The sequence below is a fragment of the Brachyistius frenatus genome, unplaced genomic scaffold (assembly GCF_029030835.1).
Source record: "Brachyistius frenatus isolate BFR_SWC_R1_liver_20210118 unplaced genomic scaffold, ASM2903083v1 Contig_202, whole genome shotgun sequence".
NCBI lineage: Eukaryota > Metazoa > Chordata > Actinopteri > Embiotocidae > Brachyistius > Brachyistius frenatus.
In genome coordinates this window covers 301,499-414,854 of record NW_027210801.1, presented here as the reverse complement: position 1 = coordinate 414,854, position 113,356 = coordinate 301,499, and the positions used below count along the sequence as shown (strand labels likewise).

Genomic DNA, 113,356 nt, shown 5'->3' with positions numbered 1-113,356 from the left:
GGACGGAGGGAGGTATGGTATCTGGGGTACCACTTGGGTGGCGGGCAGGTGCACCCTCAGGTGGACAAGACTGGTTCTATCGCAAAAAGAGGTGAGGCGGTTTTTGGGGCTGGCTGGGTATTATAATTGGTTCATCCAAGCGGTTCATCCCAGGCTTCGCGGAGTTGACTAGCCCCTTGACCGACCTGACCCGGAAAGGTGCCTCAGATCCGGTCCAGTGGACAGAGCAGTGCCAGTGGGTGGCTGAGAAGGTAAAACAGGCTCTCTGTGGGGAACCGCTCCTTCACACACACCTAACTTCTCTCTTCCCTTTACCCTGCAGACTGATGCGTCGAACAGAGGGCTGGGGGCCGTTTTGTCCCAGGAGGTGCAGGGGTTTGACCGCCCCGTCCTTTACATCAGCCGGAAACTGTCAGAGAGGGGGGCCAGGTACAGTACTGTGGAGAAGGAGTGCCTGGCCATCCGGTGGGCGGTCGACTCCCTGCTCTACTACCTCCTGAGACGCCCATTCACTCTCTGTTCGGACCATGCTCCGCTGCAGTGGCTCCACCGCATGAAGGATACCAACGCCCGGATCACTCGGTAGTATCTGGCGTTACAGCCTTTTAACTTCAAGGTGGTCCATAGGCCGGGGGCACAGATGACCATGGCCGACTTCCTCTCCCGCTCTCAAGGTGGGAGGGTAGGTTAGGCCGGATGGCTCTCCTTGATAAGTGAGCAGGACCTGGTGAGGAGGGAAGGAAGGCCGCGACTGGACGGACGCTCGGAGGCAGAGCAGGAGAGTGCCGGAATCGAGAGCAGTAAAGTGTGTGTGTGTTAAGAAATAAAAGCAAATGTAAAATGAACTTGGTGGCTCAGCGGGTCGTTTGTGTCTCCGAGGAACCACGGTAGCCCAGACGTGCTACACTGGTCCTACAGTTGCTTCCAGGGCTGCTGTGCTTAACATCACATCAGTGACGGTGGCGGGAAGGGTCTGTCCAATTCTCTCCCTAATAGTAAGAATTTTATTAGTAAAGAAGTTCATGAAGTCATTACTGTTGAGAGCTGAAGGAATAGAGGGCTCAACAGAGCGGTGACTCTTTGCTACAGTGCTGAAAAGAAACCTGGGGTTGTTCTTGCTTTCCTTTATTAATGATGAATAATATAAAGTCCTGGCCTTACAAAGAGCTTTCTTATATAATATTAGACTATCCTTCCAGGCCAGGTGAAATTCTTCTAAATTCGTGGAACGCCATTTCCTTTCCAGTTTTCTAGTTGCCTGCCTGGCAGAGCGTAGTTCTGAGTTGGACCATGGAGAATACCTCCTCTGGTTCATTACTCTCTTCTTCAGAGGGGCAACATTATCTAGAGTTGTGCGCAGAGAGGCTGCAGTGTTTTATATGAGATGATCCACTTGTGTGGGACTAAGGTCAACGTAGATGCCTTCCACTGCTTTAACACACGGCATCAAAGAGGATAAGCATGTAACTGCTTCCTTAACACAACATCACACCTTCTTCTTCATGTAACTGCTTCCTTAACACAACATCACACATTCCATCACACAACAATAACACCGTTGTCTGTTGCCTGTTGTCTGTTGTCTGTTTTTATTGGTCGTTTAGTGTAAAAAAAACTTTACACTATTGTTTAGTTAGTTTTAATTGAATTATTCTATTTTATTCTATTTCATTGCATATACTGTACATTTTATATTTAATATTTTTACTGTTATTTTATTTATTTCCTGTATCTATAAATGCTGCTGTAGCGAAATAATTTCCCCTTGGGGATTAATAAAGCATCCATCCATCCATCCATCTAAACTTGTCAGGAGTTCAGTTTTGTCCTCCGTTTTGCCCCCGATCACCTCTCCTCCTGTGTCCCCTGTCTTTGTCTGTGGCCACGCCCCTGACCTCCCGTGGCCACGCCCCTCACCAGTCCCAGCAGATGCAGCCACTCACCCCTGATCACCACCTGCAGGTGTGCTGCATCTCCCTGATCACCTCCCCAGACTATATGTAACCTGCCCCTGCACAACTCTGGTTGTCGGTGCATTTTTGTTAGCCCCCCGTCCGTCTTCCGTCTGCTCCCCGTCAGCTCTCTGTCAGTCCTGTTCCTGTTCCCGTTCCTCCGGCCTCTGTGTCTCCTGCGGATATCCCCGTCAAAATCACCAGTCGGTGGAGTTGCCCTCCCGGCTTGGAGGATTGTTGACGCCATCCCTTCCGCTGGTCTGCCAGCTGCCCTGTTACCCGTGTCCCCCTGGAGCTGTCGGTTGAGTTGCCCTCCCGACTGGACGTAAAGTGGACACGCTTGGTGCCACCCTTTTGGTTTGTAGTTTTTTGTTTGTTTTTTGGGACAATAAAGACAGTATTTTTGGAACTTATACCTTGAGTCTGTGAGCTTGCATTTGGGTCCTGGAAAAATACTCCACCACATAACAAAACTTGGACACGGCATTATCTGACAGATATCTACTGTCGTGGGATTTATTCCCACATGCTGTGTAGTCCATTATTGTAACTTCAAATGTTAATAAGAAGTGGTCCGACAAAACAGGGTTTTGAGAAATACAATTAAATTTTCAGTTTCCATGGCATATAACAGAACCAGATCGAGGGTGTGGGTTTATTTACATTCTGAAAAAAACAATGGAATCTAATAATGAGATGAAAGTAGTACTGAGGCTGTCGTTGTCCATGTCAACATGAATGTTAAAGTCACCCATTATCATCACTTTATCTGAACTCAGCACTAAATCAGATAAAAAAGTCAGAGAATTCAGTTAGAAACTCTGAATAAGGACCAGGTGGACTCTCAAATGAATTATAACTAAGTTTCAGTCTCGGATTAATTGGTAAACTTGAGTGGAAGATTGCTGCCACTCCTCCTCCTCGGCCTGAATCTCTAGGAATAGGATAATTGATATGACTGGGAGGAGTTGCTTCATTAATACTAACATATTCTTCCTGTTGCAGCCAGGTCTCTGTGAGACAAAATAAATCAATCTGATGATCAGTTATCAAGTCATTTACTAACAGATTTAGATGAGAGAGATCTGATATTTAATAGTCCGATTTTAATTGTCAAATTTGTTTGATCCATCTTTTGTTGAGTTTTTTAAATATAGGTGGTCTGGGTCCAGACACAACCTCTATAGGATGTTGAACGTTTTGGCTGAGTGACAGCTCTAAAGAAGCTGCAGAGGAGCTGTAAGACTGCAACTATGCATCCTGTTCTCAACCCTGGGATGTCATGTAATCATCACAGTATATTGGCCACCAAAGTACTCATCTTTATTTCTGCAAGAACTCTAAGAGTTCATCTCACTAGGTATCACCAGATATCATAGGTTCATTCTGAATGGAGACTTGAATATTTATGTTAATAACAAGAATGACCACAAAGCTATAGAGCTTACAAATTTACTTGACAGCTTTGAACTGACCCTACATGTAAAGGAAGCCACCCGCCAGCATGGTGACACTCTGGACTAAGTGATAACAAAGGGGGTTACACATGGATAATGTTTCAGCATGTGAATTATGTATCTCTGACCCATCACTTTGTATTTTATGATGTGACTGTAACCATGCCAAAGACTAAAAGGGAAATTCTGGTTCAAAAGAGACTCCTTAATGAAAGGGCTGACGCTAAATTCTCTGCGATGATGAGAACAATTGAGCCATGCAATCATGAGTGCTCCCTAAATGACATGGTTGAACACTTCTATAACAGTCTGTGGTCTGTTTTAAATACTGTTGCTCCTTTAAAGGCCAGAAAGAAGTCAACGAAGTCAAAGAAGAAATTTCCCCTCGGGGATTAATAAAGTGTATAAAATCAAAATCAAAATCAACTTGTCGAATCTCTCCATGGTTAAACAATAACTGTGAAAAAGAACAAGAGAAGTTATCAGGCAGCAGAAAGAAAGTGAAGGAAAACTGGACTCACAGTTCACTGTAATATATACAAAGAAGCCATGACTTCCTATAACAAAGCAATGTGTCTGGCAAGACATGATTACTTTTCTAAGATTATTTCAGAGAATGCTGGGAACTCAAGAATATTGTTGTCCACTATTGAGCAGCTACTCAACACTCGCTGTGCCCCCCTGCAGGTCTCTGTATCAAAATGTGAAGAACTAGCACTGTTTTTCTGAAACAAGGCATCTTCAATCAGAGCCAACTGCTGATGTAAACATAGACAAACTCCAAAAATCTTGTAAAACAAATGCAACCATGGAAATAATCACCTCTATCACATTAACTGAGCGTTGTAAGACTGTCACTGGGTGTAACTCCTCCACTTCCTGTATTGACCCAATTCCAACAGCATTTTTTAAGCAGGTATTCAACAACATTTCAAGTCATCAAGATTATAAACACATCCCTTCAAACAGGCATTTTCCCAGATGCCTTCAAAACAGCTGTTGAAAAACCCGTACTAAAGATACCCAACTTTGATGTCAATGCATTGACCAGCTAAAGGCCAATGGCCAACCTTCATTTTATTATTAAGATACTTGAAAAAGATAGTTTCAGTGCAAATAAACTCCTTTCTTAAAGAAAACAACATCCTGAGGAGTTTCAGTCAGGCTTTAGAACACATCATAGCATTGAAACTGCACTTACTAAAATAATCAGGGACCTCTGACTAAACTGATGATAAAATAACCCCTCAATTGTAATCCTCTTAGACCTGAGTGCAGCCTTTGATACGATTGACCATGATATCCTGATCAATTGTCTTGAGAAGTTTGTTGGTCTGTCCGACAATGTCTTAAACGTTTTAAAATATACATCAAAGAGGAGAAGTTTTATGTCAGCATTGAAGATAATGTGTCCAAGTAATATGACAGCTGCTGTAGGGTTCCACAAGGGAGCTGCATCGGTTCTTTACTATTGTCACTTTACATGTTGCCACTGGGGAACATCATTAGAGAGCACAGTGGTTGTTTTCATAGTTATGCAGATAATACACAACTGTACATTGCTGCTGAACCAAAATATGTCGTGTGGTGGTGTTAGAACAGACCCAAACGCAGCACACAGAGTGGATGACTTGAATAAACTATAGGTTTATTGCCAAAAACACAGAACAGACAAACAGTCCAGGATATAGTGCATGAACTCTGAGACAAGGGCCTGATACCCTGTGGTACTTAGCTGCTGTCCAGTGTTGATCCACGGGGATCACCTGCACAAAGAAGCAGTCCTGCATTGTTCCTCGGAGATCACCAGTCAACGAGTCTTGGCAATCCTGTGTCGGTCCTCGGGAAACCACAGTCGGCCCGGGCCACTGTCCTGCGTTGGTCCACGAGGATCACCAGGTGACCAGCCTGCTCAGCGTCGGTCCTCGGAGACCCCCTGCTTGCCATCGATGAGACTCCGCCCGATTCCAAGCTGATTGCACTGGGACGCGCTCACCAGCCAGCTTGTAACCACCTGCCTCAGCTCCGGTGATGATTACCGCCTCCAGATTCTGCCCGACTTCCTGCCCCGACCCCGGAAGGATCTCGGTAGTGACTATTGTTGGCTATCAATCAGTCTGGACTTGTCTCTGTGCTCACACAAATTACCCTGGATTATTTTCCCTGTTCTGTGTGGACAATAAAGCTCAATAAAGTTAAACGCCTGCTTCACCTCTGTCAGGGTCCTAAAAGTGTGGCGGTATTCTCTGTGAACTACCGGATCCTGGCGGCAGAGTCAGTGCTGTACTCTCACAACGGACTCTAAACTCTGCCCCTGCGCCTTCTTCTCCCGTCGGCTCTCCCCTGCTGAGCGAAATTACGATGTAAAAAATGAAACCATGAACTGTTGGCAGTTAAGCTAGCCTCGGAGGAATGGAGGCACTTGCTCGAGGGGGCAGTGCACCCTTTTGTCGTCTGGACAGATCATAAGAACTTTGAGTACATACAGACTGCCAAGTGTCTCAACTCCTGCCAAATCTGTGGGGCATTATTCTTCGCCCGGTTCAACTTCATCACCTATCGCTCCAACCATGTTGGTGTTCTTACTGTACTCTTTTGTTCCCCAATCTTTCTCAGACCCTGGGCACTATCAATCCCCCTGGGTGCTGTGATGCTGAAGCTTAGGTCAGTTTCTTGCTCGGTGTCCTCTCCTGTTGCTGTTGTAGTACACCAAGTTTTCCAGGCTGCAACTGTCCTCCTCCTCTGCATCTGTGACCGCACCCATGGCCACAACCCACTGTTCAAGCAGCCTGAGGATGGTATGCTTGAAGCAGACCCATCTGGAGTTTGTCAGTGGTGTCTGCCATTTTCTTGTCCTTTTGATTCTGGGCTCCACACCATTGTCTCTCATAATATCTCACAATAAGACTGTGAATACTTATGTACGTGTTATATTTCCATTCTTTATTTTTAATAGATTTGCAAGAATTTTAAACAAACTTTTTTCACCTTGTCATTATGGGGTATTGTGTGTAGAATTTTGAAGAAAAACATTAATTTAATCCATTTTGGAATAACAAAATGTGGAAAAAGTGAAGCGCTGTGAATACTTTCCGGATGCACTATTTTTTACCCTCTTTGGCAGGATGTGAAAAGTTTTATAAGCATCTCATGTCGTCTTCTTCAGAGTCACATTAGTTTGTGAAAATCTTGTCAGTCTGTCATTAAGAAGTGTCAGCTGCTTAGCGACAGCAGATCCTGAGCCGCAGGGTCTTGCCTGACACACACACCCTTATGAAAACACATACACAGGCCAAAAACACATATGATATGTTGTGTACGCACTGTGTGTGTGTAAATGTGTACAAATGCTTGTACAGTACGCTCCTTAGCCACAGCTGTGCTCTCTGCCTTGCTCGCTCAAACATCAGCAAGGGTGATCTATCTTCCCATGTCTCACCTGAGGGTGAGCTGTAAGCGATGGCAATCTGTCGGCTGTCACTCTCAATCACTTTTCAATCCTCTTTCCCTCCGATACACAACAGAGCCGTCATAACTCTGTAAAGACTTTGAAATCAACTTGAGTCACCTGACTGCAGTTTAACAGCTGCTTGGTAATGAAGAGACCTTGATGAGGGAAGGCCCAGCCCTTCGTGCCACCCCCCACATTTTCTTTAATTTTGTCATTACAATATTTGAAAGCAATCTTTTAAAAGTGAACTTGTCAAGTTGTATAAACCTTTTGGTCTTTTACTGAGTTTAAGTCAGTTTGATAAAAAACATTGAATTATCAGATAGATCATCTTAGCTCGTGTAGGCTACTGTGGCAAGGTATACAATATACAGTGAACCCTCGCTATAACGCGGTTCACCTTTCACGGTCTCGCTGCTTCACGGATTTGCATCGTGCATTGAAATCACATTACGACTATATGTAACGTAGATATATTTAATGTCCAGTTCTATCTATTTCAATTGTAAAATAAAGGTTACTACTTCACGGATTTCGCCTATCACGGTTTCTATTTGGAACGTAACCCCCGCGAAAAACGAGGGTTCACTGTAATACAATTGGGGGGAGGTTAGACCCAAATGGACATCACAAAAGCTCGTTCAAAATTTTTAAACGTTTATGAATAATTTTTTTGGGGAAAAAACAATAAAAAGTGAGCCAAGCTGGCTTTAGCCTAAAAATGAATTTCCAAACAAACAGATACAAGAAATTACAGAAAAACCAAGCAACTGATGAAAATCCACAACATAAAACTGACAGGGTTGACAGACAGAACACAGTATCGAACAGAAAAGGGAATATGACACTGCCACTGATGGTGAGAAGAGGCAGATCTAAATACAAAGAGTGCTGATGAGGAAAGGAGACACTGGTCAGTGCAAAAACAGGCGAGAAAAACACAGTCAGGAAGTAAAACAAGACAGGCACAAGAGAAATGTGGTTTGCGAAATAAAACAGGAAAAAAAAATCTGAAATCAAGATCAAAGAACAGAAACAAAGTCCAATCAGTGGTAAAGGTCAAATTTAAAGAGGGATTTAATTGGATGGTTCAAAAGTGGGCATAACTTTACAAAGATTGCGTCTACTGGGAACGCTGCCTGCCCACATTTACATTAAAGGCTGCATCAAAATGTCAGGTCTTCACCACCCTTGCAAACTCGCAGACTTTGTGGATGTTCTGCAGAATTCCACTTGGGGTGCAGACTTCACCCTGATTTAATTACCTACAATTAATTGCAACACTGATGAGATGTTTTTTTTAATTGGAATCTAAAAAAACAAAAATAATTCATCAAAAATGTTTAAAACAATTATTTAATAAAATATTACTTGAATTATAGCCAGAAATAATATTAAATCACATCATGATACAAAAATATGTACAGGCAGGGCCTATAAAGGTGATCAAAGTGCATTTTATCATTGTAGTTTCTTAGTGATCTTAGCCGAAAACTGTTCCACATATATAGGCTTACACAAATGTAAATCTAATTTACCCATGTATTGTACTCTGTTCATTCACAAGACAAGACATTTAATGAGTATATATTTTGTTATCTGCTGGGACAGATGCAATAATTTCAAAATCAACCTGCATTGGGATTTATGAACACCTTTTTCACAGATTTTTAAAATGCCTTAATTGAGGGCTTTATGTGAATACGGTAATGATGAAACATTCTGAAATGACTTGGTAGCACATGCGTCACTATACATATCACAAGAAAAATTAAATGCCATTCTTTTTTACAGTTAGATCTTTTTATTGTGGAATCTTGTGGCTTTTTTACAGAATATAACAATAATAATGAAGCTGGAGACCTGTAAAACATCAAATTGCTATAAACTAATATGCTGTTCAGTGTATAGATAGTGGGTCAGGCCCTTTTTACACTTAATGTTTAATTAGGGTGGTTCCTGATTGTCACCGGTATTAAAAATATGTTTTTGTTTTGTCATCACTCAAAAGGGCAGGTAAAAAAAAAAATCTCACCTAATTTTTTTTCCAAATCTTTGGATGTCATTCTACCTACAACTGTCATGGGAACAGAGGATGGAAAGCAACATCAGTGAGTGAGAAATTCTGTGCTACATGCAAAGTGCTATGAGAGACAAATCAAGCCTAGAAAACCTCATAGCCAGTGTGAAGGAATATACCTCAGACTGTGAGGAAAGTCCTCCTCATCAAAAACATTGATGTGCTGCCCCCTCCACAGCAAAATACTCTGCTGGAGCTCCAGGAGGAACCATTGGCAGCTCAGTCGCAGTTGCCTCTTCTGGCCATTCTTCATCCCAACCAAAAAAAAAGCAAAATATCTCAGTTTGTTTTTGTAAGCAGTGTATTTTGTTTTTAACACAGAGGTGTCCTTGGATTTTCATTGTGATCACTATTGTTTCTCATCATTGTTGCCTAACTTTTGTATAAAAGGAAAAAAGGATGAACTCAATTATCTTGCTGAAGCAAATAGCAAATTAAATGTCATGAAAACACAGCTTTTTTTTTCACAGTGAGATACATGTAAAAACACAACAATTTCATCGGATGAATGTGTGGGCTTCCCTGCCAAGTCCTTAACAACAGAGATTGTTGTATTTTCTTTATTTCTTTTAATTTGATTTGCCAAGTATTTACCAGATAAATTATTGTGGTGAAAGTTTTCTTGGCAAAGTCTTTTTATTTCATGATTCGAGTTTGTATTTTCTTAATTAATTGTGGGTTTCCTGTGTTGGGTTGCTGGCATTAATATTTTGGAGGTGTTTTATTTTTTCTTCCAGTTCAGCTTCTTGTTCTTTTTTTTTTTTTTTTTTTTTTTTATCTTTCTTTTTTTTAGAAACAGATAATTCAATTATTATGCCTCTGAGGACTGCTTTTCCTGTTTCCCATAGAAAAGTTGGTGATGACTTTGGGGAATCATTTCTTTCATGGAAGGATGCCCACTCTTTTTTAATGAGGTGGTCCAGCTCCTGGTCTTTGAGGAGGGACGTATTAAAGCGCCATCTGGTGGTGGTTTGGTGTGGACTGGTACTGCTCGGAGTAAATGGTGCGTGGTCACTAATAATAATAGGGTGGCTCTTGGAGTCTGAAATATTAGATTCGATTTAATTGCTGGTGAGAAAAAAGTCAATGCCTGAATATGAGAACCGGTTAGAAGAATCTCACGACTCTGTGTTATAATCGCCAACCATTGCCATGACCAAAATCACTCATGAACTGTTTTATTGTTTCTTTGGACTGCCAGGAATGTTTATTTCTGAAAGTGGTAGATCTGTCTTGTGATGGGCCAATAACTGTGTTAAAGTTGCATTCAGTTTTTATTTGCATTTTACTTACATTTTACACAGGGTCCCAACTTTTTTTGGAAACAGGCTGGTACAATAGAAGTTTACTTGGAAGAATCTTTTCAAAAATGGGGTGAATAAAACTTGAAATATGTTTTAGTTTGTTCTGTGTCACATTCATGATTCAGGGCATGCTACTGAAAGCAGCAGCATATATTAGGTTTATGTTTGTTAAAAAACATTGTTTTTGCAGATGGATATTTTTAGCATTGATTCATTTTGCACCTCTATGACTACTTTAACATAATTTGTTATAATAGCCCATGTGCTGCTCCACTAGAGTACTTTATAAAATAAATATTCCATATTGTTCTTATCTGAGGATGAACGTTGATAACAAAACACAGACTTGCTGAGCTACTGATTTATAAACCAAGACCAACCAATAACATGTTTTATGGCAGTGTAATGGCTGCAGTTGTTTCCAGGAGTTATAATTCAAACAGGGCTTGGTTTTGTAATATATCCTTGTTTCTAATTTTTGCAAAACAGATATGATATATATGACAATAATATAGAAGGAAATTGAAGCATAATGAAAATGTGCCAATGAGGATATTGTTAAGGATTGTGAGTGGAAGACCCAGGAGCAGACACGGAAGCGATAATGAGGAATAAAAAAACAGTTATATTTAGAACAGTTTAGTAATGATTTGTGAGGGTTAATGAATGTGCAGAGTGTGGGTGGCGGAGCGACACAGTGAATGTTTAGCCTGAGTGTGTGTGTGTGTGTGTGTGTGTGTGTGTGTGTGTGTGTGTGTGTGTGTGTGTGTGTGTGTGTGTGCGTGTGCGTGCGTGTGCATGTGAATCAGCTGACAGTCCAGGGGTGTGCACAAATGTGTATGCAGAATCCAGAAGAGTAACGGCACATCGCCAGTGTTGCTGTTAGGGACGACCGAGTACACCATTATCTATATCTGTATCTGTATCTGTATCTGTTAAACCAACTAAATTATCTGCATCTATATATATAAAGATGGGCAGGGCTTAATCTGAAAGTGGGTGGTGTTTAGACCGGAAGTAAGTCATTTCATCAGGAGATTGATTTGATGTTTATTGCAAAACTATTTACAGAACAGCCCCAAAATTGAGCTTCAGAGCAATGTTTTTGTTGACAAGAGTAAGAGAACTATTTACAAAACACGTTTTTTTTCATAAAAGTTATAGTTATTGTTATTGTTGAGCTATCGTTGGAAAAAATGTCAGGATAATCACCTAAAAAATACTTTGTATTTTGTTCTTGCGAATTGTCTGGTAAGAGCAAAGTTCTCAGAGTAATTCGGCTGAAGACATATTATACAAACCTAATTGAATCGAGCCAATGCTAGAAATTAATCAGGAGAGTTGCGAGTTGTTAATTCCTGTCGACGCTGGACACTGACAGAGCGTCTCAGCGTCTGTGTCCCAGCAAAGAGAGAGCAGCAGGCTGTCACAGAAGAGCTGCAGCAGTAAGCGAGGGGAGGCAGAGCTCTGTGTGTAGCTGTGTGCACACAGTTAGGTGTCTGTTAGAACCCTTCATCAACATGGATATTGACAGAATTACTCAGATGATACTCATACTCATCAAAAGTACGTTATCTGTACCAGACATCGTTTCAGCCCAGTACTTGTCTCATCCCTCGTCGCTGCCACAGGTGGGGGCTCAGGACAGCCAGAACTGATGCCACACGAAGAGAGGTTTATTGCACTTATTGGAAATACCCTCATGCCACTCATCCTGCTATCATGTTAGGGTGACTCTGACGTGTGTTACAACTGGTTAGTAAATGAAACTCAGTATGACTTAAACCTTGCAGTTGAATTAATTAAAACTAGCCACAACTGTTAGTGTCCCATGTCACAATCCCTTTCACGCACAGTAAGAGACTGGATTTACTGAGTTACACAATGTAATGCAATTTATTTTCATAGCTTGTAATGTGGAAATTAGGGGGTGCAGTGCAAGAGACACATCAGCAGGACCATGCCGACCCGAGTCAGAGGGGGGAGGAGAAGAAGACCTATGTCAGGCCCATGTCTCCAAGGCAGAAGACGGTGTGCACCAGGGATCTGCTGTCTGGGACTCCACTGCTCAGGGGCAGCCGTCTGGCCGTGTCGTCATCAACACTGTGCTGTTATCAACGAAAGAAATTGAGTACTATGAAAGAAATAAGCAATAAATTAAGACGAATGAATGATGTTCTCATTGTCAAGTCCCTTACCAATTTGTTTTACATCCTGTTTACAATCCAAACGGCACTGTAGAGGTTCTGCATTCGGCTCAAAGTTTGATGGGCCTAGGTCCGGTTCATTGAACCACAGCTCCTGTAGCAGAGGCAGATGTGTGTTTGCCACATTGTGCAGCACACTGCAGGCCTGCATAATGTGACAGACCTTCTATGGAGTGCACGACAGCATGCATCTAGCACTGTCCAAGCAGAGCCAACAGCCTACCAGCTGCCCAATGGTCTGTTCCACCACCGACCGAGCCCGAGCGTGGACATCATAGCTTATTAACATCAACATCATGTTTTATACCTCTTTTTTGAGGCCATACTAAATTTCCTACACCTTGTTCACGTATAACATGATTATAACAGGTGAGTGCACCTGACACTGTGTTTCCCCTGGGGAGATGGATCCGTGCCCCCTCAGATCCTGTGTGTCATGGATGTGTGTGCACCTCGTCAATTGTACAGTCACTGTTTATGTGACATGGAGATGTTTACGTACATCAGAGACAACAGCAGTTTTCCTTGGCAGTCTTATTTCTGGCACAGTAAAGCATTTAATCTGTGGCAAATTAACCGCGATACGCACAATACGGGGAAAAAGCGCCTGTATCTACATGGCAGTTTTCAATCGTTTGGCACCTTAATATTTAATACAAGTTATTAAGGGTACGGATAATAGCTTTTTCCTCCAGTTTGGATTTTGGTCTTTCTGGTGTTAGTATCCCCATTAATGTTTAAATTATTATGGTGGATCAGTGGACAGATATATGTTTTTTTATAGACTACTTCATAGACATATCCCACAAACTGGACTCAAAACTTGATATTTATCTCATTAGACAAGTTTCAGTATTTTGCAGGTTGAAACTGCGAAATTACAGAGTGAGACAAGAGTTTGTGCAACAGCCTGCATATTGTCACAGCTGCTTGAGAGCTAGCGCCATGGCCTGCACATTCCCATGTCACGTTTATTTTTACCTGGGAGCTGATTCCTCAAAAGAGGAACCTGATAGCTACCTGAATCCACTTTTGGGAACTCAGTAAATTAGTAACATCTGACATTATAATCCCCTTTTCCTGGTGTTGCTATCTGTATAGCAACACCTCGAGGTGGTATCAAAAGACCAAAAAATGAAATAAGCATCCTTTATATCAACACAATTCAGGTACAAATATATCCTGCACAGCTGCAGCATGTATATGTATAGCTTGTGTTCATCTCTCTCTCCCCTCCTTCTCTCGGGCTGTGTGGGTGATCAGTCTGCCAAATGGAAGTTAATTCACCCAGTTGATAAGGCATGTCACAGACTCTTTGTACTCTGTGACTGTCGCTACTGTGCTTAACTGGACCTGCTGCATGTTGCAGAGCACATTGCTGGTCAATATTAGCTCTGCAGATGCTGACTCAAAAGGACATGTTTGTTCCCCCTACCATACAAACACACATTCCCAACACACACTCACACAGAAGAACACACAGGGTGGTGATGGGTCTGATAGTAGCATGGAACAGTCACTCACCGAGGAGAAACACATAAAAAGCAGATGTTTAGTAGAGGAGAATGAGTGTTGTACAGTCAAGTGTGTCTAATTTTCCTTGTTTATTTGGTAAGACTTTTTACTTTTTTGATGACTAAAGACAGTTTTACTGCACCCTTTACAAGACATAACAATTTTTTTTAAACATGTATAAGTATCAAAGGAGACCTCGAATTACTGCCTCATGGTGATTTGTCTCCATTGTTACCCAGGCAATCTAGTACAAAAGAGTCCTGTTCAGCCCTCACAATAAATGGACAAGATTTGCCTGCCTGATCATCCACCAGTACAAGATTCTAATCATATTAAAATTAGGCTGAGGCGAATGGGATTTGCAAAACTGTTTACTATCTTCTTTCCAAAGCCTTCTTCACTGCCTTTTCACTTGGACCCTTACTGGGCCGGACTAAGGACACTAAATAAAAACAGTTTAGTTACTGACCGCTCCCTTCTAATTTGTACAGATGCACAAATATATCTAATATATATATATATATATATATATATATATAACAAATGAAAATGGTGATAAGAATGTTCATTTGTTTGGAGAGACAACGTCTAAAGGTTGTGCAGCAAAATATGACTTCTTTAGCTCTCAATTAGACTTCTGGTCTATTCTTCTTGAGCAAATTGTTCCGTGCTACCATTTAGAAAACCCTATGTTATTCAACATTTTTCCCAGTAAAGCGCTGCCATATTATGTGAGGATGTGTCTACATTACCATTGTATACAAACTCTATTTGTATGTTAATCTTGATGTTTCTGCCCAGATACAGTAGATGCCGCCAGTGGATCTCTGATCTTTCTTTGATATTTTTGGTGCAATTAGCTTCATTGCAATACTGTAAAAATGTTTTGTCCTTTGATGTTTTGTTGGATAACAATTATGGTGTCAACAGCCAATGAATTACATATTTTGACAAGAGCTTTAGCAGTTGTAAATTAGTGCACAGAATTACAGAAAGTCAATTTTGCCAGTAGCTTTCGACAGGTCGTGGGACCGGACCACACATTGTCCCCGTACAGAGGAGCCATTACCAAATTGGTGAGGAGTAAACAGAGTCTCACCAACTACCCTAATCCTAATCCACAACAACAAGAGATGCCTAGAACACAACGTTATCATGTTGCAGCTAAAATAGCAAGCTTAATCCAGTGGTCACTTCCTTATCAAGAGCATTCCCACTCAGAAGCCAAGTCAAATGTGAGCATTTTCTGCATCTCAAAGCATCAGTAAAATAGTCAAATCAATCATCCAAAGAACTTCCGGGACTAAGTGCAACCTAAACATTTATTTTCCTTAATATTTTGAGTTGAATAGCTGTGGGTAGGTTTGGTTTTGTGTTTGTGAGCTCATCCTCAGTGTAAGTTACTTTTTTTTATCCATGATGTAATCATGGAAACATGGAAAGGAACCTGCTTTCTTTTCAGTAAGCCTTTTGAAATGGGGAACTCTCTTTACAGGGGTTCACTTATATGTCTGGCTAAGGTCTCTGAGGTAGTTCTGAAGCACATCAGTGGCAAGGCGGTGGCAAGGTGGAGGTGCTGAAGACTCTGCATGTTGTTAAACTGTCTTGGTTGACATGCCTCTTCAATGGAGGTCAGGGACAGTGCCTGTGAATTAACAAAATGGGGTGGTGTTTTACAAAAAGGGAATTGCGTGTATGTGCCAATTATCAGCGTTTCACACTGTACAGCATCCCAAGGAAGTAGAGGTTTTTCCACTTGAGCCGTCTCGTGATGATACTCTACGCTTTGCCTTTGACCAAGTGATACAAATTGATGGTCAGCTGGTGCATCCTGACGCAGCACAATCATATCCACATTTTTCAGTGATTAGGCACAGGCTTTATAGAGTGAGTTGTGACACTCAAACAGGACAGGAAAACACCCAGTTATTGGTGCCGAAAAGCCGCCGGGAAATTATAACTCACTATATAACTCACGGCTCACTATAACCCGATGGCTGACCACATGGGGTATGAAAAAACACTGGACCGGATAATGGCCCAATTTTATTGGCTGGGCATCTGGGGGGATGTGCGCCTGTGGTGCGCGTCCTGCCCGGAGTCTCAATTGGTAAACCAGCCGGCCATTCCGAGGGCGCCTTTGCGTCCTCTGCCATTAATGGAGGCCCCATTCGAACGAATTGGCATGGAGCTCATCGGGCCATTTCACCGGAGTGCATGCAGATATTGCTGGTGGATTACGCAACATGATATCCCGAGGCTGTGCCATTGCACAGCATTTCTGCAAAGAGTGTCGCGCAGGCTCTGTTTCAGGTAATCTCCCGAGATAAGATAGGCTCCCTTGTGAAGCCCATCTCTTGCTGGATTGCTCCATCAAGTTGCAATGGAGTCTATGCCCTAAATTAAGGAGTTGTAAGGCCTGTAAAGCAGGCTGTTAAATTCCCAGTGGAGTTTACTGTTTCAGTACATGGATAACAGTGTGTTCAATTAACTGTAAAATATCCTGCCTCCATTAGATAGCTTTGTCAAAAGTGTTTGAAAACCACGTTTGAGAGATCATTGCATAAAATGTGTTTTTAAATGTACTGTTTATAAAACATATGGGTCCATATATTGATACCAGCTTTTTTTTTTTACTCCATGGTAATGATATTGGTACGTCAGGCTCTACTAACCACTTCCTTGAATTCTGTAAGGTGAGGTTGAATAAAGAAACAGTCTCAAGAAGCGTTATCAGTTCGTATAAAGTCAGCAACTACCCTCTGCTGAAGATCCATATTTGAGGCCCTGTGACCTATCAAGGAGCTACTGGCTGCTTTATTAGCTCAGCTGGGCTCCTGCCTCAGTGGTCTGTGCAGTTGATTTTTCTTATAAATTGTCTCAAGCTTAAGTTATTTGTTCAGAGTGGCAGACTTTCCTCAGGCAGTTGATGAATGCATGCTAACTATCTAAAACCTTGGATTTGTTTTCCCAGGTGGAGAGCCACACCCTTTGTCCAGGGAAATGAGAGGACAGATGTCAGCCAGCCACTTGTTTATGCCACATTTTGGGGGAGAACTTGGCAGGCTTCGGTCCAGGTTCTACGACAAAAAAGAGCCTGAGCAGAAGGCACACTAACCTCTTGTTCCAGCGCCGTGAACAGCTTACTAAAAGTGGAAGATGAACTGGGGGCCCCAGTCTTACACCACATCTTTGGGAAAACTATGTTAACAGAAGACATGCAACATAATCTTTGGGGAGGGAAGTTTGGGGAATGAAATTTAAATTAAACTTCTTGGAAAATCTGTTGACACCTGTGAAAATGGTGGTGTTACCATCAGAGGGAGGAAGTCCAGTTAGGAAGTCCAGAGTGCTGTCAAACTGGCAGGAAGATTTGCACCTCGCCCAGCTGGGACATGCCGCTACATATTCAGTGTCTTTTTCCATAGCCGGCTATCAAAACAGCTTTACGACCTGAGAGCAGAGAGAGACTGGGACAAGGAGTTGGTTAGCCTGGCTGTCGTCTGGAACAGGAATGTTCACAATGGCTTGGGAAGACACACATTGCCAGTAAGTCAAGACATCCGACGTGAGAAAAAGAGGTGAGTATCAAAATAAAATAAGAAATGCATACTGAATGTGCATTAAAAAAAAAAAGAAGATGACCCAATGGCAGGAGCAGAGGACTTTGTTTTTGTGTTTAGAAAATATGTTGATGCTCAATAATACAAATGTATAATTATTTCAAATATATTTCAGCAATATAGATTCCATCACACTTGAACATAAGAAGTAATGAACACTACAGCAACAGCTAGTGGTCTATTTTTCTTACTGTCTGTTCGCTGTGGTGGCACCAAACACTAAATGCAAACAAAAATAAAATTAAAATAAAAACAAATCTCTGTGGTCCTGAAGTGCAGATGAAACATAAAACATAAATCTGCAGCCCTTAAGTACAAACGCATGTTGCATTTGCACCTCAGAAGCACAATTTGGGTGATTTTTTATTTTTTTTGCATTCTCTTTGAGTATATGCGTTTTTCAGTTCAGAACTTCAAGACTTCAGTTTTTTTTTATTTTACTGTTTTCCAGTAACATTTTACTTCACACTCAGAATTCAAAGTAAAAAAAAAAAATAAATAAAAGCCATCGTGCTTGTCGTTAAACAGCTCACTGTGTAAGTCCAAAACCTTTATTAGGATTTATAGTGTGTGGGCAGGGGCAGACTGCCTAAGTGTTTCTTTATATCTTGTTTGTTTAGACAGCAGCTCATGACTGTTAGTCATATGTCATTTCAAGTGGAACTAACAAGCCTATAAAATGGTAACAAGAGGAAGGAGAGGGAGTGAAGGGCAACCGAGAGGAGAGTGAAACATTCAGGTGGGCAAAGGGGAGGGGGATGGAAGTAAAAAGGAGGAGAGGTACCCAAAATGGATGGGTAGAGACAAAGGCTATGAAAGAAGATGAAAGTGGTAGGTATGAGACATCAGAAGAGCTTGAGTGGTAGAATTCTCATGAAATTGTTTGTGATATTTAGTAACAGTAGCCAGTAATGCAATGTACTTGGTGTGTTCAAGCCAGCGCTGAGAAGGTTAGTGGGGTTTCATTGTGTATATTCTGTCCTCACAAGTTTCTCAGCATAGCTTGACTAATAGTGAACATAAACTCCAGTAAATCCGTGTCTTGGGAAAAGGTGTAACTTTACTGATTGCCTTTTATGTAAAACTGAAAAATACAGTATAAAGCAAGTATCAATATACTGCAACTATTCTGTCCTCTTGCATCCGTGTCTACTGTGCACCATTTGACATATAGCTAAACATGTAGTTGTGAGGATCCCTGTCTGACCCTAGTGTGTTTTCCTGTTTTCCCCCTGATCACCTCTCCTCATGTGTTTTGTCGTTCCCCTGTCTGTTGTGATTGTGCCTGTTCTTCACAGTACCCGCCTCCAAATGCCTTCCACCCCTCTCTGTGGGTACAGCTGAGCTGGATTCCGCTAATCACCGCCACCTGGCGATATACCTCGACTGTTCTCCTCCCCATTGTCACTCCATCCGTTTACCTACCTGGTATCTCGTCCCCGTAAGTTCGTCCGTTTCACTCAGTGAAGTTACGGTTCTGACTCCGTTTGTCTCTAACTTACTTGCCGTCCAGTGTCGATCCTCGGGTTCTCACTTACATGAAGAAAACGTCCAGTTCGTTCCTCGGAGATCATCTGTAGACACCTTGTGTTGATCCTCGGTCATCACACAGTAGACCCTGCCTCGCTGTCCTGTGTCGGACTATGGCATATCCGCACGGTCGATCCAGCCAGCTGCCCTGTATCGGACATCGGGAATCCACGCAGTGATCCAGTTTGCCCAATGTGTCGAACCTCGGGATTCCACACAAGGTGATCCAGTCTGCTGCTCTTGTGTCAGGCCTTGGGACTCCACACAAACTACGCCATCCTGCCGCTCACTGTGTTGGACCTCGGGAGTCCACACAGCGGAGCTACGCCCACTCGTAAGTGCTCTCCATTAGCCTGCCTGCCTGCCAGCTGCATCCGCGGTGGAGCCAGTTTCCGGCTTGGATCAAAGCGGAGCGTGAGGACGCGTCTTCCAGCTCACGTGACTGTTTCCAGGCCACCCCTGGACCACAACCCGCAGATAGACTGGACAGGGGGCAGAATCACCGGCTGGAGTACTACGTGCCACTCTATATGTCTCAAGTCTGCCATTACTCTTCAGACCTCTCCCCCAGCTCCCCGGTTACCAGAACCAACCTCTCCTCTGTCCCTTTGGAGTATGCAAACTTGAGAGAGGCGTTCAGCAAGGAACGAGCCTTTTCGCTGCCGCCCCAAAGACCATACGACTGCGCCATTGAACTGTTCCCTGGCGCCACTTTACCCTCCAGCCGGTTATACAACCTTTCCTGAACTGAACGTGACTCAATGGAGACTTATATCACCGACTCCCTCGCTGCCGGAATTATCCATCCATTGTCCTTCCCGGTAGGAGCCGGGGTTTTTTTTGTGGCCAAAAAGGACAAAAGTCTCCGCCCTTGCATCAACTACTGAGGGTTTAACCAAATAACCACTCGGAACAAGTACCCGCTACCCCTGCTCAGCTCAGTCTTTGAGTCCCTAACCGGTGCCACTATTTTGACCAAACTGGACCTTCGCAACGCCTACCATTTGGTTCGGATACGAGAGGGGGACGAGGGGGACCGCATTTAACACTCCTCTGTGACATTTCAAATAATTGGCAATGCCCTTTGGACTGACTTATGCCCCAGCTGTTTTCAAGGCTCTGGTAAATGACGTGCTCTGGGACTTTCTCAACTGGTTTGTGTTTGTCTATCTTGACGACATTTTAATATACTCCCCGAACCCACAGGAGCACTGCCACCATGTCCGTCAGGTTCTTCAACGCCTCCTAGAAAACCAACTCTTTGTAAAAGCCGAGAAATGTGAATTCCATGTCCTGTCTGAACAGTTTCTAGGCTTCATCATTGAGGAGGGGCAGATTCGCAAGGACCCCAAAAAGATCAAGGTGGTCACCAAGTGGCCGGTCCCCTCGACCCGTAAAAAACTGCAACAATTCTTAGGATTCGCCAACTTCTATCAACGATTAATTCGCAACTACAGTCAGATGGCGACCCCCCTTAAAGGACTCACCTCCTCTAAGGTAGATTTCTCCTGGTCTCCCGAAGCCGACTGGGTGTTTAATGCCCTAAAAGAACGATTTGTGTCTGCCCCCATCCTGATCCAGCCCAATGAGAGTCGACAGTTCGTCGTCAAAGTAGATGCCTCAAACACCGGAGTGGAGGCAGTATTATCACAACGCTCTGGCACTGACTCTAAGCTCCGTCCGTGCGCTATCTTTTCCTGACGACTGTCCCCGGCCGAGAGGAATTACGATGTGGGCAACCGCGAGCTACTGGCGGTGAAGCTGGCCTTAGAGGAGTGGAGACACTGGCTGGAGGGATCTGCTCTCCCCTTCATCATGTGGACCGACCACAGAAACCTTGAGTACATACACGCCGCCCGACAACTCAACTCCCGCCAAGCTCGTTGGGTGTTGTTTTTTGTCCGCTGCACTTTTACATCACCTACCGTCCAGGACATAAGAACACCAAGCCCGATGCCCTCTCCCCTCAGTTTTCCCCAGACGAGGGAGGTCCAGCCCCCGACACCATTGTGCCTCCCACCTGCGTACTGGGGGTTCTCACCTGGGAGGTAGAGTCCGCGGTCCGGGAGGCTCAACTCACCCAGCCTGATCCGGGAGGTGGTCCTCCTGGTCGCCTGTTCGTCCCTCTTTCTGTCCGTTCCCAAGTCCTGAAGTGGGCTCATGACTCCCGACTCTCCGGCCACCTAGGGATACGACATACCATCAACTGGCTCTGTCGCTCCTTCTGGTGGCCGTCACTTGATAATGACACCCACGCATATGTCCTAGCCTGTGCCACCTGTGCACGGAACAAGGCTTCACACAGACCCCCCATCGGACTATTACAACCTGTGAAAGTTCCCCACCGACCTTGGTCGCACATTGCACTAGACTTCGTCACAGGATTGCGATGCGATATTTCAGGAACGCCTTTACATAATCACCTCAAATTTGGACCAAACATTCACTTGGACTCAATAAACTCATCTAATTTCTGGGTCAAAGTCGATGTCACCTCACATTGATATTCACTTGGCCTCAACGATTAAGTTATTAGATTTTGGTGTTCAAAGATGGGAGGTTATGGTTACTGTCACCTCACATCTTTCCTATTCTTGTGAAAGTGATGGAATGCCTTAAAAGAATCACTTTACATTTGGAACAAATATTCACTTTAATTCTAATAATTAGATTTTTGTAAACAAAGGTCAGTGGTCAATCAACATTACCTTACATTCCTTCTATCCGGCAGTCAAATTCTTGTGGATATGGTGTCTCAACAATGCCTTGAAATAATTTCTTAAACCTTGGCAAAACATTTACTAAATGCCAAGGATGAACTGATTGGCTTTTGAAAGGTCAATAAACAAGGTCACTGTGACCCCCATTTAACACATTCACATGAATATGATATCTAAGAAACGCTTGGATGGAATTTCTTCAAATGTGGCCCAATCATTCACTTGGCTTCAAGAATTAAGCAATTAAGAGTTTGGTGGTCAAAAGTCAAAGTTCAAGGTCACTGTGACTTCATGTCCTATCTGTTTGTCCTGTTCTTGTGAATGCAATAGAACATCCAGAGAGAAGTTCTTCAAACTTGGCAAAAACATTTACTTAGTAACAATGAACTGAACATTTTGGTAGTCAAAGGCCAAGGTCACGATCACCTCACATTGACCCATGCTCGTGAAAGCGATATTTGAGGAGGTAGTTTCTTAAAATTTCTCACAAATGTTCACTGTGCCTTAGCAATGAAGTGATTTGATTTTTGTGGTCAATGGTTGTGGTCGCTCTGACCTCACATCTTTCACATTTATTGTGAACACAATATCTCAGGAACACCTTGATGGACTTTCAAATTGGGCACAAATGTTCACTTGAATGCAAGGATGACGTGTATGAATTTTGGTGATTAAAGTTCAATGTCAATAAGACGGGCTCTGTACAACCGCAGTAGGAGCCGTGTTCGTATTCTCGGCAATAAGTCAGACTCGTTTCCAGTAGGTATTGGCCTCCGCCAGGGCTTTCCTATGTCATTGATCCTGTTTGTGACCTTCATGGACAGGATATCTAGGCGCAGCCGGGGGAAGGAGCACGTTGGGTTCGGGGGTCTCCGGATCGCATCTCTGCTGTTTGCAGACGATGTGGTCCTGTTGGCTTCTTCGGACCGCCACCTCCAGCACTCACTGTGGCGGTTTGTAGCCAAGTGTGAAGCAGCGGGGATGAGAGTTACCGGAAACCGGTGGATTGCTCCCTCCAGGTGGGGACGGAGTGCCTGCCTCAAGCGAAGGAGTTTAAGTATCTCGGGGTCTTGTTCACGAGTGAGGGGAGGATGGAGCGGGAGATCAACCGCCGGATCGATGCGGCTGCAGCAGCACAACAGGCGCTGCACCGGACCGTGTTGGTGAAAAGGGAGCTGAGCTGGAAGGTGAAGCTCTCAGTTTACTGGGTGATCTATGTTCCTACCCTCACCTATGGTCAGTGCCAAACTCAATTTGGCACTGACATTTACATGGGTTCAATGATGAACTGAGTTGAATTTGGTGGTCAAAGGTAACTGTGACCTTACAAATTGCATTTGTGGCCATAACTCAATATTTAAAATAGTCAAATTTTAATCAGTCAGCCCTGACAAACTACCACAGTGTCTACACAAGTGTAGTGAGCACAGATTTATTGGGAGAGCCATTTACAGTTCTGCCACTGTCTTTCTGCTAATTTGATCTAGTGACCACTACAGCAGTATTACAGCAAAAATGCTTAAAGAGTGTTTTTTTCTTTAAGCCAACATTATGAAAGGGATGTCTATAAAACTTTACACATTACATGTCAAACTATAAAATGAGGGGGAACTCGCGGGGATCTGTTTTTGTAAAAACATTAACTTTTGGTTACACCTTGGTAACAGGTAGGTAGGTAGGTATATACTTTATTAATCCCCGAGGGGAAATTTTTTCGCCACAGCAGCATACATACAGGAGCAATAATAGAAACAATAGAATAAAATAATAATAGAATAGAATAATATAATAGAAAAGCAATAAAATAAAAAATATAAATATAAAATATAAAATGCACAGTACATACAGTATATATACAGTACATTAAATATCTATATATATTATATACAACAAACCAATAAACACAGTCAACATATATATATATATATATATACATACGGTACAGTATATATCTATATATATAATATACATACAATATACAAGCAACCAAGAAACACAGTCAACAGTGTTTTTGTAATGTGATGGATTTTGCCAGAGGTGAGTTATTGTAAAGTCTTATGGCAGTGGGCAGGAATGATCTCCTGTATCTGTCCTTGTGACAGCGGAGCTGGAGGAATCTTTTAGAGAAAGTGCTCCGCTGTCCCTGCAGCAGGTGGTTGAGAGGGTGGACAGGATTATCCAAGATGGACAATAGTTTGATCAGCGTCCTCCTCTCCACCACCTTTTCCAGACTATCTAGTTTGTAGCCGATGATGGAGACGGCCTTCTTAACCAGTTTGTTGAGTTTGTTGGTGTCACCGGCTCCAATGCTGCTCCCCCAGCAGACCCCAGCGAAGTACAAAGCACTGGCCACAACAGACTGGTAAAACATCTCCAGCATCATGCTGCACACATTGAAGGATCGAAGTTTCCTCAGAAAAAAGAGTCGACTCATCACCTTCTTGTAGACAGCATTGATGTTGGTCTTCCATTTCAGTCTGTTGTCGATGGACACACCCAGGTACTTGTACTCCTCCACCATGTCCACCTCCTCTCCCAGAACTCTCAGCGGTTGTGGAGCCGCCGCCTTCCTCCTGAAGTCGACCTGAAGTGGTCTTGGCCACGTTCAGGAGGAGGTGATTCCTTCCCGCCCACTCCACAAAGTCCTCTACTACTGCCCTGTACTCATCCTCCCGTCCATCCCTTATACATCCTACCACTGCAGAGTCATCAGAGAACTTCTGCAGATGGCAGGACTCTGAGTTGTACTGGAAGTCAGTGGTGTATAAGGTGAACAGAAAGGGAGACAGAACAGTTCCCTGAGGAGCTCCAGTACCACTGACCACCGTATCAGACAGCACACTGCCCAGACGGACAAACTGTGGTCTGCCTGTCAGGTAGTCATTGATCCAGGAGACGGTGGGCGCATCCACCCCCACCACCCGCAGCTTCTCACTCAGTAGCAGTGGGATCAATAACCAAACTGTAGGACCACTCTCAAAGGAGTGTACACCTATAAATGCCAATATCTGAGAGGCATCTGTAAGTGTCAATACCTCTGAGTGAATAATGAAGAATTGAATAGAACCTCAAAGAAAACTACATCAACAGTCAAAAAATACGTGAACTCGAAATAAAGCCAAGCAAAGTCCTGTGTGGCCATAATCAGTTTGTTTGATCTGCAGATTCACAGTTCCAGAAAAAACACAAAAATGCACAGTTAGTGAGGGGAAAAGGAAAACAATTTTATTTACATTGCAGCACATCCCAAGTCCCCCAAAAATTGTTTTGAGGATATTTCCAGAAAAAGAAAGGAAAATAAAAAAAAAATCAAGACCCCACTGATAGCAAGAAACAAATATTCAGTCCCACCCCCCAAAGAAAACACTCTTTAAAAATAAAAATAATAATAAAAAAAAAGATTCAAACTAGAGGAAAATTACATTTAATAGTGTCTGTAAATCTGTGAGAGAAGGATGAGCAGGGCCTCAGCACGCGCGTGGCAGTCTGCATAGGCCAACAGCTTTAAAGGTGTATTACAATCTGAGATGGTCAGGCCAGCGAAGTAAGATCTAAGTTTGTGAAACAAAGGCTCCAAGAGTACAACATGCCAGAAAGAGCAATGCCCCATCTAACTTCCCTTTGGATCTGAGAGCAAGTGATGTAAACATCATTAATCTTCAACATACTTTGAATGTCACACTATAAACCCTCCATTTTGAAAAAAAAAAAACAGGAGCAAAACCAAAGGCACTCAAGTTTTGCTATAAATAATTATGTTTGACAGGCTCAATTGATAGAATTCCAAACTCGAGGCCAAACAACTTGGGCATTTTCAATTAGTCTCAAATTAGAATAATGTTGCCAGAGATCAATCTGCCACGTATACAGTAGGTCTGATCAGGATGAACCACTCGTTCTGTGACTTTACTCAGTCTGGTGTCCAACACTTTGGAGAGGAGCTTATAATCAGTGCATAGCAGGGACACAAACCTCCAGTTGTTAATGAACAGCAGGTCATCATTGTTTTGTTTTGGCAGTAAGGTGAGGCAGAGGTGAGACACAGGCAGATGCCCTCTGGCCAAACTGTCACTCAGTACTGCCAGTTTCAGACTTTAGATAGATAGATAGATAGATAGATAGATAGATAGATAGATAGATAGATAGATAGATAGATAGATAGATAGATAGATAGATAGATAGATAGATAGATAGATAGATAGATAGATAGATAGATAGATAGATAGATAGATAGACTGACTGACTTTATTGATCCCGCAAGGGGGATTTTTGTTTTGTTTTGTTACAGCAGCATGGAATTATGGCAAAAGCAATACAAATGACAGAATAAAAATAGAGGTAGTTAAAGTATAAATATAAAAAATGCACACTATAATTCAAATTAAATAGAATAAGATAAAGAAAATGTATGAAATTAGATTTAAAAAGAGTGCACTGGTGTTAATGATGATCGAAGCTGTGAATTAACCTCCTGTGTCCATTCTGTTGTCAGGACTTAAGAAGAACTTAAGTTTGGGATAATTAATTTGACGCTGTAAATAAAAATTGGAGAGTAAATTGAATTTTACTCTGTCAATGTAGTTTTACCTTTAATGTGTGCACATGAAGGCAATTTATCATTTGAGACTGTAAAAAACATGCTCACCAGTAAATTTGTTCATCTACCTTTAACATTATTCAACGTATCATCACCAGACATTCTTACTGCCTGATAGCTGTATATCCAGGCCATACAGCCAGTTTGGCAATAGACCTCCTAGTGGAGCCAGATGTGGTCTCAAAGAGATTTATGAGGCCACTGCAAAGCCTTTATTGTGATGTCACTGTGGTTGTTATTTGTTGTGATGTCACATTGCTGTTCACCATATGCCTCTCCCCAGGGAAAGGAAGCTCTTCACTGATTAGCTGAACAGCTTGCTGCTCAACAGGCCATGAGGTTGAATGACCTCTGGGTGTGCACCAAGAGGAATGTAATTTGTTTCATGGGGCAAGGTTGTAACACTTCTATGTGTATAGAATGTCCTATGTTCTATGTGTGTGTTTGCCTGTCATCCTTAAAATGGTCTTCCTGATTACAGTTTGTGATTTGTAATTGAAACCGAGATAAGACATTAGTTCATGAACAAAACCATTGTGCTGCAATAGTCTCTGTGCCCCCCCTGTTGCTCTGCTTTCTGCTGAGCTCATGTTTATGATTATGTGCAAAGCAAATCAAAAACCAGATAGTTCAGTTCAATTTCTATTTTCTGTTTTTTCCCCTGTTGTCAGTAAAACTAATCTGTGACACTCAAGCATTTGCATTCTGCAGATGGTCATCCATAAAACTAGGGTACCATCTCAGCTTTATCCATATCCAATTATAAAAATTGTATGTGAGGAAAAGTACGCACATATGATGGTAGACAGTCTACATGCATGTGTATTCATGTGTTGGGTATATGTGAAAGTTTCCCACTGTGTAACTGATATTTATGCTTGGTCGGCCATAAAAGTGTCTCCACAAGCTTCTCTCTCCTCCATTTACACAATCATCCAGTCCAGCAGTGCACCTAACTGCTCACACTACGGTACTGTGGATGAGGAACAGCACAGCCACAGAGCCAGGCTCCACATCTGCTCTGCTCTGCTCGACACCATCTACAACTGTAATACTGACAATACCAAAGAAAAAATAGCAAAATACAAAAAACAAAACCGTACGATAAATGCCATTTAATTTGTTATGTGTTAGCTCATAATTTAGTCAAAGCAAATAAACAAAAAAACAGTGGAAGCTGCAAAACCAAATGTATATATGTAGATTTGCTCTATGTGTAACATTAATAAAATCCCATGTGTGCGCCGTGATTTACACTAGTCAACAATTTGTTATGCCTCTGTGCCGGCAATTTGGGGAGCACAGACCAGCGCTCACAAAAATGTGAGGAACTTAGTTTTGATCAAGCAACACAATTTTGAATACTTACAACTTACTACTGATCTGTGTACATCACGCACTGTAGGACCAGTATTGATCCACCCTCATAATGCAACGGAAAACAGTTTAGTGATATATGAACATAATTTTTTTCAGAAAACAGGATGTTTATTTACCAAAAAACTGTGTAAAAACAACATGTTTTCTGTATAAATTGTTCCATTGAGGATATAGGTGTCTGTGGCCTGAATGGGCTTTTATCTAGAATATCGGACGATACAAAAGTGTTTATTTTTGCGATTTCTATTATTTCTCAGTTTAATTGTTTGGTTTAATGCCATACTGTTAATTAGAAGAATTCAATAGCTGACAAATATTTGTAATTTTATGAATAAACGGGAGAATAAATATAGTTTTTTTTTTTTTTAGGGCTGCAGATTTGCATAGCCACTTGCAATAACATTGCATGTAGAGTTTGACGACATTACAGAAATGCAAAATTAATGTAAAAGCGCAATACAATAGGACTAGTCCGTTATATTGAACTCAACAAGACTATTTTTATCCGACTGTCCGTTAGGGTGATGATGATCTGAGGGGGAGAAGGAGGAGGGATATCACCAGTTAATAACTCCAGCCTCCTTTGCCTGTCGGCATCATGATTGCAGAAAACACCGGAACTCTTTCGAAAACGGATCCCGTGTCGTGATGACAGTCTGCAGGCAGAGCTGCAACCCGGTGACGCCTGACATTTCTTCCACTCAGTAGATGATTTCTCATTGCAGCGCGGTGTCAAAAGCTGGAGCATTGGCACAAACAAACAGTCTCAGAGGCTGCCTCTCCGATGCGTACTTCGCTCCTTCATCCGAGGCTTCTCCTTTCTTCCATCTGATGACTGGAAACTTTATGGACTTTTACGTCGCAGGCAGAGAGTAAAAGGTGGACGCACGGATATAGTCGGTGCGGTGATTGTAGTGGCGAGCTGGGTTTCTTTCTACGGGGCGCTCCGCGGTGCTGCTGCCTGAGCCAGCCAAGAACGCACAAAGTCCTCATTCCCCCGTTTTAACCTCTCACCGAGTGTCCCGAACAAGGCAAGCATGATTCTCCTCGGGATTGTCCTTGTTCTTTTCTTTTCAGGTAGGCTACGTTCATTGGTTTTATTATAAGATATAGTAAAAAAGAGACATAATCGTAGTCTTTGTCTAGATGATCTTTGACTCTCAAATGGGAGATAAGAAGGCAGAGTGAAAAGTCATGCTTTAACATAGCCTCGTATTTTGCCCCACAGTGAAGAGAGCTATTTTTTTGCCTCTTTTTATGATCGACTTCCATTACTTCTAGGAGCAGCTTTTTGGTTCGTTTGGTCATTTTCACGGTTTTAGGGTCTCTGGAGTGGAAAGATACCCCCCCCCCCCAACTTTTCAGCAGATTAAAAATGTCTCGCAATGTATGAATGTAGTTTACTACTTAATTCTCAATAATATTATTTTGTCATTTAAACTTGATTTTTGGTTGTGGTTGTGTGCTCGTTGGACGAATTCTCTTGGTTATATTTGCGACTAAAACGCCACTAGGCTACGCCCTTTCAGCTGAACTGAAACTTTCCTATTCTGAACTCGAAACACCCTGACTGATACGCGTCACATACCCTTCAGACATGGCTGCTGTATTTTATTTGTATGGTCCCAGCAGTACAGCAAGAATTATATTATGATTATCATATTGAGATATAAAGGCTCTAAGAATCCTCTGATTTGATATAAAATAATACAAAATAAAACGTAACATAAAGAATGTTTTAAAGTTTGTCTTAATATAGTTTTTAGTTTTGGAATAATGTGATTTAATTTGTCAAAATTTTTGAATGAATAAAGGCGTAAAAAAAAAACTATGTCAAGGTTAAGAAAAAAAAATTTTTTTCAGAAGGAATCCATTGGAATAGCAGAATTATATACTTTATTATGTTGTAATTTTGAAGGGATGTGATTGGAGTAAGTAATTTAACCAAAGGTAATTTTGCCTTCTACAATCTCAGCACAAGATTCAGGTAGTAAATTATCAATCCTATGGACTCATAGTTAGTACAGATTTGTACATACACTTAGATGAAAATGAAATCATTTATGATTTGAGTCACAGCATTATTTCTTTCCATTATGTTTTTTCTACACTTTAGCTCCCGAGATGTTTTTTGTGGGTTATGGTAAACAGACAACCTTTTCTAATCCAGTTCTAATTTCAACCCCAACTAACTTGATTACTTTTGATGTTGTCAGGATGCTTCCATTTTTTTTCTCAATGTCTACAAATAGCCCTGATAATAAATAACCTTGATCTCACAAACAGTCAGTTTCTTACATCAAGCAAAAAATGTCTTACACAGTTACATATTTTTCTATATTTGGGGCTTGTACACACTAATGCCACCTCATGATGATCAGTTTGTAATCAAGGATTTTTGCTGTTGGGTGTGACCATTACACAGTTCTGAAAATGACCTTGTTAGGTTTAGTTTGTCCTTTCATTTACAAGCATTTAGCGCCCTGGCAAATAAACACTAAACCATCCAACAAGCAAAATTAATAAAGGAAAAAAAGGCTTGTTAACAGCACCATACACTTTATAGCATCAGGTTATGGTAAAGCCTAAAATTGTTTTAAATTACAATCTACAACTCTGAAAAAGTATACCATCTGAAAATGATTAGTTTGTTCATTTAAATGAAACGGTCTAATTTATGTTCATGGTTGAACCATTTTTGTTTTTTTATTTTGAGACAATACAAACTGTAAACAAAATACATTTAGTCTATCTTAAATCTTTTTTGTGATCATTGACTTCAATATTTGTGAGTAATTCAATGTTTAATTTTTTTCCAGAGCTGTATGTGTATTGAGAATCCCAAAAATGCTGTATTACACAAAGACCTAAAGGGGTCGCTCAAGTCAAGGTCAGAATGTCCATGATTTCAAGCATAGGCATAAAAACAAACAACTACGTACTTGTTCCTTCAAATAAAAAATAAGGAGCAAACAGTCTGCAAGCCTGGGCATGTGGGGTAAAAGTTTTGTTTTGTGACATACAATAAGCGGGCAGGAAATTCTTCAACCTGCAGATTATATAAGAGCAGATGTTCTCCTTTACACTCAAGAGTTGATACGGAAGATTGGTAGTGACAAAAGTATGTTTTTCGAATTCAAGTTAAAGACACGCAAAAAAAATTAATTGAGTGCAAAGTCAACATTTCACTCTCAGTTCAAAGCTTGGTCATGCATTCAGTCATAATTTTGATATACTGATATTGGAAACTAAAATCATGACATGACATCAGTGTTGTCTTTTCCTGTTTTTAAAGGCAGCAATACAGTAAAGTGATGTAATTTGGATTATTTATCAAACATCTCATGGACCTATTTTGTGAAAGCACCAATATTAATCCCAACACTTTCATTGCTGTATTGATCTTTAGGGATGGTCAAAAACACTGTGATAGTTAATTTTACCCATAGTGCCCGTAAGGCAATATAGGGCTGTACATATGTTGTATGCTCGAGCTACGCTTTAGATTAGACAAAAGCTCTCTAGCTCTCTCTCTCTCTACAAACACACACACACACACACACACACACACACACACACACACACACACACACACACACACACACACACACACACACACACACACACACACACACACACACACACACACACACACACACACACACACACACACACACACACACACACACATACATCATCAGTGGTTAACTATCATTGCTGTCGCAGGACTTTCCCCACAGTGGCTTTATAGTGTATGTGAGCAAGGTCTGTACTGCAGCATGGCCCCGCAGTGTTCATTAGTCGTGTTAATGATTGTCCAGCTTGTAGTGACGCTGTAATGTTGAGTGACAGGCTCATATATTTCCCTGTCTCTCTGCCTCAGGTTCAACCACCCAGCCACCCGTCCTCCCCCTTCTTTCCCACCCTCAAGGCTTTCAGGTTGTCTGAGGTTTTCTTTTTTTTTAATCTCAATCTAAATTCCCCCTCGGATTCGGCTCTGCGTCAGAATAAATTGTTTAAATCGTTCAATGAGGAAGTGCAGTCAACCGACGCTGGTGTGCAAACGTATTTGGAGCGGCAATGGTTGACGTCTTATCGGTGCATAGGCAGGTGTGGATGTTTGTGTGTATTTTTAGAGGGTAGGAGGGTGCTTGACTGGGCTCATTTTGTATAGACGGCACTTGTGTTTTTTTGAAGACCCATTATGATACTGATACTTTGAAAGGGAAGCTGTCCACAGCAAATATATATATATATATATTTTAAATCATTTTTAACCCCTCAACACAGTTTCTTCTGTTATGGTTCCCCTTAAAGGCCCTGCCTGAAAACATGTTTTCCAAGTCAGCTGTTTTAAATTTTATTTGCTCTACCTTCTACAAAAGTTAGACAGAGTTTGTGTTAAAGAGAAATGTGGCTTTGTTCATCTTTTAAAATCATCCTATTCCAATCTTTCTCACGTGTAATCTCTATTCTGCATGATCTTTATATTGAGTAAAATAATGAAACCCAAAAGTCAATGTTTGTTTTTTGACTTCACTATTCCCTCAAATGGAAATATTCTACATGTTGTGCACACCATTTTATGTTATTCTTTTTCTGTTCCAGATGGACAACCATCATGTGCATTTAATCCACAGAACACAAATCTTTTGAAAACAGACAAAACTGCTACCATTAGGCCAGTAATCATTTGCTGTTTGCTGTCCCAGTTTCTTCTCAAAAGTTGATACTTTTCTTTGTTGTACATGAGTGCTGTCTGGCCATCTTTGGATAAGATAAACAACCGTTAAATATTAAATTAAATCCAATATTGGGGAGTAACTAGTTTCATGTAATTGAGTTACACAATTAAACTATACAATTAATCAAATTGTAATCCAATACACTTACTTAGAGAAAATATGTAGTTCAATTACAGTTACTATTGAAAATGTTGGTGATTAAAATGGGATTATTTTCCACAGTATTCTGTTCAGTATAAAGCTTATATGTAGAATACAATATAACTCGTGAAGTGCCTGTTGAAAATACCCTCTTTGGCAGTATCATTCCTGGCTTGTAGTATTGTTGTCCACCTTTCTTGAGAACAGCTCGCTGCGGACAGCGGTGAAGACATGCTTGACTACGTCACCAGACATTTTCATTTTATGTAATGTCATCATTTAATCGAGGAGATGGAGAGGCTTCACTGCCCGCGTGTCTCAGGCTGAAGGATGATGGCAGGTAGAATAAATTGCTAAACCTGTGTATTTGTAGCCAGCAATAATTACAGCTACTGAACAACTGATAATGTTTATTGAATGTCACTTAACCCTGTAATTATATTTTTGTACCTAAAATAACCAGTGGTGGATTTACAGACATGGCTCTCACAGGACAATACTGATATACTGTAAATATATGATGATTTTAAATAGTATTGCTGTAGATTAAACTACCCAAGCATGCAATTATTAAAATTAGTTGACAGTTTTACACCAGTAAAATACAACATACATAATAATCTAGCAGTAATATTAAATGTAATACATTATGTAATAGTTAACTTTGAGTATTTTATTGCACAGTGTGTACTTTTGCTTGTCACAGATAACCTTCAAGTAAGGTTTTAAATGCAGGACCTTTATTTGTAGTGGAGTATTTTCACTGTGGTAGTAGTACTTTTTATTTAATTAAAACCTCTAAATACTTTATCCACCCCTGACAATACCCCTAATATTAGTTTGATATGAATTTTTTTCCACATTTGTCTAATTGATTGCATAAAAAAGCTACAAGAATGTGGGAAAAAAAACATGTATAAGTGTCTTTCAGGACCTTTACATTGCACATAGGCATTGCTGTTTGTATATATATATTTATACTACTTTAATGTATCTTTCGGGACCTTTACATTGCTCATAGGCATTGCTGTTCTGACATATATTTATTTTACGATCATATTCAGCTTTCGGTAGATTTGCCTCCCTCACAGTCCGTTCTTACGATTACAGTACTATTTTTGCATTTGTATCTTTCAGGACCGTCGCATTGCTGAGAGGTCGTCTTTACCTTACCTAAACTACTGTAGGCACAACGAAAATCCAACGGCCGCTGGCTTCACTACAGTTTCACACTCGTCGGCTCACGTTACCACAGTCGCTAGCTGAAGGGGTTTTAATATCTCCCTTCCTCCCACTCGCTCGACCTCGGCCCGGTTCATTCGGCTTAAGAGCCGTTAACGTGAAAGCAATTGGGAACTGCACCTAACTCTTATAATAGCAGGGCAAACACTGTTTCTTGAGAACTGTTCATTGCGATAATAGGTGAAAGGTGAAGAGATGTTCAATCCACCTGCTCATTCTCAGTGGAAGCATTGCAGGCAGCGAGCGCTGATCATCTTTTTTTTTTTTTAATTTTAAGTTAATGAATATTAAACGTGCCATGATTATATACCTGTGAAATAAACGGGTCCAGTGAAGGAGGGACAGCACACACTTCCTGGAGTCTGTTCCTCTAAAGAGAGGCAGAGTCTGCAGCACCGTGGAAGCTCGTGGTGTGCAGTGTTTTCATGTCACCTTTTAATATTGGCTCAGCTCGCTTGTAACCTAGACATGGTGATCATGAAATAGTTGAAGGTCCCACATAGCAGCCACGGACAATGGAAAACAAAAAAGCCTGTAGATTCGAGCAGAGTTCAGTCAGAGCTCTCTGCAGAGAAGAGAATAATGTCACTGCGAAGCTTTCTCTCTGCCTACTGCTTCACAGAGGTGGGTTGTCATTCAGAGGTTGCCACAAACGCGATGCATTTGATAGTATTATTATTAGCAAATGTGTTGCGTGTCCAAATCGCAAAAAACTTGCCATTGCAACACACCCAACGAGCTTGAAGCAGATTGGGCAAACTTTTTCCTAATGTTCTTTCCCTACAAGCAATGTGTGACATTAGGTGAGAAGACAGTGTACAGCTACACAGGTTGCCATTCTGTTACAGTGCAAACACAAGACAATCATACTCACCATCCAGCAAGAAGGTGACTATGAAGAATGTGAGCCGATTACTGGCCTGTATGTCTGCGCTGAAGAACCTAAAGAACACCCACATAGACATAGGGCAGATATGTTGATCTGGGTTACATTGTATTATTGGTGTTCTCAATATTAACTAACAGCAATAACAATACAGCACATTAATACAATATCCAATTTTACAGAGTGATTACAACATGTGATTGAGATATTTCAGTACAGTATTGATGCAACAATAATAAAGCACTCTGACAAGCTCAAAAATGCACACAGTGCTATTATTTCTTGTCCTGTCATGTAATGTGTGCACAAAGTTTCCTTGTGTCATACTGGTTTGTATAATTCTGGCTGCCACAAAATTGTCCATCCAAAGGGGAAATGGAGGACCTCAGTTGCATTCTTACCCTGTAACCTGTCAAATAAGTAGCCCAGATGAAAGAGGATAAGACTTGCTTAGCATACATAACATACCATATACCATAAATTGGTGAAAAGTGAAATTTGGTGAAACTGATAACTTTTTAGGGATCTAAAAGGTTCTCCTGTCAGGAGACACTGTTGTGCTGGGTGTGGTGAACTTGATGTGGATGTTGCTACTTATCTTCATTATTTGGAGAATCATTGGACACGACATGGGACTCAGTCACTGTAATAGTGACAATTACATCACACAAGGAAAGTATTATAACAGAATGCATGTCCCTATGCCATGCAAGACTTAAGAACAACAAAATTGACCAAGTCAGAAGGTGTAAATACAGTGATACTTCTAGTTATAGTTCTTTTAGTGATTTAAGAAATTGTACAAAAGAAGTACATCAAGTCACTTAACTGAGAGTCATTTACAAAATATTACAGACTTGAAATGATTAAGTAAGGGAAGTAGACATAAATGTTTGGTCACACCACCCAGCACTAAGTCGGATAGCGTCTCAGCAGGCTACACTGTTTGGTGGGTTCATGTTTCCTTCATTGATCCATTTGATTTTGTTTTTTAGAGAAGAGAAGGGACTTTTATGTACATCTGTCAAATCAAAATCATGATACTTGTATTCAATATTTCTAAAAAATGAAAAGGCACTCTTTCTTTATTGTCATATTTTTAAGAGAAAAATCAGATCAAATTTAACCATTCTAAGTATTTTTGTATATTTGTACATGTGCTTATAATTGACAGTAAAAATCAGATCTAAAAGTAACATCTTTCACAAAATATATCCATTATAAATGGATAAGCAGGTTTTCCTATTGACTGCAGCAGTCTGAGCAGGAAAGTGATTAGTGGGGGGAGAAAGGTGGAAAGATGTTGACATACCTGACATACCTGTACTTTATGTTATTGGATGACTGGAAAGAAAGTAAATGCTTTAAGGAGAAACACCAAACTGTAGTTAGCTTAAGCTGGTGTTGGTTAAATCGTGGCCTAATTGAAGTAGTTGGAAGAAAATTACTTTTTATCGATAGGTACACTTAACGTGCTGCCAAATTCACATCACCTTAGTTGTGGTTGACTCTCCATCTAAATTACTGGATGAAACTAATGCTCTGGGGTCGACCAACACAACTCTGCCAACCGGTACCAACCGGTCCCAACAAGATAAACTTGAGCTCATTCTCGCGCTCTGTGACATGTGATTTAATTGATTATAATAGCATGGATTCAAATGATCCTGCCAGTGATGGCAAAAAAGTCCTGCAAATCAGTGTAAGGCCACAAACATGTTCATTTTCAGCTTGTTAATAACAATGTGAACATTTACTTCCTGATTGGGAACACTGACAAACCACATGATAGGTTTAGGTCAAATACATTCCAATGCTGCTCCACAACTATCATTTCATGACAATATTTTAAAGACAGATAATTGTGTTTTTAAATTTTAAATTAAAGGCAGTTTTTTTTTTTTTTAACCAAATACAGGAAGCAAAACATTACACACAACTCATTCTCAATGCCAATGAAGCTTCCACTCTCTAGTTTCAATTGAATGTGATTTCAATTAGTCTACTCAAGACATTTTTCACATTTGTAAAATAATATAAATTTGATTGGCTATTACGAAATTATGTTGTACTAGATTTTAAGTAATTTTACGTTGTAAGTAAATACAGTAAATCTTTCTATTTCCCCACTCTACTTCTTTTCTTTTATTTCCATTCCACTTTGTTGTGAAGTCTAACAGTTTTTTTTTTTTAAAACTTGTAAACAAACATTCCTGTTTATTATATTGCATTTAAGAAATATTGCAGGCAGCCTAATTATTTTCACAGGATTTAATTGATTATAATAGCATGGATGCAAATACATGTTGCACAAGGTAGATTAGGAAAATGAACAGAGGGAATTCACTTTAGGCTTTAGATGGCTTTTATTTTTTGCTAACAATACAAAAAAATAAGCTTAAACTCATTCTTAAAACTTGTTATGTGGAAAAATGTATGCCAAAATGTCTGAACACTATAGTTTTAAAATATTTAACCCTGTCAGAATTGATCTGATCACGTCAATTATTCCTCAGATTATTCAATTGTTTTTGCCGGGAACAGAGCTGAACTGCAGTGATGTGTCTGAAAGCCTTCAGTCCTCTCATATATATATGATAGCATAGAAATATTCTACTGCGATGGGAGACACCCACTAATTATACAAAGTTACAGTTACTCCTGTTCACATGCTGAGGTGGCAAGACACTGAACCCTGAATTTCTCCTAATAGCAAACGAACACTTTGAATGGCACCTTGGTTTGTGAACTTGTGTGTGAATATATTTCTAATGGCAAACACCTTGAATGACAGCTCCATTAGTGTGTGAATGGGTGAATGGGAAACAGTGTAAAGTGCTTTGAGACTGCAAAGGTGACAAAGCGCTATATAAGTGCAGACCATTTACTGTTGTTTCATTTGTGTAGTATAACAAACTCAATTCTGGAAAACAGGCAAAAGTGAGTGAGTGTTTAGGTAAAGGTGCTTCACCAGCAAGCACTAACTACCATAAATGCATTTAATTTTTACCCTTGTTTTACAATTCTTGAATTTGTATTATGTTTTTGTCAAACATTACTCATCACACCTACTTTAATGGTAAAGGGTGACATAAAAATGTCTGATTCTGATCAGTTTTGACAAACAATACTGTGTTTCTGCATTGTAGGGCAGGACAGCCTCTTTCATTTTGGACTTTCAGGCTTGCTGTCAACAGCACGAAAAAGTGGGTTTAAGTTCACAAAAGTTGATGTGAAATTATTTTGGGGATTTATTCATTAAAAAAACCCATTGATATTTCACAATATTAAATGCTGGTGATGTACAATGTTGACATTATAACCCAAAGCTACATGTTACATAAACATTTTTAAAGGCTGAGTAGCTATCATTTCCTAATTTCAAGAAATTCATATGTTGATACATGCAGTAGATGTGTGATATATTGGTCTAACTTTGCTACCACTCCACTGTAGCCAATGCTTGCTCGTGGGAATTGTTTCTCTCTTACAATGTAAGGTGCAATGAAATGAGAAATCTGAATTGAATTAAACTTTGAATATTACTTCATCTCACACACACACACACACAAACACACGCACGCACGCACGCACGCACGCACGCACGCACACACACACACACACACACACACACACACACACACACACACACACACACACACACACACACACATACTGAGGTATTGGGTGTTTTTAGTGCTATAGACTGTCTCATTGTGCTAACACACCTATTACGAAAAATTTTACAGAACTGCAGAGGTGTGGGTCGAGAACAATGCTCGTCTTACTAGCGAGTGAAAGAGAGACCCACAGAGTGCGATTGTTTTATCTGTATTGATCTCCAGTGACAGACGATGACATTTATGAAAAGCAATGAGGCCAGAGAAGGGAGCACCATAAACCTGCTTTGATGATAAGTGTAAAAAAGCTGCTTGGAGTAGGAAAGAGAGGTGATTATTCCAGGTCATAGCAGACGGTGTGGATGGGTGGGTTGGAAGAGGGGTAGAGAGATGAAGAGGATTAGAAGAGTGTGAGGTGAATGAAATTGGTGAAAAGTGAGGAAATCCATTTTCCTTCTGTCATATTCAATTAAATATAAGCAACTTACCTGGCCTCCATCTAACCTCAAAGGGAATGGTTTCTCCAACGGGGTAGTTTCGAGGTCTTCTGTGTGTTTTGTTGATAACTGCGATTTGGAACTCAAACACAGGGGCGGCAGATGGTGTGTTGGCTTGCGCTACCTTAGTTGTGTGTGTTTGTGTCAAGTGTGTGAACAAGCAGTAGATTGAGTGCTGTGCGTGTGTGTGTGTGTGTGTGTGTGTTTGTGTAGCTTTAGTCACTGGTCCCTAAAGGTACTGCTGCTCTCGGTGGTCGGAGTCTGGGTTGATCTTAGGTCAACCATGGCCTGACCTCAGGCCCATCTGCTATCATGATGACAGATGTGTCAGAGACTGGCTTCATATCTGTGGCTGGACCCACAATCCCCTGTAAGTCTTGCTGACAGACTGCCGTCCTTGACTGGAGGACCGCTGCCAGACATTTACTTCAGTTCTTCAAATCATAAATATGTTTGGAAACACGCTGCTTCATATGTGTTCATATGGTCAAAGCTCCATAATACAGAGGTTTGAAGCATCCCTCATGGAAAGTCAAGCATTAAAAAAACTTGAATAAATCAGACCTCACAAAGCCAATCTTGCAGGTTTGTTTTGTACATGAATGTGAATGTTAAAAACTAACCTGGTAGCCTTCGAATGTAGCGCACCGAAAGTGTTTTTAGCTTTTTCTTTGCTAGATCACACTGCTTCTCAACAATTCACTCAATTGGACAAATTGGGAAAAACAGTACTTATAAATTATCTTCAAAAGCATGCACAATGTTGCACTCAGGTTTTCACATAAAAAATGACAGACCACATGTTCCTTTACAGTTTTGCTTAACTGAAAAAAGAAAACAAAATGCAACTGACTTTATTTCAAGCAAATTAAGAACATATCATTGTAATGTTGTTTGTTGCAACTGTTGCTGTACATCCTTTTCCTTTCTTGTCTCTTCCTCTTCTGTCAATATCTGAAAAATAAAAAAACAAAATGCAGAATACAACAAAATATAAATAAAAAAACATGAAATTCATTGTTTCAGCCATTTCTATCATGAAGTAATTACAACTCATGAAATCCTGAGATGTTGAAAAAAAGATCCATTAAAAACAAGTTTCTATGTGAAACTGCTATTTCCCACATCAAAAATTAACATGATTATAGAATTGTTGAGTAGTACTCGAGTCCTCATTACTGAAGCCTTTCAATGTGTATTTTGATGTCTTTGTTTGCAAGTAGAACATGAAATATGTAATTTTTTTTGTCTCTTAAAGCTCAGAATGGGGTAGTATTTTTCAGACCAACTTTTTGAGCTAATTTGTGACAGCTGTAATTCTTAGCTCTTTGATTAATTATTCCCCTTCTCCATGAATCTGTTTTGAGACTTTTTTAATTTTTTTTTATGTCAGTCACAGTCATAGCCGGAGGCATTATGTTTTCAGGTTGTCCGTTTGTCCGTGCATCCACCTGCCCATCTGTCTGTCTCATTCTCATGAACGCAATACATCAAGAACGCTGAATGGATGGAGTTTCTTTAAACTTGGAAAAAATATTCATTTGGTAACAAAGATGAACTGATTCTATTTTTTTAATCAAAGGTCAAGGTCACTGTGACCCCAATTAAACCCATGTCACTAACATCATAATCGTAATAGATTAATGTTAACATGACTTAGACTACCTGTCAACAGAGAAGAGCTGGCTAACAAGAAAGGGAACAGGTGAGCATCATGTAGTGCCCCCAGGGTAATGCTTATTAAGGGCGATTATGAATTGACCAGATAACCTCAAGATAAGTAATAATACAACAAAGACTAAAATGTAGATATTCTGTTACAGTGTACGTGGCGGTAACAGCTTACTTCAAGCACTTTTTGAAAAGTTGAGTTGGGTTTGCTTTGAAAACACTCTTTCTCTGCTGAATATGTGATGCGGTTTCAAACTGTGGAAAAAGGCTAGTTGGTGGACTTTGAGATCAGCCTAGCAGTAAGAACGATCTCAGTTAAGATGGAAGCTGTGGTACATTGCATTCAGAATTTAAAATATGAATATTGATGGTTCTATACACATCAAACATTTGAGTATTTGAATGATCCACCGACAACCACTGACCATGTTTTAGTAAGGTTCAGCTGTTGGATACACAGTTAAAGCAGCGTAGACCTTAGACCAAAGACCTTAGAAAAGACAACAAATTAACAGCATGTTGAGTTGCATGTTGAGAGACCCGTTTCCACAGTATAGTACAGTAAAGTGCTAGTTAACAATTTAACTAGTCTCCTGTTCACTTACAGATCACCTCACTCTCCAAAATGCTCACTCACCCATTTGAAATTGACACAGCATTTAAGTAAGAATTGAAGAGATTATATATATATATATATATATATTATTTTTGTATTTTATTTTATATTTTGATTATTTCTTATTGTCTTTTGTCACCCTTTACAGCTGTATTTTCAGACAAACACTGAGGTCACTGCTGAAACCTCTTTCCCTAGATATGTTTTTCTTGATGTTCGATTAGTGGCTTTATAAGTGGCTGTCTTTTCTTTGCTGTGCTGTGATCATCACTTTTCATTCAAACCAACCACTTACTCCTTCTTCCATTTGCCCCAAGACAAACCCGAAATGTGAAATTCATCACTTCCACTTCTCATCACAGTGTTTCCACCCAGAGAAACTGTGTACCTGCTCACTCATCTGCCCTTCACACAGAAGAATAGTAATAGAAACACAATAGAAGCAAGGATTTGTTTTTCTTTATTTTAGAATAACACTGATATAAAGAAACTTCTGGTCAAATGGCACATTTCTTGTTTTTTTTTTTTAACAATTTAATTCTTAAAAATAGAAGAACATTAGACAGCATTAGGCAAATGACACAGCTTAATTTTTTATGTTGACAGACAGTTTTCTTACTCTCGATATTGAAGAGCTCCCGACAGATTCCTAATGATCATCCGGTGAGGGGCACTCCAAAAGCTCCAGCTCATATTATTTTTCTTGAAGCAGTTGGCATTGGATTTTGAGTTCTGCTTTGGATCATCGTTCTGTTGTAGAAAGAAGCTTCTTTTAACGTTCTTATCTGAGTGTACAATGTTTATATTCATCATTTGTTGATATTTAGTGGAGCCCATTCTTCTCTCTATCTGTGCAGTGATTTTAATTGCACTGGCTTTGACACTAATCAAAAGCTAGTAAGTTGTTCTTTTCATCAAATGATGTTAAATTATTTCTCGAAAATCATCTTTGCAAAGCAACATCTGGATAGGCCAGAGTGCTAGCCACAATCAGCAGATATCACATCAAATTTGGTCATCAGATGGCAGATGGCAGGTAAGGTGGTGACTTTTCCACGTAAATACTGTTTTTGAATTCACATTGCACATTGTAAATGTACACCACCATTGCTGCGTCAGCTAAACCTTCCAAAAACTTTTCTGCAGTCATCTGGCTTTTTTTATTTTCTTTTTGCTCGGCAGACATGCAGTTTGATTTGAACCCCTTGTCTTGACTTCCATAGTTCTTTATCACTAGAGTGCATTTTAGGCAATTTAAGCTCTTTGATATATTGTCATAGTGTTCACTGCTTTGTAGGTATCAAATGGGTCATTTTTAGATTCCGAGTTGCTCAGAGGTACCCAAGTTTGTTGAGTGTAACCACAAGTCAAAACATGTATCAGCTTTGGAAGGTCTGACAGTTCCTAATGATAATGTCTAACCTGTCAAGTCAATTAAGGCCACATAAGTATAAGAAGTTGTGTGGTTTTAATAACAGAAGGGCAAACAGTTGGCCTGGCTTTGTTCAAAGGCACCAAAATCAACCCACCAGTACCTTATAAAAGCCTATTTGCATTGAAATGCTTTTGCTGTAGTTGAATAGTGGTGGTTGCTAAATAAAATCAATCATCGATTATCATTCCAAATACAATTGTTCTCCTTGGTAGCAATGGATGTGTGCGCCCTGTAGTGCCACAAAAATCACCTCACAAATTAATTGCTCTCCTGTTAGTTTTCAAAATTATGCAACAGCACCAAGATTTTGAAGCTTAATTGTTTGTACTAATGACCCTATTATCGCACCTGGTGCAAATACAGGCACATTGGTATTTTGGTACAGTGGAAGGTGCTTTGTGTTGTAATTTTCGTTGACTGGGTGAACCTGGCAGAACTGTCCAACAGGGGGTGTGCCTTGAAGATGTGGTATTTTGGTGTACATTTTGAGGTGAACTTGCACCTGCAACTCTGCCAGCTCGGACTTGTACTCACAAACATTCTTAGAATCCTCTCAGAGAGCTCTTGACTAAAAATATAAAAATATATATATATTTTTTTCTTAGCCTAGGAAACTTCTCAGAGCAACTCTGAGCGAGGAAAGGACAGAAACTTGATCTTAGTGAGGAGGTGTTGTTGACCCCGTTGCTACATATGATGCATCCTTTCAAAAGATGTGATTGGTTGATCAAAAAAATAATGGTGATAATGGGCAGGGACATCCGGTGGAAATAAAATTAACTGCGTTATTTTATTTTATTTGTGATCACTGCTGAACATTTTTCCAGTTACCGAATATCTTCTCACTGTGATCACTTTCATTTCTGGCAATATCGTGTTGAGTGGGAGAAGTGAGCGTCTTACATGAGATCAACCACAAACATCATCTCTGCCAGTATACTCTGTAGTGTTTCATTAACGTCATTCAACGTTTGAAGAATATTTCTCCTACTTCTGCAATTTTCTCCACTGCTTAAAACATTTTTAAGCCTCTTAAAAGTCCTCCTCCCTGCTCCTAAAAGTTTTTCTCCTTCGAAGCTCTTTTAAGGGTTAAAATGCCTTGTCAATACCTTCTATTTTTACAAGGATCTCCTCTTAACTTTAAGGGGAAATTCTTAGAAAACGTCACAATTCCAACAATTTTCTTAGAATTTTGTCACTAGGAGTAACATTTAGTCCTAGCAATCTTTGTGAATACAGCCCCTGGTGTAAGCGCAACGCAGCTGGCAGAGGGCTACTGTTGTAGCTTCAGTAGGCAACAGCGCAGATTAATCCTTTCCAAAATCTCACTGAAAGATGAAAGTGGATGTTAATACCACTTACATAAATAATTAAAACATCATATTTTGAATGCAGCCATCTGATTCGGTTAATTATATGAAAAATTGAGCTGACACTTGTCTATTGAATTGAATGTGAATCAGGCAATTGACATGCATCATGACACAGTAGCCAATTCTAGCCATTAGATATAAAAGGTTCTAAACTATTTGCAATGAAATTACCCATACAGGGTAACAATTTAAAGGCCTTTTCACCAACTCATCTGGTTTAGTAATCTAGTCAGATGTGCAAGACCACGGAGTGTGACACTGCATCATTTACGTATAAAAGGTTAGTGTATATTACGCACGGCAGCTTAGGCCATTTAATTAATAATTGAAAAAAAAGCAGGCACTCTCAAAGCTCCCAATGCAGTTTATTCATTAACAGCACAACATCAGTGACATTTAGAGCACATTGCTTATCAGTGGTGTTAATAAATTAATTTTACTGGGAGTGTCTGTAATTTACTTCTGCTTATACCTCAATATCATTCCAGCACCTGATTTCTGTGTATTGGATAAGTGTTCTTTGTTCACTTTGACAGTTAATTAATGTCAGTGTTTGGCATCTAAGATGCATTTTTTTGGTCATATATCATTTAACACCTTCCTACACTGGGCAGCGGTTCTCATAATACCAGGGGAATAATTATTTATGATATTAGTTACCTCTTCCCAAGTCAATTTAACATGATCTGCGGCAGTGGCACACCTTCTAATGATCTATTTCCCTCCTTTCACTACTGCGTTGCGCTGTGCCAGAGTAGCACCTGCGCTTGTGTTCACTAAAATAACAAACAATTTTGCCAGACCTACTTGCACCCTCAGCCCTCATACAGTTGCACTGCGCCTGTGCTGTGCCCAGGTGGAAGAAAATAGGGCCCTTGAAATCTTACTATTGTTCATAACCAACAGGAGATCATTGATGTGTGAAGTGATTTTGGTGACCCTACATTAAATAAGACTGAAGTTAATATAAATTGTATTAATACATTTTTTTTTAATGGTGTTGCACTTTGTAGACTGTCCCTGCACTTGTCTCAGACGGTTTACATACAGACCAATGTTATTTGTCCAGGTTGTTTCAGGAAAATTAGGTTGTAGCTTGTTGAATTGAATGTTTTTTGTGTTTTAACTTCATTAAGTTAATGACTTATTGATTCAGAGGTTCCATTTGCCAATATCTTTCCAACTTTACCTAAACTGTCTCTCCTTGTGTATTCCTATCAAATGAGTGTGTTGTCTGTAATGTTACTATGCAACACACGTGGAATTGCAGAAATGTTTTCCATTCAGTGAGTAGTAGTACTAAAACTGTGATCATTTTTATCGGCTTCATTGTTACATCTACCTGGTGCTTTTCGGTACAATTTTGCTGTCATTATCGACTAAGAGCATAGTTCCTCATTTATATGCGTTACTCACAGGTGCGTGAACTTTCCTGGAACTGTACGGACAAGCATCCGTAGCACAGAATAATATAGTTTCTAAAAAGATAACAGGGGGCACGCCTTTCCTCTCCTTTCATAATTTAAAAAAATGTAGTCACATTCTGCACAAAACCTGCATTATTTCCTGAAGAACGTTACTCACAGTTAATGGATTGAATGAATGTTAAACAGATGTGCACAAGTCTAAATGATGTCTTTGGAGCGACAGCTCTCCAGACTTATATACATTTACTGGTGTGCAGCAGATGGCCTGCTGGATGTTCTTTGTTTTCAGTGGGAAAACAATCATAAACTCCTCCAGCACTGCCGCAGAGTGCTGCCGGTCGCCTGCAAACACACTGTTGAAACAAAAATGTTGTCTTTGCCCCTGCTGGCTGCAGATGACAAACAGGTTTTGGAAATTTTATCAAAACTAAGGCTTGCACATTTATTTATCAACATATATTTAGTGTTCTTTTTCACTGAAGATAAATTTGTAAATAGGTTTTGTCTTCTGACTAGACATTTTTGGGAAGAGAAGAGTATTACTTTCTATTAGGTTTATTTAGGTGTAGAGAAGGTGAAGGTGGATAAAGGCAAAGAAGGTAGGAATATCATTAAAAGGAAAACTATAACTCGCGCATTCTGTTCCAAATGTAAGAATCATGTTCACATTTGTAAGAATGCAAATTACTGGCCTTACTCAGAGAGGTTGTGTGGGTTAATTTTTGTCCATGAATGATGAAGTTTTATAAAAAATAAAATAAAATAAAAACATTAATACACTGGCATTTAACCCCTTAAGCCATTGGTGTTTAACAAAAATTCTGCCTGAAAAAACATTGCCAAGTGAGTCGCTAACAAATCCTCAATGGGCCAAAATAAATAACCTTAAACTCAATGTTTATAGACACTTCAGAACATATTGAAATACCATAAGTCCCCATTATCAGGCTGGAGTGAAATTTAAAAACAAAACAAAAATTCCAGGAAAATGTGACCATTTTACTTGTGCCTAATCAAAACTGTGAATTAGAGTTAAAACAGCCTTATAACAACAAGATAGTGACAATGATGTTCTTCAACATACTTAAAAAAAACTATCAATTACCAAATTGTTGCAGAAAAAAAGAACAGCAATGCTGTATCCATTGTTGTCATCCTAATATGGCCTCTTAACTGAATGTGCCACCTTTAAGAAGGTTGCAACTTTTTTTTAAATGGCAGTAGATTGCCTTTTATTAAAACTTGGTTTATTAAGGCCTGATTTTGGTATCCTTTCCAGAGTGGTGAGGGTCAACAAAACCATTAATTTGAGGATTAAATATTTGAACTCAACATTAGGAACAATTTGTTTTATGTGCATTTTCAGTATGTTGATTAAAAGAAAAAAAAAAATCCCCAAAATTACACAAAAACATTTTACTGCTTGAATGAGGTGAAACGTTGGCATATTGATTAAAGCAAGATGTAGCAAAGTGCAAAAGAAAGAGATTTAGTGAATAACTGATATTCTTGTAACCTCAAGATTCATTAAAGCTTCTGCTCCACTGGAAACGAAAACTATGAGGAAACCAAATTCTAACCTTCCTCAATTTTCATCATGGTTTTTACATTCTTTTCCACCATGGATCCACTGGATCTTTTTCTAACAAATCATTACGCTGCACCCAACTGGTAAACTAGCATCACCAGCTGTTCATCCCGATGAAACAACTCCTAATATTCATCTGACAACAGTAGATGGAAAGCCGCATTAATTTGTGTTTTGCTGTACCAATTTTCTGTAAATTGGATTTAAATGTATGCTAAACTTGGATAGACCCTGTTGGTGCTTCATTGCTGCACAATAAAATGTTGTACTGCCATTTCAGTATCAGCTAAACTTTCCTGCGGCTCCTCTGCAGTCATGTGAAGGTTTTGTTTTGTCTACAGAAACGTGGCTGCTGTTACCGTGCTGCCCACATGGAACACAAAATACTTAATTCCCTTTTGCATTTAAAAATCAACTATATTTGCCATCTTGAATGTGTTCCAAATGGTTGGAAACATTATTTGTCAGTGCCTTCTATTATTGCCATAAATCCTTGTTTTCCAAAGATGTATGTTGACATTTTGTGATTTTAAGGCACAAATGGATTAGGGTTAGGTAAAGACTATGGTTCCAGACGTCAGCTGCATTTTATAATCTTCCTGAATAGACAGTATCCTTCTCTTTAAGTTAAAGTTAAACTGATTTGACTCCAAACCCTGATTAACCTTGAGTCAATGTTGATTCTCCACACTTGGCTTTCTTCAAGGTCAGATATGAACCTTTTTGAATTTGGTTTAACACTTCTTTATGAGGGTGGGATGAAAAACTACTGGTTCACAGAAAGATGGTGGTGGTGGTTAAAAAACAACAACATGCTGACTATGTTGTCAGCCCCTTTATCCATCTGACCCTTGTTTGTTTCTCACAGGCACAATTATATCTCACCGGGATGTGAATTCTCTGCAGTTTAGGCTTACCCTATAGCATTTGATTTCAGTCACTGCCAGGGTCACTATAGGGTTTCCAATCTATTCAAATGTTGTTCACTGCGATCTATGATTAATTTGATGTGTAGTTGGATTAATTCTGAATTAAAACCTGTTCACCAATACTCTACTGATCCTGATCCTGGTTTTATTGTTGGTGTCCAAGTGAGCTGATGGACATAAAAACATTTAAAAATATATAATAAGCACGGTGTTGCAAATGTAAAGACCTTTGCCCATATTCACCAGTAGTTAATAGTAGATGTTTCATCCACTTATTTCTTAGTGTATTTTAAGAGACTGCTGAGAAAATGGCAGCGGTCTGTTTTTGATGTGGTATCAGGTTGTCTAGAGCCCTGGCATAGAATGGTGATTACTATTTTAATATTGTAGGAGACTGACTGGTTGTGTGCCGCTAGTAGCATTGCCCACCAGGCTCTCTTACCCAACACTCAGTTGGGTTACATTTATTTATGGTAAAGGCACCAGGTTCTGACCAAGTCAATAATTTTTTTATTGAGTCATTATTGTCTCAATTAATAAACTCAAACCTTCCTTTTAATTTTGTAAATTAGTACTCCAAATTAATTTGAAGTCGTAGAGGAGGCTTTGGTGTCTGCTGAGTTGCCACGGATTGACGGCTATGAATGAACAGATTTTTCTCCAGAAATAATGCATACGTTCTTGAAAGACAAAAACATGACCTTGCTTTCAGTGGGAGGTGTCCTGTCAACAGTTTTATACTCTCTCGTATAGATTTGGTTTCAGATCTAAATACTTATTTGGCCACGGGAATTTTTTTGCTGCAATAGACAATGCATGACGGCACTGTTCTCCTTATCCATCCTATGTAAGCTTGTGTTGCTTCTGCTGAGGTAGACGGGTGTTTTAAATGATAAGTAAAATATGGGCCGACCATAAACTTTGACTCTGGATTCTAATGCCAAACAAAAGGTCACATATTACTAAATCAGTTTTTGGATGCAGTCTACGGTTTTGACACAAAAAAAGAATGTGTGGAATATATCAGACAATACGTCTGCTTGTGCTGCATCAATTTGGACCCTTTTTTAAAACTGTGCTTTGTCCTCTTTTAAGGGCGCTGTTTAGGATATTATAGTATTGTCATCAGTCTGTCTTTTTAGTGCGCTTGTGCTAAATGCTTAAATTTTTTACAGAATTATAATTCCCACATTTATATTAAGATTCCACCTAAAGCTCTTATTGCAACAATCAGTTCAGTTCATCTGTTGCCTCTGTTTAGCAGTGTGTGCACTGATCTCCACACCAATGTACAGTATTTGTTGGCGTTAGAGTATCTTCATTCAAACCAATGACTGACTGGTGTTTTTGAGTATTATATAAAACAGAAATAAAACTGCAAGCTGGTTTGAGTTTGAGGAATTGTTTCTCAGTTGTGTGTTGCAGAAAATAGTACTGGGAGACATTGAGTGTGTGATCTGAAAACGACATGAGTGGTTCTAAACTCATGTCCATCTGCGCAGAGATGGACATGAGCCTGCAAGTGTGATGATGTGATGCTGGCAGGACACAGGACAACCTTTGGTCAGGAAACTGCTCAAAATCAAACTGGCCAGGCTTAGCAGTTTGTCTGATATATGAACAAAGTGAGTTGGGGTGGAGTGTTGTGATGGAGTGCTCCACAAAGGCTGTTTGTTCAATCTACAATGTTTTATGTATGTGGTTAGTCTTATCAGCACACTCAGTATTCAATTTACATATTGTCTACTGATCCGGCACTGAATGTTAAGCTGTTTATGCTCTCTCAGCCACTTTTTTCTGACACTGAGGTGTGTGCATGGAAGTGTGCGCGTGTGGATGTGTGTCTTAGACAGATTGCTTTGCCCTCTCCGCTCCCTCCCCTGTTGTTGTGCAGTATTGTGTTCTGGTAATAATGATAGGTTCTGTGCCTTCCAGTCTCCCTCACAGCAGGACACACACATAAAAGGGTCCCTCTCAGGGCAGCCGTGTGTGCACGTCTCTGTGTAGTTTTTTTGCGACTGTATGTGTGTGCCTGTGTGTGCATATCTTTGTGTGATTCTAAGAACACCATTTTGTTGCGGTGCATGCTGATTGTGCTTCATACTGTGCGTGTGTCCAACCCATCAAGGTTCACATCAGTGCGCTCACTGTCTCTGCCTCAATCGCTCTCACTCTCTCCTGCGGTCCCACCTCTTCTTTTTTCTTTTTTTTTTTGGCTATCTCTCCGTTTCCCTATTTCTCCTCCCTGTATGACATTTTTGCCATCCCAAGACAATTTCTATGGCCTTCTCCTGTGCATATCAGCTATTGGATTTTTACCAGGGGTGCCTCTCCGTTTATGCTATTGCAAATTAAAGCAGCTTCACTTCAGAAAACAACAGTCCTCCTTGGAGAAACTTTTGGTTCCACACAACAAAAATGCTGTCTGTAAATGATACATTGCAAATGAAAAGTAACTTAGCACATTATCTTTAACTGGTAGCTATGAATATCCTGACTTTTACTGTGTATTTTGTTACACATAGAAAACAAAGTTAGAGAAGAGGTGAACTGTGGGAAAGACAAGGGAAATAAGATGTTCTTCGTTGAAAGTTAGATGACTGGAAGCACGTGTGCCACGGTCCACTATGACCTGCATGAAGCCTGAATGACAGATGAGGACCAAACTAAATTTTGAAAAGGAGTGAATCGGCCCGTTATCATTCTCACTCTGGTGTGGTTTGTTTGGGATGTGCAATATTAGAATGAATTCAGAATTTAAACCCAAATTAAACCAAACACCTGTTTGCTTCCTTGACAGTTTCAATGATTAACAGTCTCCTGATCAATCTATGTAAGCCTAAAAGAGACCCACATTTTTTTTTATTATAGGAAAATACCTGTTTTCCATCCTCATGCTACCTGTTTTTTCCAAGTCCCAGGCTTAGCTGCAGTTAACTAATTATTGTCATAATCAGGGGTGTAGTGTTACTTGTTTAACTAGTGGAGTGGTTATATGCAGCCTGTTCTGGTTCTGTAGTAGGGGTGGGAGAAAAAAAGAATATCAACTTTATTGAACAGAAAATGTATTCTAAATATAGTATACTGGGATTCTTAATTTTACAATTTATTAAAAAAAAGTCATGAAAAATTACTGAATAGTAATTACACTCTTTTTTTAAATTGTAAAATTAATAAAATATTTAATTCCATATTTACAATGAGCTTGTGCAATAAAATGCAGCAGTTAGCCAGATGGATACCCTGTTTGTGTCAATGTGTGAACAAAGTAAATAAGAGAGCTGTAAGTTTGTTACAACTGCAGCCCCGAATTTGCTGAATTCCAGGTCGGAGTGAATAAATCCACACATTTACTAGTGCCGCTGACCGGTAAAGGTTTAACTCCCACTAAGAGCTAATTGTTTTCTGACTGTCTTTTGACTGGAAGTAGCAATGACATCAACACTTCTGGTCTGAGATGAGCCTGGTGCTTCAGAGTAAAAGCACCTAGTGTGTATGGTCGGATTAATTTCAGAGCAGTACCTCATTTAACTGAATTATAACAGTACTTCATTGAATTTGATACAAAACAGTACTTTATTTAAATTTGTAACAACAGACAGAATAAATCTATATTGGGCTGTGGCTTACTGACTTAAGTGGTTTCCTAATGAAATTATTGTTAGCATGGCTTTAAGACAGAGCTGAGGTCAGCATTGATGCTACTGACATAAATCTAATCTGTCTTTTGTGGTAGCCATTGTCAAGTCATGTGTGACGTGTTTGGGGAGGGGCCCGAGAAAAATATTAACAATACAAAATAGTATATCAGTGCTCATTTAAAAAAAGTAAATCATTGAACACAAGATTGAGAAAATTGTTCACAAATTTTGCAATAGGGGATCCAGCTCAATTTGTTTTGCCTTGGCCAGTTTCCGTTTTTCATGTGTTCAAGGACTTGTTTGCTTCTTATGATGAGCTTGTTTGCGTATGCAATGGACATGTTGTGCTTCTGTAGGCACTGGGACATAAGAGCCAGTGCATCAAGGATAATGTACATGATGGCCAAATCTCCAACAAACTGCTTGAAACACAATTTTCATTGGAAGCGATTATACATTTTGCTGTCACTGCTGGTTTTGGATTTAATTGACATCCCTTGACAGAAGTGTGTGCTCAGTCATTTAAATGTTTATCCACTCTGCAGCCACAGTACAGAATGAGCTGGCCACCAACCGTGTATCCGGAAACGTGCCCAATTTTGGTCAGTTCCCGATCACTGCAATCTATGATTTAGACATGGTCAGGTCACGATGCTTGGATATAGGTTAGAAATTCTCTGAGCCTCTCCAGACTTCTCCATTGCCTGCAAATTCAACCAAATCTGCTGGTGGTCAAAGCTCAGTCCAGGAGGTACCTCATAATTGTTTCAGCCTTTTAATCAAGGAGTTCCACCAGGTCCAGAAATACATGAGGATCGCTGATTTTACTGGACTTTAAGTAAACTATTAATGTGCATCTGTTACTTAGGGTGGTGGACTTGTCAATTATTATAGAGATTCTCCCTTTGATGCCTTTTATGTGGTTGCACATTTTTTTAGCGCATGTCCTTAGCAATGTGATCAATTATCTGTGCATCACTGTACCTTGAATGTAGGCCACTGCCAATCTCAACCCCATTTAGCAGCTGCACTTCTAGTAAATTCAAATGGTCGGAGTCAGGCATATCCATTTGGGCAATGAAGTGTGATGTTCAAAAGACAGTCATTGTAGTTGGTAATTATGTGCTAATTTTGTCACACATCTTTTCATCTCTAATTTCTCCTCTTTGGACTTGTTGAGGATTTGTTGCACACTAATGTGTGTCAATGACTGTTTGTGTTGAATGATTTTCTTTTGCAACGAACAAAACTGCGCATTGCAGTTGTCACCTAAATGGTAGGTGTGAGACGAGTACTCGACTGAAATGAGTATCTGGTACGAATAATGTACTTTTGACAAGAACGAGTATCATCCGAGTAAATGTGTCAATATCCGTGTTGATGAAGGTTTCTATCAGACACACATCGCCTCCTTGCTCTGCTGAGACACACTGTTGGTGTCCAGTGTCTACAGGCATTAACAACAACTTGCAACTCTTCTGGTTAATTTTTGGTATCGGCTCACTTCAATTAGGTTTGTATAAAATATCTTCATCCAAATTACTCAGAGAACTTTGCTCTTATCGGACAAAGTAGCAAGTTACAGCTCGTGAGTCACTACTTCTGCCAGATTGTTTTCCTTTTTTTACATTGGCTCACGGTTCCCTCCTTCCTTATTAAGATATCTTCACCCAGCTGGCCGCTTTCAGTGAATATATAGTGTAAGGCTGAATGCATATTTCGATGTCTGCATAAATCACCCATCATTCCACCATCAGTTTATTTAATAACACAATAAAACCAGGTTGACGATCAACCCCTGCCCCCCCCACACAAACACACATTATTTGCTGAACAAAATACAAAGTAAAGCATACTATTATTTAAATATTTATTTAATTTTTTATATGACTAGCCTCACATTTTCTCTCACTATAGCTCAACAATAACAATAAATACAGCATTTTTATTAAAAGAAAAAATAATTTTCTTACTTTTGTGATCAAAAACATTGCTCTGAAGTTCAATTCTGGGGCTGTTCTGTAAATAGTTTTTAATAAATAAAGAATTTAGCAATTTTTTATCAACCCATATCAATCTCAGGATTAAATGAACAACTTTCGGTCACTTCCCACCCACTGCTAATCTAAACACCGCCCACTTCTGAATTAAGCCCCACCCACCCAAGTACAGATACAGATAATTTAGCTGGTTTAACAGATGTAGATACAGATAATGCTGTACTCGCTCATCCACACTAAATGGGAAACGCTATAGGCCTATGATTGCCACTCCCTTGACAAAAAGACAATATCAGAGCCACCTCTGTGCAAGTTTTGCAATCTAATTTCCTGCCTTTTGTTTATTCCACCATATCTCCTCATTCCACACAGCTGATATCTTCATCTCTTCTGGTCTCTCCAGCTTCATCTCCAACTCTGCCTGTCTCTCCAGTCTGATCTTCAACCATCTCTCCAGCCTCATCTCCAACCATCTCTGTCTCTCCAGCCTCATCTCTAATGTTGTGTTGTGCAAAGCAAATGTTTGCCTTGCGATACTCGCACAAGTATGGCCGCTCATGTTAAATATTTTCAACTCGCGGGGACAATCGCGTCTTTGCATTGGCTTTATATGTAATCACTCTGCGGGAATAATTCACTTTGTGTTTAGTCTGAACACACAGTCACTCTGCCTGTCTTTTTCCAACCTCATCTCCTACTCGACCTGTCTCTCCAGCTTCATCTCCATAGCTGCCTGTATCTCCAGCCTCATCTACATATCTACCTGTCTGACCATCTCTGTCAGCCACAGATACATCCCTAGATGTATCCTCTTCTCCATTCTCTCCCTGTGGGATGATTGCCCTTTCTCACTCTGATGCCCTGTACCTCCCTCACTTGTGATACAATAGCATGTGAATTATTAGTGTATATATTTATAGGGTAGATCAATAAGTGCTGAGACTACTGCTCGTGCACGTGCACAGAACTGGAGAAAGATATAACCCGAATGAGTAATTAGTACAAATTTCTTCACTTGATCATCATCAGTTCCTGAGCCACACACGTTTTTGTGAGCAGCGGACCAGGTGCGTAGGCGGATGTTTTACGCACCTGGTATGACCTACGCTAGTTTTTATTGCCTGTATCGACTTTGATCTACAGCATGGTAAACATCCGACAGGAGCCTACATGGATGTCTGTTTACCTCTTATTGCTCTTTTCTCTTTAAATGCTTTTCTATGTAGCAACATTTTCACTTTGGTAAAAATTCACGTTGTCAATGCCATCAGCATGCTGATCCCTTCAGCAGCACACACCTTGGTATCTTGCTTGTATTACCACCAGTACATATACCGTTTCCGTGCTGGTTGAAGTTCATGAGGTTAACTGTAGTTTGCCACAAGTGATACAGATGTTTCCTAACAGCAGTACCATAAACTGACAGCCTGCTCTTTATCCCGTGGTATAGGAATTGATATGAGCCAGCCCAAACTATCAGCTTTTTCAAAAATATTTTTTTTTAGCCTGATCTTAAAAGTAGAGCCGGATAACTGCCTTCCCAACTTAAACAGGGAGCTGGTTTCACAGGAGAGGGGCCCAAAACCTGAAGGCTCTTCCTCCCATTCTACTTTTGAAAACACTAACGAGCCACAAGCAGACCAGCATTCTGAAAGCAAAGTGCTCTATGAGGATGATATGGTTCTATAAGCTTGGATAAGATGGAGCCTGCCCATGAAGAGGTTCCGGAGTCATCAGAAGAATAATTTTTTTAAGAGGTGTTCTGAAAAAGCTCAGGAAAAAAATATGATCTTATAGATAGTTGCACATGTGTGGTCATACCAGGGTTTAAACAGGAAATTTCATGACTAATTCTACCGTATCTCTGCCGTATAGATACTGTGAAAGCATGAAGAAATATACTTAGGCAGTATTCAGCAACTGCGCTGTTTGGAATTTCATGGGTGTATAATATCCGCTCTTAGCATGGCCCAATATTCAACCTTTTATGCCAAAGAAAACACAAAGCAGTTATTCCTTTGCGGCTATAGCAAGATACAAGACCCAAGAAAACAATTGGTTTGCCTGGTGTGCATCACTCACAAAGAGTCAGCCAATCAGAAGAGGGGGTATGTCATAACAGAAAAAAGATAAAGATAAAACACCAGAAAGGTGTCATATATGGGACTTTCAGCTCCCCAGTGACAATCATTCACCAGCCATTCAGCTCTGAGTATAGTCACAACACCAAACTTCTTGAACAAAATATTTTGCAGAGATGCACATGCTATACCAGGGCCAAGTCTCTCTTGACAGGTTGCTTGGTCAAATAATTGCTGGACTCCCAGTTGGCATATCTATTACAACCAATATGCTACAAGTTCATATGTTCCCACAATGTATCTGAACTTTACAGCTCCCTCTTTACCACTTTGGTCTTCTATTATCCCTCTGACTTGCCTAATATTTGGTCCGCCATCTCTTTTCTTCATCTCTTAGGTGTGTGGCCATCTTCAGCACCCATCCTTCCCCTCCCACCCTCCCCCACTGACTGTGTTGAAGCTCATCATGAATGCTTGGATGAACCCAGGTGCGAGGCGCTGTATCGAGGCCTGGAGTTGTGTGCGGCTGATGCAGCGGTGTCCCCCTTGAGGGAACAGGCAGCGTCTGAGTGCCTGGAGAGACAGGATGTTCTGCTGGCCAAACACCCCTCTTTGTTGTCCTGCAAGTGCCACCGTGGCTTCCGCAAGGAGGAGCAGTGCCTGCACATATATTGGAGGGTTCGCTTGCTGCCAGGTCAGTCAGGCCTCTAATGGGAAAGGAGTGTCGGGGCACGCATGCAAGCCTGCATGGTTGCTAAAACTGGGGTTCCTTCTAGTATTTTAGAAGACACACAATTTATTAAATTAGAAAAGCAGAATTGTGAAAAAATCTTCCTAATTAAGTAGCTCAGCAGCAATGCTGTAGTTCTGTCATGCCTATTAGCACCTTTCAGTTAATTGTTTTGCTCTTACAACCTAAAAATGTATTGCTTTGCTTCAGTGTTACTGCAGCTGAAAACAGAAAATCCCTCTGGAATTTTTGGGAGTTTTTTTTGTGATTGTTATAATCAAACATGCTTGATATTACAGCAGCTTCTCTCAAAAGTTGTGTGATATTGTGTGAATGTGATTTTTTTTTGCCAGTAAAACTACAGGAATTGGGAGAAGTTGCAAGTTAAGGGAAAAAAAACATGATAGTATGTTACATACTATCATGTTTTTTACTGCCTAATCATTAAAGAATCAGATCTAATCACTTCCATACAGTAATAAGCATACTGCACATCATAGCCATCACGGGATGCGGTTTGTTTTGATGATGAGGAGAAGTTGAAGAGCTTTGCTGGCTGTAAATGAGGATTTACTTTTTTTTTTTTTTTGACACAGCAGCTTTTGTTTCGAAAGGCTTACTTTGTGCCATAATGCCTTCCATTGAGTATGTTTAACCCATAGAGCCTGAGAGATGCACAGTGCGTATGTTTTTTCTTCTCAGTTGAATTTTTTTAGGAAGTATTCATCACAGTGAGGTGTGGCACATGTCAAATGAAAGGACATAACTTAATGCAGTACAATCGGACCAGTCAGCAGTACAATGGTAGAACCATAAAACATTAGAGTATTATAAAAAACATAGTTTGTTAAGTGCCCCAATATGACTTATGTTGTCATCATGAATTTAATTAAACATGTAAGAACAAGATGGTGGGTGTGTATAAATAAGTAAGTGGGTTAATTGATATTAAAAAAAAAAGTTAAAAAAAAGTCTAATCGTGAGTTGAGGTATTTTTTTTAATGCAACCCACAACAATATCTTATCTGTAGTTGTCTGTTCAAGCTGTTTTGGTTTATGGTTGATTAATCAGCCTGAGCGGAAGATTTCTGCCACTCCTCCTCAGCTTGTGCTTCAAGGAATGTGAGAAGTAATTGATTCATTTAGACTGACATATTCTTCCTGCTGCTCCCAGGTTTCTGTGAGAGAAAGTAAATCAATTTGGTGATCAGTTTTAAAATTATTAAATAACTCAGATTTAGATGCGACAGATCTAAACTGTCCATATTTAAAGGTCCTGTTTTTTGTTATTGCCAAGTTTTGTATTTATTTTTATTAGGTTTTTATGGATAACTTTTAGTTGGTTGGGGAGCAGAAACAATATCTGGGGTTTTGGGACTTTGGGGAGGGGGACTAAGAAGAGAAGCGTTTAAAACTGCAACTCCGGTCTTAACTTTGGATTGTCATGTTGTAGGGTTTTTGATAAACTGCCATATTTGTAGATGTCACAGCCACACCATCTAAAAAGGAATGATCTCCATCTCTCCCAGGGGTTTAGTGCTATTTGTTGAAATACTGGAGTACACATGTAACACACGTGCATGGGCACAAGCATGAGGACACACATAGGGGCGCAGAGCGCTTGTTTCTTGGGTGTAACCACTGTTCCTATGGTTGACAAGTCAATAATGTATATTTTGAATGCTTAAATTGAATAAATTCAACAAAAGAATTGTGCTATTTTCAACAGTTGTTCTGGATTACTAATTTTAATTGGCATTATCCCATTCCACAGCCTTTTTAAGAAACGTGCTTTATCTAATAAAACACTTGGGGCTTTAATTATTACAGGAAGTGAATGAATTAATACATCTTAAATTTAATTATAACAAATTAGACCATTCCATTTGTTTTGATTGGCTGCCCTGCATGATGTATGCTTTGGATCTTCAAACACTGAGAACATGTACATAAATTTCAACCTGCTGTAGAAACCTGTGAACACTTTATTTCCACACTTGTAAAGCCTAAACTAAAGGCTAGCTGACGTGCTAAGTCATGCTGCGCTCTCTTTCACTCTCCATGCATTTACATGCTGCTATTGTCAGTCAACTTTGCATCTTATCGCTCCCGTAGTTTGTGCTGTTTTCTTGCTGTCCTCTCTCTCCCATACCTTTCTGCAGGTATCTCTGGCTCTGGAGTTGCATGTTTCTAATCTAAAGGTTGGCCTCACCAACCTTTCCTGTGTTTATTGTTTGCTGTTGTTTTTTCTCTCCCCTGTCTCCTTCACTCTATCCAGTTCAGGCAGATTGCTGCTACATCTGGTTCTGTCGGAGGTTTCATCTTGTTAAAAGGGAGTTCTTCCTTCCCATTGTTGCATAGACAGTCAAAAGCACCTCATTCTAAACACACACACACACACACACACACACACACACACACACACACACACACACACACACACACACACACACACACACACACACACACACACACACACACACACACACACACACACACACACACACACACACACACACACAGTTAGAAAAAGCACATAAGGAGTGCTGGTTTGATGTGTGCATCAGTAAGTGAAGTAACACTGGCCACGAGACTCCTCCTCCCCTGTGGCCTATTAGTCAGCGGTCCATTAGTGTAATTACACAGTCTTCAGTTCCCAACGCTGCTAGGCTGCTCTAGCGTGTCATTACCATAAATATATAGCCTGGAATAGGATTTACATACATAAACACTTTTCATGCCATTACATTCTTGATTGAGTTTGTATTTTAGAATGTGCTTAAAAAATTTCCACGAACAAACAGCTTGTTCTCTCGTCAATCAAGGCTCTGCTAATAGGTTTTCACAACAGAAGAAAATCTTTAATATCATGGTAACTTTGAATTTGGCCGCCTACCAGTCTGATCTTATCCTTCATTTTGTCCACGTTCCTATGATTGAAATAACAGATGTATGTATAATTTTCCAATAATGGTTGTTTTATGGTGTTACATGCATATCATGCCCTCGGTCCAAATATATTCTCCAGACATGTTCTCTAATTACATGACCCTCTATATATATATATAATAGTAGGTTTTTAGAAGCCTCAGTTTGGTTTTGTGTTTGTGCGCTCATTTCAGGGTAAGTGATAAAAAATGTTGTCCTTGATATGGCCACGTGGGAATGGAGAACAATGAAGAGGCCTACATGTAAGACAAAGCCTGACCACAAAGAGACGGAGACTACAGATCCCCTCTGGTTTGGGGCTGAATACGCTGGTCTTCTATTGGGGGGGAAACCCCTAAGCTCAATACTATTCACACGACGCAGCCATAATATCACGAGCCTGTTAAATTCCAAGGCCACATCTTTTTCTCGCTTTTCACTGTGAAATGCTGTCGCTGAAAGGACAGGCACAACCAAGAATGTTTAAGCTTTTGTCTTTTCTAAGCCTATAGGCCACAGTCACTTGCTCGCTGGACGAGCCACGAGACTGTTGAGGAATCGCACCTTTACATTACCTGCTGGAGAAAGAAACAAAATAGTTGTTTCTTCATATCACCCAAGTCAACTATGCCGTTCTCCCTAACTGCCATACGGATATCAGCTGTGCTGTAATCTGCCAACCGTGACGGCCACGTCACCGCCTCCAGCCGAGATGGAACACAAAGAGAATTCCACACACTTATTGTGCCAAATCAATTCCCATGGGAAGTCTAAATAGTTATTGTGGTGTTCCCCATTTTGCCAAATTTTTTAACTGTTTGAAGAGGAGTTTTAGCCGTTTTCTATTTTCTTATATTTTATTTGGAAAGAGGACTTTTCAAAAATTATGAAATGATAGTCTAGCATTATAGTTTGGGCACTACATTATCACGTGATCCATATTTTCACATTTATAGGACCTACAACTGGATGTCACCTTATGTCAACTATGAAAAAAATAATGCTTTAACCTTTTCTGACTATTTCAATGCCTAATTCCAGATAACACTGATGTGTACATTTTAAAGGGAAGTTTCATTGGTGTTTTTCCATTTCAATTTTACTGTTTATCTCAATGTTTGTCTTAGATTTGTTCCTTCCAACCCACTGGTTTTCCTACTGTAAATGATCACCTATTTATTTGCCAATGTGTGTGTGTGTGTGTGTGTGTGTGTGTGTGTTCCTTTTGTCCAGGCGAGGACGAACTGGAAATATCGCCTTATGATGACACAATAGTGGATACTCGCATGGCCTCTCTAGTGGCAGGTAGAACACACACACACACACACACACACACACACACACACACACACACACACACACACACACACACACACACACACACACACACACACACACACACACACACACACACACACACACACATCACTCAGGCAGTTTTTGTTATGATTAGGCAGTTTAAGTCACTGTCCCTTAGGGGCTGGCTGTTAATGGGAGTACCGCATTTTTTAAAATGCCAGCAATGCGACGTTCAGCATTTTTTTCTAATTCAACTATGTTCAACGTTAGCCATCCAATCCTAGTGAAGGGGGGGCAGGACACATTTCACCTAATGTTATATCTGTTGCAACCTCTGCACACACCTCAGACAAATGGAGATGTTCTTTTGGCTGGTGGCCTCCTGGTAATTTCTGTCTTTCCTTGAAATGAAAGGTCCAATTTTCTGAGACAAGTCTTCAAATTGTGTCCTGCTCATACAAACATACTCTGCTTTGTGACTTTGTGACTTTGTGGCTTTGTGACTTTTAGCATTACTCTGTTTTTGTCAATAGTCTTTTCTGTTAAGAGCTGTTGGCTGCTAGTATGAACACTTTATGTTTTAGTCATAGTCAGGCTTGGCTTTCAGTGGAAGTTGGTGAAAAGAACCATTGCAGCTGCTATGATTTCCATGTTTATGTTATTATTTATATATAGTCTGTATACCCTGCTATGTAGCATATAATACTACTCTGTGTACAACATCTCCATGCACTCCTCAACACACATTCTCTATCTTTATATATCTATCTTTCTTGACTGATCCCATTTTTCCCGCATTCAACCCTCCAGCCTCATCTTTCATTCAACTGGATGCTGAGAACCAGTGCCTGAAAGCAGCACAGGACTGCGGCCTGTACGAGAAGTGCGGTTCCCTGCGATCAGAGTATGTATTGGCCTGCACCAAACGTGTTCCTGGGACCAACAGATGCAACCAGCACAAGTGCCACCGTGCGCTGCGTCGCTTCCTGGAGCGGGTGCCTGAGGAATACAGCCTGGGTGTCCTGTTTTGTCCCTGCACCAACACCCTGTGTGGTGAGAGGAGGAGGAAAACTATTGTACCCTCCTGTTCCTATCAGGATATGGACGGCCTGCAACCTAACTGCCTTCACCAGCAGAGCTTCTGCCGCCGAGATGACCTCTGCAGGTTAGACATGAAGCCCAGACTAATACTGTCAATTACATTTTTTAAATTGGCTATAAAATGGTATTATATGGAGTACATTGATTACATATCTATTGTAGATAGATAGATAGATATTGCGCTGATTTGCAATTTTCAGAGACCAAGGTGAACCTGGCTGCGCCGAGATAGCCTATACGGTGCAACAGGGTGTGTGTCATTGAAGATGTTCCAGTACACTGCAATTTGGGTGTCAATCTTTAGGGGAACTCACGTGTGTGCCTCCGCTAGCTAGGAGCAGGTCTAAGTGCAACGCAGAGGGCGGAGAGATATTTTTTTGGCTTCAGTGGGCAGAGCACACAAGAATAGACCTATCCAAAATCCAACAGATGTGTTTGGTGGATGTCCTAAGTATTTAATCCCACTGACATAAATAATTGGAACAAGATTTTTTTTTTTTATGCAACCTTCTGATTTAGTTGATTATATAAAAAAAAAACTAAGCTGATTTTTGTCTATTTCATTGAATCTGAATCGGGCAGTTGGCACACATCACGACACAGTAGCCAATCTCAGAGGTAACAATTCAAAAGCCTTTTCATCTACTCATCTGGAGTGACACACTGTGTCGTTTAAACTGAAAAAGGTTAGAGTAATTTTCAAACAGTATCTTAGGTCTTTTAATGAATGGGTTTGAATAAAATTTGGCACATTCAAAGAATTCATGCAGTTTATTCATTAACACCACAACATCAGTTATCTTTGGAGAATATTGCTCTTTATTGGTGTTGTGAAAAAATGAATTGCATTGGAGCTCTAAGTGTGTGTAAGAGAGAGAGAGAGAGAGAGAGAGAGAGAGAGAGAGAGAGAGAGAGAGAGAGAGAGAGAGAGAGAGAGAGAGAGAGAGAGAGAGAGAGAGAGAGAGAGAGAGAGAGAGAGAGAGAGAGAGAGAGAGAGAGAGAGAGAGAGAGAGAGAGAGAGAGAGAGAGAGAGAGAGAGAGAGAGAGAGAGAGAGAGAGAGAGAGAGAGAGAGAGAGAGAGAGAAGCTTACTATGCTTGATTTCACTGTATTGGATGAGTGTTCATCCTAATTCTTGGCTGTTTCTTTATATTCTTTAGCTGTCCCTACTTTATATCTATAAAGACGTTGGGAGATATTTTGAAACCTTTTTTAGTTACCCAAAATAAACTTCCACCCCAAATACCCTTCCCATCTTCAGTGTTTGATGTTAAATTGTTGTTTTTGTTGTTTTTAGGTCCAGACTAGCTGATTTCCTTAATAACTGCCAGCCATCTCTTCTGACGGCCAGCGGCTGTCTGAAAGACTCAGCAGGCCTCTGCCTCCGAGCCTACGCTGGACTCATAGGTACAAAATGCAAGGGCCTGGGAAAACTGGAAAAATGCATCAAATAGGCTGAATTATTAAGTTTTGTGTGATTGACATTTTAAAAAACCTATGTCAGATTTTTCCAAAATTTAGCTGACAGAGAGGTCTCAGGTGTTGAAAGATTTTGATCAAAATCTACAACCCTGGGACAGAGAAGTCTTTCTGCCTGCAAGATAAATTCCCCCCAAAACAAACACAAAATCCCAACTTTTTCAGGATTTGAAGGAACCCTTCAGTCCTTTCAGGGAAGGTCACAGAGTAATTTTGTTTGGCAGGCAGTGATTGCAGCAAAAGCATAAAAGCATTTGTGTGTTTTGCCAACAAGTAATTTTCTTTTAGTGTAGAAGCCAGTAGAACCTTCCAGTCTTTAAGAACATTGTTTCAAAGATGAAATCATTGAATAGAATAGATTAGATTATTTTAGATTTTATTAATCTCACAGTGGGGAAATTTAGTCATCAAAGCACCATGTACACAGTATGAACACATTTACAAATACGTATGAAATAAACAAAATAAGACAGATAAAAACAATTATAATTTTTGAAAACAATAAGAACAATAAAAGAATAAATACACACACAGACTATATACACAAAAACAAATAAAATAAAATAAAATAAAATAAAATAAAATAAAATAAAATAAAATAAAATAAAATAAAATAAAATAAAATAAAATAAAATAAAATAAAATAAAGATGAATAAATACAGCTTGGATGATGAATGGAAAGTGACAGGTGCTGTGGAATGAAATGACCAGTGCAACATTATTTTATTGTGTTGTTGAAAAGTCTGACTGCTGTCAGAACAAACAACCTGCAGTAGCGCTCCTTCCTTCACTGAGGTTGGAGGAGTCTGCCACTGAAAGAGCTGTTTAAAGCTCCTACAGTCTCATGGAGGGGATGAGAGGTGTTGTCCATGATCGACGTCAGCTTGGCTAACATCCTCCTCTCACCCACCTCCTCTATGGAGTCCAGTGGACTGTCCAGGACAGAGCTGCCTTTTGACCAGCTTGTTTATTTTCCTCCTGTCCCTCTCTGTACCTGCACAGCTCCAGCAGGGCACTGCATAAAAAATGGTAGACGCCACCACAAAGTCGTAAAATGTCCTCAGCAGAGTCCTGCAGACTCCGAAGGACCTCAGTCTTCTCAGCAGATGGAGTCGACTCCGGCCCTTCTTGAAGAGGACATTCGTGTTGTCTGACCGGTCCAGTTTATTGTTGAGGTGAACACCCAGGAATTTATAAGTGTCCACAATGTCAATGTCCAATCCCTGGATGTTCACCAGTGTAGTTGGTGTTGCTTTCCTGCGGAAATCAACCACCATCTACTTCATCTCGCTGCCGTTAATCCGGAGGTGATTGAGATCACACCAGTCGACGAAGTCAGTGATGACCTCCCTGTACTCCAGATCGTTCCCTTCTGATACACGTCCAACGATGGCTGTATCATCAGAGAGCTTCTGGATGTGGCAGAAGTCAGTGTTGTACCTGAAGTGTGAGGTGTACAGGGAGAACAGAAAGGGGGAGAGCACGGTGCTCTATGTGGCCCCCGTGCTGCAGACCACCACATCAGACTCACAGCTGTGAAGCCTCACATACTGCTGTCTGTTGGTGAGGTAGTTGATGGTCCATGCAGTCAGGCGGCCGTGCACTCCAGCTCCCTCCAGCTTCCTGCTTCCAGCAGTGATGGCTGTATGGTGTTGAAATTGCTGGAGAAGTCAAAGAACATGACCCTCACCATGCTACCAGTGTTCTCCAGGTAAGAGAGGGATTGGTGCAGCAGGTAGATCACTGCGTCGTCCACACCAACGCCTGCTCTGCAGGCGAACTGCAGGGGGTCCAGTGAAGTACTCACCACGGGTCTGAGGTAGCCTAGAACGATCCCAGAGGTTGGGACGTCGCCTGCACCGAGCTCTGGAGGGTGGAGGGGGTGCGGAATCAAACCTGTTGAAAAACAGGTTCAGTTCGTTGGCCCATGCCTGCTCTCCAGGTTCTAGGCCCCTCCCACCACCGCTGCTGAGGCCTGTGATGGTTTTAAGGCCTTTCCAGACCTCACGTGCGTTGTTCTGTTGGAGACGCTCCTTCAGTAGCAGTCCTTCCCTTTCGTTATCTCCCTTTTAGCTCCTTCTGCACCCTCCTCACCTCCTCTCTGTCCCCAGATCTGAAGACCCTCTTCTTCTCGTTCAGCGGGGCCATCAGCTATGGGGTCATCCAGGGCTTGTTGTTTGAGAAACACTGCACCTTCTTCGTGGGCACGGTGTTCTCCACACAGAATGACATGTAATCCGTGATGCAGTGGGTCAAACTGTCAAAGTCCTTCCCGTGAGGCCAACATAGCACGTCCCAGTCAGTGGTGGTGAAGCAGTCCCTCAGTGCCTCACTGGCCTCCTCAGACCATCTTCTCTGGGGGGTTGTTTGTTCACCACAAGTATGACAGCTCTTCCATCTTATTTGGGAGAGATCTTACATTCCCAATAATAATGGAATAGATGGTTTATAACGTCTATTCCTCTGCCGGTGTTTAACTCCAGCTCTGCCGCCACGCTTCCTCCTCCTTAATTCCTTGGGGATCTGAGGTCTTTCTTCAGGGAGTATCCGAGAGTCGCGCAGCACCAACAGCTGTTCCCGAGTGTAAACAATGGAGCCATGGCCGAACGACGAAGAAGTCAAGGAGAAGTCCACAAACAAGCAAAAACAGAAAAACTAATCTCACTAGTTGTACATCCATAGACGCAGATGAGCAACGGAGACTAGTGCGGTAAAGCACATGAAAAAACACACAAATAAACTTAAAGAAAAGAAAGAAAGCGAAAGCTGCTGTGACTAGCTGCCACTCACACGGTGCGATCTTACTCAAAAACACATAGAACTTTGTCTTTTCCAAAGCTAAGATTCTGTCAAGAACCTTTGACCCTTCTGACCCTCAGGTACCATCATGACGCCCAACTACATTAGCAACAGCTCTGCAGATGTGTCTCTGTGGTGCAACTGTGAAGGCAGCGGCAACCAGTGGCAAGACTGTCAGAGACTGCAGCGGCTCTTCACCCACAACACCTGCCTACGTGAGTCTACACTATCTATACATGCAGTCCTGGTCACAATTATTTACTCTCATGTCAAGTATTTAATCCAGAAAATCATCACAAATATATGAAAATCAACCTATTTTGTATCATCAGTATGTATAATCAGAATACCTTGCAATGTAGTGAAATAATTTATGTACAAAATATAGGCTGGAAACAATTATTGGCACCCATCAGTAATATTTGGGTGCAGAACCTAACAGTGACTGCCTCTAAACAATTCTTGTCTCCATCTAGAAGTTTCTTGCACCTGTTCTGCCATGGTTTCAATGCTATGTGTTTAAGGTTGCAGAATTCCTTTTTGCACTGGCAGATTTCAGCTTTTTTCAAAGGCTTCCAATGGGACTTAGGTCAAAGCTTGGTGCTGGCCAGTTTAAAACAGTCCATGTTTTCCTTTTCAACTTTTTTTTTGTACTGGTGGATTTATGCATTTGTTCATGGTCCTGTTGAAAAACCCAAGACTTTTCCTCAAACCTAGTTTTCTGAAACTAACACTAACACGTTTTGCTCTAAAATGCCTTAGTAATCATCAGGAGGAGGATTTTCAAAAAACACTGCATCCCTGTATAATTCAAGCCCAGTAACACTGAGGCAGGAACTTGTCCACCCCAAGGACAAAATACACATGCACAATTAAATTTATTATACGCAGTTTAATGCAGTAAACAAATACTCTGAGTTGTCATTGAATAAACGAAAGAACCGCTTCACACAGGAGAGCTAACTCCTCAGGATAGGACTCAACAGTCCATCTTCATCCTAAAGACAAGGTACACTCATACACATTTTGGGCAGGGAATATCTATTGCTTGAAAGAGGAGTGGTAGAATACATCTACTTCAAACTGGAAATATTATCACTAAACAGGAGGTGGTATGAGACACCACTTATCAGCCACTTCCAATGCAGTCCTCAGGTCTCAATCACATCAAGAACCTAGCAACTCTTGTTGGCCGGGTGGTTAAACCACTTTAAATCCATTCATACCATGATTCTTTTTTAGCATAATGACTCATAGGCTGGTTATTTGGGTCTAACTTTTGACTTCATGAATTCTTACAACAGGTACATTGTTTTTCCCCAATTTTATTTTGTTTGAGGAAATGACAAATTAATCAAAAGGGTGCCAGTATACATTTTATGTTCCACTCAGACCACTTCTCAAAATGTCTTAGGTGAGGTCACACCTGTACTTTTAGCTGTGCACTTCCTTTACCACCATCCTTACGTTTAATCTGAGGTCACTTTTACTCTCGCAGCCATATCCACAGGCAGTCCCACTACAGTCCCAATGAAGGTCAAACATAAAAACATTTCACAGAACACACAAATAAATCACATAAATCATGTTCTAGTCCAGCAGGAATGTGGTATGTTGTTATTTAGCCAATATTGCTCAGGCTAATCCAATTCTGTTTCCTACCCAAACTAATATTTTCAAGGCTGGATTACCAACAGTGCATAGTTGGTGTCAATTTAAATTGTGATAAATAATTTCTAAATAAAGGAATATGCACATCACCTGGAATGCCTTGACAGGTCCTGCATTACTGTGTATCGGGCGTCTTGCTGATTAACCAGAGTATAGTTGTGAAAACATATAGTGAATACTGTTGTGGCGTCAGTTAATAATTTTAACATTAAGACCTTTTTTTGGAATAAAATTGCATTTAATCATACAACCACAAAATAACTGACATGAACTGGGGTGCCTTTCTGCTATGGATTCAACTTGTGTACTGTAATCCACAAAGAGGAGGAACAACAGGCTTAAATAGGGGCCCCCAATTAGATACTTATTGCAGTTTTATTAGTAAGGTTGCTGGATGAAGGTCAAACATATAAATGGCAAACTCAACTAAACATTTAAAATGTCTGAAAACATAAACAGAAAGGAAAATAAAATCTGCAAAGTGAAATTAATTAGAAAATGCCCCCCCAAAAATATATTTTTTTAATATATTTACTGTTTTGGGATATTACATTTAACCTTAACATAGAGGTGGCTTTAAAAGGTCCCTCAAAACAATAGTTAGCTTTATGGGAATTATTATTATTTTTTTTCTGAAAACATGGTCTAAACATTTTGAGAACCTTTAGGTCAAAGTTGGTCTGATTGGTGTTGTATTTCCACTGTATTTCACAAACAGAGAAGTAAGGGATGCAAGTCATTAAAAAGGTAAGAGCTGGACAGCTGTTTTTATGTCTGAGTGCAGAAATTCAAAACTCTTTTTAAAAAGCCTTCAAAAAAAGCTTGGGCAACAACCCTACAAGCAAAAACCTAGACAACAGTTATAGCCTGCGTTGCATTTTTTGGTAACCTTTCATGAAATAAATAAAATGCCACTTCTTTCTCTGAAATAATTCAAAACTGACAAAAGTAATCAGCCTTGATAATTGCTTATTCCATACTTAATGAAAATCAGACAGAATATTTTAATGAATAAAACAAATTCAAATGGCGATGACAAAATTGAGGGGAACCTTGACTAATTATTTTGTTGCACATCCATGATGCAATCACTGCAAACAAATAGCTTGTGGCGCTCAGTTATCCCTGTGCACCAGTCAGTTTGGACCACTCTTCCAACGCAAACGGCTGCCAGCTGTGTCAGGTTTGAAAGGTACCTCCAGACTGCATGTTTCAGCTCTTTTGATAGTGTTTGACAGTATTCTTTGACAGAGGTTTCTGACAGTGGGCAGCTCATTTCCTTCCACAATGTCTCAATAGTTTTCAGATTTCATTGTGCCTTGCACAGCACTCCATTTTACACAGCAGGTCTTTTCTTGGAAAATGTATCTTTTTGTCTGTCAGCACAGTGGTGAAGTGACTAACACAAATTCCAGTCGATTTTCTAAAGTTTTTTTCTTGCAGCAATGGTTTCCTCCTGGTTCATTCTCCAAGGAGCCCAGTGCGCTCAAAAAAATGCTGCGATCATACACTGATGTACCTAGACTTTGGAATTCAGCTTACCTACTTGGAAGTAGGCAATATGTCCCTAAAAGAATATCACAACATATCTGGGTATTTTTGCAATATTCTTGACAATATGACAAAACTGAAAAAACATTTCATTATTAACTTTAATAACACCAAATTTGATCAAAATAATTGTTATGGATTTATATGTCAGCATAAACATAACATTATGCCTTTAATATTCAGTATGAAATAAACAAAAATTATGTCTCTGTTCTTTAGTTTGCAAACAACAGTAACTCATAGTGAGATTTAGACTGTGTATACAGTGCTAAGGGGGATTTGGGGATGCAGCGGTGCAGGACAGCTGCTGCTCTGCCAGGACGACTATCAGCTGCAAAGCTGCTAATTATTTCCTCGCAACTGTTGGCAGATTCAACCATGTTTAGAACTGATTTTCTGAAGTTTAGCGGCATCGTTTGTCTATTAATAAATTAGTTTTCATCTTTTGTTGCACTTTTCATAGCGAGTCTAGCCCTTCACCTGAGCCTCTGCTTTGCTCCGTGTCTATGGAGCTCCTTGTGCATGGAGCAGGGGCGGAGCTGCCCAGTGTGAAGCATACACAGACAACAGCTGAGAAACTCATAAGTTAAAAAACAACTTTGAGCTATTCTTGTTGCTGGGAAAGCTGGATATAAAATGGTGCCGTGCTAGTGGCAGCCTGTTATAGCAGCTCCCCCCCTCGAGTGTGTTTTAAGTATTTTTCTTTCTTTCTCCTCTCTTCGGAGTTGCTTTTTTTTCTTTCACGTGTGTTAAGTGACGGTCAGACAATGGACTGTAACTTTTCCACTTTTCTGGTGGCTCTTCTTTTACTTTTTTCTCTCTTCGTAACGGAGAGCTACGCACAGTGGACTGGGGCCATTGTTTACTCTCGTGATCAGCTGATTGCGCTGAGTAGGCCTCTACTGCTGCTGCCTGGAGCGAGGCCTGAAATCCCGGACGAACTTCGGAGAAGACGTCGGGGTTGCAGAGCTGGAGCTAAACTGAAGGCGAAGAGGAGGAAATATAAACCATCAGTACCGGCGATTTTAATGGGGAACGTGAGGTCGTTGGCCAATAAGATGGAAGAGCTCGGCGCGCTGGTAAAGACCCAGCGGGAATACCGGGAGTGCAGCATCATGTGTTTCACTGAGACATGGCTGCACTCACATTTCCCGGACCACAGCGCGGCCGTACCCGGCTTCAGGACTGTTCAGGCAGACAGGGAAGTTGTGCAGAGCGGTAAGAAGAAAGGTGGAGGGATTGTAGTCTATGTGAACGAGAGGTGGTGCAATCCCGACCACGTGTGTGTGGAGGAACGTTTCTGTAGCCTGGACATTGAACTTCTAGCCGTGGGGATGCGCCCATATTATTTGCCGAGGGAGTTCACGTCCGCCATTGTTATTGCTGTTTACGTTCCACCATCAGCTGACGCAGAGGCAGCAGTGGACACCATTCACTCCACTGTGTCCAAACTTCAGACTCAGCATCCCGGTGCATTTTTGGCAGTTACTGGAGACTTTAACCACACCAGTCTGGATAAAGTACTGCCAACTTTGCACCAGTATGTTAACTGCCCCACCCGGAACAATAAAACCTTGGACCTACTGTATGCTAATGCCATGGATGCATACAGTGCTGCTGCCCTTCCACCCCTTGGTAGGTTGGATCACAACCTGGTCCTGCTGACTCCCAAGTATGTTCCTCTGGTACAGAGGCAGCCTGTAACCACCAGGACTGTGAGGAGGTGGACACAGGAGGCTAAAGACACCCTGCAGGACTGCTTTGAGTCCACGGACTGGGATGTGCTGTGTGGACCACATGGGGAGGACATCAACAGCATGACGGACTGTATCACAGAATACATCAAATTCTGTGAACACACCACCGTACCATCCAGGACTGTACACTGCTTCCCCAACAACAATCACCAGTGACCTGAAGGTGCTTCTTAATCAGAAGAAAGCAGCCTTCAGGTCTGGGGACAGGGAAGAGCTCAGGAGAGTTCAGCACAACCTGAAGGAGAAGCTGAGAGAGTGCAAGGACTCCTACAGGAGGAAGCTGGAGGCAAAACTCTAGCAGAACAATGTAAGGGAGGTGTGGACCGGTATGAAGGAGATTACTGGGTTCAAGGGGAGAGAGAGACAACCAGGGGACTCCCTGGAGAGGGCCAATGAGCTAAACTGTTTCTTCAACAGGTTTAGTTCACCGCCCTCATCTGTCTCCTCCACACCTCACACCTCCCAAACACCCCTGCTGCCTTCCCCCCTCTCCCCTCTCCCATCTGTCCCACCTGGTGAGCTGCATGGACACAGAGCCCTCAACTCCAAAGGGCTCTTCCACCATTGTCGCCACGACCCCCCCCCCCACCCCTCCCACCCCCCACACACTCTCTCTCTCGCTCGCTCTCTCTGTGACGACTGGCCAGGTTAGGAGACAACTGGAGAGACTCCACCAGCGCAAGGCTGCAGGACCTGACGGCATCAGCCCCGGGGTCCTGAAGACCTGCGCCGTCCAGCAGGCTGAGGTCCTGCAACACCTCTTCAACCTGAGCCTGAAGCAGGAGGATGTCCCGGTGCTGTGGAAGACGTCGTGCCTGGTTCCAGTCCCCAAGAAGACGACTCCATCTGGCCTCAACGACTATCGACCGGTTGCCCTCACATCTCATGTGATGAAGGTGCTGGAGAGGCTGGTCTTGGCCCACCTCAGGCCGCTGGTGAAATCCACTGGACCCTCTACAATTTGCGTACCAGCCTCATATGGGAGTTGACAATGCCATCATCTACCTGCTGCAACAAGCTCAGTCGCACCTGGATGGAACCGGTGGCTCCGTGAGAATCACTTTCTTTGATTTCTCCAGTGCATCCAACTACTGCTGCTGAGTAAGAAGCTGTGGGTGGTGGGGGTGGACACGTCCACTGTCTCCTGGATCACTGACTACCTGACAGGCAGACCACAGTTTGTCCTTCTGGGCAGTGTGCTGTCTGATATGGTGGTCAGTGGTACTGGAGCCCCACAGGGAACTGTTCTGTCCCCCTTTCTGTTCACCTTGTACACCACTGACTTCCAGTACAACTCGGAGTCCTGCCATCTGCAGAAGTTCTCTGATGACTCTGCAGTGGTAGGATGTATAAGGGATGGACGGGAGGAGGAGTACAGGGCAGTAGTGGAGGACTTTGTGGAGTGGGCAGGAAGAAACACAACACGTAACAGCAGATAGAAATCACCTGCTCCTGAATGTGGCCAAGACCAGGGAGATGGTGGTCGACTTCAGGAGGAAGACGACGGCTCCACAACCGCTGAGAGTTCTGGGAGAGGAGGTGGACATGGTACAAGTACCTGGGTGTCTCCATCGACAACAGACTGAAGTGGAAGACCAACATCAACTCTGTCTACAAGAAGGGGATGAGTCGACTCTTTTTCTTGAGGAAACTCCGATTCTTCAATGTGTGCAGCAAGATGTTGGAGATGTTCTACCAGTCTGTTGTGGCCAGTACATTGTACTTCGCTGTGGTCTGCTGGGGGAATGACATCGGAGCTGGCGACACCAACAGACTTAACAAACTGGTTAAGAAGGCCGGCTCCATCATTGGCTGCAAACTGGACAGCCTGGAAAAGGTGGTGGAGAGGAGGACGTTGAGGAAACTATTATCCATATTGGATAATCCTGACCACCCTCTCCACGACCTGCTGCAGGGACAGCGGAGCACTTTCTCCAAAAGACTCCTCCAGCTCCGCTGTCACAAGGACAGATACAGGAGATCATTCCTGCCCACTGCAATAAGACTGTACAATAACTCACCTCAGGCAAAATCCATCACACAACAATAACACCGTTGTCTGTTGTCTGTTTTTCTTGGTTGTTTAAATATATATATAAAAAAAACAAAAAACTTTGCACTATTGTTTAGTTAGTTTTAATTTAATTATATTTTATTTTATTATATTTTTATTGTATATACTGTGCATTTTTATATTTAATATTTTTTACTGTTATTTTATTTCTTTCCTGTATCTATAAATGCTGCTGTAGCGAAAGAATTTCCCCTTGGGGATTAATAAAGTATCGATCTATCTATCTATCTATCTATCTATCTATCTATCTATCTATCTATCTATCTATCTATCTATCTATCTATCTATCTATCTATCTATCTATCTATCTATCTATCTATCTCTCTATCTATCTATCTATCTATCTATCTATCTATCTATCTATCTATCTATCTATCTATCTATCTATATATCTATATATCTATCTATCTATCTCTCTCTCTATCTATCTATCTATCTATCTATCTATCTATCTATCTATCTATCTATCTATCTATCTATCTATCTATCTATCTATCTATCTATCTATCTATCTATCTATCTATCTATCTATCTATCTATCTATCTATCTCTCTATCTATCTATCTATCTATCTATCTATCTATCTATCTCTCTATCTATCTCTCTATCTATCTATCTATCTATCTATCTATCTATCTATCTATCTATCTATCTATCTATCTATCTATCTATCTATCTATCTATCTATCTATCTATCTATATGTCCTACAGTTATGCTGCGTATCAGTATGATGTCATTATGGTTGGATTATTGGCATTATCATGATCTGAATTTGTGTTCTTTTGTATTATAAATTATACTGGTATTATCGTTAACAATATGACACACCCCTTCTTGGAATTTTTCCTTGGTTCTTTCTTTACTATTACCACCAGCCTTCTGTTCAATCTGGGGTCGTTTTTTCTCTTCAATTCAATTCAATACAATTTTATTTATATAGCACCAAATCACCACACAGGTTATTTCATAGCACTTAAGACATTAAAGTCCTTAGAGCAGAACTTTACAACATTGTACAGAGAAACCCAACAATTCAACAATTACCACATAAGCTAAAAGGGAAAAACTCCTCTTTAAGGAAGAAAAACCTCCAACAGAGGGAAGGAAAAACTCCCTCTTAACAGGAAGAAACCTCTGACAAAACCAGGCTCAGAGATGGGTGGCCATCTGCCTCAACCAGTTGGGGTGAGGGAGAGCAGAAAGAAAAGGACAGCATAGAGAACCAAAACATGAACTGTTGGTGGGGCCGACAATCACAGAGCAGAGACATGCAGCTCCATAGCGGGACATCTGCAAAAGAAAGAACAGAACAAGAACAAGAAAGCAAGGGAACTGAATGGAGACTCAACAGACAATAAGCAAAAACTATTGGAGATAAAAAGCATGAAGTTAATGAGTTGTAATGGTGAGATATGAGTGTATAGAGAGTGAAAGAGTGAGAGGAAAGAAGTTCAGTGCATAACGAAGTCCCCCAGCAGCTTCGGCCTATAACAGCATAACTGCAGGATGGTTCAGGTCTACCCGAGCCAGCCCTAACTATAAGCTTTATCAAAAAGGATAATTTTGAGTCTAACTTTAAAGCGAGAGAGGGTTTCTGCCCCTCGAACAGAAACTGGGAGCTGGTTCCACAGGAGAGGAGCCTGAGAACTGAAGGCTCTGCCTCCCATCGTACTTTTGGAAACTCTGGGAACCACAAGCAGGCCAGCGGTCTGAGAGCAAAGTGCTCTGTCAGGATGATGTGGTTCTATAAGATCTCTGAGATGAGATGGAACCTGTTCATGAAGTGCTTTGTAAGTCCGCAGGAGAATTTTGAATTCTACTCTTGATTTAACAGGAAGCCAAGGAAGATAAGCTAAAACAGGAGAAATATGATCTCTCTTGCTAAATCCCATCAGTACTGTAGCTGCAGCATTTTTGGATCAACTGCAGGGTTTTTAATGAGTAATTTGGACATCCTAACAACAACTCTTGCAGTCGTATCCCCGGGCAGTTTGACAGTCCCATGGACTTTAAACTTGTTAATAATCTTTGCAACTGTAGTCGTAAAAACAAGCAAACAAACAACATGCTTGGAAATATCTTATAGCCTTTACCTTAAAATGCTTATCCATAATTCTCTGGTATCATTGTGTGTATGACACTGAACATGGTCCAGAGAAACGAAACAAACAGCAGATTGAAGACTTAGACTTAGACTTTATTAATCCCACGGTGGGGAAATTTAGTAACACTGAACGACTGATTACAAGATTGAAGACGTGTAATACTGATGAAAGAAGAGTTAGTTTGAACTATCAGTATAACCCAATTTTTGTTCGGGTGCTACCAACAAATATGTCGAGGCCATTTTAGAATTATCTTTGTAGAAAAAGGAAAACTGTATCTTTTGTCACTTTTTTTTTTTGCTTCATGCCAAAGACATGCAAGGTATACATTAGAAAATGTAATTTAAGTAATTATTTTTTAGGATGAATGAAGCCTTTTTTCAATAAGCTATTAAGATACCAACACATTCATCCATGACTGTACAAGTTAACTTATGGGGTGGTAAATACCCATAGTTAGTAAGAGTTATAAATCTGTCTGTTGTTAGCAGAGGTTAGCATAACAATTTAAAGCAAGGGTCTACAGTGCCTTGCAAATACAGTAAACACTAAAAAGTAGAGAAAACAATGTTTGTAATTTGAAAGTTACTATCAAAATGTGCAATTTATATATCAGTTGTAAAAACTTAATTAAATACCCTTTTGGGCATGTTAAAAAATTACAGATATTATTAATCAATTATTTAAAAAAATATATACTTCTTTTTTTAGCTTTCTGCTCCGTAGGTAACAATTACAAACTTCATAAATTAATCTTTAAAGATTAATTTATGAAGTTTGTAATTGTTTGTAAAAATTAAGCAAATAATCCCATTTTCCAAAATGTCAGACTATCCTGTTTTTCTTCATTTTTGCTGCAATAGCAATTTGTGTAGTGGAAAATAGGGTTTAAGGGATTCCTCAGAGCCTCTCTACATGCACATTTAGGATATACCTTAAGCTACTTAGTGCAAACAATTTTTCTAATAAAATATAGCCTAAATTATTATTTTTTTAAAGAATTTCCTATGGTTTAATGCATCTTACTGTCCTATGAAGCTCAGCATGCTGTTTCAGATACTTAAAAAAAAAAAAATTTGAAGCACTTAATTATTTTGATTAGCGGGATTGTTTGAATACTGTCACATTTTTAAAAGCTCTACCACATATTGCTATATGTTTTTTTTTTTTTAAGATAAAGCGTATTTTCATAATTTTTACCCCCAGATACATTATTTAAAACAGCATTAATGTGTCACCATCAAATATACAGCAGGGAGCAACTCAAAGAGCATAAATGAAAAAGTGACTTTGACACAATTTCTGCTGAATCTGTCTTGGCATGAACTGTATATGTCAGCTACATTCTACACCCTAAGCATTCAGAAAAATCTTACAGTCTGGATGTGCAGCATGAGGCTTCAGCAGGGCTGGAGCAGTATGAAAAAGGAGCCGGAGGGTAATGCCCTCCAGTTGTCACTCAATCACAGCAGTTGTCAATAAGGCTGTCGATACACACTGAACGTATATGTCCAAACACTAACGCCTTGATGATGCGTCAATGCACTTCCCAAAAACCTCAATGATTTATCAAGCTGCCGAGGCTCTAACAATAAGCTGCCAAATAGATATGCTGGTTCACACGCACTCAGATGCAGTGTTGCAGATCAGCTGAATGCACACACACAGGGAGTTATGTGCCTATGTCTCCATGCAGGTAATGCTATCAGTTGGATGGGGAGCCCCAGCTTGCTGCCTGTAGACATCACCCAGCCGCCCCCTCCAAGACCATCCCAGATCCTGCTTCAGGAAGATGAGCTCCTGAGCAGCAATCACCTGCCTGAACACAACAACATTGTGAGTATGCGTGAGCTCATTACATTCACTGCCTTGACATTTAAAATTACTTTTCAGACTTTCATCCCCAGGCCTTTTCTATAGCCTTTGGTTTGGCACTGTCATGCTGTGTTGTTTGTTTATCATGGTTGTTTTATTATAAACAGCAACTGCAAATTACAGGACTAGCAGTGAGTTTCCTGAAAAACTGGAAGGGGGCTAATTTCAGCTGATTATTACTGTGAAATGTGTGAAAAATTACTGATATATGCGACCGCAGGGGTCTCAAGCCTTTTTTCCTCTGAGAGCCATTTTGACAAAATTAAAGTGTCCAAGAGCTACTCATGTTTAGTAACATTTATTCACATAGCTGAACTCCACCCAAACCAAATGAAAAAGCTTCTTTGATGTGAACAATAACATATTAATATTCTTCACACACATTTGGTATCAAAACAGCTTATATTCAACAGCATGTGCATGCTTTTTCTTTGTATGCATGTCTTTACGTTTTCAATTGATGAAGCTCACACTACTCACATGTGCCATTGAAAACAAAACAATGTTTATTACGTACTTGTCCTTATTTTCTGTCTTTCCACATTTCACATCACTTCCCTTCAGTTTCTGATTCAGTTTCTCAGTTTCATCTGTCAGGAACACAAGATCAGGTAGCCACTCACCATCAGTCAAAAGGGTTATATCCTCCCTTCTGGACTCAGCAGGGAAAGAAAGGGCTGTTGGATCTTACCCCTGCTCAGCCACCTGATGTCGGTGTGGATAAGGCGCAAACACTTTCGGCCACAGTGTTAGCATCAAGTTGTACATTGGCAATAGCAGAGGTCAAAACTCCAGCGACACTTGCAGTATGTGAAACAACTTCTAGACGTTACCAGACCAATGAATTTCAGATTTCAGCTTGTGGCGTTCACCAGGGTCAGCATGAAACACATTTCAATAAACACTTAAATAGGGTGGGTTTGAAACAAATGAAAAATACCAAAAAGGTTTAAAAACAAGGACAACCAATCATATACAGTACATACACACACACACACACACACACACACACACACACACACACACACACACACACACACACACACACACACACACACACACACACACACACACACACACACACACACACACACAAACACAAACAAACATGACAGCCAATGGAGTGGCAGATGTGGGTTGATTATATGGTCATGTCAATTGTTACTCAACACTGGCAGAGTAAGGGACAATGGCTGACACCATATTTGATCCACAGACTGAAGAAGTGTACCAATGGGTGTACCACGTTTTTATGGACCAGGACCATTATGTTGCAGGACTTTTTAGGCCTTATTTATTTAAAAACAGAAATAAAATGCTCCACTTGAAGACAAACTTATTATAAAATGCCATATGAAGGCATCAAGATGCAAAATTAAAACATCAATTGTAGATGCACAAAAAAGTACAATAAATAACTATAAATGATCATCAGACAAATATAAGCAACATTGTAAGCATTACGTCAGTCATTACATCATACACAACTGACATCATAATAAAAACATTACAAGATTACACATATGGAGTGCAAACAACTATAAAAACTCCTTAATTGAAAAGTCCTCATTCATGCCCTCCGGAGATGAACTCTCGAGATAAAAAAAAAAATCCCAAATGAGAAAGTGAACATCACTGCTTCTTTGGCTGTTCTTAATCTTTTCTATAGTCTATGAAGGAATAGAGTTGACATGTAATGTTGCTTTCATTGAAAAGTCTTCCAACAGAACTGGTCACATCATTCTTTTTGATGGCACTGCTGTTTTCAGTGATGCACTGTTTAAGGGAGCAGCATGTCTCACCTGCATAGGCTTTGCCACATGGACACTTGAACAGATAAGAACATTTTTGTTCTGCAGGTAATAAATCACTTAATATTAATGATCTTTCCATTGATAGGGTAGTTAAAGGACTTGAGGTTTTTGGTGAACCTTGGTGAACTTAGGTGAACTTTATGCAGGCTCTCTAATTAAAATTTCCTTGAAGAAGTTCAATTGTGAGTTTGCTGTTTGGAATTCAAATTGCTGATAAGCTCTAACCACCCTGTCTAGTATGTTTGTTCCTCTTTTAAAAGTTACCTGAAGTTAGTTTTTAAAAGTTTATTTTAGGGATGGATCATTTTGAACAATATACCAATGTCATAAAATGATCTCCTTGATGTGTTTGGTTTTAAGGGGTGAATGTTTTGCAGATGAGGTATGGCTAAGAATAAGAGGATTTTTTTAATTTGCAGATAAGCGCTCTAGATATTTTCTTTCTCTAAATTTTTATAACATCTCGTTTTTACTTTACTCATAGTGTTCTGGAACATCACATATTCTCATCAGTTTAGTGAGGTAAAATGTTCTTAGGGGGAATGGGATGGAAGCTTTCAGCGTGAAGAAGTGTATTTCAATGTGCAGAGAAGAGAGGACATCAACCTTTTTTATTACATTTATATCAAGAAGACTGATAACTTCATAATTATATTTAATTGTGAATTAATTCTGTTAATTTATTGCTTAAAAGCTGTAAAAACTCTAGTAGTGTGGGGATTTAGCCTTTCCACAGGCAAAACTAGGTGGCATTGGCGCTTTGTGTCACAAGGGGGCAGGGTTTTTGTGAAGTTGTTTGGCTTTAAATTTAAACAGATTTACCAACTGACTTTGTTTTATCATATATATGTACATATTGTTCAAACCTTTAGTGAGGTATTAAGAAATGGGTAATGAGCTACTGGTAGCTCCCAAGCAATGTTTTAGAGGCCCCTGCACTAGGGGCTGGATTAGAATCATTGACCGAGATGGGTAATATTAAAATAACCCCACCTCACAGAAATACATGTCTTGACCCAGGATGGAATTATTTTAAGTTGTGAGAGTCCACAGCCATGCTTACGACTCAGAGAAGATGCCGAGGTGGTTGTCACAGAGGAAGTGAGACTGGATTTGGGGGAAACAGGCTCAGCCTCTCTCCATTCTTTCAAAGGGTTGAGGTGGTAAATTTGTGTAGCTCTGCCCCTGTTCGCTTCATAATCAACATTCTCTACTCGCCATGTGACTGCAAGGGGTCCTTGCCCCTTGGTGAGTAGTTTAGAGCTGGAAGAAGGAAATAATGCATTTATTTTCTCTCCTGATGTAAATTGTCTCAGCCTTGCCTCGCTGTTGTACAACTGTTGTCCTGGGCCTGGAGGAAATTCCAATGGGTTAAGTGGCCCAGCATGTGGAGTTTTGCTCTTAGGTCCAGGATTGTATTTAATTTTTACTTTGGCTAAGACTTGAAAAACAGTTCAGGGAGAAAACCATTTGTGCTGCAAACAACATAGGGTCCCACCAATTATCCCAATTGTACATAAATATGCAGTTCATGGACTTCAAAGCCTTTTTCAGACACTTAACGATGCTGTAGGTCTGAGGGTGATACACTGTAACCCTTAAGTGCATGTGATATGAATAAGGTGCCCTAGTCAGTCAGAATCTCTTGAAACAAAGCTGCAACACACTGTCTGCAGAGATGATGCGCAACAGCTCTGCGTTTGGATATGCCGTTGTATAATCCACCAGAAGTAACACAAAATAATGTCCATATGTACTCTGGTGAATTGGCCTGCTAATGCTAATGTACTCCAATGGGACTTCCATTAAAAGTATTGGGCACAAAGGCCCTCTGGATCACCACATAGCATTCCAGGCAGTAACGCACATCAATGGCGCGCATCGCTATGAATGCCAGGCCAATAGAAACGGGCCATTATCTGGTTTAGTGTTTTATCATTTTCCATGTGACCAGCTATGGTGTTAAATTGGGTATTCCCAATGGCTTTTCAGCACCAGCAATTGGGTTTTTGCCTGACATGTCTGGGTGTCTCGACTTGACTTTATACAGCCTGTCTCTAACCAGTGAAAAATGTGCATCAGACTGTGTTGTGTCAGGCGCAGCAGGGAACCATCCATTTTTTTGTATATGCTCAAAGCTTAGAGTGTCATCACAACAATTGAGGTCAAGGCAGATGGCCGCCAACCTAGGTTCAGACAGAACCATGCTCATAGGAGCATGGTTCTGTCTGAGGTGTCTTACTGTTAAAGGGGAGTTTTTTCCAACTACAGCATTGTGGGATGGTGATACCAGACCGAAGCCTATATGCTGTCAGGCAGTCCCTCCATTAAGTGTTCCAACACTAGCAACTCTAGGAGCCTGAGGTGGCAGCAAAGCTTCCTACCTGCAGACATATCAAGGAATAATTGCAGATCACCTTGCACTGTCATTTCATGGAGTGCTTTACCTGACATTGAATTGGCTGTCAAAGGGTGAGCTGTGGCTGACTGTGAGTCTTATCTATTCCAGGTCGTTCCAGGTCTGTCTTTTTATCAGGCCTTGGTTTGCATCCAGGAACAGCCTGTTCACCTCGGCATGCTCTGGCTACATGGCCCGACCTCTCCCAGTATCTCGCCCCAAATTAAAAAGGCTGGGCTTGTTCTTGAGGGACCATGTCCATGTTGTACTCAGGAGCTGTTGGGCACCAGTATAGCACGACCACTGCTATCACCGTGGGCTCCCTATAGCACTTAAAGACATGAATAGGCACTTTTTCTCGAGTCACACGCTAAATACAACACACAAATGCATGTGCTCTGCGTCCACCTGGCTGTCAAGCACACGCTGGAAAGGAATGACCACCCATGGCCAGTCCTCTTGCTTTCTGCTGGCGTCTCCAGGAGACCGTGTGTGTGTGTGTGTGTGTGTGTGTGTGTGTGTGTGTGTGTGTGTGTGTGTGTGTGTGTGTGTGTGTGTGTGTGTGTGTGTGTGTGTGTGTGTGTGTGTGTGTGTGTGTGTGTGTGAACCATCTGTCCAAGCACACTAATGTTTACATATGCGGGAAGAGAGAGAGAGAATAATCAGTAAAACACCAAGCACCTGTGCTAATTACTTCCCCTCCTGGCACTGTACTTCAAACCATTCCCACCATCGTCCTCCTATGGCTGACACACAAATCATGTCTGCTACCAAAGAGGACTTTATTAGGAATACTTTTATGACTGCTGTTTTATTCTTGCAATTTGCCAGTCACTCAATCCGGAGGCAGCAGCGCAAGGTATGAAATCACGCTGCTACAATTCAGGAGCTTCAATTAATGTTCAAATCAAAGATTAGGAAAAAGTTAGGTTCGAGTGACTTTGACTCTGGCATGAGTGTTGGCAAATCGGCTGGTTTGAGAATTTCAAAAAATTGCTAATCTCCTAGATTTTTACCACAACACTCGAATGGTGAAAAAACATAAAAAACAATAATGGAAGGGAGAGTTTTGTTGAGCTTATGCAGCCTTCTAAAGATTGGAAAATCATAGCCTGGTCGGATGTTTGCTGGTGGGGAAGGTCATTTGTCACACGCTGGCCCACTTGAAATCAATTAGTCATTGTTTGTTGTGCAACAGCCTATCAGAGCTTTGTTGCTGACCATGGGCATCCCTTTGTGGACACAGTTTTCCATCTTCCAATGGCAAGATCCAGAATGATAATGCATGATGTCACTAAGACAAATCCATCTCAAACTGTTTTAATGAAAGTAGCAGTGAGTTCGGAGCACTTTAGGGGACTTCCCCAGGTCTGAATCCAAGGGAACACCATATTTTTGTAAAAAAAAAAAAAAAAAAGATCACCATCCAATACATTCTTTAAGGAGCTTTAAAAAAAACTAAAGCACGAGACTCAGCAGTGGTTACACCAGTGTCCAGATACTAAATTTTGATCACCTGCCGGGAGAAGATGAAATACTGACTATCTAAAGCCCCACTAATTGCCAACAAAGGCATTTGGTTAAAACTAGCTAGAAGTAATTTTGAACCGAGGAAGCATTATCTGAACAAACTTTACAAATAGCTGGTGCAACACAAACCACAATACCTACATAATCAAGATGCTAAAAGTCAAGTGCTCCTTCAATACCTAATCAATACACTTTCCTGCTGATTGTTGTTCATCGGGGCAGTGAGGGGATCAGGATCAGAACTAAACTACAAGTAAACAAAAGTTCAAACTGTCCTGACTGTGTCCATTTAATTTATCTCTCCAACCAATCAAGGTTCGCAAAGTCTGTGGCACACAGACAAGTCTTGGCCCTGAAGTGTTTTGATTTCAGTCCTGTTGGATCATGTCTCAATGTGCCAGCCCAGTAATGTGCAGACAGTAATGCATACACAGTGAAACACTGAAATGTGGTGAGGGTACATATATTTTGAGCGTCACAGCTCCTGGCTGCTCCTGACAGACTGTTAAATGTGGTCCAATCCAATCGTGGTCCTGGCTATTGTAACCCTGGCCAGACCACAATCTGCCATGGCTGTGGCTCCTTGGTTTACAGCATGCCTCACTGATAGAGATAATCTGGGCCAGCAGACAAGAGGGGATTCCAGCTCTCTCTCTTGCTCGGTTGCCCGCCCCCACTTGCTCACTCTCTCATCCTCTCTGTGTCTGTCTGTGTCTCTCTCCTAGTGAGTGGATTAGATGAGGTGCTAGTTGAAAGCAGTGCATCAGTCAGGCTTCATTAGTATGAATTTATTCATGCCCATATGTCTACCCCCTCTTTCTCCTTCTTCCCCTAAATCCCCTTCTTACTTCCTTCCTTTCCTTTCTTCAATTCCTCTACCCTTCTTTGTATTTTTTGACTTATTCACTCTTGTCTTTCTTTTCTCAGTTCATTCCATGACACATCCTCAAGCCTTCACTTTACCCTACCACAATCCATACCTGCTCCACATCTCTTCATCCAACTGTCACTCAGCTGCTTGTTTTGTTTCTCTGAGGAGCTTTTGCTTGTTTAGCTAAAGTGATTTTGCCAGAATTTGAAAGGTTTCACTTCAAAAAGCTGAGTATCGGCTCCTGCAGCTAAAAAAAAAAAAAAAAAAAAAAAAAAAAAAAAAAAAGTTCAAATTTAAAAGCACAAATGACTGCTCTTTGTTTTAAATGTTACATTTCCACAGAGGATGCAATCAAATGTGTAGTGATGTGGAATTTTAATGCCATTTTGAAAGCCAATAGCCTGTTCATTTTTTTTTCACTTTTTTGACAGTTATCCACACTAACAGAACATTTATTTATTTATTTATTGAACACAAATTAAGATGCATTGAAATGCATAATGCATAATAATACATAATGAATTTTTTTTTTTTTTTTTTTTTACTTATAATGTCTTTTGAATACAATGTACAACCCTATTTCGACATGGTGTTATTATGTGCATTGTATCTAGATACATTATCTCCACAATGTTGCGTGATAATGGGTCTAAGCATTAACACCTTTTAATAAGCCTTCTCATTCTTGATTATGATTTGATCTCAACATTCTAGTAGAGAATAGAGATGCACTGGTTAGCCATGATGTGAATGATCCAGCCCCCTAACCCCCAGGCTATTTCTTTAACCTTCACAGTCAGTCACATCTTTATAAGTGTGAGGTAAAAATTAACCACTGGGCACTATGGATAAGAGACACTTGAAACTATTTTGAAATACAGTAAGTCTCCTTATCCACAAGGCAAGAGTGAGGTCTAAAAAAACAAAGCAAAAATTATTAACTCCACCTAATCAAAGCCTAATTCAAAATAAATTAGAAAGCAAAAAACAACCTTTAGCAATAAGTCAGTCGCACTGATGTGATTGAATTTGTTAAAAAAAAAAATTCTCAATTGCAACTCTGCCAAGTTTGATGCAACACAAATAAAGCCGGCAGCTTCTTCATTAAATGTGCCAAGCTCCTTTGAAAAAATGGCAGCAGGTTGCATTTTACGTATACAGCCATGTCTCTTAGGGTGCCACCGTGAAGGAAAGGGTTGAGATTAGGGAAATGTGTTCAGTGTTCATATGGCTATACTTTTAAGGTAAGGGGATTTTCACCATCGTTGTTGTATAATTAAACACATGGTTAAGGATATGGTTGTGGTCATGGTTTCCCATTGCACAGTGTGAAATAGGAATTAACAGCAGTCTCCTGTCTAATGGTTTATTGACATAGAAAGTGTTTCAGCTGTATCTTTCAGCCGTCCATTTCATGGACATATAAATCAAAAAAATATGCTGCTATTTTGATCAACCTTAGTTGCACTATACAAGGGCCAATCAAAAAGTTCTAAGACTGCTCCTGTTGTGTGTGAACAGAGCACACCACCGTGACATGTACAGAGCAGGGCAAAGCCTTTGTGCGTATGAAATCACATCCCTAACTTCCCCAACCCTCTAGCCTCCATCCCAAACAGGAAGACCACAGAATACATAGAGTATTTCAAAATTTGAGTTTACTAGATACAACACAACCTGTCAAGTATGTACTGCCCCAGGTCACTTTGACCTTGACCGATTAAAGAGCATACTCAAAATATTCAAAAGCTTCTTTTGTTTTTAAAGATAAGGTTTGATAATTAATTAAAAAATGTCACTGAACTTGCAAGCCTCAGATTCTCAGGGACGCAGTTCCAAAACTGAGGGGCCCTGACTGCAAATGCCTGGTCACTAGTAGTCTTGAGCCAGGACTAACGGACAGCCAGCAGAACCCTTCCTGAGAATCTGAGGCTTTGCTCAGGCTCGTATAGTAGCAGCAAATCTAAAAATGAAGCTGGGAGCCAAACCATAAAGTACACATTTTAAAATCAATTCAAAAACTTACTGATAACCAGTGAAGAGCGGCTAAAACAAGGCTGATGGGATATTGTCTTCTGGTGTTAGTTAGAAGCTGAGCAGCTGCATTCAGCTGTAGCCGGGAGATCATTCTATGGCACGGGTGTCCAAACTTTTTTTCACTGAGGGCCAAATACAGAAAAATATACGAAAAGGCTAGGTCACTATGAAAGTTAACAAAATCAATCAAATGTAGGTAAATTATGCTTGATAATTGAATATACTTAAATAAAAAAACAGCCTACATCACAACTTTACATTAACGGGTTTTCATAAAAATAGAACAAGGGGATGGGTATATTTAAGTTAGTTATACAAATACGTTATTGGGGTTGTTAACACATCAACTAACGTTTGTTAGAAAATGTTATCAACTTTAATTGGCTGAATTTATTAAGTAATTGGGCTTTTCAACACATGAATACTGTGTAATATATTGTTTAACTCATAAGGGAGTCGAGAACAGCTTGATTTCTTTCTCAATGACAGAAAAGTCTCAGAAGCGCTGACTGAATTCTGTCATAAGAGATGTGATCACAGACACATATTTCCCCCTTTTAGCAGAAAGGTTGGTCTTTGGAAAAGCACATTTGATTTCGGACAACGTGGGGAAGTGCGCAGCATTGAAGTTGCGTAGTTGTGTCTCAGAGAGCTGAAGCTTCACACATGCATGTTAACAGCCTCGCCTCCACTCTCCCGCCTTGGTGCACCATTGAGGCCGTTCCTTTGTGCTTGCCTGTCATCGCTGGAGCCCCGTCCGTTGTAACTCCACACATCTTATCCCATTTAAGTTCCATTTCATCAATTGCATCTGACATAGCTTCAAAAATGTCCTTACCCATTGTTGTGCCCTTTGGACTCCTAAGATCAAGCAGCTCCTCCGTAATGCAAAAGTTAACTCCCCGCCAAAAATGTTACAGCTGCGTCTATGGCGTCTGTGCTCTCACCATATGCAATCGAATAGAAATCAAGTAAGAAGTACAATACAGTCAAGTGCAAATTTCATGTGTGGGCCATATTCCATTATATTTTTAGAATTTGCTGCAGGCCAATTCAAAATGGACCACAGGCTGCAGTTGGCCCGCAGGCCGCAGTTTGGACACCCCTGCTCTATGGCTTAGCCCCGCATACAGTGAGTTACAATAATGTAAACGAGATGGATTGAAAGTACCGATGACCCTTTTCAAAATTGACTGGGAGAGGAAAGACATGGTTTTTTAAAATGTTCCTCAGCTGACAAAACATGATTTAACTACATTTGAAATATATTTATCAAATGAAAGGTCACCGTCAAATATGACACAGAAGTTTTTGGCTGCAGGTTTGATGGTTGGTGTGAGGGACCCAGGATGTTGTTCCAAAACAGAAATTGACTTTGAGGGACTGAATAAGATTAGTTTTGATTCAGTTTCTTTTCGTTGGGAAAGGTTTTAGGACACTCAGGATTTCATTTTCCACTAGAGGCTGGGGAAAGATGATGAAAATGATCAAAAATATTTATAATGAAAAGCAGAGGGCCAAGGATGGGGTCTTGGGGAATACCACAGGTCAGAGGGGCCACAGCAGACATGGCAATATCCATCACTACAAAGAAAGTCCTGTCTCATGAATATGATCTAAACCACTCCAGAGCAGTGTCCCTGATGCCTACCCACTTTTCAAGCAGGATAATGTGATCTACAGTATAAAATGCAGAGCTCAAATTGAGGAGAATTAAAATTGTACAATTCCTAGCATCAGCTGTAAATAAAAGGTAATTTGTCACTTTGATGGAGAGCTCTTTCAGTGCCATGATTGTTCATGGAAACCTAACTAAAATCTTTCTAAAATATAATGTTTATTCATAAAAGAGGTCAACTCAAGTCTGAGCAATCTTCTCTGAAACCTTCAATGAAAAATTATATTTAGAAATGGGTCTGAAACTGAAAGAATGTTGTTCAAATCCATAGCAAAAGGGGAACCAAGAGGGCAGAATACATGTATGTTAAAAACCCCTAAAATCTAAACTGTTAAACCAAGGCATAATAAAAGCTAAAAGCTCAGAGAATTCAGTTTGATTTTTGTGGTCTGCAGATTAAGTAGTGGGGCCTTGCCATTTATCATAAAACCAAGACTTTCCAATGAGAAAAAACATGTCCATGTGGGTAAGGGGAACATTTTAAATTTATTATGTGAATCACAGCCAGCCCACCTCCATGACCTGAAATTCTGAGCTAATTAAAGTAATTAACATTACCTACCAATTACCAGAAGGGCCTGCTTCATTTAGTGCAACGGTTCCTTGGACTATACCATGTGTCAGTGAGCATGAATACATCCAGATGCTTAGATGTTATACAATTTTTGCAAAACAAAATGAGTTGTTTGCCAGCGATCTAACATTTAACAGCCCAAAGACTACTGAGTTTGAGGATGGAGATGTAACAGGACTGGTCAAGGAAGCATGAGATGAGGCAGTAATGTTGACAGCGAATAGATTACTAACATTAACAGTGTGTCTGCGTTTGCAGCATTGGACCCTGTTACTCAGAACAATAAGAATAACAGCAGGAGATACATGATTGCAACACCTTTGGAGGCTATTTTTAATGTTTGTGTAAAGCATGTTGTTTACTTGGGTGTGAACAATCAGAGCAAATCAAAGTTTTGAACGTATGTAAACTATTAAAGTTTCACAGCAAGGAGTCTAGGGGGGAAGAGGAGGCTGGTCTCCAAACCATGCCGGCAGAGATAAAGTATAGGAAAAGAGAAAACAATGCTGCGTTTCAGCACCGGCAATGTTTGTGCAATGAAGTTGCATTTTTTTCCTTTAATGATTCAGTTCCTACTTGAGCAGAAACATCACCAGCATGAGCAACAATGGTACTCACAGTGGAATATTTTTTAATGACAGTCAACAGTTTCCCATCGATGTCAGCCAGGTGAGCTCCAGGAAAACATTTGACAGCCACCTAGTTGGAGCGGACTGATACATACCTCACCATGGACGTTTGAAGGGACTAATGCAAGACAACAACGCAGCCATAGGCGGAGGTGAAACAGGGGGAATATGCTGCCTGGCAGTGGCCGTTGCAGCTACCAACAGGTCTGTTTCTGCTTCAGGGACAGAGCCAGATGGCAGCTATGGATGGTCAATCTTGGGAGGATTGTCTTCTGTTGGCTCTGGGTAGTTGAGACCTCCAGACTGTCTGACCACAGCCAAAATACTCCACCAAAGGGTGGCTCCTGACTGTCAATTGATCCTAGCCTTCATGGCCATGATCACCACTGCAAACACCTCTAGGGTAGACGCCACGTGGTTCAACACCTCTGTCCTCACACCTATCAACAAATGTATGATCTAACAGGTATGGGAGCCTGAGTGTGCTGTGTCATGGAGACCACAGACGACAACAGGCCAAGTTCGGTCAGTTTCTCTTTCTCAACTGCCAAACCATGAGCACCATCCCGGAAACAGACATGCCCAAATGGTCCTTTCTGCCTGATCCAAGGCTGTGGGCAGATACAGAACCTCAAGCTCCAGGAAGGTCATGGGATGACCACAATTCCCTTACTATGTTGTGGACCTGCAGGACAGAACGTTGTGCGCAACGTCACTGACATTGATGATTGCAAGGAAGTAGCCCTGTAACCATTGTGGTGGCTAATAAACATATCTTGTGAGAGTAGTGGCTTCTTTCTTCGGTATTTGTGTGTCCACCACATTTCAGCACAGGGGATCCCTGCCTTACTGTGCCAGAGACATAGAATGGGCCACAGTGATGTCGGGGTGGTGCTGCGAGAGACCAGGTGCCTGGCTTGGGCTAGCAGCAGAGCATGTTGCCACTTTATTATTCCAATGTTGCATAAATACATCATTAGCTGATAGCTCAGCTATGTGGCTACAGCCTTACACTCATAAGGAATGACAAAATGTGTGGTTTGAGCAGCGCAGCTAACCTATGTAGCTGTGTGTTAGTGTTGAGCGTTGGAGCAGGAATGCAGCTCTATTGAGAGGATGTACACATCAGCATGATGCTCTTTATTGACAACCATTGACCTTAATATTTCACCTGCCTGAGATGGGAGCTTGGATAGGGCTAACAGAGCTTGGTATCGCAACGCCGGCGAGGCTGAAAGAAGGAGATTCCGTTGCGGCCGGTACTCTGCCACAGGAGTCATTATCACACTGGTGGTGTAGGAACTGTTGGTGCTGCCGCTACTGCTGAGGAGGTGGCTGTTGAGAGCAAAGATGGGGAGCCAGTTTCTCCAATGCCATCTACAGCCTGTGAATCATTAGCGCAATGTCCTTGCAGAAGAGTGAATTAAGGGAGGGGGGTATCTTTATCAGCTGGGTTCACTCGGTTTCCTTCAGCCAGAAGTGCCTGTGCAGAGCCTAGAATGGTACATCAACTATGTGGTATTACTAACAAAGCTCCTGAGACATGCGGGGGAAAGCTGGTGCTGATCACCTGGCCACAGCTCCTCCTGGGGAAGCGGGACACAAGCACCACAGAAATCGGCCTCGGGCTTGTGGCTCCAATCGAGGGAGAAGAAGCAAGTCTCTTGTGGGCCGGTGGAGACAAAGTGTGGGTGCTGCAGACGAGATCTTCGATATTGCAGAGTGACTGAACTTAACCTATCTCCAGGGTTGCTAGGGGAAAAGGGAGACGGACAACAGGATTTCCGGGGCTTTATAGCTGCCTGCATTGCAAAGCAGGGCTATGTCATGATTAGTCGGTGATATACAAAAGATCTGTCTCACTGTGCTAAGGCGAAGCCTCAAGGGGATTAACCAATAGCGAAGCCCATTAAATGGTGCAGCACTGATGAAGTCATTCTTCTTGTAAGAACGGTCGCCTGCTACAGTATGGTTAAAATTAGGGGAAGAGCATAATTAGGGTTGGAAAAAAGGGGTTCATTACATGACATCGCTGTAAGGCCTGGATCACACTGCCTGCCTAGCATGTGTGTTACCCTCTCATGTACTGCTCCGCTGTGGCTTGGTTGTGTGTGTGTATCCACACCGGCTGCATGTTACTGCATGTTACCAGCCTGTCAGCTGTGGTGCTGCGGCTGCAGGTCCCACCATTGAATCAATTAGTTTCTCTTTGACAATGGTCATCAGTATAGTATTTTTGAGGTCTGACAAGTGATGAGTTCTAACCAAAAAGCAGGCAAGTGTTTTTTGTTTACCCTGGTTCATAACAGGACACACAGGCACTCACGCAGAGAAAGAGAAGCAAAACAGAGAGGGAGGGAGAGAGAGAGCAGCGAAGAAAACCCGCCCCACACCTGATAAAGTATCGCCATGATATATTCAGAGCCTACACTGTTTTTTTTTTGCTATGATTGTGCAGTACAAATGTGATCACAGATTGTTTCCCTGTATATTTTAGCTGGGAACCATGAACGGCTGGCATGAAAAATAGGTGTCATTTTCTATTTTATAAATGACACACCGCACAAGCGAGGCGTGAGACGCAGGTGAGACACACATTCCAGCAGGCAGCGTGGCAGCTCTAATCCGTTAACATGGAAGGCGAAATGAAATGATGCCACACAGAAACATGTGACACACATGCCACACAGACAGTGTGTTCCAGGCCTAAGTGATGATGAAATCTGCTCTCCTGTATCAAACATGGACACGCAACAATGTTTTTCAGGACTGTACAATTTTAAAATATGTAAATTAAGAGATTCCTTCCAAAAAAAAGAAAGAGATTCCAACTTTCATTCATACTATCTTTTCCCTGACAGGTAGAGAGCGAGGAAGAGGAAGAACTGACCCAGAAAGAGGAGGAGAATGGTGATGAAGGCGACCAGTTTGATGTCATCCCGCTCTACTCAGAGAGGGCCACCGTCTCCAACCTTGGCTCTTCTGGGACTGGTGGAGCTGCATCTCTCACCACCGGCCCTACTAAACCCATACTACTGCTCCTTGCACTCCTATCTGCTACCTTTAGCTGGGGGTAGGATGGAGGATACAGAGAAGACACATGCACACACTCACATGTAATGGACCTGCCAACAATCCTGGACTGATTGCTGAAAAATTATAAGAAACAGTGAAGAAATGGACTTCACCTTTTGTCAGTAGCATCCCCTTATTCATGTCTTCTGTCCTTGCTTCTTTCTTGAAAATAGCCCCTTGTTCAGTATGGTCTGACTGGAGCTGCAGTGGGGTGTTGTTGTCCTGGGAGCACAGGAGCACTTAACAACCAATGAGCATAATATAGCTTTTCCTGTCATTGGTCCAGAAAAAACATGCTAGTTTAAGTGGCCTTTTATGTCATATTGAACAGACACTAACTGTAAGCAGCCGGCTTACATTTGCCTCAGTAATTATGAGTGGGAGATCTGAATTCCAGACTGCTATGATTTCTCCTAGTAGGCAAAAAGAAGTATGTCGGTGTCAACAGATGTGTCCAAAAATGGCTGCCACTGTGGCTAGCAGTCAAACGCAAACATAAGAAAACATTAAGATAAAATGTTATGCAACTCTGTAAAAAAGGAGTTATATAGCTTACAGCGCTCATATCTGGTTTCATTGCTGTATACAGTTGATTCCATGTTAAAAAAAAAAATAGCTAATATCAGCTACACGTTCATGTACAAATGTGCCTATAAGACTAAACTTAGGGTTAATGATGTTGAGATTTCAAAGTGTTGCAAGTTATGACAAAACAATTTCCTGTTGCTTTTTACAAATCCCATTACTATTGTTACCATGGCTACTTCTTTAAAGGGGTTAATTAAATACTATATATTGACTTTTTAACTAGCTGTCATTAGAAATTTAAACTGAAATTGAACACATTGGAGAAACAAAACGTGCAGAGTTTTGCATGTTAACAAACTCAAGTAATTATACAAGTACATCACTGAATGGACGAGCATTAATGATGCATATTGTTATTTATAACCTCCGAAATGTACCCGTGGCTACTTTTAATCGAAGGAAACAGTAAAATAAATGAACATCCAGCGAATCTGCTAACTCTGTTAACTATCTGCCATGAACAGCCACACACATTCACATCTACTCTCTAAAGCTCCTTCATTTTGTTGGTGGTAATTTCAAAAACTCGAGAGCAAAAACCGAAAAGTTGTTAAAGTAGATGATGACTCAGGAAACTATATGAAGTAATTATATTAGTGGTGTAAACTGGGTGTTCCTGTGCTTCAATGTGGATACCACACACATACAGAAATACCCCACAGCTGATGTCAGAACTTGTTGTTTTTTTTATTTTATATTTATTTTTTAATTTATTGATGGACCATGATTTGTCTTATTAGTTGTGAAATAGCCTACATGTCCATCGGTCATCCTAACAGCAACTAAACGGAAGGGAGGTTAACATACAACGCATGAGTCAAATTTCACCACAGTGATGAATAGAGCAATCCTCGTCTTTCTGCCTACTCTACAGCCATGGTGAATGATAAATTACATGCTTGTCTCTTATTGTTTGATGAACATCAATTGCCAAGTATGTGAAGTGTTTGTGCACACAATTGCAGGGATCAGGCAGAGATTGCAAAGAAAACTGGGCAAAGCTTTTTGTTATAATTTGAGTCTTGCACTTCAATGTTCCCACCCACATCAGCACATCCTCACATCCTGCACAACCATCCACGCACACACATTTACACATAAACTGCTTGCCACATTTTGAGCCGATGTAGCTTTTTCTTGCTTTATTGCTCTATCCCGGTCCCTAGCTCTCTCCACGGTGACTCAGGAGCAGGACCCGAGCTGCCACAGGCACTGATATGAATAAAGCTGTCCTAATAAAAGCTTCACACCAGAAACAATATGAAGTCTAAATCGGCAGAACAAATCAAATAGCTCCCCGGCAGGCAAAAAATCACACATTACTTCTGACACCGACACAGATAAAATGAAGAGAGTGGGAGAATAAGAAATGTATGGGGGAGAAATTAAGACAAAAAATAAGGCCAAGTCCCTGTGTGGTCTTTGTACGTTTGATGTTTTACTTCCTTTTAGTTCTGAGGCTGATAATCAGTCCCTGACAACATCTCTTTATCATCTGACAGGTTCCTGCGGGAGGAGTGTCTGTGTGTGTGAATGTGCGTTGAGGTTTGGGGGGGGGGGGGGGAATAGAAATAGTGTACTATAGCAAGAACAGAAAGGACCCTGGAGCACAAACATAGCAGAGAGTCGCCAGCTCTCAATTTTCTGTGTCTTATAAATCTATTGCTGACACTATTTTTTTTTTTTCCCTATTCCTTTCCTATTTCTGGAGAATGAGTAAAATTAACTTCCATTTGCCAGTGATGGTGGAGGGCAAAGAGACAGAGGAGGTAGTGGGGAGGGGAGATAAGGAAGGGAAGGCAAAGTGGAGAAAAAGAGGCAAAGGAAATACAGGGAAGCAGGAAAGTGAGGAGAATAGGAAACAAGGGACAGAAGAGAAAGGAATAAGTAAAGTAGATTGAGTGGGGGAAGAAAGGAAAGCAAGGGGGAAGAGAGGAGAAAAAGGGAGAATGAAATAGGCGGGGGGCGATGAGAGGAAGCATAAAAGAAGTGGAAAGAAGAAATGGAAAGATAAAGCAGAGAACAGGAAAGGAAGTATCAGGAGCAGGTACAAAGACAAGGAATATATCAGAGAATACCAGAAAAGAGATGTAGTAAAAGGAAAGAGGAAACTAATAGAAGGAAGAGAAAAAGGTGAAAAAGGACAAACATAATGGAGCGAAGGAGGAAGGAAAATGATGAGAGGAGGAAAGAAGAAAGGATGAAATAAAAAAATAAAAAGACAGGAGGAAAAATGGAAACTGAAGAAATGAGAATGAAAGAAAGAATGGAAGAAAGATTGGGGGAGAATGATTAAAAGCAGAAAATAGAAAAGGGCAACAAGAAACAACAGAACAAGAGAAAAAAGAGGAATGAAAAAAAGTAGGCAAGTAAGATGCAAGCAGAAAAGAGAGGGAATGGTAAAGAGGAGGACAAACAGTAGGGTGTTCGTGAATCCTCTGAGGAAACCAACTATAAAGAGAATGAAAGTATGAGGGCAGAGGTAGAGAGAGCGGTGACAGGTCTGCGGTGTACTTTGACCTCTTTCGCTTTCCTTAAGAACTGCTGTTAGGCGCAACTGCAGGGAAACTAACACACACACACACACACACACACACACACACACACACACACACACACACACACACACACACACACACACACACACACACACACACACACACACACACACACACACACACACACAATCTCAAATACCTTTCTGTCTGAACACAACCCTTCAGTTAGCACACCTGGGGCCTTATTTATAACTGTTACGTACGCACAAAACAGGGCCTGAAAGATGCATACGCTACTCTCCAGGGATTTATAAAAACAAACTTGATGGGAGAATGAGTGAACCTGTACAGAAATCTGACCCATGCGTATGCACATTTTGGAGACAAGGGAAATTGATGACACGGGCAGTGGGGTGGTGAATTGAAGACAGATTGTAGAAATTAAATTTGAGATTCATCATTATAGCTAGGTAATGATGCCTCGCACACATTTAATTTCACTTTATATCTTATGTTATATAGATCTATTTTATCATAAACATTCAAATTAGCAATGTAATTTGTGCTATTAAGCCATAACTTTTCTATAAGTAACTTTCAATTGTAAATGATATAAGAAAATCTCCTTCTCAAATCTAGTTCTGCTCAATATTTCATGAGTGCTGTCTCACCAACACGTTCCCTAACCCCAGAGCACAAAGGAGAGAGGTCTGACCATAGAAGTCAGTCCTGGAGCACTGCAGCTGTTGCAGGATGTTGCGAGGAAGTGGCAAGACTCTGGAAATTCTGGTTTGCCTTTTCCCAATATTAAACGTGAACATACTTCCTTATAAGTCACTGCACTAACATGACATGACATAACAATAAATCATCAGCATCGGTTGTACAACCCCATTTACCAAAAAGTAGGGATCCTGTGTAAAATGTAAATAAAAACAAAAGGATTGGCAAATTATGTAAAACCATATATAATTGAAAAAAGAACAAAGACAACATATCAAATGTTGAAATTGAGAAATTTTGTTTTATGAAAAAAAATTGCTTATTTTAAATTGATGCCAGCAACACATCTAAAAAAAGTTGGAAAAGTTGCTAAAAGAAACACCTGGTGAAACATCTCACAACTAATTAGGTTATTTGCCAACAGATCAATAGCATGATTGAGTATAAAAAGAGTATCCAAGAGAGGCGGAGTCTGGATGGGGAGGTGTTCACCACTCTGTGAAAGACTTGATGGGCAAATAGCGTAATAATTTAAGAATAATGTTTCTCAACCTAATATTGGAAATAATTTGTGAATTTCATTATCTACGATTCATAAAATCATTAAACGAGTAATAGAATCCAGAGAAATCTCTCTGCAAGGCACAGGCCCAATTTTGGTACGGGCGGCACGGTGGTGCAGTGGTTAGCACTGTCGCCTCACAGCAAAAAGGTTCTGGGTTCGAATCCGGTCCTGGGCCTTTCTGTGTGAGTTTGCATGTTCTCCCTGTGCTTGCGTGGGTTCTCTCCGGGTTCTCCGGCTTCCTCCCATCATCCAAAAAAAACAAAACATGCACTTCAGGTCAGGTTACCTGGCGCCGCGGTCGTGGCAGCCTGCTGCAGCAGCTCCCCCCTGAGAGCCCCCCTGCTGTAGTGAAGAAATTTTCCCTCTGGGATTAATAAAGTGTATAAAATAAAAAAAATTTAAAAAAAATGATCTTCTGACCTTTAGACGGCACAGCATTAAAAAGAGACACACATCTGTAGTGGAAATCATTGTCTTGGTTAAGAAACACTTCTGAAAACCATTGTCTGTGAACACAGTTCATCGCTGCATCCACAAATGCTGGTTAAAACTCTACCATGCAAAGAAGAAACCGTATAAACATGATCCAGAAATGCCAGTGACTTCTATGGGCCCGATCCTATTTAACATGGACTGAGGCGAAGTAGAAAACATTTCTGTGGTCTGACAAATCAAAATGAGAAATTATGGACATCTGAAAATGATGAACGCTACAACCTTCAGGCTAAAGAGGAGAAGAACCATCCATTTTTGTATTAGCTTTTTATTAACTTTTGTTATCTGTGATGGTATAGGGATGCATTAGCAGTGGCATGGGTAGCTTGGGCATCTGGGAAGGCACCATTAATGCTTCATGATAAATAAAGGTTTTGGAGTAACATATGCTGCCATCCAGCCAACGTCTCTTTCAGGGAAAGCCTTGCTTATTTCAGCAAAAACAATGCCATTCTGCACGCATTACAACTGCATGGCTCTAGCAGAAGAGTGCTAAACTGACCTGCATGCAGTCCAGATCCAGAAAACATTTGACGCATCATGAAATTAAAAATATGATGAAGGAGACCCTAAACCGTTGAGCTGTTGAAATCCTTAATCAAACAGGACATTTCACTTTGAAAAGTCCACAGAGCGTTGTTAACAGAAGAGCTGATGCAAAACAGTGGTAAACATCCCCTTGTCCTAACTATTCTGAGACGTGTTGCTGGCAACAAATTCTAAATGAGCACATATTTTATGTAAAACTATATCATTTCTCAGTTTAAACATTTAATATGTTGTCTTTGGTCTATTTTCAAATAAATATTAGTTTACATGATTTGCAAATCATCACAGTCTGTTTTTATTTATATTCTAAAAAGCGCCCCAAAGTTTTTGGGAAATGCGGTTGTTAAATCTGAGGGAACATAACAGAATCAGAGAATTGGAGGATAGTGCATCAGTTAATATCTTTTCATATTGTGATTCTAGCTTTATGTGTTTTTTTTGTGTGCAAAAGCGCTGTAGTAGGCATGCCTGCACTGTCAGTGGTGCACTAACTCTGTGGTTGCACTGCTAGTTCTGCAGCAGCATCAGGTTACCACTACTTGCATTTTATTTTGTTTGTGACCCCACTACTGTGGCCAGCAATTATATGCTGTATATCCTCCACCTCACCCACAAGCATTCTGACTTCTGTGACAGAAAAATTCCTTGCGGGTTTTCCTTTCCGTTGTTTCTGTTTACCAAGGAAACACTTAGCCCTGATCTTTGAATACTTAGCAGATAAAAACATGTTCTGCGTGGATGACTTTGCTCAAGTATTAAATAATAAACATCAGTTAGTAATCGGAGAGAGGATACTGTTTCCAATGAAACATCCATCCTTTGTTGTAACTGCAAATGCCTGCATGAGACATTTTCCACAATCTTTACAGGGAATCATCAGAGAAAAGCAGGTCATGGAATTTCTAGAAGTTAATGAAACTTGTCAGTAAATCCCCATGAGAAGACCAAAACCAGTATTGCATCTTGCAAGTGCTGTTGGTGTGTACAAATCCTTATATATCTTCACCCTCTGTATCATAGAGCTCCATCATTGACCAAAAACACATCATTGAGAAAATATTTGACACAGAGGTCAAAGGCATACATGAGTGAAAATGAATAGAAACAATTAACCCTTTCCACCTTGGAGGTCTCTGTTCCAAGAAATGTTATGAAAACGCAACTAATGATAATTTTTTTAAAGGTTGCTAAGCATAGCTCATAAAAAAAGAGTACTATGACTAAAAAGGATATAGAATTGCTCTGCTTCACTTCTGTTGCATCAAATTTGGGTGAGTTGCAATTTTTAAACAAATTCAGTGACTTCAGTGTCAATGACTCATTATTAAAAAGGTGTTATTTACTCACAAATGTATGGTTTTGATGAGGCATACATTTTTCAAATCTCACTCTAGCCTGGTGTTGGGGACACAGATACTTATTTTATTTCAAAATACCGACACATATCTCATCCATAAATCCCAAGGTTGGTCAATTTGACTTCAACGTTGCAGAGCTGTTACTTACTGAATTTGGGGATTTTTTTTTTATTTCTAGGCAGACATTTAAAAAAATAGCCCTGGGCATAAGGGGTTAAAAGCAAAGAACACAAAGCCATAAATGTACAGCATTAACAGTTAAAGTAAAATTATATACTAATGAAAAAAGCTTGATAATGTGCTGCTCCTGATGCAGGAGTGACAACATGAAAAGATTCAATCTTTCAATGGCTACACGGGTTTAGGTGTCTAAGGTGTCATGTTGTTTTTATCAGCATTGATGCTTCTTGACTTTCTTTTGACCCTCTCAAAAGGATGTCAAATGCCTTTTGAAGTGAGTCAATCAATTAGTCAATAAATAACTCCATACCATGAACACATACACTGTAGTTTAATTTGACTCAATACCTTGCACAACATGCCATTAATACTGAAAAAAGCACTATGCATGGATTAATGCGCAACTGAAAGTAGTTCTCAAATATTCATTATTTTCTCCTGTTTGAGTAGCATTTAATAAAAACTACATTAACCAGCTTTTTCTGAGAAAATGTACCTCTCAAAACAAGGACAAAACCTAGCATATGGCTGGACCGTGTCTGACGGCTTTTAATATTAAATTAACACAGGAAGTTGTGGCATTCATCCAATCAATGGTGAGTTTATAACTCATTCAGCCATTGGCCGACCAGTGGTACAACTTCAGTCAGTAAGTCAGTCAGTCAGTCAGTGGGCTTGTTTGAGATGAGCCTGTCCTGCGCATAATCAATCAACGGCGATCAGCGCACCATGCATGCTGGTTAGGACTTGCTCTTATGTCACGCAACATAGGCAATGATAATCTCACGAGATTAAAGCAGCTACAGTCTTTGGAGCTGCAGTTACTCTCCATTGTCTGCACAGCTTCATGGCATGATGGGAAACGGCAGGCTCTCATCTCACGACTAAGTGATTTAAATGTTGGCTATGATGTTCCAGAGACTTTACATTTTTATTGAATTGGAGAGATTTTGATTGTATCTGTCTGATTTTGAAGCTTTAATCTGTTAACAGAATAAATGTTGTTGATTGATGGTGGCATTTGTCAGAGAAAATGAAAACATACAGATTACAGATCATAAACTGCACACATATCACAGCTCGACCCGGTTACTAACATTTGATTGTTTTAAACATTGAAGTATTTGACAACATAAACTTCTAGGAGGTGGGATTTAAGAATTCCTAAAATAACATCTGTACAGATTTGAAGCCCTTACAATAGGGAAAGTTATTGTATTTTTTTCCTCTGTATTTAGCTAATTATTAAATGTATTTATGTAGTTTGAGGGGAACAGGTCTGCTCAGCTGATTTATTACTGGTATTATGCTGATGTGAATTTCTGTAAAAAGGAGGTTGAACCATGAGCAGAGATCACAGATCCCCTTTATAGGTGGCAAAAGTATTCGATTAAAATAATAGGCTAATATGTCAAAGAAAAATTCTAAAATAGAGAACATACAAATTAGCATCTGATCTTTTTTTATTAAATCGGAATCAGATTCAGCAGGATGTCAGTGTGACTTCCTACAGACTGAAAGTGTCTGGGAACTTTTTAACTTGACGGCAGCCCTTTGCTGCTGCTGCCTGTTCTTATCCACTTTCTAGATGAAGCTCAGTTAATCTCAAACGAGCCTATTCATTCATTCTCTTATTCATTCAGTGACCCCTCTCTATTTGAAACTATGTATTTGAGAATTGTATTTACAGATTTACATCCTGATTATAATAACTCCAGCGAATAAGAGGCAGAGAGAATTGAAATAATCCAACTGTTTTTTTCCATGATATTTTTTTTTTGTATCATCTCAGTCCCAACAAAATTATAGCATTTTGTTAGAATAGCCATTTAATATGAATTCGTTTCAAGATGTTTGGTGTTTTTTTTTTGGGAATAAACTACAATAGTGTTTATACATTTTAATTGTATCATGAAGTCATTAATAATAAGTGCTTAGGTTTCTACAATGGCCATGCTTTTTTTTGTTGGAAACTGAGGAGTTCCTTACGAGTCTCAATTCAGTTTTGTCTTCAGCCTCTCAGGCTTTCCAGCTGTTACTCATCTCCATTAACCAAAAGGTTGATTTAAAGTATAATTGCTCACTTGATTTACTTGTTAGAAATGGTTACCTTTGACTTGGTGCAGCTTGTTGCAGGTCAAACATGGGTATTTTATATCTAAAGTGGGCTCACCTGTACCCTCTAATTGTGGATATTTTAAGTGAAAATTATAGGCCAAAAATTCCAACTCTCCTAATGTAACCATTTTTTTTAAATGATTTTTTTTTACCATATATAGGCCAAAACTGCAAAGCCTTGGGAACTGGAGACATTTGAAATGAAAATCACATAGTTAGACTGGACCAGCATTTAAAAAAAGAGGAAAGTTCTTTTGTAAATGTTGAAGCACAAATTTCTGCTGTTGACCAGTGTGTAACACCAATTGTTTTCCCCGAGTCCGTTGATAGAGGCAGTCTTTAGGCAGTTTCCGGTCTTAGCTTATTTTTATTAAGCATAGAATACAAGGTATCTTGGAGAGCCCAACATCAACCAAACGTCTCTTTGTTGGATTCTAACTTCCCACTTTCCGGCACATATACTTATACTATTGGAAGAGGCGTTACATACGGTGAGGCGGGAACATTTGATTTGCATATGTTTGTCTCAGTACTTTTCCACTGTCCTCCGTTTAAGCCACACCTCCTCTTGCCTGATAGCCAGTTGCACCTCACGTGACCCGCCCACACAGATTCCTGTTTTCTATGTTAAGACAAACAGTCAACACATTCAGTTCCCTGGAACACATTTCATTTCCTAATATGATGCACTAGTTGCATCTTACATTTGGCCATATTTCATACATGTGATATGTTCCTGCATAAACAATGTGTTTTACAATGTTTACAGTCAGTACATATTTTGAACGTACAACATGTGAGCCCTCATATGTACTAAGCAGATCTATATCCCACACCAGTAGCAAACCATATTGATAGTGCTGACCTTAGATGAAATGATAAACTGGTGAATCTCAAATAGAAAAAACAAAGATGTGTTTTGTAGAAAGTTATGAGCTATCGAACATGCTTACCCAACAAAGAACAGCCATTACAACCACCTTAGAGCAGTAAAATAGCAACTAGTTACAGCCATGTCGTTACTTTGTTTGATAACAAGTAGTGTAAGAGATTGTATAGTTTGAATTTTAGTACTTACACTACAGTTACAAATACCAGTAACAGTTGGCTACTTTGATATTTTGGCAACTTGTTTGCTTGCATGAGTTAATGTTTCATGGAGGGTTGATATCAGCTGACCAGGGCTATATGAAGGAGGTTTGTTACTTTGTTCTTAAAAAAAAGTTTATTTTGGAAACCCAAAATATTTACTTAGTTCTACTACTTTTCAAGATTTTAGGACTGGAAGGTTGCCACTTCAGATTGCTTGTGTGATTTTGAATACGTGGGTGCACACTGACAATGTTTAACACTCCTTCGTCCTGAAAGCCTGTTAAATAGTTAGTCAACTTAAGTCAGGTGCAGTACTCTTCTCCTGCATCAGAAATTGAGCACACTCTTCTGAATATGTTGGTGCACTTAAGCTGTCAGTGCTGTGCTAACTCTTTTGCTCCATCTTCTGCTGCCACCTGAAAGCCTTGCTGCTGCACACATAGCATTTCAAGTAAACCTGTAGACTCTGAATATACATTTCCATTGCTGGAAATCCCTGGTATCCCAAGTATCATCACTGCACACACCGTGTTTATATTTAAATCTCTTCCATGTGGGTTGGCTTTATGAACTTCGTTAGGATCATAGGATCGTTGCCTTGCTCAAAGGCAGAAGCAGTATTTGATTACACTGTTTTTACACTTTGTCTATATGTAATTTAACAAAAGTAAGCATATGGTTGAGAGAAAATTATTTCAAAAGGTGATGACCAGTTTACTCTGACCTCTAAATCACTCCTCCTTATCCTCCACCACATTACATAGAATTAGATAGCCAGGTCACCGTTGTCAATCACACACACACCCTCCCCCGCACATGCACCTCCTACTACCCAAAAGGGGGGTTAATTGAGATCAGCAGGGGAGGGTGGGCATCTGATAGGGGACAGAGCAACAGCCTTTTATTGGGCACCGTTGTTCGTTTTAATTGTTGTCTCGGCTGTTTGTCATGAGGGCTGACATCCGGTGGCAGCACGACAAAAAGGATGGACGGATAGAGAAAGAGAGACAGCGGAGGGAGTGGACACTGGTGATTTACATTAATATGTACTGAAATAAACAAGCAGAGAAGTCATGCATTAAATCAACTCAGAGAGAGAGACACACACTGAGTGAGACATAAAAAAAAGCCTCCAGGGTGAGAGAGGAACAGAGAAGGGTGTGTGTGTGTGTGTGTGTGTGTGTGTGTGTGTGTGTGTGTGTGTGTGTGTGTTTGTGTGTGCTTAGAAAGAAGCCCTCTTTTTTATTGTTTTATTACTGAGCAGTACATGTACATGCACAAAAGTGCCCGTACATACACACACATACGGTATGTCAGATTTGAGCATCTAGTGTGTCTGCTTTCTCTCTCCAGCATTTTAGTATCCTAATCCATCATTGGCCTGACATGGGGATGCTGCCTCTCTCGTTTCTCTCTCTGTCTGTGTCTCTCACTCCATGCTGCTGCACATACACAGCATCCGAATGGAAGATAAAGGCAGAGCAGAGAGAAAAACAAACTCCACAGCAGGGAGAGTTTTAGCCAGAGAGATAAAGCAGTGGAATAAAGCAGTGACAGAGAGATACTGTGGAGGTGGAAGATGTGGAAAGAGAGAAGAAAAAGGGGAAGGAGGGAGCAGAAGAGGAAGAAAAAAAAAAGGGCAAAAGGGGTGGAAATGGAAGTAGGGAAAGCATTGCAAGAGAGAAAAATGAAAGCAGAGAGAGGGGAAGAGGAGGGGGAGGGGAAGCAGGGTTGGCAAGAGATAGAGACAGAGAGAGAGAGAGATGGATGGTGTTGCAGTGTGTTGCAGTTGAAGCCTGAACCTTCTTGCTCCATTTCACACTCTGTAGGTCTTGACACATACAAACACACACACACACACACACACACACACACACACACACACACACACACACACACACACACACACACACACACACACACACACACACACACACACACACACACACACACACACACACACACACACACACACTGTCACAGACACAAACACACACATAAACTACCACATTCACCTGCACATTTTTTCAGTCATGCACGTAGGTAAACAAAGATGCACAAACACAGTCAGAGTTACGAAACTGAAAATCCTGCAGCTTTTGCTCTTGACTCTCAAAAATATTAAAGGAAGGAAAGGAAAACATTTTTTTTTTTTTTTTTGATGTTGCATTTCTTTGTAGACCTGCTATTTTGCATCTCACTGTCATACAGTGAGGGATCCTTCCTGAAAGTAAACTGTCTTCTGATTGGCCAACTCCCAGGAAACCCACCAAAGGGGAGCACCCAGTGCTTTTGACCCCTGCCTCCTGACCCTGCTGGTGTGGCATATCAAAAGTAAAATATTAACCTACTAACATAATTTCTCAATCTGGATTGACAACTTTTTAAATAGACGCATACATTTTTTAGCCCGATTGCAATTAGTAATGTGAAAGTGAACAGCATAAAGATTGGCAGCAACAACGATTAAAGCAGGACAATACAGTTTTGGTAAATACTATATTCATTATTTGCTTTTGTTTGACATAACTGTGGATGTAGTCCTTCAATCCCAAATGGTATATACAATGTTTCCGATATACAGTATGTGCCTGGTAATAGGTGTACCTGTGGGAAATGCGCTAACATAAGGTAAAATATCTTCTTGCTGATGCCAAACAACTCCCTGCACCTTTGGCCTGTTCTATTGTTCATGGTCATCTGCTCCAGGTACAGCATGCCCATAAAGAAATATTTGATGAGTTGACATCAGCTCATTGTGAACTGAGTCTTCAAAGCAGTTGGAAGTAAACTCATTCTCATCTCTATTTGAAATGCTGGTCAAATTTGATATAAACACCCAATATTGTAACATTATGTATGTGAAAGAAAATACAGAAAATAATAAATTCCCTTTGATAGGCAGTTATTTATATAAAAACAGTAGCCTACAACATGGCACAAGGACACCTTTGGAATTGTTGGGAGGTGTGTTTTTACACATTTGATTAGGGCAGCTATTTTCCCCATTTCCCTGTTGTGCTAAGCAAGGCTAAAGACTCCTAGATCTATTGTATCTCATTAGGCATTCACATTCTTCACTGAAAGAAATGCTTGTTGACTAAGTAACTTTTTTCTTGAGCAGAGACCACTTAGGACACACATAACATTTATCAAATAATGTTAAATGCTCAAACATAGTGCAAGCAATACTGAGCCGTAAATAGGAACTCTAAAGTCTTAGGGCCCTAATCTATTTTGGTAGTGTTTTGTCCTGCGTTTGCGCCGAGTTGTTATTTTCGTATCTCAATGTGAACCAGGCTGCACCGAGATTGGTGAAACGATACGAGGAGAGTGTCGGAAAAGATGCACTCATGCAGTGCAATTTTGTTCTCAATTTTGAGGGGAAATTGCAATTACCAACCGCTCATATCAGGTCTAAGTGCTGAGCAGTCGACAGAGGGCTATTTTCTAAATTTTGTGGGCAAGAGTGTACATGAATAGACCTATCCAAAACTTACACATCCCACTTACATAAAGCAAACTACCGGTTCAGTAAATTATATGAAAAATTAAGCTGTACATTAAACTGAATGTGAATCAAGCAGTTGGCATGCATCATGATGTAGTCACCAATCTAAGATAAGGGGCAACACTGGTGAACAACAAATTAATTGCAATTGAATTAAAACATAAAGTGGTAACAAATCAAAGGCCTTTTTGCCAACTCATGTGCAGGGCCACAGAGTGTGACAGCATAATGTACGCATGATAGGTCTGGCCATTCAATTGATGTTTGGAAAGTAAATTATACACACGCAAAGCTCCAGATGCAACTAATTTATCAGCACCAGAACAGCAGTAAGATTCCAAGCACACTGCTCTTCATCAGTGTTGTTAATTAATGAATTTCAGCGGGATCTGTGCTTACTCCTTAACATCGTTCCAGTGCCTGAATTTCTTTGTTCACATTGACATTTAATTATTGATGGAAATACAAATAAATTTGAGTTAAATGATAAACATTTGCTGTGCATCATCTGATATGCTGGCCTCGATGCACTCCAAAACCTGCTTCAAACACTGCAGCGGTTTTCATAATACCAGGGAAAGAGACATTTATAATATTAGTTAGCACCTCCCAGGCCGATTTAACACAATCAGCCGGTGAAGGCCTTCGCATAGTACCAAAAATGTTGTGATGACGAGCTTCAAACCAGTATGTTTTCCTCAATGTAAAGTTTAGTTGGCAGTGCTAGTCAGCTCCTTTTTCAGTCATTACAAAACTGACAAGATGCTGCCATAGTGATTTTAAAGAGATGAGAGGAGCTTATATGATTGGCCATGATTAAGTTAGCTGTGACACCTTCTGATGATCTGTTCCTTGCTGTCACAAGTGCTCACCAAATTACCAAAAATATTGACCAAACCCACATGTGCACCCACTGCACAGAACTTAGACTTGCATTTGCACTACACACAATTAAATAGAGCCCTTAGCCACTGTAAGTTGCTGCTCATACCAGAACAATTAGGAATGGAGTAATGGAACTCCCGAGTGGTTTGAACTGAGCAAGGCTGTGTTTTATTTCTTATGAATTAACTCCTCTTTTTGTTTTAAATAATCTCAGCTACATTTGCACTTTTTATCTGTTAAACTGTCAAAATGTGACATTGCAAATTGAGGGGGTTGTGTGCAATGTCTTCTCATTTGAAAGTTTAGTTGCATTGTTTTGCATTATTTTACTGAATTCCTACACCCGTGAAAATATTTATGCTACTGGCTGAGTATCCAGTTGTATAACTCTCAGTCTTGTACACTCGGACTGGGATCACTTATGTGCAGCTAAATGTATGGTGAATGAAATATTTGGGACCTCCTGAAACTTCCTCAAGGATCTCACTCCTTGCATTATAAATGTATGTTTCAAATGGTTCTGTCTTATGAGCAAAATGGGGTTTTTTCCCCAGCCAACACAGATGCACAATCTCCTCACCATCTGCAATGTGATGCCATGGTTACCCTGGTCTCACTTAGGTTGCTGCACCCTGGGTGATCCCAAAAGGTAAATTGGGCTGAATGATCTTCGGAGGTTCGATTCTTTTCAATACACCAACACCTGGTGAGCTGGTGCAGCAGCTATTTTGATGCTTTTTTTCCTTCCTGCTTGACTGACTGACTCAACCCCCCACTCCTCCTCACCACTCCTCCCCCACCTCTTATCCCGGCAGGTGCCTGGCTGAATGGGACATCATCGCCATGGAGATTGAGGCGATAACACTTACGCACAAACAAACACATACACACAGTCACAGTCTCAGAAATGAGACTGGCTTTCTTGAGCGAGCTGCTGCACAGCCAGACTTGGTTTAAAGTTGTCTTTCCAAGAGGAAGACAGCCTCTCGGATTGAGCTGTCACTTGAACGGAACTGGGTGGAAATGGACCGATCTCTCTTTTCTCTTCTCTTTCATTCTGGCAAATGTAAACCTTTCCTTTGGGTAATTTCAGTCTCTGGTCTGGGCCCCGTTGACAAGTATGTGGACTCCATTCAAAGAGCATTGACCGAGGCTTAAAGAACTTCTGTCAAGCTTCCATCCCAACCTTGTTTCCTGTCCAAAGCATGTCAGTGTATAGTAGGAGAGTGAGGGAGCAACATGACCACAGGGATGTCCCATTTTAGTGTTTTATTCATCCTAACGCTCCTTTTGTCTTGCTTTAGACCTATTTGGACTGTTGGCGACTGTTTCATTGGAACTCAACTCCATGCAGGCTCCCCTGCACACACATAAAAATATTATGAATAAATAGAAGTAAACATTGATTCCAGTCGATAGAGATCAGTGGTTTAAACTGTTTTTGGTGAATAAATATGTACCTCTGGGGGAAATGTATGTGGCCCCATGTGAAATGTTTCCATTTCTGATAATCTGGTGACATTTTGTCCTGCTGAATATGCCCCCAACGAGATATTAAACAAGTCATGCCTCTGCTGTGTTCACCTGTGAATAATGAAATAAATGTACAAGCTGACATTTGTTTACCTTGACTTTCAGTGTGGCTGTTCTTCTTTAATGACTTCATATTGATTTTGCAGATTTACATAGTACCTTCTTATTTGGGTTTTGGCTCCCCAGTCACCACATCCGAACCTAGTAGAACACCTTTGGGATGGGATAGAAAAGGGGATTGGAAGCATGAATGTGCAGCTGACAAATGTACTGAAATTATGTGATGCAATGATGTCAACACAAAGAATCCAAAAGGAATGTTTGCCTTTATGAATTCTATTTCTTAATGTTATGCTAACATTTCAATGTGTTCTGTTTTTTTTGTATAATCTAGTTGGTTAACATAATGGAGCATTAAGAGACAGACACAGTTCTCAGGAGACTAAAACTAACATTACCGCCTACCAGTTGTATGTCTCTGTCAAACAATCAGTTTGAATCCATGTCTGTTTAAACTTATAGAATATATGTAGTGAACATTTTGAAAGGCATGTGTTCACATGTTTGGCTAATAAAGGGGATTGACAAAAGAAAATGTTTCAAATGTAGATGTTGCAATTTTGCAATATTGCGTTCTTGACAAAGGACAGGCAAATGGACAGACATAAGGTATGATATGTCAATTTTGTGTTTGCAGCTTATCAATCTGTTGCAGTAAATTAATGGTACCGACATAGACAATGTAAAAATGGATGCAGCTTCTAGGTCTGAAAAGAGAAGCCACAGCTGATTGCTCTGAACTGCAATACCACTGAGTGATGCCAGAGATTGGCTCCAAAAAGCTTCTGGCTCCATACTGCAGACTCCCATTCATTTTCTCTAATAAAATACAAAGTCAATACATTTTTTCAGAAGTCATTATGGTTTAATTTGCTAAATTCACTCATTCTGACCAGTGTTCTGACAGTCCATCTGAAAATACTTGTAAAATGAATTATCGTCTGTTTCAATATAGAGCAAGTGGACCAGCATTCCACAGGCCACAATCAACATCCTGATAATTTCCATGTGAAGGGGATGTGTTGCACTGATGAGACAAATAGTGGTCACACCAGTGTGGTGTCTTGAGTTCAGTGTGTGTATATAATTATGATAACAATAATACAAATATCTGTATACATAGGTCAAACATATAGCCACAGTACTGCACATGTAGGGATTGCTATAATTTGAATTGACATAATAGGCAGTTTGATTTTCCTTCAGGCAGTAGTTTCAGGTGCAGGACAGATTGCAGCCACACCAATGGCCTGATACAGCCAGATCCAAGCCTCAGTGCCAATGCCTTCACTTATGCATTCTACTCATTAAGAAGTCTGAAAGAAAACACTGCTGAGCTCAATCCTAAGCTATGAACTATTTGTTCTCAAGTGTCTATTTACAAGCTTAAAACTTGCATGATAATATTGGCCTGATGTAGTAAATAAATCAAGTTAAAAACATTAAAATTGGATATGTGTTAACTCCGGTCTGGTCTCCATCTCGTCACCCTGCTTGTCATGGGACTCCTGTCAAGCTGTGATGAGAATGAGTCCAAGAGTGTTCTTAATAGAGCCTGTCAGTGTGGGACTGATGAAAACACATTGATATCTAAAAACTCATTTGATGCTGGCACAAAGGAAGACAAGCAAACATACGCATGGCAGAAATGTGGTAGTATTGCTATACTTGCAAGGACATTCCACTGATCACATTCACTCTTTTATTCCTAAACTTCCATTGCTCTTTAAAGGCAGCAGAGTTGTTTGGCACTCAAAAAAGAAGTGTTTTTCTCACTGATGGGTTGGTGGTTAAGGCTTATCAGTTTGTAGCAATGCCCTCTATGCTGGTCAATACTAATACAGGGCTGGTGAATTTGGAGTGTTTGATAATGGGACCTGGCGTACATGAATTCAGCTGAACTCCATGCAGAGATGTAAAGGTTATGGATAATAATTCAGGGTGCTAGTGCTTGGGCCAGGGTTCTGGGTAACTTCTTAGTTTGCTCATAGTTAGGGCTTGGTAAGGTGACCTTGAGTCATCCTTAGTTATGCTGCTGTAGGCCGAGGTGGCTGGGGTCTTCAATGATGCACTGAGCTCCATGCCTCTCTCTCACTCTCTATGCATTTGTATGACACCATCACATCTAATTATCTTCATGCCCTCTGTCTCCCATAGTTTGTTATTTCTCTATGCAATTCTCATTGCTCAGGTAACTTTGTGCTTTTTCTTTCTTTTTTTTTCAGGTATCCCTGGTGCTGGAGCTGCATGTTTCTATTCTGTGATGACTGGCCCCACCAACAGTTATTGTCTTGGATCTCTCTGCTGTTCTTTTCTTTTTCTCTCCTCTCACCCCAATCCCACCTCTTAGCCTGGTTGTGTCAGAGGTTTCTTCCTGTAAAAAAAGGATTTTTTTTTCTTTCCACTGTTGTTTTTTTCTTCTTCCTCTTACATGCGAGTTTTTTCCTCCCCCTTGTCGCTCATTTGGAATTGTTGGATTCTCTCTATAATGTTGTAAGGTTCAGTTGTAAGGCTATTATGATTTTGAAGATGAAAGTAGGAGATGAATCTTGTTCCACTGCTCTAAAAATGTAGATTTCTGCCTTGTAGGGAAAGATAGCAAACGGCCTCTGTCTTAAAAAGAGAGAGGCAGGGGTACTATTCTACCTACTTCCTTGTCCCCAAGCAGACCAAGAGGTTCTCCCCAATCCTGGATTTGAAGCGGCTAAACAAGTTCCTCAGGGTGCTTAATTTTCAGATGCTCACATTGAATGCTTTGCTTTAGGCAACTGTTGTAAACCAGGATGGGAACTGTTCGGTAGATCTTCATGATGCCTTTGTATTTCAATCAGTCCACTTCAGGGCAGTCCCTCAGGGGAGGGTTCGCAAGTACAATGGCTTTCATTTTGGTGTATCCAAGTCACCACAAACATTCAAAATATACAAGGATGCTGGACTTATCCCCCTCCTTCAAAGAAGTCATTGCATATTACTCTTTGTCATGTTTTTTTTTTTTTTTTTTTTTTTTTTTTTTAACACACTTGTTTTCCTCAACTAGCAATTTTTGCAAAGTACCAAAATGGTATCACAGCAAAATCCCTTAAAACTCTACGATTTACAACACAATTTTTGAGAAAATCTGCTGCAAACTTTTTTTCAATTGCAACGATCACAAAAAAAAAACTTCCACAAAATCTTCAAAGTCCCCACATGATGGAGGTGGTCTCAGGCCATCCAAGAAGGCATTCCCTGAGGCCAGGGCAGGAGCAGGTTGACAACTCACAACTGCTGCCCCCTAACTAGGCTGAGGTACAGTGTACGAGGGCAGGTCTGTCCACGGTTATAGGGCCCTGCACAGCAAGGATGGTATGTAAATCTTTTCAAATTGGGGGCAGTTCCCTTGGTTCACTTGGCACACTTCCTCCCAATAGTGTCATGATAAGGACAGACACCACATTTGAGGTGTTTCATATCAACTATGAGAGTGGGTTTAAGTCTCTGTCCGTGCTTGCACAAGTGCAACACAATGCAAGGTAACGTGCTCCTGAGAGCGTTTTGTCTTCCAGGGCTCCAATATGCAGCGGCAGATCTGCTGTAGTGGTGTGGTCCCCATTATGGTTACACCCACAAGTGGACCAGATACGGCTTCACTTCAGTTGGGCAGAAGCAGAGATCTGCCAAGCACGTGAACACTCACTGTCCTCTGTGGTTAATGGCTACAAATAACACTGTTTAATGTTAATAGATATATTAGTACATCGACTAGTCAGGCACATACCTTTTCTATCACTTTAATGCTATCAATTTCAGGAAGCAAAATTTAAGATGAACATAGTAAAACAGTGTGGGCCTGTTTATGACACTATCAGAACAATTTCAAACAGACATAAGGTGCTTTTTGGAGGTCCATATTTATTACAGGTAAGAACATTATAACTAAATCCAGACAAGCAATACTTACGCCTTTTTGAATTATCATTTGAATTATCATGAAACGGATCTTCAGATTTAGAATCCTAATTTAGCAGAGCCAACATCATGGAGGAATTAAGTCAGTGTGTTCTGCAGACGTGTCAGCAAGCAGCGCACAAAAAAGGGGATATTGGAAGCCGGTTGAGTGAATGAAAATCACAATCTTCATGACAGTGTCCATGGTGTTTTTCAGATCACCACTGAGCTTTGCACACAGCACATTGTTATGACCCTCCCTTTCTGTTTGCTGTGGCTCAAGTGGCCTCTTCCTGCTAGGACTTGCAGTCAGGGAGGTTTGTGAAGGTATATGTTGGCACCTGTGCAGGCCTCTACCAGTGCTACAAATACCAGCCTTGTTTAATTGTCTTGCTCTCTCTCCTAGGCTTCACATCTCCTGGTTTGGGTCAGTTGACGTTATCTTTCACCTGCAACACTCACATACACATTTCTCTCCCATCCATGCATTACATTCCCAACTGATCCTACTCATATTCCCTCCTCATGGTCCTTTCATAGATTAACTTTGTTTAATTTTAAATAAAACTCTTCATTGGCATTTCAACCTGTCTCATCTCCCCTCCTCTTTGTCACAAGTGTTGAGCCAGTTTGTGACAAGTGGGGCTCGTCCGGTAACCATTTGTTAAGAGTAAATTTATTTGAGCTGAAGTAGCCTTTTGTGGTTTGGCCTGGATTAAATTGGTGTATTGCTAATCTCTTTGGCAGACAGTGGCTATTGTCTTGGATTGTCTTGCAGGAGTGTTGATTGGTGAATTGTTTTGGATGAACATGTCAGTACAACGCATGATTTGTTGTTTGTTCACCATCTTTTTGAGGTTGGGAAATGTCAGGTTCTCATGTTCCTCTTTTGGTAATTTGTCAGAGAGTTTGGTAATTGGTCCCCTTTGTGTTGTTAGTTGTGTGTTTGTCTGTGTTTTTTGTGTTGTCTGCTCAAACAGGAGTACTTTTCCCCTGTTAGGTTAGGCTTAGCAGAGGGTTCCCCTACAGGACTTGTGGTGTTCCACTTAGATGACGGCGAAGGTGGGTAGAGTCATTGGCTTGGGAGCACCTCTGGCTGTGAGAGGGTCGCAAGTTTTATGGTTGCTTTTATCACACCGCTGGTTTGTTGTGCATAATTAATTTTAACATTTATTTTAAATATTTTTTTAAATAAAACATTCAAAATAAATTATATAATTGGGAGGCAGAGAATTTAGTTTTGAAAAATGTATGATGTACATGGGAAAAAAAATTCAAGGGGGACTTTGATTTATACTATGTATATAATTTATATTGAAAGCACCCTCATATCTCTAGCAAGTCACATGTGTCTCTGGTGTGAATTATTTCCATGTCATTATGTGTCACAATGCAAGGAGTTCAGAGAAAGTTACCTCATCCTATTAACTCCCATCTGCCACATTTAGCTGTAGTATCCTTGTAAATACATTAATATTGACTTATTGTTCTGACTCATCAAAAGATAATCAATTTAAAGTTCTGTGGGAATACTGCACATCCTTCTGCACAAGGACACTGTTTCCCAACTTTATCAGTTGGCTCCACTCT

The 113,356-nt window shown here is 40.5% G+C and overlaps 1 protein-coding gene across 1 annotated transcript; it reads left to right on the top strand.

Moving 5' to 3' along the window:
* The first annotated feature begins 28,428 nt into the window (after window positions 1-28,428).
* On the top strand, window positions 28,429-93,820 carry LOC138632972 (GDNF family receptor alpha-4-like). Its single transcript, XM_069718915.1, has 8 exons — window positions 28,429-28,893; window positions 56,106-56,402; window positions 60,600-60,671; window positions 61,476-61,830; window positions 63,063-63,172; window positions 66,125-66,259; window positions 76,900-77,039; window positions 91,471-93,820. Exons 1-8 carry the CDS (start codon window positions 28,854-28,856, stop codon window positions 91,684-91,686), a joined length of 1,365 nt encoding a protein of 454 aa, XP_069575016.1. The 5' UTR covers window positions 28,429-28,853; the 3' UTR covers window positions 91,687-93,820.
* Window positions 93,821-113,356: the final 19,536 nt, after the last annotated feature.

Coding starts and splice junctions, on each gene's coding strand:
- LOC138632972 (XM_069718915.1), top strand. CDS start 28,854: ATGATTCTCCTCGGGATTGTCCTTGTTCTTTTCTTTTCAG. Junction 28,894..56,105: donor CCTTGTTCTTTTCTTTTCAG/GTAGGCTACGTT, acceptor TTCATCTCTTAG/GTGTGTGGCCATCTTCAGCA. Junction 63,173..66,124: donor AGCCTACGCTGGACTCATAG/GTACAAAATGCA, acceptor TCTGACCCTCAG/GTACCATCATGACGCCCAAC.